The sequence below is a fragment of the Sus scrofa genome, chromosome 13, assembly GCF_000003025.6.
Source record: "Sus scrofa isolate TJ Tabasco breed Duroc chromosome 13, Sscrofa11.1, whole genome shotgun sequence".
Taxonomy (NCBI): domain Eukaryota; kingdom Metazoa; phylum Chordata; class Mammalia; order Artiodactyla; family Suidae; genus Sus; species Sus scrofa.
The window spans coordinates 147,510,152-147,647,084 of record NC_010455.5 but is presented as its reverse complement, the minus strand read 5'-3'; the positions used below and the strand labels follow the sequence as shown (position 1 = coordinate 147,647,084).

At 37.9% G+C, this 136,933-nt stretch overlaps 2 protein-coding genes across 2 annotated transcripts; both read right to left on the bottom strand.

Moving 5' to 3' along the window:
• On the bottom strand, window positions 3,143-23,873 carry GCSAM (germinal center associated signaling and motility). The gene is given in 6 exon segments (NM_001244130.1): window positions 3,143-4,546; window positions 5,436-5,464; window positions 16,569-16,615; window positions 17,612-17,656; window positions 20,164-20,232; window positions 23,723-23,873. Coding segments are annotated over 6 exon segments (540 nt in total). The 5' UTR covers window positions 23,752-23,873; the 3' UTR covers window positions 3,143-4,225.
• On the bottom strand, window positions 34,418-129,100 carry SLC9C1 (solute carrier family 9 member C1). The gene is given in 30 exon segments (XM_021070387.1): window positions 34,418-34,953; window positions 38,680-38,766; window positions 41,011-41,063; window positions 44,288-44,411; window positions 46,208-46,393; window positions 46,517-46,648; window positions 48,939-49,112; window positions 49,420-49,518; window positions 50,637-50,762; window positions 57,329-57,477; window positions 58,760-58,811; window positions 60,570-60,719; window positions 61,805-61,993; window positions 65,014-65,209; window positions 72,888-73,007; window positions 77,857-77,951; window positions 81,482-81,607; window positions 83,705-83,871; window positions 86,240-86,321; window positions 91,015-91,189; window positions 92,743-92,886; window positions 98,346-98,445; window positions 103,587-103,748; window positions 107,366-107,494; window positions 111,487-111,652; window positions 119,904-120,032; window positions 122,598-122,698; window positions 124,084-124,153; window positions 124,155-124,287; window positions 128,976-129,100. Coding segments are annotated over 28 exon segments (3,471 nt in total). The 5' UTR covers window positions 124,176-124,287; window positions 128,976-129,100; the 3' UTR covers window positions 34,418-34,953; window positions 38,680-38,712.

Sequence of the window (136,933 nt, the reverse complement as noted above, 5' to 3'; positions counted from 1 at the left end):
AATAAATAGATTTGCCTTCCTTGACACATGTTTGTGTCTTAGGATGAGTGGCATGTTTTCTCCTCTCCCCTTTAAATGTGCACTCTGGGCACAGAATCCTGCCCTGTGCAGAGTCTGGTTAGTGCTGAGAAAAATGGGAGGAATCTCTGAGTTTTCCCTTCTCTGCTCTCATTACTGTTTCATTGTTTGGAAATGAGCTAATTCACACTATTACTGCACTGCTAGTAGCAACGTTTCCTTTATGATTTAAGTTCATTATTGTCTCAGAGTCACAAGGCAGCCCTCTCATCTTATTGTTAGGAAACCAAGGTCTGAAGAGGTAGAAGAACCAGCCCAAAGTGCCCCAGTTTGGAGGAGCAAAGTCCAACCTACTGGGCAGCAACATGCGATCAATAGCCTCCAACCCTGTGGGCACCCCCTGAGTCATGCTCAGTTGAGGCTTGGCTGCTATCTGGGGATCCGTGAGAAGCACAGGTGGTGAGGGGGAGGGTATGGGTGGAGAAGTGTGATCATCAGAGTGTGCAAGACTCTCTGGGGTGATCATGACCACTCAACGCTTCACCAAGTGTCTCACAAAGGAACCCTCTGTCAGGAAAGTGGGTGAGATTTAACACAGATCCATTTAACAGTTGACAGAACCAAGGCACACTCACATCAAGTGGCTTTCAGTTAGTTTTCTAAACTCAGGGGGTTGGCTTGGAAAAGAGCAGAGTCAGATAAATATAAACAGGATCTCCTTTTCTTATGAAGGCTCCCGTGGAATCTTGGGGACTCAGCTTTCCTGTTCTACTCATGCTCATCCATTCCTGAGGTTATTTGAAGCAACTGTCACCCAAAGTTATCCTAAAAACATCAGCATTTGAATTCATTTGTTGTCAGCTGTAGACTTTCCTGACCTATCAGTCGTTTTCTTGTACCTCTCTTCTGTTCTATATAAAAATTTATTTTCACAGACTAAGAGATTATTTATAGATACTAGTATGAATGTAAGACAAACCACAGAGAGGGCAGTTACTGCATAAAATATGCCTCTTTGTCTATGTATATTTTAATTTCGGCATGGGGGAGGGATTTTCTGATTATGTTTGTGACTTAAGGGAGCACTTTAATCATCAGCCTCAGTTTTTTATCAAGAACAGGAATTCTTTAATTTAGGGGTTGCCTCCTCAACCCCTTGAAATTTTATGCAAATGTGTGTGTGCGGGTGGGTGAGTGAATGTACATTTTCTCTGAAGAGGCTGCACTGATTTCATCAGAAATCTTGAAATCTATGGAAAACAGCCCTGGTAGGTATTTGAAAACACTTCCAAAGCGCTCTCCTGCTTAAAAATAATTCCCTTTCATAATTCCTCTAAATTTCATTATAATAATAATTTTCTTTGGTTAAGCATTTATACTTATCTTCCCTATAAAATATATTTGGGACAGGTAATGCTTTCACAGGGTAAGAAAAACAAGTATAACTTATGTTTTACTAGAATATTTAAACCAGTCCACTCTCCAATTGAAAAATCCCAGCATAGGAGTTCCCGTCGTGGCGCAGTGGTTAACGAATCCGACTAGAAACCATGAGGTTGCGGGTTCGATCCCTGCCCTTGCTCAGTGGGTTAACGATCCGGCGTTGCCGTGAGCTGTGGTGTAGGTTGCAGACGCGGCTCGGATCCCACGTTGCTGTGGCTCTGGCGTAGGCTGGTGGCTACAGCTCCGATTTAACCCCTGGCCTGGGAACCTCCATATGCCGCGGGAGCAGCCCAAGAAATAGCAACAACAACAACAACAACAAAAAAAAAAAAAAAAGAAAAAAGAAAAATCCCAGCATAAACCTCAGCAACTTTGTGTGTCTGCCTCGCTGAAAGGCTGCCAGGTGATCCTACAGCACCAGGCACATCAGGTCATGTTTTTCTCTACACATGATAATGATTTTTGTTTCCCTTTGCTCTTTGTTATCAGTTGTTCAGGGTCTGTGATAAATAATTGACATACATTAGATGTACTCCTTCTGTTTATGAAGGGTGATGGGGCTGCACATCCAAGTTACATGCTCGAGGTCACAGATGGAGGAAGAACTGGACCCAGGACTCAAATCATTGATGATCTGGCTCTCTCCTCTAAGCCATGTTCCGTCTCATACTGTGTTCCCTGCTACCACACATGTCTCCTTTTGCACTTGAGTGAATCCCTGTCAAGGGTCAAACCTAGGATTCCATGTGGAAGAATTTTGCTAAAAATAGGAAGTTAGTGGAGGACAAGGTATTGAGATGTGATTGGCTCTTTAGCTGAAGGCCATCAACTGGCTGAGGTCACAGCACACCTATGCTGACACATCCAACCTCCAACTACTGGATTTATCCCACTGTGCCCTTAACACCTCTTCAATAGTAAAATTATTTAACTTTGGTTCTTTGGGGGAACAAAGTAGTAATTAAACTCATAATGCACCCAATGTTTGTCTCAACAAACTTCTTAATATTTTAACATCCCAAAAAAAAAAAAAAAAAAAAAAAAAAGGAGTTCCCGTCGTGGCACAGTAGTTAACGAATCCGATTAGGAACCATGAGGTTGAGGGTTCGATCCCTGCCCTTGCTCAGTGGGTTAACGATCTGGTGTTGCCGTGAGCTGTGGTGTAGGTTGCAGACGCGGCTTGGATCCTGCGTTGCTGTGGCTCTGGCGTAGGCCAGTGGCTACGGCTCCGATTGGACCCCTAGCCTGGGAACCTCCATATGCCGCGAGAGTGGCCCAAGAAATAGCAAACAGACAAAAAAAAAAAAATTTAACATCCCTAAAATTAGGACAATGGCTATGGGTTAAATAAAATAGGAAGTTGAGAACACAGGTGTGCATATAGAAATAGTCTAATTTGCTAATTGTTCTTGGTCTCACCCTCATTTGTCATTTAATATTTCCATATCATGTTATTGCTACTGGCTCTGGTGTGTGACACCAACACGCAAATACATTTTTGTTAGTTATCTTTAATTATGATTGTTTACAGAAGGAGTCTGCAAACTTTTTTTTTTCTGAAAAGGGTCACAAAATAAATATTTGTGGCTTTGCCCGACCTAGAGTGTGTATCACAACATTTTGACTCTGCTGAGGTTGAGAAGCTATAGACAGTTTGCAAACAAATGAGCCAGCTGTGTACCAATGAGACATTTTATTTACCAAAACAGGCCATCGTGTACTGACTCCTGTTTTAGGGAATAGACGATTCTAGGAGCACTAAAAAAAAAGATGAAGGAAAATAAATAAGGACATAGGGAGAAGTGCCCATTAGAGGAGTGTGTGTGTGTGTGTGTGTGTGTGTGTGTGTGTGTGTGTGAGAGAGAGAGAGAGAGAGAGATTTTCCCATGTGGACACTTTATTCATAGTTTATACATGACATATTATTTAGCACACACATATACAACATAGTAGAGGCTCTTCTATGTAGTACATTGGAAGAGCACTGAACTGGAAGTCAGGAAATCAGTCTCTAGATAAAATTTTGCGACTCACTTGCATTACATTGAGCTAGTTTTCCTCTCTGAGCTTATAGAAGATAGTGGGATTGAAGGAGTTCCAACAATCTCTCTACTCTCTTTCTCTGATGCTATGATTTTCCTAATATTTCTAGGGAAAAATATAAAGTTATAAAAATATGGATTAAAATTATATTAAGTAATTTTATAAAAACCTGGCCTGGAATTTACTAATTTAACCCACATAACCAACCAAGCCACCAGGGCCAACGAGTCTAAGGATGCTATGCAAAAGACATTGCTTAGAGGCATAGAGTGAGAGGAGCACCACAGGCACCCACCCAAAGTCTGTGAGTGAGGAGCTGGGCCCACAAATGCATGAAATGAGTACCCCCCTTTTGGGTACACATAGTGTGATTGGTGAAGCTGCCTTGTGACTTCAGAAGACAATCATGTGGACATTTAGAAGAAGAAACTGAACAGAGGAGCAGGGGACCAGGGAGTCCCTCTCACCACTGAGCAGAGTCACTGAACCAGAGGTGGTCACTTCTCAAAAAGTGGCTTTTCATGATAGTTGGACATTGCATGTTGGACAATGAGGAGAATCTAAAACGCCCTTGTAAACCACGTTCCACAGACCCCTGTAGAAAGGGCTGTTGTGTGTATGTTTGCAGGGAGTTAAGCCGGCAGGTCTTTGTGTCCCATGCCTGTTTCAACCAGAGTTCTACCTCTGGCTTTTATTTGCTGGTAAGTGCTAGTGCAACCATTTATTTTAAACGGGAAAACTGAGCCTGAGAAGGGTGTTTAAGTGGATGTGGCTGTTGCAGGGAGTGAGAGAAGATTCTGCTGGGCATGAGAAGTTCATATTCATTTTCTGAGGAGGATGGATGGCCAGGAGTAGAAGACACATGAATAAGTGAGTACTCAGTCTCCGTTCCTCCCAATGACTCTCTGGGCCTCTCGGTCTTGAGGGAAACGTTCTCATAGCACTCCTCAGCAGGGGTGCCTATTGGCCTTCTCGCAGGGGTGCTGTGATCAATGAGGGTATAGCACAGATCCTCCACGGAGCTCTGGTCAACATTCTCCTCCTGGTCAAAGGAAAGCCATCATCAATATGTGGCCTCTTGTCGTTCCTGTTACACTTCATCTCAACAAAGGCTCAGCCGTGGGCAAAATCGGTCTTCTATCACCACTTTGCCTCCATCTCTTGGCTGTTTTTCCTAAATGGTTGCTCCCACCCTAACCACTAGTCCAGGCTGTCAGAGTTCTCATGCTGCTTAGAGAATTCAGCCTACTCAGGGATGTCATCTCTGCCCCATGTGCCAGAGGGATCCCTGACCACCCCAAATAATTCCCCAAATCTCAGGACCCTGAAGGCAGCCCATTCTTATGTGAGGGAACAATCTGAGGACAACTTAGGTGCTTGGGTTATGATATTTAACTGCCCAAATATCTAGAGATATTTGCATTATTATAGAGAGAAAACACTCAAGAGAAGGTCTCCTGAAATCTCAAGAAATAAAAAGCAAAATAGCAAAGTTCAGGAGAAAGAACATGCCTTTCGGAATGAGACTTGTTTTGGAATCATGCCCCTGCTATCTTGTTAGCCGTCTGGTTTGAGGGAATATTTTTTTAATCTCTCAGTTTTCTTATCTGTAAAATGGATGGGAAGATAATAGTACCAATTTTATAGGGTTGTTGTGACAGTTGCATGAGATGATGTATGTGAGGTGCTCAGCCCACTGTCAGCACAAACTAAATGCTCAGTAAATAATTAGTTGCTTTCAATAAATTGTGCAACAGAGAAGGCTACTGCTTCTGCCATCAGGCCCTGCACATGTCCCTGGGCTCACAAGTACGGGCATCTAAAGTGTTTCATATTAAGGCCAGAAGAGGTCTTGGAGGTCTCCTTCTGCCATCAGAGGTGTCTGCATTTCTACTGTCATCTCAGAAAAGGCTCCGACATGTTTGCATTACCTGGAAGGGAGAAGATGATGTTTCTTCATCTGGAGAAAGAAAATACACTTAATGAATTTCAGGTCAATGGGAGATTTCCAGGAAAGGAGGAGTGGGGGTGGGGGCACTGAAAGATTAGCAACCAGAGAGCCAAGGAACAGATTAGGTAGCTCTTATCAGGCTATCCTGATCTTCAACACTTCCTGGGGAGGGACAGGGCCATCTAAATGAGAAACAGCCAGAGGTGGGCTGAGAGGCTGAGTGGAGGAAACACATTCTGTGGGTCTTTGGAAATCACACTTCCCTCCTGTCCACACTCCTTCCCCTCTTTGTCCTTCCTTACCCCAAATTTATTGTACACTTACTCTCTTCTAGGCAGGGGAAGTCAAAGGAGAATCATAAATAGTCATTGTTCTCAAGGGACTCACAGGCTAGCATAGAAGACAAACAAGGGCCTAAGAGGGATCCACAATGCGGAGGAAGACTGCTATTTCTTCTGTAGGTGACAGGGGATGATGACAGTGTGAATGCTGGTGCTCAAGAGAAATTTTACAGAGGAAGAAACTCAAGATGAACATTCTCATCTTCGAAATTGCTGGTAGAAACAAATATAAGCAGGTCAATTTTTCAAAAGCCAGCATACTTAAAACCAGTAAGCTTTGGCCGTTCAGCACAGAGGCAAACATACCAGCTTAAAAAACTAACATGAGCTTTCACATGGAAACTCATGATATCACCTCAAGAGAGGTGGGTGCGCCCATAGAGGCCACTCTGTCACATTCCGCAGTACTGATATTTCATATTTTTACATCTCCACTAATCTAGGACTTCCATGATTATCATTGCAAGAAAAGGGTCTATGGGGACCCAAGTCATGGCATAGGAATACCCTAAGCTCAGCACCTCCCATGGACACACTGAATCTACACGTACATGTAAAGCAATTCCTTCGGAAGAACTGGGGGCTGACTGAACAGCTTCTGTACGATAAATGACAGAAGGACCACACAGAGATGGGTAGGAGAGTTGAACCCATGGTATTGATGAGAACCCTATCCTGGATGCAGTAAAAGGGATATCACTGAGAAGCCCATGAGCAGACTCACCTTCCTTGGGACACAGCAATAAAAAACAGTGGTTTAAACAGCACTTAGACTATAAGTGAAGGAAACTCATTTGCTAACCCTACAGCATCTTCCAAATGGGCAGGGAGCTGCTGGAATATTCACGAGGGTCCAAGGCCCTGGAGAGCATCACTCTTTACATTTTCCCTCTACCTTGATAGCACAGGTAAAAACACAGTCTAGGTATTCCAGCCACCCTGCCAAGGCTGCCCCTGCATGCCTCAGGCCCACGGAACCTCCAGCTGTTCCCAAAAAGAAACGCTAGAGTACTACTAGTCCCCCCCTCCACATGCCTACTCCAGCTCCAGCCATCCCACCAAAGCTGCTCACGACACACAGTCTAAACAGAGGACACTCTCATATAAGGCCAATGCCTTCAAGACCAGGATTGGCAGCTATTTTGACTAATTCATAGGAGCAAACACAGAGAGTCAAACAAAATGAGGAGACAAAGTTATGTTCCAAGTGAAAGAACAAGATAACCCCCTGATATAAACCCAAATGAAATGGAGATAAGTAATTTATCTGATAGAATTCAAAATAGTGATCAGAAAGATGCCGACCAAACTCAGAAGAATGGAAGAACACAGTAAGAACATCAACAAACAGTTAGAAAAATGTAAGAAAGACCCAACCAGAGCTGAAGAATTCTATGAGTGGAATGAAAAATATGCTAGAGGGAATCAACAGCAGATTAGTTGACACAGAGGAAAGGATTAGTGATATAGAATAAAGAAGATTGGAAATCACCCAATCAGAACAGAAAAAGAAATAGAGAATCTTTAAAAATGAGAATAGTTTAAGGAACCTCTGAAAAATATCAGGCATGCTAACATTTGCATTATAGGGGTCCCTGAAGGAGAAGAGTAAGAGAAAGAGACAAAAAATATATTTCAAAAAATAACGGCTTAAAACTTCCCTAATCTGCAGAAGGAAATAGGCCCTTAGGCCCAGGAAGCAAAAAGAATCCCAAACAAGATGACTTTAGAGGGAGCCATACCAAAACATATCATAATTAAAATGGCAAAAGTTAAGGGTAAAGAGAATTTTAAGGCAGCAAGAGAAAAACAGCCAGTCACATAAAAGACAGCTCCTATTAGACTATCAGTGAACTTTTCAATAGAGACTTTGCAGGCCAGAGGAGAGTGGCATGATATATTTAAAGCACTGCAAGGAAAAATCTTACAACCAAGAATAATCTACCCAGCAAGGTTATTGCTCAGAATTGAAGGAGAGGTAAAATTTCTCAGACAAGCAAAAAGAAAGGGAGTTTATCATCACCAGGCTGAGCCTCCAAGAAATGTTCAAGGAGCATCTTTTAGCAGAAAATAGAAGATTATACCTAGAAACAAGAAAATTTATGAAAGAAAATATCTCATTGCTAAAGGCCAGTGGATCAACAATTTAAAAAGCTGATATGAAGGTTAAAAGACAAAAGTAGTAAGATCAACTCTAACTATAATAAGACGTTAAGGGACACACAGAATAAAAATGTAAAATATGATAACAAAAACATAAATATAGGCGGGAAGATAAAAATGTAGTGCTTAAAATAAAAAAAAATTTTTTTTTGGCCATACCTACATCATGTGGAAGTTTCAGGGCCAGGGACTCAACCTGTGCCTCAGCAGTGACCTGAGACATGGCAGTGAAAACACCATATTCTTAACCCACTGTACCACCAGGGAACTCCCAGAAAATGTAGTGCTTTTAGAATGCATTCAAACTTAAGTGACTGTCAGTTTAAAACTAAGTGATATATATATATATACATATACCTCATGGTAACCGCCAACCAAAATCCTATAATAGACACTCAGAAAATAAATAGAAAGGAACCCAAACATTGCACTAAAGAAAATAACCAAACCACAAAGGAAGAAAAAAGAAATGAAAAACAGAGAACTAGAAAAACAATCAAAAAACAGTCAACAAAATTAAATAACTACATATCTACTACTGCATACCTAAATATTCCAATCACAAGACATAGAGTGGCTGAATGTATAAAAAAAAATAAGACTCACCTATATGCTGCCTACAAGGAACTCACTTCAGATCTAAAGACAGACACAGACTGAAAGTGAAGGGCTGGAACAAGATATTTTATGCAAAACGAAAGAAAAGAAACATGGACTAGTAATACTCATAGCAGAGAAAGTAGACTTTAATACAAAGACTGTAAAAGACACACACAAAAAGTCATTGCATAAAAATAAATGGTTAATTCAAGAAGAGGATATAACATTTGTAAATATTCATACACTCAACATAGGAGCACCTAAATATATTAAAGCAAATCTTATCAGACATAAAAAGGAGAAATTGATAGTAACACTATAACACTCCACTTATATCAATGGATCGATCATCCAGACAGAAAACTAATGAGGAAACATTGGCCTTAAATGACACATTAAATCAGCTGAACTTAATAGAAATATATAGTACACTCTATCCCAAAACTGCATAATACATATTCAAGTGTAATGGAACAGTCTCAAGAATAGATCACATGATAGGCTAAAAACACATCTCAAAAAGAAAACTATCGCCCAATATCATTGATGAATATAGATGCAAAAATTCTCAACAAAATCTTAGCCAACCGAATCCAACAACATATCAAAAAAATTATACACTGTGACCAGGTAGGGTTCATCCCAGGTTCACAAGGATGGTTCAACATATGCAAATCAATCAGCATCATACACCACATTAACAAAAAAAAAGTCAAAAATCATATGATCATCTCAATAGATGCAGAAAAAGCATTTGACAAAGTCCAACATCCATTCATGATCAAGACCCTCGCCAAAGTGGGTATAGAGGGAACATTCCTGAATATCATCAAAGCCATTTATGATAAACCCACAGCAAATATAATACTCAATGGGGAAAAACTGAAAGCCTTCTCACTCAAATCTGGAACAAGACAGGGATGCCCACTCTCACCACTGCTCTTCAACATAGTTTTGGAAGTCCTGGCCACAGAAATTAGACAAACAAAAGAAATAAAAGGCATCCATATAGGAAGAGAAGAAATCAAACTGTCACTGTATGCAGATGACATGATACTATACATAGAAAACCCTAAGGACTCAACCCCAAAACTACTTGAACTGATTAATAATTTCAGCAAAGTAGCAGGATATAAGATTAACATTCAGAAGTCAGTTGCATTTCTGTATACCAGCAATGAAATATTAGAAAAGGAATACAAAAATATGATACCTTTTAAAATTGCACCTCACAAAATCAAATACCTTGGAATACACCTGACCAAGGAGGTAAAGGACCTATATGCCGAGAACTATAAAACTTTAATCAAAGAAATCAAAGAAGATGTAAAGAAATGGAAAGAGGAGTTACCCTCGTGGCGCAGTGGTTAACGAATCCGACTAGGAACCATGTGGTTGAGGGTTCAGTCCCCGCCCTTGCTCAGTGGGTTAACGATCCGGTGTTGCAGTGAGCTGTGGTGTAGGTTGCAGACGCGGCTCGGATCCCGCATTGCTGTGGCTCTGGCGTAGGCCAGTGGCTACGGCTCCGATTAGACCCCTAGCCTGGGAACCTCCATATGCCGCGGGAGTGGCCCAAGAAATAGCAACAACAACAGACAAAAGACAAAAAAAAAAAAAAAAAAAAGAAAGAAAGAAAGAAACGGAAAGATATTCCATGTTCATGGATTGGAAAAATCAATATTGTAAAAATGGCCATACTACCCAAAGCAATATACAGATTCAATGCAATCCCTATCAAATTACCCACGACATTTTTCACAGAACTAGAACAAACAATCCAAACATTTATATGGAACCACAAAAGACCCAGAATCGCCAAAGCAATCCTGAGAAACAAAAACCAAGCAGGAAGCATAACTCTCCCAGACTTCAAGAAATACTACAAAGCCACAGTCATCAAAACAGTGTGGTACTGGTACCAATACAGACAGACAGACCAATGGAACAGAATAGAGAATCCAGAAATAAACCCTGACACCTATGGTCAATTAATCTTTGACAAGGGAGGCAAGAACATAAAATGGGAAAAAGAAAGTCTATTCAGCAAGCATTGCTGGGAAACCTGGACAGCTGCATGCAAAGCAATGAAACTAGAACACACCCTCACACCATGCACAAAAATAAACTCCAAATGGCTCAAAGACTTAAATATACGACAGGACACCATCAAACTCCTAGAAGAAAACATAGGCAAAACACTCTCTGACATCAACATCATGAATATTTTCTCAGGTCAGTCTCCCAAAGCAATAAAAATAAGAGCAAAAATAAACCCATGGGACCTAATCACACTGAAAAGCTTTCGCACAGCAAAGGAAACCAAAAAGAAAACAAAAAGACAACTTACAGAATGGGAGAAAACAGTTTCAAATGATGCAACTGACAAGGGCTTAATCTCTAGAATATATAAACAACTTATACAACCCAACAGCAAAAAAGCCAATCACCCAATGGAAAAATGGGCAAAAGACCTGAATAGACATTTCTCCAAAGAAGATATACAGATGGCCAGCAAACACATCAAAAAATGCTCAACATGGCTGATTATAAGAGAAATGCAAATCAAAACTACCATGAGATACCACCTCACACCAGTCAGAATGGCCATCATTCATAAATCCACAAATAACAAGTGCTGGAGGGGCTGTGGAGAAAAAGGAACCCTCCTGCACTGTTGGTGGGAATGTAAACTGGTACAGCCACTATGGAGAACAGTTTGGAGATACCTTAGAAATCTATACATAGAACTTCCATATGACCCCACAATCCCACTCTTGGGCATCTATCCGGACAAAACTCTACTTAAAAGAGACACATGCACCCGCATGTTCATTGCAGCACTACTCACAATAGCCAGGACATGGAAACAACCCAAATGTCCATCGACAGATGATTGGATTTGGAAGAGGTGGTATATGTACACAATGGACTACTACTCAGCCATAAAAAAGAATGACATAATGCCATTTGCAGCAACATGGATGGAACTAGAGACTCTCATACTGAGTGAAATGAGGCAGAAAGACAAAGACAAATGATATCACTTATAACTGGAATCTAATATGAGGTACAAATGAACCTTTCCACAGAAAAGAAAATCATGGACTTGGAGAATAGACTTGTGGCTGCTCAGGGGGAGAGGGAAGGAGTGGGAGGGATTGGGAGCTTGGGCTTATCAGACACAACTTATAATAGATTTACAAGGAGATCCATTGAGAACTATGTCTAGATACTCATGTTGCAACAGAACAAAGGGTGGGGGAAAAATGTAATTGTAATGTATACATGTAAGGATGACTTGATCCCCTTGCTATACAGTGAGAAAAAAAATTAATTTGAGAAAGTTGAAATCATACCAAACATGTTTTCTGATCACAATGTTATACAACTAGAAATCAATTACAAGAAGGAAGCTGGAAAAAAAAAAAACCACAAACATGTAGAGAAAAAACAATATGCTACTAAACAACAAATGGGTTGATGAAGAAACCAGAAAGAAATCAGAAAATGCCCTGAAACAAAAGAAGATGGAAACACAACTTTTCAAAATCTATAGGAGGTAGCAAAGGCAATTCTAAGATGGAAGTTCAAAGCAATACATACATACCTCAAGAAACAAGAAAAATCTCAAATAAACAATCCAACCTTAAGCTTAAAAACTGAGAAAAAGAACAAAGCCCAAAGCTAGTAAAAGGAAGGATATCCTAAAAATTCAGAGTGCTGTGTAGCACTGGGAACTATGTCTAGCCACTTATGATGGAGCATGATAATGTGAGAAAAAAGAATGTATACATGTATGTGTTACTGGGTCAGCATGCTGTACAGTAGGAAAAAAAATTGTATTGGGGAAATAACAATTAAAAAATAATAATAAAATAAATCCAGGGTGGACATAAATGAAGTAGAGACCAAAAAAGAAAAAAAAAAAGAAAGAAAAATAAAAAGATCAATAAAATTGAGAACTGGTTCTTTGAAAAGATAAGCAAAATTGATAAATTTAAAAGTCAGACCCAAAAGAAGGCCAAAATAAATAAAATCGGAAATGAAAAAGTTACAAATAATACCACAGAAACACAAACAACCATAAAGGACAACTACAAATAAACCAACAAACTGGACAATCTGGAAGAGATGGATAAGTTCCTAGAAATATCCAGTCTTTCAAGACTGATTCAGAAAGAAATGGAAAATATGAATAGACCAATTACTAACAATGAAATTGAATCAGCAATAGAAAAAAATTTCAGGATTTCCCATCAGGGCACAGCGGAAATGAATCCAACTAGGAACCACGATGTTGCGGGTTTGATCCCTGGCCTTGTTTGGTGGGTAGAGGATCCAACATTGCTGTGAGCTGTGGTGTAGGTCTCAGATGTGGCTTGGATCTGGTATTCCTGTGGCTGTGGTGTAGGCTGGCAGCTGTAGCTCCGATTAGACCCCTAGCCTGGGAACTTCCACATGCCAAAGGTGCGGCCCTAAAAAGACAAAAAAAGACCAAAAAAAAAAAAAAATCCAAAAAACAATAGTTCAGAACCAGATGGCTTCACAGGTAAATTCTACCAAGCATTTAAAGAAGTTAATACCCTTTCTTCTCAAACTATTCCAAAACTTATTTTACAAAGCCTGCATTACCTTGATATCAAAGCCAGACAAAGCCAACCTAGAAAAGAAAATTACAGGCCAATATCCCTGATGAACATAGATGCAAAAATCCTAAACAAAATATTAAGTTTAAAAAACTAGAAAAAAAAAAGTTCCCGTCGTGGCTTAGTGGGTTAAGGACCTGACTAGTATCCATGAGGATGTGGGTTTGATCCCTGGCCTCACTCGGTGGGTTAAAGATCTGGTGTTCCTATGAGCTACAGTGTAGGTTGCAGATATGACTTGGATATGGTGTTGCTGTGGCTGTGGCATAGGCTGGCAGCTACAGCTCGGATTAGACCCCTAGCCTGGGAACTTCTATATGCCATGCATATGACCCTAAAAAGAAAAATAAATAAATTTTAAAAAAACATAGAAAAAAGAACAAACAAAGCTCAAAGTTAGCAAGAGGAAGGAAATCATAAAAATTAGAGTGGACATAAATGAACTTGAACCAAATTCAACAATACTTTGAAAGGATCATACACCAAGGTCAAGTGGAATTTATTCCAGGGGTGTAAGGATACTCATAAATCAAACAATATGACACACCACATTAAAGAAAATGAAAGATAAAAAATCATATGTTCACTTATGATTAGGGCAGACAAATAGATGCAGACAAAACTTTTAACAAAATTTAACATTCATTCGTGATAAAAAATCTCAACAAAGTGGATATAGAGGGAACCAATCTCAACATTATTGAAAGGCTGTATATGTCAAGCCCACACTTAACATCATACTCAATGACAAGAAGCTGAAATATTTTCCTTTAAGATTAGAAACAAGACAAATATGACCAATCCTGTCACTTTTCTTCAATATAAAATGAGAAGCATAGCTCCAGCAACCAGACGAGAAAAAGATAAAGGGCATGCAAATAAGAAGAGAAAGAAAAACTATCATGGTTTTGAATGACATAATACAACACATAGAAAACCCCAAAAACTCCACCAAAAAACTGTTAGAAATAAATGAATTCAATAGAGTTGAAGAATACAAAATTAATATACAGAAATCCACTGTATTTAAAATTTTTTTTTTTTTCTTTTTAGGCTGTAACTGAGGCGATATGGAGGGTCCCAGGCTAGGGGTCTAATGGAAGCTACAGCTGCTGGCCTATGCCACAGCCACAGCAATGCCAGATCCGGACCGCAGTTGAAATCTACACAACAGTTTACAGCAACGCCAGATCCTTAACCCACTGAGCGAGGCCAGGGATTGAACCCGAAATCTCATGGTTCCTAGTGGGATTCATTTCTGCTGAGCCAGGATGGAAAATCCAGAAATCTATTGTATTTTTATACATTAATTGCAGACTATCAGAAAGAGAAATTAAGAAAACAATCCTATTTGCAATTATATCAAGAAGAATAAAATAAATAAATCTAACCCAGAAGGTAAAAGACTTGTACTCTAAAAACTATAAGACGTAGATGAAAGAAATTGGAGATGACACACACATAAATGGAAAGATATACTGTGTTCATGGATTGGAAAAACTAACATTGTTTTTTGACAGAACTGGAATAAATGGTCCTAAAGTTTGTATGGAATCACAAAAGATTTGGAATAGCCAAGCAGTCTTGAGAAAGAAAAACAAAGCTGGAAATACCATGCTCTGTGGTTTCAAATTATACTCTCCTACTATAGTATAATCACTGTAGTAGTTCTATGGTACTACTACTATACTATCCTACTACACTGGCTATTATTAAAAGGATAAATAACAGCTTTGGTCAAGAATGTGGAGAAATGAGAATCCTCTTGCACAGTTGGTGGGATTGTAAATTGATGCGGCCACTATGGAAAACAGTATGGCATTGCCTCAAAAAATTAAATATACAATTATCATACAATCCAGCAATTCCACTTCTGGGTATTTATCTGAAGAAAACAAAAACCAATTTGAAAAGGTATATGCACCTTCACTGCAGTATTATTTACAGTAGGCAAGATGGGGAAGCAACCTAAATGTCTCTTAATAGATGAATGGATAAAGAAATGTAGTATATATACATACAATGAAATACTGGTCAAAAAACAATGAAATAGTGCCATTTGCAGCAACAAGGATGGATCTAGAGGGCATTATGCTGAGTGCCATAAGTCAGAGAGAGAAAGAAAAATACCGTATGATCTTAACTTATATCTGGAAAAAAAGAAACCCTGAAACAAATGAATAAACAACAAAGTAGACTCAAAGATATACAGAACAAACTAGTGGTTAACAGAGGGGAGGGGGTGGGGGCATGAGTTAATAGGTGAAGAAGATTAAGAGGTATAAACCTCCAATGATAAAATAAATATCATGTGGACATAATGTACAGTGCAGGGAATGTTGTGAATAGTAATATTCTATAACTGTAGTAACTTTGTGTGGAGACATGGTGATCATTTTGATTATAAAAATATCAAATCATTATGTTGTATACCTGAAACCAATATAATATTGTAAGCCAAAAACTTCAATAAAATTAAAAAAAAAGAGTCTGTGAGTTCAGCATTAGAGGCCTTATTTCTACCATGTTTTGCTCTGCTGGAGATTGGGGTTTCCTAGCACCCACAATTCCCCTGGGTGAAATGTCTAGGGCAGAGAGGAGAGCTGTATTGTTTATTTACACAACTACAGGACTAGTTTTTAAGATTCAGAGTGACTGAACCAGGCTCTCCTCTTTAATCCAGGAAGGCAAAGGCAAAACTCATTTGCTTTTCTGGCTATTCTCAGACCTATACTTTCTTGGTCTTCAGTTACCGCCCCCCCCCCCATGTGACACTATTCACCACTGTCTCCTTCAGATGCTTCTCTTTCCTTAAGGTCAGCCCTGTTCCCTTACCAGAAACCATTGCATCGGTTAAGTGGTCTTCCAGTATCCACTCTTGCCACTCCTTACTACCATCTGTTGTTCGCACAGCTAACGGAATGATGTCTTCAATGCCAATGTGATCATACTTGGCCCTTGTTTAAAGCCCTTCAGTGCCTCCTACAGCTCTCGAGACAAAAACCCTAACCTTGAACTTGACCCTACGGCTCTGTGTGCTCTCTGTGCCCACGCTGGCCTTCTTGCAGTTCCGTACAAGTGTCTTGCACCTCCACATTTTGCTTTTATTGTTGCCACTTAACTCCTTCAGAATCCAGACCTCAGGGACTAAGGAAAGGCTTTGGAAATCAATTAAGCCAATTCTTCCCTCAATGAGCTCCCGGTCTAGTGGAGAAAAAGAGACATGCAATTGGACGAATTGCTGCAGAATGTGTAAGTATTATACTAGGAATATGCCCAAGGAGTTTTGGGAGCACAGAGAAAGGGCAGCTTGGAAATAGAAGTTTATCAAAAGTAAATAATAATGTGAAAGCAATGACTTACTTTGCTTTGGGGAATCTTGTCTTGCTTTAAAAATGTGCATTTTTTTCCTGTAAAAGAAAAGGAATTTGTGTAAATATCCAGAAACTCTTAAAGGATGTCACACTCAACTATAAAAACTTATGCTTAACTCATTTGTTAAAGTTATAGGTCTTTTATAATAACTCCTGCAGCACTGAGAAATAAGAGGATAGAAAAAGAAAAAAATGAAAGATAAGACCAAGTAGAAGTCTCCTTTGTGTTTCTCTTTCCCTGTTATCCCTTCCTCTTTTCTGAAGCAGATAATGGAACTGATTAATAGATGAAGAATGATGGTGATGTTTTTTGGAGTTTTTCTTCTCACAAGACAGCAATTTCTTTTGTATCATGTGAGTTAAGCAGGCATTGTTATATCCAGTTGTAATCTATGATAGCCAAACAAACAACAATCAAGCAACCAACCAAACTCCTCCCACATAAGCACAAAGGTAACTGCATTGTATCCATGACCCCTGGCAAAACACAATATAACTATGATAGAAGCCAGTTATCATTTCAAGGGACAGTGACAACATCTGCTCTAAGGAGAATGACCATATGTCCTGGTTTGCACAGACAGTCTAGTTAATGTTGTTATCAATCACTTGGTGACCCTTAATTAGTTTTAGCCTCCTTTTCACTCACCAAGGTTTCCTGATTTGGACAATGAACTAAAGGATCACTCTGTCTATATGTTCTCTGCGCAATGAACAGAATGCATGCTTCTGTCCCAGGGAGATTCTGGGGTTTGCAGGGTGATTAAGGGTTCTTTCTCTACATAGGTATCCTGTTTCATCCTTGCTTCTGAGGCTTTCACACGTGTAACCACTCATTAGACTATTGTTCCTGTTTCGCAACAAACTTGAAGTGTCACTTCCCTGACTGATTCTCAGAGAATGGTTCCTGGGTTAGAGACAGGCTTCTACTGTAGCCACAGACAGCAGGGAGGTCACAGGTAACTTATAGCAAATACCATATTGAAACCACACTCATGGGGAAATAACTTCTGAAAAGAGTTCTCCACTCACCACGGAAGGCAGAAACACCCTTGAGCGATGTGGCAGTCCCAGCATCTAAAATACCCAAGAGATGACACAAATTGCAAGTTTAGTTTCTGCAGCTTTATTAGGGTGACTCCCTTTCCTTTGCCATTTCTGTGAAAAACCTCTTTTTTCTGCCCCAAGAGATTATTCATTCTATGTGACTGGGGCACATCTGTCATACTAAAATGCCTTTGTCTTCTCAAGACATTAACTGGCCCTTTGGAAATATGACATTACCCACTCCTAATCAAAGAGGGAACTTTCTGCTGTGTTCCCAAAAAAGGGAAAAGGCTTGTTCATCCCCAGTTCCATGATTCATGTGGCCTTTTGTGAGGAAGGACACACAAGAGTTATTTCCATGAAATTAAAGTTCAAGTGTATGAACATTTTAGAAATTTCTTCCTGGCATAAATTAGGCGATATTTATATAGGATTCTGTTGCACTCTGAATTTCTCCTATTTACATGATTATGACTGTCTGCTTTGTCTATGTCCTGCACTAGAACCTGAGTTTCACAAGGTCAGGGACCCATATTTGTTTGTTCGTTGTAATATAGATCACTAGCATATGTCTGGCATGAAATAAACACATTTTCAATAAGTATTTGAGTAATGGATAAGCAGCCAAGAACAGAGCAACTCTAACTGGCTCCAATCATCAAATCTGCCTTCTTGACCCCAAGGTATAGCTATACAAACAAGATTTGTTATCTCCTTAATGGTAGAAAGCCTTAAGTTCTTAAGTCAGACATCTAGGCTGAAGTCTAAGTATCATTCCGGGCATCTTTTGAATTGAAGCGTCGTTTACTACCTACACAGTTGAATGTACTGCGTGTACCGGTAACACTATGTAAAAATGTTTGGAAAACACCATCTAAAAATATTTCTCCCAATGAGCTTTTCCAGGGAAAAGTACCCTTGGAAAGGACCCTGGAGGAGAGGCTGCTGCATGTGAGCTTGGCCATGGGCACCAGTGCAGCTGAGTCTTCTGACAGCTTCTGGGGTCTCTGTACCATTAGAGCCTTTGGGGCTGAGGCATGGCTGTAATTCTTCTTCCTCCTCAGGCTACATTCAGGGTTTTTTAACCCATTTGCTTTTATCTCCTATTTCTGTGGCTTAAGAAACACTATAAGGAAAGCATTGGATCACACCCATGCCAAGAAATCGGGTTCTCTGAGATATGGGAGATGAAAGGAGATGATTAACTTTGAGTTTCACTGGATCAATGTCTCTGAACTCCTTGAGACAGTTTCTTCATGTATAAAATGAGGATATGTATACTGCTTCTTCAAGGAGATGTTAGGGTCAAATAAAGTTAAATAGGGCAAAAGCTATTTTTCAACTTATTTCCCCCACTCAACTTCTCTGCAACATACTCTTTTTAAATTTTTTGCAAATTATAGTTGATTTACAAAGTTCTGTCAATTTCTTCTGTACTTTGACCAGTTATACATATATATTCTTTTTTTTTCACATTATCCTCCATCATGTTCCATCACAAGTGATCAGATATAGTTCCTTGGGCTATACAGTAGAATCTCATTGCTTATCCATTTGCAACATACTCTTGCATTTCAGCTTGGATGCTTTGGTCTGAGGTGCTTTGGTCTGAGGTAGGTTTAGACAATCTCCATGAAGGAGGCCAGACGCATCTCTATGACAGCAGACTATGTGCCAACAATTCCAGGTTCCTGTCTCTTACCCAAAGCTTCCCTGGCCCTGCGGTCTGCCCAGTCTCTCTCCATTCTTGTAATGCCCATGGCCCTTCTGTTCTATTTTACCATTTGGACTGGTGAACGTATGTCCAGTGATAACCCCCTGCCCCCAAATATATAATCCTTAATTTACACTAAAGCAAAGCACCTGTTGGGGGGATGTCTGAGTCCCAGCTCCTAACACAGGCTTTGGCTGTGTGGCTGCTTTTTATTTGAAACATTTTCAAAAACTTCTCCTGAAACTCTGGGGAAAGTATAGATAACTCTTTGAGCCACAGAACTACTGATTTTGCCTCCCTTTGGGATTCCTGGATTCGGGGACCCTGGCTCCATATTTTAGTGATTCTCTGTCACTCAAAAGACCTGAGAAAGGATTGATGATGAAGAAAGGATTGATGAAGAAGACCTTGTTTAATAGCATCAAGGTAATCACAAGTGTTTATTTATGAACCTTTCGATTGTCGTAGCCCTGTGGGGGATGTGGTTACTTTAGAAATAGAAACTCAGATCTTAAAGTGAATATGCCAGGATGAAGCTTGAGCAGAAAGGTAACCAAGATAGACAAACAAAGGGACAACAGGAAATAAGGGTCTTATTTGCCGTTGCCAGAGGTAACCCAAGGTTCCTAGCAAAGTGGCACATTTCCTGTCCAAAGTTTCAAAGTGTTCTTGTCTTTTCTCTTGTCCTCACATTTACTGGCATTATAACTGCTGCTGGGTCTAAGGACAGTTCTTTGTTGAGGGGTAGGTGAAGTCCAGGACCTGATGGACTTCATTCCTCACAGGCAATGTCTGGGAGAAGTTTGATTTGATTTGCTCTTACCTGGATGCTCCCTGTCTGGGGCTCTGGTTTCTCAGATTCCAGGGTATCTCTTGAGTGTTCTGCTGCCACCTAAAATTCAACATATCAGGAGTGAGTACAGTCTTTCCTCTCTAGGCCTCCTACCACTCTTGATAATTTTTCCAACTTTCCTCATTTCTTTTTTTCTTCTTATGGCCGCACCTGTGGTGTATGGAAGTTCTTGGGCCAGGGGCTAAATTGGAGCTGCAGCTGAGGCCTACATCACAGCCACAGCAAGAGCCGGTCTAAGCCACGTCTGTGGCCTACACCATAGCTTGCGGCCGTGCCAGATCCTTAACCAACTGAGGCCAAGGAATGAACCCTCATCCTCACAGAGACAACCACAGGTCCTGACTACCTGAGCCGCAATGGGAACTCCACTTTCCTCATTTCTGCTATTTGTGTGTAAGCCCAGCATCGCCTCACTTCCCCTTGTTTCCCTCCCATCTGTTACTCTCCCTTCTAAAGCACACACTTCAACTTGTCCTTGCTTTGAGTCCTCTCCATTGCCACAGCAATAGACCCCAAATGTTCTCCGACAACTGCCACACCAAACCAGGCCCCAACCATGTGTTCCCAGATGTCCAGAGATCCTCATGGTGACCTGAGAATATCAGTGTAGAGAGAGGCCTAGCTGTTCGGCACAGTTTCAGGGACTGTACACAGGAACTGGGAAGGGTACTGGCCTTGTCTCATGTAAACCGATGTTTTCACAGAAAGCACCAAGGCAGAGAACATGAGGTAAAAGAGAAAGAAAGAATTTAAGAAAGAAAATAAATCAGTTTATGGTTTGGGTAGAGTTTCTATATAACTATCTTTTTATTTGTGGGGAGTTGAGAATATAGAGAAAAAGAAACTAAAAATTAAACACAATTTACTATGTGTGTATATATATATATATGTACATACATACTATAAATACTACTTACTGTTTATATAGATCATATATATAACTTACTATACATACTACTTACTAAAGGTAAATAACATATTTGTTTTCTATGTTATATTTCATATAATCCCAGAATAAATCCATGAGGCAGGTACCATGATTCTATGTCTTACCTGGGAAAAAACTGAGATTAAAAAAAGGTTAGGCAAATTGTCTGAGGACACGTAAGTGACACTAAGTGGGAGTCACTGAGTTTGCTTCTGGCAGATTCATCCTCTAAGACTCTGAGCTCCTCTCACAAAGGAGTAGATGCCACTCAGCCCCAAGGGATGACTTTTCCTGGTTTTTGTAACAAATTTGTTCTGGAGAGACCTGGTGGGATGTGCTGAATGGATGATAACCAGGTAATAGGGGTGAAGTTGGGAATCAGATCCAAGTAAATGGAAGACTTGAATATAGTAAGGGAGACATTTTAAATTACACAGAAATGAAGATGCTGGGTCAACTGATTAACTATGTGAAAACATACATATTTATATCTGACAGCACATAATGAATGTATGATGCTAAACATAAAGTAATAAAGCCATAAAAAAATTATACCATGGATTTGTCTTATCATGGCATTGGGAAAGAATTTTAGTTATAAATTGGTAGAAACCAAAAAGCTTTCTAGATTTAATCCAATTATGTCTAAATATATAAGAAAAACATAAAAAATAAAAAATTCTGTATGGCACAAAGACAGACACGCAGACTGGAAATATTTTATAAAATTTATGAGAAAGGGCTAATCTTTTTCAAAGTAAAAATAGCTTTTACTAACAGTAAAACAAAGCAGACCAAAATTCAAAACAAAAGTGGACAGAAGATATTATTAGCTTTCCGCAGATGAAGGAATACAGATCTCTGATAAATATAGACAGTAAAATATAGTGCTTTCAATTTTATTGGTAGTTTTAACTGTGATTTCCCAATTTATTTTTTGTTTATACTTTATTTATTCTCCAATTTCTTTCATTACTAACATGTATTAATGTTACCATCCTTCATTGCCTCACCAGTTCTAAAAAACAAAATTACAAATGTGACATCAACCATAACTTCCTCAGTCACATCATGTCCGTTTTTTGTTTGTTTTTTGTTTGTTTTTTGTTTTTGTTTTTTTAGGGCCGCCTCCGTGGCATACGGAGGTTCCCAGGTTAAGGGTCGAATCGGAGCCACAGCTGCCGGCCTATGCCACAGCCATGGCAAATTGGGGTCCGAGCCGCATCTTCAGCCTATATCACAGCTCATGGCAACGCCGTATCCTTAACCCACTGAGCAAGGCCAGGGATCAAACCTGTGTCCTCATGAATACCAGTCAGATTTGTTTCTGCTGAGCCACAAGAGGAACTTTCTGTTTTACTTCTCTTTTTAAGGTATTTATTTAGGTGTATGAGTGCCTTGTGTATGTCAGAAACAATGCTAAGAAACAGAAATTCACAGAGGAGTAAAAAAAGTCTCTGCATTTGAAGCCCTCCCACCTAGGAATAATAATAGGAATTTATGATCTGATAGAAGAACACTAAAGTTGCAGAGAGACAAAGGACCATGAGTTTCCAGGGAGGAGTCTCAGACCCCTCTGACCCTCTGCAAGAGTCAGGAGACTTTCCACAGGCTCACCCAGCCTCGTTTTGGCAGGTGGCATTTTGGATCCTATGTCCTAGCTCCCAGTGACATGACCTGAACGCTGGGACACCAAACATTATCCTGTAAAGACCACCCCTCATCTCCTCAGCTAACTCATTCTCCCTAGAACACCTCATTTTGCACCCGAGAGATTCCTTTATTTTGGGAGGTACTAATTTTTACAATGGCTGCTTTGATGTTAATAAAGATGATGGTCCGAAAAATAATATGTTCTAAATGTTATTTATTTTATTTATAATTTTTTTATGGCTACATCCATGGCAAGAGGAAGTTCCCAGGCCAGCAATCAAACCTGCGCCACAGCAGCAGCAATGCCACATCCTTAACCTGCTGTGTGCCACAAGACAACTCCCAATATTTTCTAAATATTGATTTCTACTCTGTGCCAGGTACTGTGCCAGGTTCTATGCCAGCATCACACACACTTGAACCCTCCTACATAGGTATTTGTGTTATTGCCGTTTCAAATGAGGAAACTGAGCTCCAGAAAAAGGGAGGTCAAGTTCTCTACCAATTTCAGCGACCTCTGCTTACCTGTGCAGGGAGTTGCACCAGCTAAGGTCTTATGCTTATAAGGAAACTTGCCATTTATTTTGAATTTTAATATCGACCAAAAAGGTGATGGTGTCTCTGAGCTCTTTGTGGGGCATTAAGAGCTCAGGGGAGCATCTTTTCCCTGCCCCCAGAACGTTGGTCCATTTGGGGGCAGTCGTCTATTGTGGCTCCCTTGATGAAGTCCTGCTTTTCTGCTGTCCTCTACCAGCTGCTCACTATGATTCTGGGGAGAAGGCCAAACCTGTTAGGAAATGAAGGTGAAATCCGGCACAGAGTAGGCACTTCATTCTTGTCAGTTCCTTACCCAGTTGCCCTCCCGCCAAGAGCCGACCTCCTTTTCTCTTTCTGGCTGCCTTGCCTGGACCAGGCTCTTCCGCTCCCCATTAGGGAGTCTGCACTCACCTGTTGTCCCTCAGCAGGAAGTTCCCCATGCTGTCAGTTCTCCTGTGCCTTCCTAGCAGCCTGCTCTGTGCTCGGACAGGGGCTGCTCCTGACTCAGAGACGGAGCTGCGATGCTCTGGCACCAGAGCAGGGAGAGCTGAGAAGAGAGGAGCACCCCTCTTCAGGGAGGGAGGAGCTCAGCTGGAGGAGGGTCAGAAGCGCACACATGCACCACTTCCTAAAATGTCAGAGGCTGAACACATGTGGTTACTGCCTTTAACCAGAAGCCGCCAGTCAATGAGAGCTTTGAATAAATGGGGAAGCCCAGTCTGCAAATATAGACAGATTATGGGAGTTTGTCATTTCAGATACCTGAACTTATTAAACCTTTATAGTCCTGGAAACATCAGAGGGGACAACTTTGTTTTAAAACCAAAAAAATTTAAAAGTCAAGTCAGAGACCAATAGAAGATATTAACAAGACATAAGATCTGATAAAAAGACGTTGATCCAGACTATGCAAAGAACTCTCAAAACTCACCAAGAATAAAACAAACATTCAATAACAAAATGCACAAAATACCCGAGCAATTTTTTTCATCAAAGAAAACATACAGATGGCAAATTCATGAAATATGTTCAACACCATAGTCATTAGGGGAACAGGAATCAAAAGCACAATGCAATATTTTTCACACCCATTGGAATGGCTAACATCGGAAACAAAAACTGCTAATACTGGGTGCTGATGAGGGAAGCTGAGCATTTGGAATCTCGCATAGTGCTGATGGGAAAGCAAAAGGGCTCAGCCTCTTCGAAAGACAGTATGGCAGTTTCTTTAGGAAGATAAACATAGCCTTACCATACAAACCAGCAACCAATTCCTAGGCATTTGCCTATTTGAAATAAAAAATTCAGACCTTTAAGAACCTATATGCATGTATTTATAGCTGTTTTACTCATAATTGCCACACCTCCGCCCCCGGGAAATCCCTGGAAATAACCTAAATGATCTCAAGTAGAAAATGACTAAATAAATTGTCACATTCACGTGATGGGATACTGCCCAGTGATAAAGGAATGGACTACTAGTACATGCAATGATATGGATGAATATTGAATGTGTTAGGTCAAGTAAGGAAACCAGACTTAATGCCTACTTTTTGTGACATTTAGGAAAAGGCAAAACTGTAGGGACAGAAAACACATTCATGGTGGCCAGGAGAAGGTGGGGGAGAGGTTGACCTTCAAGGGTCTGGGGGAATTTTTGTTTTGTATCTTGTGGTGATGGTGACATGACTGCATTTCTCATTGGTAGAGCTGTAAACCAAAAGGATGCATATCACTGTATATGAATTGTATCTCAATAGAAAGTTTTTTTTTTTTTTAAAGAAATGAACTTGGGTTTAGTGGTGAACAAAGCAGATACAGGGCTCCTTTGTGGAACAATGTCAAATGAAATTAAACAAAGTGCAAAAAAACTGTATAGCTTGTCCTAGAGTTATATAGAGGTCATACCTGCAACAGGCAGGGCAGAGTGGGGAGGCAGCTTGGAAGAAACCATGTTCAAGGAAACAGGGCACTAGCTGTGCAATGCTGGACCCATCGCCCATCAATCACTCTTACACCTGTAGCTGCTCTCCAGACTTCAGGCCATCTCTGTGGGGGGTTTCAGGAGGACTTTGTGACAAATGGGCTAAGAGGTGGATCACTCTTGCCTAGGAGGAGAAAGTATGCTGGAATGAGGGCCAGTGAGAGGGGAAAGAGAACAATGCCAGCCTAGGAGGGCTTGATGCCTGAAGCAAAATATAATACATAAAACATTCTAGTACTGTAAGGGCAAATACGAATGAAAAATAAGTAGCTCATTTCTATGGAGTTCCTCTTGTTCTCAACAGTCTAAGAAACCTATGCAGGCTAGTATCCATGAGGATGCAGGTTCGACCCCTGCCTTGTTCAGTGGGTTAAGGATCTGGCATTGCTGCAAGCTGTGGCATATGTTCTGGCTGTGGCTCAGATCTGGTGTTGCTGTGGCTGTGGTGTAGGCTGGTGGCTGCAGCTCCAATTCAAACCCTAGCCAGGGAACTTCCATATATCTCAGGTACAGCCCTAAAAAGAAAAAGAAAAAAAAGAAAAAAAAAAAAGAAGCCTAATTCTCTCTGTTGAAATAAAGATCAGAGAATTTCTTCCCTCCCTTTTCTTTTTTTTTAGGGCACAGCATATGGAAGTTCCCAGGCTAGGGGTTGAATCGGAGCTGCACCTGCTGGCCTACACCACAGCCACAGCAATTCGGGACCCGAGCCACTTATGCAACCTACCCCACTGTTCATGGAATCATAGCATCCATCGCTGGACCAGATCCTTAACCCACTCAGCAAGCCAGGTACCGAACCCACATCCTCATGGATACTAGTCGGGTTTGTTACTGCTGAGCCACAACGGGAACTCCCTCCCCTCCCTTTTCTTGGAGCATTTATTTTTAGAAAACTTGAACTTCTTTCTCTCCATCTTTAAAACGCATGGTAGATCTATTTAAAAGCTGAATAAGCTATCCAGGACTATTTGCTCCAGGACCTGGGGTGGAGGTGGGGGGGTGTCATCTTTTTGAAATGTAATTGTCCAGAAAGAGAGGGCCCTTATCTTGCATCTTTCCTAGGAGGGTAGCAGCTAGACTTCAGCTGTCCCTGGTTCCCAACCGCAAACCTATCTCCAGACAAAAACGATAAGAGAAATTTTCTCTTTTAAGGACAATTAGCAGACCTATCACCAAATGAATTTAAGATGAATAATCTGTGACAAATATTGTAGCCAAGTGCTCTTATTTGAGGATTAGAATTTATCTTGATAAAATGTATACAATGGATTGCATCTGGCTGTACAAAAGGGTAAGATTTTTTTTGTTTTTGTCATCTCCTTAATGGATTGCTTATGATTCTCATTACATTTTGGTTTCATGCTAATTCAATAAGACAACTTTCTTTTTCTTCAACTTTTGTGGAGAGATTTTCTGGGATGGCAGGAGATTTTGTTTTTAATTATATTTCTCCAGCAGAAATACCATTCAATTTTTCATTAATCCCTAAGGTAATTAAGCCTAGGAAAGATGTTAGGGTTTATCTAAAATTCTGGAAACCTTCTCCTCAGTAAATTAGATGAAGTAGTGAAGAAAGAAAATTCTTAAGCACATATTAAAAATTAGGTGTAGGGAGTTCCCATTATGGCTCAGCAGTAACAAACCCGATTAGTGTCTATGAGGACACGGGTTTGATTCCTGGCCTCGCTCAGTGGGTTGGGGATCCAGTGCTGCTGTGAGCTGTGGTGTAAGTCACAGACGTAGCTCAGGTCCCAAGTTGCTGAGGCTATGGTGTAGGTTGGCAGCTGCAGCTCCAGTTCAACCCCTAGGCTGGGAACTTCCATATGCCATAATCTGGCCCTGAAAAGAAAAAAAAAAAATTAGGTGTGTCCACCGCAAACAGGCCTAGGATTTCTGGGGTGGCCCAGTCTTCCACTCTCCTCTATCAGACCCACTTCCTTTCCCAGGCTGGATAATTACAGTTTTAAGGATTGTGTTCCAAGTTATCTAAGGCTTTCTACTCTGTTTTGGGGAGGAGGTTGGGGGGGGGAACAAACTTCTCTTACCTTTCTAGGTTCTTTTGGCTGGTCTAAGAATTAAATCCATGGAGACAGATCGACAGGAGAAAAGCCAAATTTAGGTACACATGGGGGCTCCATTAGAACAGGAGGCCCAAAGATAAATTAGGCATTTGAGGCTTATAAGCCATCTGAGAGAAGAAGGGTGTAGGGGCTTGAGACATTAGAGGGGAGGAAAGCAATTCACTTGGAGATGGAAGAACAAATGTCTGGTAAACAGACATTTGCCAGGCCCTGCAGAGACGATGGGACACAAAGTGGACTTTGGTCTCCAGGCCCTGCTGAGCTCCCATCCCACAGCCAGCTTGTATTCTGGAAGAGAGCTCTTCTTGGACCAGCTCTCTAGCAAAATTCTTTTAGGCAGTTAAGTGGGAGTGATGCCGGAAAGATGATACTGGATTCTGGATCTTATTCACAGCAGCTGAAGCATGAACTCTGTGAACAAACAGGCAGCAAGCAAGCAAAGTCTTTACTAAAGGAAAGCAAATAGCTCCCAGGACGGCTGGGGGAGGGGGAAGACCCCCTTCTCTATTGTCTCATAGGGGTTTTTAATCCCTTAAAGATGAGGGGGGTACCAACGTGAGGTCCAGAAAGACGTGGTTTTCTCCCATTGGCCTTGCTCAACTTCCTGTATCAGTCTTTGTCCAGTAGGGTCTTGGGGTGGAAATGTCTCATAAGGGTCAGAGTTTCTTTGTCCTTTTCTTCTCGTAAATTGAGTCACAGGGGATTAGGTACACTCCCTATAGTAAACAAGGCCTGTGGGGATATTACTCCCAGGAGCCCTTAAGCCTCAAATGTTAATCAGCCTTATCCAAGAATGCATCAAAGCCCATGCTCCTACAGTGACTACCTGGGTTATTATTCTGTCTCAGGAGGTGGGTATAAATAAAGAGTTATTGAGCTCCCCTCCACTTTTTAAAATAATCTGCTGTCAATAATCCTCAAGCCAAAGAGACATTCTGGGGTGGTAAGTTTTGGTTCCTGACACTGTACACTGTATATAGGAAAACTGAGATAACAGTCAATGGTCTGCCACTTCCTGTGTAAAGAAAGGAGTGTGTGTGTGTCTCTGTGTGTGAGCGAGAGACAGAGAGAGAGACAGCAGGAGACAGAGAGAGTATGAAGAAGTCTTGACAAACCGTTATAATTAACCTTTCTCTTCATTCTTACCTTCACAAAAAAAATTACAAATTCAGTTTAAAAGTCCTTCTCCTCAATGGCCCCCTCAGTGGTACCTGTGGCACCACCTAGAGGTCAGCAGCAGGCAACCAGAATTTTCAGCATCCTGGAGGAAGGACAAAATAGACAAGGGAGCCTAGCCTATGAGAAGAGCTGTGGTTGACCCCTCATCAGTGTGAATGAAGATATCTCAGACCCTGGGTGGGGCAGCTTGAGCAAACAGCCTGGATGCTGCCCTGGGGTGGCTCAATTAGTTCTGATGTTGAGCAAAGACTTTCGGTGAGTCCAGAGAGTCAACACCACAGGGCTGAGGGCTGAAACCAATCTGCCACTGTAATTTAAGAAAAGTTTGGAGATTGCTCCCTAACTTTCAACTTTCAGTTTTACTCAGGCCATTAGATGGAGAAGCTGGGCTGTGGAAGCATCAAATCATGATCATGAAAATTTCTTACAATTGTATAAAGTAGCAGGAAGGAGCAGGACGCTTATCCACAAACATTGCTGTGAAAACGACTCTGGACTAAATAATCTACCTTGGCTCCACAAATGAAAGTACAAAACACACATGTCCACACAAAAAGGCCCAAATAACAAATCTTCGAATCATATATTCTTACGTTATCCTTCTTGGTGCTCACTCCAGTGCCTAATACATGTAAGAAATTATATGAATAGAATTATACATAAAAGCCTGGGTGTTTCTAAGCAGGTGATGGTAAAATCAGAAGAAGGTGGAGTTGGACTCTTTAACTGTGCTTTCTCATCTTTAGTCATTATTTAAGAGAATTAATGACCAATGTGAAGCTGTCCCTCCAACATTATAGTATAATATCAGAATAACCATTTGTTGAGAGCTTTCTATAATCCACACACAGTATTAAATGGTTCAATGCTTTAGATGCAATTTATTTGTTCATGCAGGAATTCTACAAGATAAATGCTTTTCCTCTATTTTATGGGTGAGGACACTGTGTTCATAGAAGCCTGGAGCTTGCTCCAGACACGCCAATATTGACAGAACACTGTAAACCAACTGTAATGGAAAAAACTAAAATCATTTTGAAAAAAGACACCCCAGCAGTAACCTCAGATATAAGTTCAAACAGGGTGTGGACTTTATCTCTTCAACAAGTACTTGTGGAAAGATGGGCTTGACTTCGAATTGAGGTCTATGTCACTGCAGTGAGTCTGGAGGGGCTGCGACATATTTATGCTTGGAGTGTGTTATGGCTTCCAAGTTCTTGTGTGGCTTTTGTTGACTGAAAAAAGAAAAGCACAGTGTAAGAGCTGTGAGTTCAGTCTGGGCGTCTACTGAGGACTACAGCCTCTCAGAGAGTCCTTCGGATCTTCTTGGAGGAGCTGAGGGGGGAGATCAGCACATAAGTGATTCTGGAGAAGGGGTATTGTAATCAAGCACACATCTCAGTAGAATGCAGCTGCTGGTCTCACAGAATAGAGATCTTAGTGATTTTATTGGTTTTCTAGGTACAGGAAGATATAAGAAATTAGGTTTGTAAAATTTTCTCCTGAAAATATTTAAGTACACAAAGGCCTGTTCTGCCAGTTTTCCCCAGAGCACAGAGTTCCTCATTCCTGATCTCCTCATTCCTGAACTCGTTTCAGAGTGTGCTAAGGATCAGAGACTGCAGTGGCTAATGACTCAATTCTTGTAGAACCAGATGGTGAGTGACATTTAGTTGGCACTTTCAACTGCGGCATGACTTTGGCTGCCAAGGCAGGTTAGAGGCTTTTTGGGTAAGAGTAATTCTTTGAATTTCTCAGTCTCAGGGAACTGGATGGTATAAATCTAGCACTAGCCTAGTCTTTGTAGACTCTTGTGATTAGAGATGGGAGCTGGGAGAGCTATTTATGCTAAGGAAAATCATTTTGGAGCGTTTTCTGATAGAAAAAGAACTGATTTATTTAAAAATTCTTATAGTCAGAAATGGAACAGCTTAGTTAACATTTCCCCATTCTGCTTCTTGCAAAATGTCTCATGGAGATGATGACAGCTAAGTGATGGGATAATATTGATAGATCTATTTACTTCGTGTTACAGAATTGAGTTGAGTAGGAGTTCTGGCCAATGTCAGAGAGTTATGTTTTTGAAAACTACGCTATTAATTGCTGATCTTCCTCATTAAGGGGTATTTGGCTTTAAAAAGGAGGTAGCAACACAGTTCAACACCTCTCCAAGTGAATTTTGGGGCTAGGATTTTGCTTTCTGGAAGAGGGATGTTAACATGTGATTAGCTGGCAGCACTAATCAAACAGATTTTTAATGGGAAGAGGACGGTTTGGAAACAAAATGGGAGTTTGTGCAGCTCACTGAGAGTGCTTCTATGATATACCCAGGCAGATGGATGGTATAGCACTTCCCTGTCATTATTTGGGCCATTATTTGGGAATAAATGACCCTTGGGAAGAATGTTCCTTCATCTGCAAAGTTCCCTGTTTTTCATTATTAAGACTAACATAGTAGGATTTCCTGTTGTGGCTTAGTGGGTTACGAATCCAACTAGTGTCCATAAGGTTTTGGGGTCGATCCCTGGCTTTGCTCAGTGGGTTAAAGATCTGGTGCCCATGAGCTGTGGTGTAGGTCACAGATGTAGCTCGGATCCTCTGTTGCTGTGGCTATGACTAGCAGCTACAGCTCCGATTTGACCCCTAGCCTGGAAACTTCCATATGCTACCTACAGGTGCGGCCCTAAATGGGAAAAAAAAGGTTTTAAAACTGTAAAAGTTTGAGTTCCTGTCATGGTTCGGTGGAAACGAATTTGACTAGGACTATGTGGTTGTGGGTTTGATCCCTGGCCTCCTCAGTGGGTTGAGGATCTGGCATTGCAGTGAGCTGCGGTGTAGGTCCCAGACATGGTTCAGATCATGCGTTACTGCGGCTGTGGTGAGGTTTGCAGCTGTAGCTCTGATTAGACCCCTAGCTGGGAACCTCCATGTGCTATATGCTGCGGGTGTGGCCCTAAAAAGCAAAAAACAAACAAACAAAACAACAACAAAAAAAACTGTAGCAGTTATAAGTTAAAAATAAAATTCCAAGGATCGAAGAATCAAAGAGAGCCCCTATCTAAAAACGCTAAAAGCAGACAATATTCTGGTCCTTAAATGTAAGCTTCCTCTGAGAAGTCAAATGAAAGTGTGCTCTAAGCGCCCCCCTCAGGCAAAAATCTGCATTACATCATTGCATTCTTTAGGGCGAATTGGTAGGATCCTGGACTCATACCATCACCATACCCAACTGACGAGGGTGGGGAGAGACCATGCAAAGTGCTGGGATTATTTCATACTTCAGTGCCTTGTTGAGGCGTCTTTCCCCACATGGAAATGTTTACACTTGAGGACACGGACCTAGTCAGACACTGACAATGACTAACACTTGTCGAGTGTATTCTTCTCTTTTCCAATGATCTAGATTTACAAAACCAAGTCTAGAGGACTTAGAAAAGCATTGTAAATTATTCTGAATATGTTGGGGGATTTAAGTCCCAGGGTCATCATGTCTAGCTGTGACTTTTAGTTATTTATGTGAATTCCTTAAGCGTCATCAATTTCTCTTTATTCATTTTTAATTTTTTAATCTTTTTGTCTTTTAGAGCCACAGCAGCAGCTTATGGAGTTCCCAGGCTAGGGGTTGAATAGAGCTGTAGCCGCTGGCCTAAACCAGAGCCACAGCAACTCAGGATCTGAGCCGTGTCTGAGACCTACACCACAGCTCATGGCAACGCCAGATCCTCAACCCAATGAGCAAGGCCAGGGATCAAATCCTCATGGATACTAGTCGGGTTCATTAACCACTGAGCCACGAAGGGAATTCTGATTTTTATTTTCTTCTATTTTTTATTTTTTTTAACCTACTTTCTCTTTAAAATGGGGTGAGAATAATACCTACTTCCTAAAGTTCGCAGAATGATTGCCCAAGATGAAGTGAGGGCAGAGCCCTCAGAAGAGCCCTTGTTCAAGTCAGTTACAACTCCTGGTGTCTCTTTCCAGACTGAGGGCTTCCGTCTCCACTGCCTTAACACCCCTGGCCTGTCACCACTTCCTCATTCATTCTGCTGAAGTGGAGTGGCTTACCTGGTTGATGAATTTGGAAGCAGAATCTGGCCAGTTTTTGTCCAGCCCCTTCTTCCTCATTTCTTTTGTGATTGAAACTGCCTGTAGAAATCTTATTTCTACAGTTCTCTGTTATGTGGTAAGCTTAATGATAAATGCTTACAGTGATCAATCTGTCCAAATCTGGGGGTCAAAGGCAACTGTACACTCTATGTCAGCTCAGTCACTCATAAAAGTGTGTGGAGAGAGAGAGAGAGTGTGTGTGTGTGTGTGTGTGTGTTAGGTTCTAACTGCCTTAATCCTTTGTCTTAATTTTAAGTTGGTTCAGAACTCGGAAGAAGTGTACTCATTAATAAGATCCCTCAGGTCTTATGCTGAGTGAAATAAGTCAGAGAGAGAAAAACAAACACTGCGGAATAAGTATAAATTATATCACTTATATGTGGAATCTAAAAAATAAACAAACTAGTGAATATAACAAAAAAGAAACGGACTTACAGTTGTAGAGAAAAAACTAGCAGTTACCATTAAGGAGAGGGGTGGGAGAGGGACAAAATAGGAGTAGAGGATTAAGAGGTACAAACTATTATGTGTAAAATAAATAAGCTACAAGGATATGTTGTACAACACAGAGAATGTAGCCAATATTTTATAAGAACCATAAATGGAGTATAACCTTTAAAGATTGTGAATCATTGTAACATATGTTGCACATCTGTAACATACATAATATTGCACATCAACTACATCTCAATAGTTAAAAATATCCTTCAGACACTAAAACATCTGTCATGTATTATCATTGGGAAAAAAAAAAAACCTGCGTTAGTTTGAGAAAGAAGTGATAGCATTTTTTGTTTTGTTTTGTTTTGTTATTTATTTATTTATTTATTTTTTGTCTTTTTTTTCCTATTTCTTGGGCCGCTCCCGCGGCATATGGAGGTTCCCAGGCTAGGGGTCGAATCGGAGCTGTAGCCGCTCTTTATTTATTTTTATTTTTTATTTTTATTTTTTGGTCTTTTTGCCATCTCTTGGGCTGCTCCTGCGGCATATGGAGGTTCCCGGGCTAGGGGTTGAATTGGAGCTGTAGCTGCCGGCCTTCACCAGAACCATAGCAACGCAGGATCTGAGCCGCATCTGCGACCCACACCACAGCTCATGGCAACGCTGGATCGTTAACCCACTGAGCAAGGGCAGGGATCGAACCTGCAACCTCATGGTTCCTAGTCGGATTCGCTAACCACTGAGCCACGACGGGAACTCCGTGATAGCATTTTGATTTGACTTTCCCAACAGCCACAAACCATACTGTCTTCTCCACAAGCACATTTCATGAGTGGAGTTTCTACATGTGGCTTCTGAAAATGCGCCCACCACCAGTTGTAGCAAGAACAAAGTATAAATAGCATTTCCCAACCCCTGGGTGGAAGCATGATCCTGAAGAAATATATGTACTTTTAAATTAATTCTTCAGATATTTAGTTAGAACTCACCATGCTGGAGTGATATATGGTAAAATAGCTAATCACAAGCATGTTTTCAAATCTCTGCTCTACCTCTTACTAGCTGTGAGGATTTCAGCAAATAACTCATACTCTTTCAATTTACTCATTTGTGAACTGGAATGATAGTACCTAAGATATATGGTTGTTGTGAAGATTAAATAAGTTCGTAACTGTCTAGCATTTGTTGTACACCCTCATACAGAAAGCATGCAATGATTCTTCACTGTTAAAATTATTTTTAAATATTATGTGCTGGACATTGTGCTCATTGTTGTAAATGTAACGGTGAACAAAGTGGAACTGGAAGTTTCATCTGGGACTGAGGTACATGGTTCGGTCTAACTCCATTTCCATTCTTTACTATCTTAAGGAGGTGAGTGGGCTTCCAAGATGATTGAAGTTCATGAATGACAAAGAGCAATGCTTGGTTCAAGAGCAATGTTTAAATTACATTTTAATAGAATTTTCTTTTTCATAAAGTGAATCAAAATATTTTTGCTCTAAAAGTTATATGCAAAGTAGCTAGGAGGCATAAGCTTGTTTTCTGGCTCTAAAACTAAAGATTTATTCTAGGATTTTACTCTAAGATTTTCTGGATGTTTTAGATATTTTGACTAATAGATATTTAAAGTAACAGACATTTTAAATCATGGAAATTTTGAGAAAAAAAATATTAAATGGTTTCAAGGTCCAAACTTCTTTCCTTATGGCACCAAGTTCATCCACACAGGATCCAACTGGAAGTTGCTCCCTCTTGAGGTAGGGAAATGCGTTTCAAAAACAGGAGGCATCTCAGAACAGCATTGCCAAACCATGCTCCCGTCTTCGAAAGAGCCTTGTCAACCATTCCTAACAGAAATGGAAAGGAAAACAACAACAACAACAAATGCAAAAGAATTTTCAATCTTTCAACATTGACCCACAACCCAGAATAAGATGTACTGGATGGTCAGTTTCATTCCCACAAGAAACAATTCCTGGTCATTATTTTTTTAACTTGATTATCCCTTTATTACTTTAAAAAATTTAATTGAAATATAGTTGATTTATAATGTGTTGGTTTCAGGTGTACAGAGAAGTGATTTAAATATATATATGTATGTACGTATTATTTTTCAGATTTTTTTCCATTATAGGTTATTACTAGATGTTAAGTATAGTTCCCTGTGTTACATAGTGGGTCCTTGCTGGTCCTGGTCATTATGGATGAGGCCAAGGAAGGAAGTTGAGCAGGTGAATGTGAATCATTTGCCATCATAAAATGGTGGCAGTACGATTTCAGCTGGGAGTCCAGATCGAAGAAGCCAATGGGGGCTGCTGAACGGGACAAGTTAGTTTATGGATTACCAGGAGGAGGGTTTTTCATTGTAAGAATAACTGCCTGCAGTTATGATCTCTCATGAGTTTCTGCCCTGGCTACTACCACCACCTTTCCTAACACTATGGATGGTAGAAAAGAACAGACAACTCAAATCATTTATATTTGAATGATGCTTGATATTTTTCACTATAGGAGTAATAAAACCACATAAAATAAGAGAAGTAAACAAGACCCTCCCCACCCCCATCTTTCTAACAATTGCATCATTTGAATTTATCATTTCTGGCATTGTTTTATGCTAAAAAAGTTGGATTACAGTTTTGCCTTCCCCTTTTATGTTTTACATTGGACTAATTAACCAATCTTTTAAGTGGTTGTATGATATTCTCTGTATGGTTGTTCTGTCTTGAAATTATACACCTTCTCATTATTGAACAGTTGGACTCTTTTAAATTTTTTGCCACTAGAAGTAGTAGTGTACCTGACGTTTTTTACATTTATCTACTTGAATGTCTTAGATTACTCTCTTTGGATTGATTCTCAGGAAAAAATCACTGAGTCAAAGTGTGTGAGCATTTTTATGACTTTTTGTTAACAAATTACTTTTATTTATCTACCAGCAAAATATGAGTAAAAATGAAAATATAGCAAGTATCCCTATATTTTCATTTACCTCAAAGGAAATAAACCACTGGATAAAAAATCGACCACTATGGAAAACAATATGGAGGTATCTCAGAAAACTAAATATAGAACTACCATATTACCCAGCAATCACACTCCTGGCCATATATACAGACAAAATTTTCATTGAAAAAAATATATGCTCTCCCATGTTCACTGCAGCACTATTCACAATAGCCAAGACATGGGAACAACCCAGATGTCCATCAACAGATGATTGGATTAGGAAGATGTGGTATATATACACAATGGAATACTACTCGGCCATAAAAAAGAATGAAATAATGCCATTTTCAGCAACATGGATGGAACTAGAGACTCTCACACTGGGTGAAGTAAGTCAGAAAGAGAAAGTCAAATACCATATGATATCACTTATATCTGGAATCTAATATATGGCACGAATGACCCTTTCCACAGAAAAGAAAATCATGGACTTGGAGAATAGACTTGTGGTTGCCAAGTGAGAGGGGGAGGGAGTGGGGTGGATTTGGAGCTTGGAGTTAATAGATGCAAACTATTGCCTTTGGAATAGATTAGCAATGAGATTATGCTGTGTAGCACTGGGAACTATGTCTAGTCACTTTTGATGGAGCATGATAATGTGAGAAAATAAAGTGTGTACATGTATGTGTAATTGGATCACCATGCTGCACAGTAGAAAAAAATTGTATTGGGGAAATAACAATTAAAAAAATATGTGTATATAAAGAAGATGTGGTATATATACACAATGGAATAGTACTCAGCCATAAAAAAGAACAAAATAATGCCATTTGCAGCAACATGGATGGAACTGAAGACTCTCATAGTAAGTGAAATAACAGAAAGAGAAAGACAAATATCATATGATGTCACTTATAGCTGGAATGTAATATATGGCACAAATGAAGTTTTCTATAGAAAAGAAACAAACTCATGGACTTGGAGAACAGACTTGTGGTTGCCAAGGGGGAGGGGTGGGGAAGGAATTGGATGCACTGGGACCTTGGGGCTAGTAGATGCAAACTATTGCATTTTGGAGTGGATAAGCAATGAGATCTTGCTGTATAGCACAGGGAACTATATCTAGTCACTTGTGATGGAATGATGTGAGAAAAATGATGGAGGATAATGTGAGAAAAAGAATATATATATGTGTGTGTAACCATGTCACTTTGCTGTACAGCAGAAGTTGACAGAACAATGTAAATCAACTGTAATAGAAAAAATAAAAACCTAAAAAAAGATATGGCAGATGTGGAAAGGCTGAAAGGACTCACTTTCAGAAAATTAATCTGGAGTCAAGAGAATTGAAATTATTTTATCATCAAAAAATTGTCTATTTAAAAAAACAAATGTTAGTACTTGATTGTTGTTTAATTTTGCATTTTTTGTTTTCTCCTTATACTGGGTATTGTGTTTTCCCTGAACTGGCTGTTCATAAGTTTGCCTGTTGGAATCATAGGGCTTTCATTTTGCATACAGTTTTCCCAGTTAAAGACATTCATTACATTGCAAATGTTGCAAATACCTTTTTCATGGTGTATTGTTAGCCTTTAAATCTATTTTAAAATATGATTTTTGTCGTAGGAAGTGGCATGCAAGAGGTAGCTTTTTTTTTTTTTTTTTTTTTTTTTTTTTTTTGCTTTTTAGGGCTGCACCTGTGGCATTTTGAAGTTCCCAGGCTAGGGGTCAATTGGAGCTATAGCTGCTGGCCCATGCCACAGCCACAGGAACACGGGATCCAAGCCACGTCTGCAACCTATACCACAGCTCATAACAACACCAGATCCTTAACCCACTGAGAAAGGCCAGGGATCGAACCTGCATCCTCATGGATACTAGTTGGGCTCATTACCGTGGAGCCACAACAGGAAGCTCCAAGAGTTAATATTTTTTAAATGGAGATTAAGTGGTTTATCTGAAGGTCATTTTTTTAACCCAGTGATATTCTTAATGTAACACTGGAGCCAAATAAAGTGCTTAAATAAACATAGACACCCCATAGACACTACAGTTTGAACAGCCAACAACCAGGCTAATCTACTCATTCATTGTCCCCCCAAAATTTTGTTCCCCCCAAATTATGCTTCCTTTCTCTACAAAGACTTTGTTTATACTTGATAGGTACTTGTTTCTCTTTTGAGTTCATTTAGCTTTAGCTGGCACTATCCATAGTGTGTCTTATACTGTTATTTAATTGCCTTCTTATATGTTTCTTGTCCTTTACTAGAACATACTCTTGAAAATGAAGTCAGAGCTTACTACCTATTTATCTTCCACAGTACATGGCTGCCTGAAAAATGACCTGCCAGCTTGGGAGCAACCAGTGTGGCATGTGAGGTTAAGTAGAATATAGAGATGGAACCACAAGACTATAAAGTTTTTGGAAATCCAGATAAAGGAGACTCATTTTAAAGACTATTTTCCAGATTTGAATTTAGAATGAGTGTCATTAGAAGAATCAACTGGCTAGTGGAAGGTGGTATACTTCATACTGTGGCACAAAGGGCAAATACACTGGCTTCGGTTTACATTGCCAGGGGCAGTATGCTCCTGATCATGCTGTGGAAACTGAGGTAGCTTACCAGACTTTCATTTGGGCTTATTCTGGTATGTTCTTATAGATGTTCTTCTCCTTGGTTTTTATCGGCTTCTTCTATAGGCTTTTGATTCTAGAAATGGAGATAAGTGATAAGAGCCAAAGTCTGATACTGTTAATAAGGGTCAGATTTATAAAGCAGAGCTGGTGTCAAATCTGGTCTATAGAGCAGGGGACTGAGAACTGGGACTTCAAGCAGTGGTAGCACTGTGTGGGGACCACAACACTTTTTGATGTTGTGACAGACGTTTTCATTATATAGAGGTAAAGCCACAATTCTGGGGTGGTGGGGGCGATGGGGGTGGTGGGGAATTGTTTGAGGGGAGTGGGAAGGGAGATGGCCCAGAAACAGAGCCGAGATCTAACATCAGGGAGAAAAAGCATCTACTAAACAACACAATTGTTGTGTTGTAGCAATGTAAGTCTCCCACTTACATACCACTTTCTCTAGTACTGTTTCTATAGTAACAACCACTGTGCAATCATTTTTTACAAAAATTAAGATAAAGCACCACTTTGGGGCAATAAGGCACTAGGAGAGCATTAGCTTCCCTGACTTCTCCTTCCATTTTCTAAAATAATGCTGTTAAAGTGAATCCTACAAACTTGGCAGCTTGCCAGGGCAAAGGAGAAATATGGCCCAATTGGTATGTTCTAGAATCCCTCTAATATTGTATCCTAAGTGTCCTCCTCATCCTATTATTTATTTATTTATTTATGGCTGCACCTGTGGCGTATGGAAGGTCCTGGGCCAGGGATTGACTCCCAGCTGCAGCTGTGACCTACCCTGCAGCTGTGGCCATGCCTGGATCCTTTAACCCACTGTGCCCAGGTCGGGGATTGAACCCATACCTCTGCAGCAACTGGAGCTGCTACAGTCTCACCCCACTGTGCCACACCAGGAGCTCCCTTTTTCGTTTTTTAATTATAATCTTCCTGTGATTTCCTAGCCTTTAGTAGCAGCTGATAGAGAAGATGACTATCCATATATGTTTTTGTTTGTTTTGTTTTGTTTTGTTTCAGAAAATTAATATGAGGAAAGCAAAAGTTTGGAGAAGTAGTTTGCAATATTAAGAAGGGGTTAGCAAAGAACAATAGACATGCTGTGTGTGTGAACTGCTTGTTATCCATCAAGCAGCATGCCATGTACTTATTTCTTTACTCCCTATAGCAGCACTATATGACAGAGGCATCATTACTATCACAGGGAAAGTGAAGCTTAGGCAGGTTGAGAAATTTGTGCAAGTTCACATGGCTATATGTGATGGAACCAGAGGGCATACCAGAAAATTTCATGCCAGAGCCCATACTCTTAGCCCCTATGCTATTGGGTCAGGAGTTCCAGGCAACAAGCAACAACCAGGGAAGGTCTGAGGAAAAGCTTCCCCAGGAGGACTCCAAAATACCTAGGGAGAAAGAAACTTCCTGTTTTTATGCAGAATCAGAACATGTGTATTAAAGAAGTGCGTTGGCCTCTTGGAAAGCTGAGAACTTGGACACATTTAAGTTAAGGACAGACAAGAGAAAGACACCTTCATCATTTCCCGCAGAGCCTATAATCCTCTTTTATTCAACTTATGAAGAGTTTTTAGGGAGAGGGAGTGCATGTTTTGAGTTTTATGCCTACTGCTAATAGAGCAAATGTACTTAACATAAAACATATTTAACAATCAAATATACAATTTTCTGATGTATTTGTAGCAGATATTTCTCAGAGTCTGGGTATAATAATCAGCATCTCCTGGAATAATACCACCAGCTTGGAAGACTAGAATTAAAAATAAATTCTTGGAGTTCCCTTCGTGGCTCAGCTGTTAATGAACCCAACTAGGATCCATGAGGATGCGGCTTTGATCCCTGGCCTCACTCAGTGTGTTAAGGATCTGGCGTTGCCATGAGTTGTGATGTAGGTCACAGACTGCAGACGCAGCTTGGATCCCACATTGCTACTCTGGTGTAGGCCAGCAGCTGCAGCTCTGATTCGACCCCTAGCCTGGGAACCTCCATTTGCCGTGGGTGCAGCCCTAAAAATACAAAATAAATAAATAAATAAAAATTCTCTATCCCATTTGGAACTCCCTAAAATCCAGTCTACAGGGAGGCTGGTATAATAAATCTAGTGAGGTACAGTCCTCCCTAGGTATCCGCAGGGGATTAGTCCTAGGACCAGCCTCCCGGCTTCCTCCAAATATTGAAACCCACTGATGCTCAAATCCCTTAGATAACATGGCATAGCACATTTGGTGCTCAGTATCTGCGGGTGCTGCATTCTAGGAAATGAAGGCCAGCTGTACTTTCACTCTGTTTCTCAGTTTACCTGAGTGTTTGTCTCAGTCTGAGGGTGTTTTTCATTCGCTCTGCTTGCAGCGGCTTCAAAAAAAGACTGCTGTTAGTTTAAGCACTGAAACAAAGGCCTGCATCAATTAATCCAACTATCAAACTCAACCAGATTCAAATCACTTACACCCAGGGCCTGTGATCTGAAACAGATGGTAATTTCAGCTGGTTGGAAGTAGGGACACTTTTAAAAAAAGGGATTAAAAGCCTTTTATCATAAAGATTGTGGAAAAAATGTGTAGAAAGTTGGAAAATAGAAAACAAAATCATCTAGTATCCTACCATCCCTCAAAATATTTCTATAATAATATGTATTGAGCGTGCTAGGTCCTTTGGTAAGCAAGGGGGATACATAAGAAAGCAAATGAGTTATGATCCACGCTTTCATGGAGCAGACGGATCAGCAAACATAAAAACAAACAAATACAAGAGGGAAAAATAGGACTGTGCACATAACGGGCTATGGGAGAGTGCAGTTTTGTGAATTTGGGCTGTATCAGTGATGCTGAAATTTAAAGGATAAGAAGGACTTAGCTTCATGGGATGGGGAGTTGTGGAGAGGGGCATGTTTACAGGGTTCCAGGCAGGAGGAGGAGAAGGAATATGCAAAGGTTCAGGAAGAAGAGACCGCTAGGTCTCCCATATTATGTGAACCATTAGGGATTTGGTATGGCTACGTTTTATTTTTTAATTTTTTTTGTCTTTTTAGGGCTGAACCCACAGCATATGGAGGTTCCCAGGCTAGGGGTCGAATCAGAGCCATAGCTGTGGGCCTACACCACAGCCACAGCAACTTCGGATCCGAGCCGAGTCTGCGACCTACACCATAGCTCATGGCAATGCTGGATCCTTAACCCACTGAGCGAGGCCAGAGATCAAACCTGTGTCCACATGGATACTAGTCAGATTTGTTTCCACTGAGCCTCAATGGGAACTCCTGTCTTTTTTTGTTTGTTTGTTTGTTTGTTTTGGTCTGGTACGGCTATGTTTTAGAGAGAGGGTAGGGGAGATGGCTGATGAAGGAGCAGATGGTGAAGGTTCCAATACCATGCCCTGCTTTGGCTTAATCTAAAGATCAGTGGACCCTTATGCTATGACAGTATTGTGTGTTCACATGGATTCAAAGTTATATAATTGTAACATAATAAAGATAAAATTTATGTAAAATTAGCAATGCAATGTTACATCATTGGTATTTTTATTTGACATATGTCTTTGGTCTTTTCCAGGTTCCTACACTGAAATTGTTTAATGCCTATTTACCATTCAGTGGTGTTGACTAAAGTGTTAATTTAATTAACCATTTACTTATCATTAAACTTTTCGATTATGTCTAATTTTTATAAACAATGCTCAATTTCCATTTTCATCTTTTTATGTTATTTCTTTACACTGAATGCCTAGAAGTTATTATTAATTTGTTTTAAAACAGGTGTAATTGACATACATAGAAATTATATTAAGTAAAGGATATAAACACTTTTATGGCTTTTATTTATTTTTTTAAGTTTTATTGAGGTGTAGTTAATTTATAAGGCTGTAATAATTTCTGCTGTACGAAAAAGTGACCCAGTCATACATATATGCATATCCATTACTCTCTTGCAGAATTTTTTATGGCTTTTAGAATCTTGTGATAAATTTACTTTATCAATTTGTACTGGTATGAAGGTAAGAATATATATCAGATTTACTACACTTTTTAATCTTTCAGAATTATAATTCTTTAAAAATCTCACTAATTAAAAAGACCAATATTTAATTTCTATTTCTTCAAAAATTAGCAGTGTTCAACTTTTTTCAACATACTGTTTTCAATATAAGTTTTCTTCCATGAATTTTCCCTTGCTGGTCTCTTGGTAATATTTTCATTAGCACAGATTTAAAAATAATTCCTATATTTCTAAATTTAAACTATATCCTCTTCAGTGAGATGATAAGCATTACATTATATTATTGTTTATTGCATAAATTAATTATTTACTATTCAATTTTTAAATCTACCTCAAATTTATTTCCCAAATTTTAATCAATAAGTTAATAGTAGTTATTAAATAATCATTTATGCTATGATTCAATTTTATTCATGCAAAAATTGTATAAAGAATAGGCTTTGCATCAAGATTCTTTCAGTTTCATGATATAGATCTCTGTTTTTTAAACAATACAACATTTTCATTATTACTGCATATAAAATATTTTAACTTTTTGGCAAGAGCTAGAAATTGCTCACTGGAGTTCCCATTGCAGCTCATCAGGTTACAAACCCAACTAGTATCCATGAAGATGCTGGCTTGATCCTAGTGGTTTGGATCCCGTGTTGCTGTGGCTGTGGAGTAGGCAGCTTCAATTAAACCCCTAGCCCCCTAGCCTGAGAACTTCCAGATACTGCAGGTTGGGCCCTATAAAGCAAAAAAAAAAAAAAAAAAAAGGAGTTCCCATTGTGGCTCAGTGGGTACAAACCCAACTAGTATCCATGAAGACTTGGGTTTGATCCTGGGCCTCGCTCAGTGGGTTAAGGATCCGGCATTGCTGTGAGTTGTGGTGTAGGTCACAGACGTGGCTTGGATTTGGCGTTTCTGTGGCTGTGGCATAGGCCTGCAATTGCAGCTCCAATTCAACCCCTAGACTGGGAACTTCCAGGTGCTGCAAATGCAGCCCTAAAAAGCAAAAAAAAAAGAGAGAGAGAGAAATTTGCTCACCAGTCCTTTTTGATGTTATTTTTACACACATATATACTATATAGTGTATATCATAATTGTTAATTTATTCTTATAGATGAAATATAGAATAATTTATAACTATAACTTAGATGTCCTCAGTCTTAAGTCAAACATTGGATATCAAATATGGCAGTTAAAAGGATTCCTCAATACTCTAGGCAGAGTGCATATAAGTTTTCAAATGTTTATATGACTATTTTATAAAAGAAAAGTAGGAGTTCCCGTCGTGGCGCAGTGGTTAACGAATCCGACTAGGAACCATGAGGTTTCGGGTTCGATCCCTGCCCTTGCTCAGTGGGTTAACGATCCGGCGTTGCCGTGAGCTGTGGTGTAGGTTGCAGATGCGGCTCGGATCCCGCGTTGCTGTGGCTCTGGCGTAGGCCAGTGGCTACAGCTCCGATTCAACCCCTAGCCTGGGAACCTCCATATGCCGCGGGAGCGGCCCAAGAAATAGCAACAATAACAACAACAACAAAGACAAAAGACAAAAAAAAAAAAAAAAAAAAAAAAAAAAAAGAAAAGTAACTCACATACCTGATGCTGCTGGACGAGTTGATTTATGTGCAGCTCTATACTTGCTAGTGTTCCACCTGAATTTTTTCACATCAATTGAAGTTTGAACAATTGCTACCTTCGTGAAATCTTCAATGCCTTGTATCTGAAAGTTATGAGATGACAAACTAATTTTTGAATAAATATCATACAATTAAATGTGACTCTGGTAAGCTACTCTCTCAGGCCCTCTCTAAATATCTGGGCCTGAAAACCGACAATATCAATAGATGTTAGATAGGTATCTTTAAATACCTGGATATGTTAATTTTGTGAGAATTAATATTCCATACTCTTTCACTGATTTTTAATATTTTCCTTTTTTTTTTTTACAAATGAGACAAATAATCGAGTTAATTATGACCCATTAAAGTATCACCCAGAGAGAGTTTTCTATGTGTCAGAAAGTTTAAAAATCAATGGATTTCAAGAAATCCTCTAACCTTGTGGGTTTTTTTCATTATGCTTTCAGTTATATTGGTACCTGAATACATATATTGGTACCCAAATACATATGCCTGGGAGAGTGGACAGAACTGGGCTGCCTCAAGAATCTCTTGCTTGGCTCTCTAAATTTCCAGCCAGCACTCCAACTAAGCTCTATTGTTACGTATTCAAGAATAGACGTAGGGAGCAACATAATTAAGAAAAAGTTTCACTTCTCGCTCGGCATCGCATTGGTGCTAGTGGCATCCACCTAGAAAATTTCTGGTGACAATTTCTCAGCTCAGGATTCCTCTTATCCTCCCCTCATTTTTTCCTCTTCTTTCCCAATCTACATTTTAAGTACCTCTATCATAGCTGTACATGTTTATTAATCTATTTATGTATGTTTCCTTTCACTTGGTTGAGAGATCTCTTGAGGGACAGTTACAAGTCTCATCTGTCTTGATCACTTTAGCATCTAGCACTGTTGCTGTCATATATTAGTTGCTTAAAAATTATGTGCTTAATTTAATTGACTCTAGGTCCTTCTTTCTTTCTTTTCTTTTTTTTTTTTTTTGTCTTTTTGCTATTTCTTTGGGCCGCTCCCGTGGCATATGGAGGTTCCCAGGCTAGGGGTCGAATCGGAGCTGTAGCCACTGGCCTACGCCAGAGCCACAGCAACGCGGGATCTGAGCCACGTCTGCGACCTACACCGCAGCTCATGGCAATGCCGGATCCTTAACCCGCTGAGCAAGGGCAGGGACCGAACCCGCAACCTCATGGTTCCTAGTCGGATTCGTTAACCATTGCGCCACGACGGGAACTCCTAGGTCCCTCTTTCAATTCACTTTCTGTAGCTGTATTTTATGTGACTTCTGATTCCTCCTGATATATTCTTATCTTACTCTTCCCCAACACACACACACACACACACACACACACACACACACTCACACATGCATGCAGACATACATACATAATACAGTCTTCTTTCTTCACATGGCACAGCTTCTCATTGTAATTGTAACTGAGTAACTCAACAGCTTAAATACAAGAAGTCCATCATTTTTACATTCACTTTCAAAGTAGCTGGGAATATACCACTGATACTCACCTCAGCATGGGACTGGCAGAGCCTTTTTAGAGCACTGCCAATATAGTCCAGAAATAGTGGTTTTTCTTCACTACACATAAGAACTTAATGTGCCCTCTTTTGCTATTTGCAACTGCACCAAAACCTAACTGTGGCCAAAATGTATAGCTTGATGTGCTTCATTGGCAGTGAATAGGAATGGCTTGGTATTTGGGCTACCCAGTGCCAAAGTAACCAATGAACTTGGAGTGTGTGTATTGTGTGTATGTTTATGGGTGGTAGGGGGAAGGGAGAGAATGGACAGGTGGAAAAGTGACCATTTTTCTAATATTAACACATTGTTGGTCAATTGGAAGATCTGAAGACATGAATAATGTCTTTACCTGATGGCATGTTATAGGAATTAAGAAAGGAGCCTTATAAACTTTTCGTAACTGACAATCTTCCACACATCCATGGATAAGGATGACATAAATTACAGTTTCATCATAGATATCAGTTTTAGTGTTCTTCCATATATCTTTTACGTAAATGTTACTGAGTTTTAACTGCATCTTGTAATTCCAATCCTATAAGAAAAACAATTTCATAGTACTATTTATACAGTTTAACATAAATTCTAACAGGTAATTTGTAACATCACTTTAGAATTTCATTCAGAGAGAAGGGCAACTTTTTTGAACACCTCTTACCTCATAAGATAAATGTTCCCTGATTTTTTTGGCAGTAATAGAAAGTCCAAGTTTTAGCCACATTTTATATTCTATGTGAGGACAGAATTGTTCAAAAGCTTCATACAAGTGATTTTTGGGAATAAAATATGCCTGGAAAAAGGAGGATCTCAATTAAAAAAAATATTTCATTATGCACAGCCATGATTTAAGGAAATAAGTTTTTCTCATTTATATAAGTAACATTAAAGCTAATAAATTATGTAGATTCATGTTATTGCCTGGAAACCTAATAAAATGTGTATATTTGGGAGCTCCTGTTTTGGTTCAGTGGTAACAAACCCAACTAGTATACATGAGGACGCAGGTTCGATCCCTGTCCCTGCTTAGTGGGTTAAGGATCTGGTGTTGGCCGTGAGTCCCAGTGTAGATTGCAGATGCAGCTCAGAACCCAGGTTGCTGTGGCTATGGAGTAGGCCTGCAACTGCAGTTCTGATTTGACCCCTGGCCTGGGAACTTCCATATGCCATGAGTGAAGCCCTAAAAAAAAAAAAAAAAGTGTGTAGTGTGATCTTGTTATACACTAAATATTGAAAGTCTACATGATCCAATGAAAGGTTCTTTATTCTTATTGATTCCGAAAAAAAAGGAAACAAAGTATTAAAGATCATTTAACCTTTTTAAACTAAAGCATAGGTATTTCTAAAAGCATATTTGATGGGAGCAAACACTTTGGTTACTAATAAAATGCTAATACTAACAATGAACAGACTATTGGCTATTAGGAATAAGCTGCTATGACTACAAAAGACTGTGTATGTGGGCTTTAATTTCTCTTGGGTAAGTAATTATGAGTGAGATTGCTGGGGAATAGGATAAGTACTACTATTTTACTATGTGATTTTTATCCTTCATTTTGTTAATGTGATGTATTATATCGATTGATTTGCAGTAATTTAGCCATCCTCTCATCCTTGGAATAAATCCCACTAGATCATGGTGTATGATTATTTTTATATACTGTTGAATTCAGTTTGCTAATATTTTATCAAGGATTTTTGCATCTATATTCATCAGTGACTGTGGCTTGTAATTTTCTCCTTTTTGGTAGTACTTTTGTTATGGTTCTGGTAATCAGGGTAATGATGGCCTCATAGAATAAATTTGGGAGTATTCTCTTCAATTTTTAGGATAATTTGAGAAGGATACGTATTAGTCCTTCTTTATATGTTTGGTGAAACTGTCTAATTCTGGAATTTGTTTGCTTGGAGTTTTTCTAATTACAAATTCAATTTCACTACTACTGATTAATCTAGTCAGATTGTCTATTTCCTCCCAATTCAGTCTTGGAAAATTGTATGTTTCAAGAAAGTTATCTATTTCTTTCAGGTTTTCCAGTTTCTTGGCACACAGTTGTTCATAATACTCTCCTGTGACTTTTTGCATCTCTGTGATACTGGTTGTTATTTCTCCTCTTTCACTTTGTATTTTCTATTTGGATCCTCTCTCTCTTTTTTTTTCTTTATGAGCCAGGATAAAGGCTTACCAATTTTGCTTATCTTTTTGAAAAAACAGCTCTTGGTTTCATCAATCTTTTTCATTGTTTCCTAGATTTTTTATTCATTTCTTCCATGATATTTATTATTTCCTTTCTTCTGCTGACTTTGGGCTTTGTTTTTATTTTTCTAATCCTTTTAGATGGTAAGTTAGGTTGTTGAAATTTTTCTTGTTTCTTAAGTTAGTCATGCATTGCTGATAATCTTCCCTCTTAGAACTACTTTTGCTGTGTCACATAGACTTTGGAAAGTTATATTTTTTATTTTCTTTTTTTCTTTTTAGGGCCACACCCATAGCATATGGAAGTTACCAGGCCAGGGGTCCAATAGGAGCTGCAGCTGCCAGCCTACGCCCCAGCCACAGCCACAGCCACACCAGATCCAAGCAGCGTCTATGATCTACCCCTCATCTCACAGTGATGCCAGATACTTAACCCCACTGAGGGAGGCCATGGATTGAACCCACATCCTCAGGGATACTAGTTGTGTTCTTAATCCGCTAAGCCACAACGGGAATGCCTGCATATTTATTTCTATTTGTCTTGAGGTCTTTCTGAATTTTCCTCTTTGATATCTTCATTGATCTATTGGGTTTTTTGGTAGCACATTTTTTAGTTTCCACGTGTTTGTGTTTTTCCCAGTTTTCTTCCTATGATTTCTAGTTTCATATCATTGTGATTGGAAAAAAAAATGTGTGATATAGTTTCTATCCTCTTAAATTTGTTCAGACTTTTTATGGCCTTACATGTGATCTGTTCTGGAGAACATTCCATGTGCACATGAAAAGAATTTGCAAACAAATACAAGTAAGTACAAAGGTAACCTTAAATTTGATACTAGATATTTAACAAGATATAACAGTGAGAGATAAGGTGATGTTTTCTGACCTCCACTACAGTTTTGCAGGTGGCAGAATATTTCATGGGTTCATTAGTCAAGCAGTTTAGCTCTCCTATTATTGCTCCAGTGATTACAAAGTCTGTGTAAGTTATCTGATAATCTTTCTCTTCTGACTCCCAGATTATTTGGTCAATTCCCAAACCTGGTGTTGATCTTTGAAGCTGTTCAGCAACAAAGGAAGAAAAAAATACATATGTCAGTTAATTTACCAAAACTCTAATTTATGGATTTTTCCCTAGATCCTTAACCTGTTGCACCACAAGGAAACTCCCTCTTTTGAGGTTTCTTGTTATCTATGGGAAAGTATGGCTTAAAAGGTGGTGGCTGGTGTCCTCCATTGTGTGGATGGTAGCTGTTGTCCTAAAAAAGGAATAATGGAGTTCTTTATATTGAAAGTATTTATTCTCAATTACGTAATTTTTTTTTAACTAAGGCTCACAAGTGCATGTATAAATTTCTCTGCCTTACCTTTACCATGCCTGAAATAATTATGTAAATTCCTTGGGGCTCATCACCCTCTTCAAATATATCATTTCCACAATCAAATGTTACAACTTTGGATCTTTCCTGAAAAAAAATCACCAAATACATAAACTATAAATAATATTTTAGCAGTCACTGGATCTTACATTTTAAGAAAAGTTTTACACTTTTAAATATTACCCAAAAGATCTGAGATATTGTTAGTAATGTTTGTAAGAGAAAATAGGAATTATGGTTAACAAAGAGAAAAAGGTGGATATTCATGGGTATTTGCAATTTCAGGTAGGATATTTATACATAGATTAGAAAACAATCTAATCTAGGAATAAGAATGTAATGGAAGGATGGAATATTTCATTTGGATGCAAAACAATCAGGATGGATGCCAGCTAATGGCAATATAGGTCTTATACATACTTATGCCCTAAACAGCTGATGAAGTAAATAAAAAAATCATTTGTTCAAAATATTTTAAGCAGGTAAAAAATATAATTGGTCTTTTGGTACTTACTAGATATAGAAAAAGATGTTATTAGAACAGGTTAAACCTATTTATTTGTTCATCCCACAAATATTTTTTGAGCACTAAGTATGAGAGATGCAACATGGTAGGTGTTGAGTATTCAAAAGCTGTATGAGGTTAAAAATACAGTAGGGGAGACAGATGTAATGATAAAATAGTAAAGTAATGGAATTATGCTATAATAAAGGTATATGTTGGATACACTGGTGTCAACTTTGGCCCTCCAAACACTGGATGGAGAGAGGATGGTCTTCTACTGGTGGGCTATTTGGCTCCAAAGCCTGCTTTCAGGGTACCTTTGGTGGGGATGTTTCCAAAGAAGCAATAAATGGAAAATGTTTTTGGGAAAAAAAAGTGAAAGGAAAAGGCATTTCAAGATAATAGCACCCACAGAGGAATTGAATTAAAAAAAAAAAACAACAACAGAGTAAATTTCTTGGGGCACCAGTTCAGAATAAATAGTTTATGGGGTATATGATGTATGGGTAATCTAGGATAAAGATAGAGAGGTAGGCAAGAGGTAGACTGTGGGAGAACTTTGCATGTCATTTTGATTTTGTCTTAGAGGCAATTAAGGATATTTAAAAAATTTAAACTGAAGAGTATCATACTTAAATCTGTCCTTTAAAGAAGCTGTTCTGTTGGTAAAGATAGTGTTACTAGGAAATACAAATATTACCTGAATAAAGCTTATATGATCCTGGTCTTTATCTAGCCATGGAATATGACAAAGTGCTTCATCAACAGTAAGAGGTTTGTATATATGTTGAAAATCTAGTATCTCTCTTTTTCTGGCCATTATTAACTAAAATCACAAAATTTAAGAAAGGAGATGAACAAAACTGGTGTGCACAGAATGTTTAAAACAGTTGCTTTGTACTATTTCCTTTTCTTGCTCTCCTGAGGTGTTGTTCTTCCATGGAAACCTCCAACCTCTTCCCTATTAGAGCATTTTTCTACATTATCATTATTCTGAAGTCATAGATAACTTTACAAAGTAAACCTTTTTACTGAAGTATATCAGGTCTGAAAAAAGTGCACAATTTATAAAGGTCACTCAAAGAACATTTACAACATGAAAACTTCTGCATAACCAGCACCTGGGTTAAAAAATAAAACATTTACTGCACCATGGACTCCCCTTTATGTTCTCTTCTAGTCATTACTTCTACCCCAAATTAATCACTCTTCTTCTATTACCACAGTTTAGCTTTGTCTGGTTTTGAGCTTTATCTGCATGAAATCAAAGAATACATACTTGTTTGTATCTGGTTTCATTTATGCAACATTAGGTTTCTGAGATTCATCTGTAATGTTGCAAGGAGCAAAAATTCATTCATTTCATTTTCACTGTTATAGAGCGTTAAGTTTAATGAATATACCACAGCTTTATTTATCTATTGCTGATTGATATTTGGGCTATTTCAGTTTCTGTTTTTGTTTTTGGTTTTTGGTTTTTATTCTACACCCATGGCATATGGAAATTCCCCAGCTAGGGATGAACCCTCACTGCAAGTGTGACCTGTACTATAGCTGCAGCAATGCCAGATCCTTAACCTGCCGTCCACAAGGGAACTTCCTGTGCTGCTCCACTTTTGGACTTTTAAAATTCTGCTATGTGTATTTGTTTGCTGTATATTTGTACATATTTCTTTTGTGTATATGGTTATATAATCTAATTTCTGGGCCTTAAGATACACATATATTTAAATTGAGTAGATTCTACCAAACAATTTTCCAAAGTGATTGCATCAATTTATACTCCCACTCTAATGTTCCAGTTGGCCACACCATTGCCTACACTTGGTATTGCCAGAATTTTTTTTTTTTAATCTAGATATTTTGGTGGTTGTGTATTAGTATCTCATTTTGGTTTAAATTTGCATTAAGCTTATGACAGTGATATTTGGCATCTTTTCTTATATTTATTGGCTGGTAGAATATTCTTTGTTGTAAAGTGCCTGTTCAAATCTTTTGCTGATTTTTTTAAAATGAATTTTGTGTCTTATTCTTATTTTTTTTAAATAAATTTTATTGGAGTATAGTTGACTTAGAAAGTTGTTTTAGTTTCAGGTGTATAGCAAAGTAATTCAGTTATATAGATACATATATCCATCCCTTTTCAGTTTCTTTTTCCATATTGGTTATTACACAGTATTAAGTTACCCTGTGCTATCTATCTATCTATCCATCTATTGTCTTTTTAGAGCAGCACCCGAGGCATGTGGACATTCCCAGGCTAAGGGTCGAATCAGACCTGAGCTGCTAGCCTACTCCACAGCTGCAGCAATGCCAGATCTGAGCCACATCTGTGACCTATACCAAGCTCATTAGATCCTTAACCCACCTAGTGAAGTCAGGGATCAAACCTGAGTCTTCATGGAGAGTAGTCAGATTTGTTTTTGCTGAGCCACAACGGGAATTCCACCCTCTGCTATACAGCAGGCCCTTGTTACCTATCTACTTTATAAATAGTGGTGTGTATATAAATCCCAACCCATTAATTTATGCTTCCCACCCCGCATTTCCCCTTTGGTAACCATAAATTTGGTTTCAAAATCTTTGAGCCTGCTTCTGTTTTGTAAGTTCTTTTATATCACTTTGGAATGATATATGATTCCACATACTAGTGATCTCATTTGATGCTTGTCTTTCACTGTTTTACTTACTTCACTTAGTATGATAATTTCTAGGTCATTCATGTTGCTGTAAATGGTATTATTTCCTTCTTTTTATGGTCAAGTAATATTCCACTGTATACAAGCGCCACATCTTCTTTATCCAGTCCTCTGTGTGGGTTTTTTTTTTTTTTTTTTTGGTCTTTTTGTCTTTTAGGACTGCACCTACAGCATATGCAGGTTCCCAGGCTAAGGGTCCAATCCGAGTTATAGCTGCCTGCCTACACCAGAGCCACAGCAATGCAGGATCTGAGCCGTGTCTGCGATGTACACCACAGCTCATGGCAACACCAGATCCTTAACCCACTGAGCAAGGCCAGGGATTAAACCTACATCCTTATGGATGCTACTCGGGTTTGCTAACCACTGAGCCACAAGGGATCTTCCAGTTCTCTGTTGATGGATATTTAGGCTGCTTCCATGTCTTAGGTATTGTAAATAGTGCTGTGATGTACATTGGTGTGTATACATCTTTTCGAATTATGGTTTTCTCTGGATATATGCCCAGGAGTGGGACTGCTGGATCGTATGTTAGCTCTGTATTTAGTTTTTTATGGAATCTTAATACTGTTCCCCATAGTGGTTGTACTAGCTTACATTCCCACTAACAGTGTAGGAGCGTTCCCTTTACTCCACACCCCCTCCAGCATTTATTGTTTGTAGAATTTTTGATGATGGCTGTTCTGACTGGTGTGAGGTGATACCTCATTGTAGTTTTGATTTGAGTTCCTCTAATAATTAGCGATGTTAAGCATCTTTTCACGTGTTCTTTGGGCATCTGTATGTCTTTGGAAAAATATTCAGATCTTCTGCCAATTCTTTGATTGCTTTATTTGTTTTTTTGATATTGAGCTGCATGTGTTGTTTGTATATTTTGGAGATTAATCCATCATCAGTTGCATCATTTGCAAATATTTTCTCCCATTCCATGGGTTGTCTTTTCATTTTGTTTATGGTTCCTTTTGCTGTGCAAAAGCTTTTGAAGTTTAATTAGGTTCCATTTGTGTATTTTTTTTTAATTTTCATTATTCTAGGAAGTGAATCAAGGAAGATATTTCTGCAGTTTTTGTTGAAGTGTGTTATGTCTATGTTTTCTTCTATGAGTTTAATAGTATCTGGTCTTATGTTTAGGTCTTTAATCCATTTTGAGTTTATTTTTGTGCATGGTTAGAGAGTGTTCTAATTTCATTCTTTTACATGTAGCTGTCCAGTCTTCCTAGCACAATTTATTAAAGTGGATATGCTCTTCTCCATTTTACACTATTGTCTCCTTTGTCATAGATTAATTAACTACAGGTGCATGGTTTATTGTTCTTATTGATTGTTCTTATTGATGTTTATATATTCAGGACAAGAGCCCTTTGTTGGGTATATTTATTTTAAAAATATCATCGACTTTTTTTGTGGATTGTCTTTTCATTATCTTAATTTTTAATAAAAAATTCTCAATTTCAATGTTATTTATTTATTTATTTATTTATTGTTTTTTAGGGCCATATATGTGGCTTGTGGAAGTTCCCTGGCTAGGGGTCTAATGAGAGCTGTAGCTGTTGGCCTACTCCAAGCCACAGCAATGCGGAATCTGAGCTGTGTCTGTGATCTAACCTAATGAGTGAGGCCAGGGATTGAACCTGCGTCCCCACGGATAATAGTCAGATTTGTTTCCACTGAGCCATGGCAGGAACTCCTCAGTGTTATTTAAAGAAACCTTTGCTTAAGCCAGTCATGAAAATTCTTTGATGTTACCTTCTATAAGCTTAGTGTTTTACCTTTACTGTTATGTTCCTTTTTAAGGTTGAGTAATATTCCATTGCAAGCCTATAGCTCATTTTGCTTATCCATTCAACCACCGATGGACACCTGTATTGCTTCCTTATTTAGCTATTGTGAACAATGCTGCTATGAACATAGTGCACAAATATCCCTTGGACATCCTCCTTTCAATTTTTAAAAGTATATTCTCAGAAGCAGGATTTCTAGATCTTATGGTAATTCTATTTTTAATTTTTGAGGACATGTCATATTATTTTCAACAGTACCATGGCTGTACCATTTTATATTTCCACCAATAGTGCATATGGGTTTTGTTTTTATTTTTGTTTTAGGGTAATTGTCATCCTAGTTGGCATGAGGATGGTATCTCATTGTGGTTTTGATTTGCTTTTCCTTAATGATCAGTGATGTTAAGCATCATTGTGTGTGCTTCTTGATCATTCGTATATATCATTTGGAGAAATATCTATCCAAGTTCTTTGCCCATTTTTTAATTAAGTTTTTGGTTTTTGTTGTTGAGTTTTAGAAGTTTTTTTTTTTTTTTTTTTTTTTTTTTGTCTTTTTGTCTTTTGTTGTTGTTGTTGTTGCTATTTCTTGGGCCGCTCCCGCGGCATATGGAGGTTCCCAGGCCAGGGGTTGAATCGGAGCTGTAGCCACCGGCCTACGCCAGAGCCACAGCAACGCGGGATCCGAGCCGCGTCTGCAACCTACACCACAGCTCACGGCAACGCCGGATCATTATCCCACTGAGCAAGGGCAGGGACCGAACCCGCAACATCATGGTTCCTAGTCGGATTCGTTAACCACTGCGCAACGACGGGAACTCCTAGAAGTTCTTTATATATTCTGGATATCAATTCCTTATCAGATATATAATTTGCAAATATTTTCTTTCATTATGTGTGTTGCCTTTTATTCTGTGGTAGTTTCTTTTGATACACAAGAAGCATATCATGTGCATTTAAAAATTTTAAATAAATTTTCATGGAGTGTAATTTGTCTATGTTTTCTTTTCTTGTCTATGCCTTCAGTGTCATTTCTGAGAAATCACTGCCAAATCCATGTCAGTTTCAGCCGATGTTTACTCCAAAGAATTTTATATTTTTTAAGGTTTTATATATATATATGCCTATTTTGCTTTTTAGGGCTGCACTTGTGGCATATGGAAGTTCCAAGGTGGAATCAGAGGTACAGATGCTGGCCTATGCCACAGCCACAGCAACAGGGGCTCCTAGCTGTATCTGCAGCCTACACCAGAGCTCATGGCAAGACAAGATAGCTGACCCACTGAGCAAGGCTGGGAATTGAACCCACATCCTCACAGATACTAGTCAGATTTGTTTTCACTGTGCCATGATGGGAACTCCATAATGTATTCAGTTTTAATTAACTTTTGTGTATGGTGTTAGGTAAGGATCCAACTATATTCATTTGCATGTAGATAGCCAGTTTTTCCAGACACAGCATATAGTTGAACGATGTTTTTATCCTTTCTGCCATTCTTTGTGTTTTGTTTGAAGAGTTTAATTCATTTACATTTAAAGTAATTACTAATAAGGGAATACTTCCTATCATTTTACTAATTTTTTCTACATGGCTTATAGTTTTTTTTGTCTCTCATTTTCTGAATTATTGTCCTCTTTTGTATTTAGTTGATTTTTCATAGTAAAATATTTAAAATTCCTTTCTCTTTTGTATTTCTTTTGCTTTTTTTAAATTACCATGAGGATTACATTCAGCATACTAGAACATAGCACTCTAATTTGAATTTATACCAGTAAAATACAAAATTCTGCTCCTCTATCAGCTTCATCCCTCCCCTTGCAGTTGACGTAATGAAATTACATCTTTATATATTGTTTGTCCAAAACATGAACAATAATTTTTAAAATGCATTCATCTCTTAAATTATGTAAAAACAAAACATGAAGTTATAAGCCAAAGCTATAATTCTAAATTTTAGACTGATAATTAAATTTTTAAAGTATTAGTTTAAGTCATGTAGAAAACAAAAAGTGGAGTCAGACACCATTATTATAATAATATTAACTTTAATGACTGTCAATGTATTTACTTTTACTGAAATTTTTATTTCTTCATATGGACTTGAGTTACTGTCTAGTGTCCTTTTATTTCAATTTGCATGACATTTTTTTTAGCATTTCTTTTAGGGCAAGTATAGTGTTAATGTACTGCCTTAGCATTTGTTTGTCTAAGAATATCTTAATTTCTTTATTACTTCTAAACAACAATTTTGCTAAATATGCTTTTCTCAGTTGACTTTTTTTCTTTTAGCATTTTGTCTCCAAAATTTTTATGACAAATCTGCTAATAATCTTATTGAGGGTCTCTTGTATGTGATGAATTCCTTCTGTCTTGCTAACGTCAAAATTCTTTCTTTGTCTTTTGGCAATTTGTATAATGTGTCTTGGTGTGGGTCTCTTTGAGTTCAATCTATTTGAAGTTCATTGAGCTTCTTGGATGTTAATTGCTATTGTGAATACAATATTTTTTTATATTTCCTTTAGTAGGGTAATAATTTTGAATGTTGATCTTGTTTTTGGATATCCTATTGAATTATCTTATTGGTCCTATAGCACTGATTTTAACTTAATTACCTAAGGTTTTAAACAATCAACAAGCAATAACAGTTTTCTCTTTTTTATACAACCTCCATCTCTCAATTTTCTTTCTTTCTTCTTGATCTGGCTAAGACATACAGCACAGCATGCACTACTTGGAATGACACTGTTCATTCTTCTTTTGTTCCTGACTTTAATGGGAACATTAAATGTTTTGTCATCTAAAACAATGTTTATTTCAGATTTTTAATAGATATTCTTTATCCAAAAGTAAGTGTGAAAATCATAAAAGACTCCATATCAAGTAAGTATATTTGCCTTGAAAATTTCTACCTTACCTTATTAATTTCAGATCCTTCAATTTTATGAAGAATTCCTTTTAACCTGAAGACTTTAACAATTTCTTTAGCCAAACTGAGCATGACATTAATCTCCTCCTTTGTTTTCATAGTGACAGCGATTTCTGGATGATCATACTCTAAGTAGCCTGGAAAAAATAAAATATTTTCAAATGAAATAAGGACATTGTTTAAATATTTTATGTGGACAATAAGCTCTTTCTTCTCTAAACCCATGGAGTACAACCCTCACCACAGGGAAACATATGTCTCCCTGAAGAGATCTCTGCAATCAATCAAAATTCACCAATAGTAGCAAAGTTCTGCCTGGTATTTTCTTGTCAGCTGCTCATACTTGTGTCTAAGCTCATGAATAAGGACAGCCAACCTCTGATCTAGGATTGACAGTTTTACTGCTATACCTTCACTGGACACAGAGGCCCTCCTGGGCTCTAGGTCTGGAGTTCAGCTATAGCTGCCAGCCTACACCACAGTCACAATGCAGGATCCAAGTTGCATCTGCAACCTACACCACAGCTCACAGCAACACTGGATCCTCAACCCACTGAGGGAGGCCAGGGATCGAACCTGCAACCTCATGGTTCCTAGTCAGATTCGTTAACCACTGAGCCATGAGCAGACCTCCTCCATCTATGTTCTTATGCCTGTCTGATGTGGCTTCCTGGATGCCCATGCAAGTTTTAATCACTTAGGGTTTTTTCTTGGTCATGACTTCTTGTCTGGCTTGACAACTATCTGCCATGCAAGATCTTCAAGCTTGGCTTCATTCCCAGGTTTGCTGTGTTCTTTTGCTGTAAACCATCTGGTAACAAATTCCCTTCTTCTCCATACACATGAACACTATGCTATAAGGATATGTCTGTCTTACTCCCAGGATAGGTCCTGTGCTAGGACCATGACCTTCTCTGAATGCGACTCAGAGAAGAGGCTGTTGCCATGTTTGGGCACTGAGCTTCCTAGCAGTCACACCAGTGATCTGTGAGAGTCTGTTCTGCTTCCAACTCATTTTAAAGCCTGAATCCTCAGATGGCAATTCTGTGGCAAATATTGGAAAAAAATAACTTCTTTCCTGTGTTGCTCAGGAAGGTATGTATACCTCTGGTTTAGAAGAAAATAAAACTTATAAAGTGATAAAAAACATGCATAATAATGGCATGCTAACATGTTTTTTAAACAGAAATTAAAAGGACTTCATTGTAGCATAAGGCAGAGGACAAATATGGAGAGGTGGTATTATACTATTTCCATACAGCCGAAGATCCAATCATGTTGATTGTTGAAGTTATTCACGTTATTATTGATAGTAAGTAGATTTCTCAAAGATCAGTGTAGGTATCAAAACCTTTGCTTCTATGAAGTAGTGATGATAAGAGATGGTCATGCTGGATCTGTAGGGTGAGAGGTACCTACCAAGCTCTTTCATAGCATGTCCTGTATTCTTTGTTACTCTCCTTAATAACATCTATGGAACAAAAGAAATGTTATCCTCATTGGAAAACAAATTGTTCCAAATGTTCTTACATTTGTACATGATGAAATTTTAACCTAAATTCATAACTTTGGAGAAAAATATGATGGAGGACTTTTCAGGAATTAGAATTGAATATTGTGCAATGAATTTTACTTTGCTCTGCCAAGAGTGGTGGAGAGGATAAGAAGTTGCATTACTCAGACTTATTCTGAGAAGCCTTAAGGTAAGTCACACATTTTTTCTTCAAGTAACTTACTTTAGGATGCTATTAATTCTGAAAAAAATGTAGCCATGCCAGGTACTTTCCCATTCAATTTTTTAGAGCTTCCAAATTTGGAAACAGGAGTGACTGTCAAACTTAAATGAGGTAGAAGGTTTTAATCAAATTGTGTGAGAATAGAAATGAGGACTAAAACTGGTCAGTTCTTTTGTATTTTCTACTATGCATCCTCAAGTTATAGTGTTAATATGAGTGGTTAGGAAAGGTAACAAAATTCAGGAAAATAGTTTTAAAGTTGAGTTGGTGAAGAACGAAAAGATACTGCTCTTTGTGTTCTATCACATACTGACTGTTCAATGTTCTCAACTACAAAGCTTTGAGGATATAACATATAGCATTCAAATGTTCTAAATTACCCTGAAAGGTGACTATTTAATTGCATATAGCTGTCAAACTTGTGGGCACATATCAGTGTTAATCTGCCTCAGTTGAGAAAATAAGAAACAAGATCTAGAATTTAGGCCATAGAATCCACTTTGTTGTTTACCAGCTGTGTATGTGACTTTTTGGTATAATTATTTAACTTTTCTTAGCTTCATTTTTTTCTCATCTGTATAATGAGAGAATTAGATACGGTTTCCCTCTAAGTAAGTTATTGGTACTTTTTTCCATTTGCCAGATTCCCATCCTTTATTATTATTATTATTTTTTATTATTTACTGCGGGTAAATCAGGGCTAGAGAGAAATGTAAGGAGCCTTTGGGAATTAAGCTTAGCTCTGCCACTATTCTCATCTTCCAATACTTCCTATTTAATGCATCTGTATCCTGAAAGATTTTTTTATTTTTTAAATTTTATTGAAGTATATTGATTAACAATATTGTGATAATTTCTACTGTACAACAAAGTGATTTAGTTATACATGTACACAATCCATTCTCTTTCAGATTGTTTTCTCACATAGATTATCACAGAATATTGAGTAGAGTTGCCTGTGCTATATAACAGGTCCCACTGGCCATTCATTCCATATACCTCAGTGTGCATATGCCAATCCCAAACCCCCAGTCCACTCACCCACCCCAGTCTACCTGTCCCCTTTGGTAACCACAAGTTTGTTTTCAAAGTCTGTGAGTCTGTTTCTGTTCTGCAAATAACTTCATTTGTATTCTTTTTTTAAAGATTCCACATATAAGTGATATATGATATTTGTCTTTCACTATCTGACTGAGGCGATCCTGGAATTTGCATTGAGAGAAGCTGGCCACTGCACATGGATTTCACGATAGCTCCACAAGGACCAAAAAGTGTGTTCCAAGAGTCTCATAACTTGTTAATATAGCACAGACACTTCAGCATGGAGCTGTTTGAGGAATGTAAATGTAGATTGGTGTGTTTTTAAAGAAATTTCTTAGCAAGGCAAGAATCAAAGATTACATTTAAATATATATACAGAAGAAATGTTGGGTGAGGACATCAGAAAGGTAGGGGAAATAAACCCTTTTCTTAGTATTTAAAGTTTTCCTCACCTGTTTAATCTGTTTAGAACTTGCAATCTTATCAATTATAGTCATTATGTCTGCTTCGCCTTGGACATATCCTTTTAGTATAGCATACCTAAAGGACAGCTGATGGCTCATATTTTTATCTATTATTTGCAGCAACTTTGGTGTTACCAGCTGAAAAAACGGAACTACAATTTAATATAAACTGTACACATTTTAGTTGACTTTGGTTAGTTTCAAGAAGGGAGTAATAGGAAATGGCGTGCTCTCAGTGGTTACTCTAGTAACTTGTCAAGATTCTTAGTTATTTTATTTTTGGTATCTCTGTAACTTCATGGCTAGAGCTACCTCTTCAAAACTAATATGCCTGTGTGAAGTTATAACCTTATTCCTTACTTATTTCCCTTACAAAGAATTGCATGCTACTTTCAACTGGTTTAAATTCTTGGAAAACAATGTGACTACTCTTTCAGGCTTAGGTCATAAAATGACTATCTGTAAGGTACTGCCTTTTTACCTGCTAAACCGCCAACCAAACTTTTCTCTTGATCTTTTGGGTTAGAGCCCACCACAACTATACTCCTTATTTGACCCCACAATTAACCTCTATTGTTTCTTTGCTGATGGTTTAAGTCCCCAGGTTATCTGTTACAATTGTATAGTCCCCTAACTTTGGCAGAGTTGGCTGATTCCTATATTTTCTTTTGTGTTCCACAATCTCCACACTCACATAGGAAATAAGTAACTACTCATTACACTTGTTCTAGGAAGATTTGTTAAACAATCAAAGATCATTTTTGATGTTGTGGTTCTAGAATACTATGAATTTATATGATGCAAACTGTGTATTTTGTGGTTTCTTAATTCGTATGATGTATACTATTTACTTTGTCAATATGAATGGTTTGCATGTTTGTTCTGTTGATTTCCATCTTTTATTTCAGGTACTCATAAGAATAAACATTACTTTGGAGTTAATTTGTACTTAATATGGAATTTTCTGTGTGCTCTCTATTCAAAGGAAAAGCTGTGATGAGTATTTCTATACATGCATGGGCTAAATGAACTTCTAATGTCATTTGGATATTCATAATATAATATGTTATAAAACTTAATTTGTCAAAGGGAATCTAAAACTTAAAATATAAACATCAGCCCAACAGAGAGTGGAAACCATAAAACTAGTAAACTGATTTTAGTTCATACTTTATGAAGCAGTCAGGGAAAATTTGAAACTGTATGATTTAATAGTTCTTTACCTTCAAAATGCGTAGTACACGAAGAAATCGAACAACTTTCAGAAAGACCACTATTTGAATCAAATCAAAAGTATAATAATTAATGGAATCTGTCTCAATAAGCATTACATCTGCGATGCCAACTAATGTAATTGTTAACTCAAACAGATTCCAGGCATGTAAAAAATATTCCTTCCTCATTGCTGCTATCTGTTGATTTAAGAAGAAATTACATTATCTTATTTGCTTTTGCTTTTACTACACCATTTTCCATAATAACTGACACATTATGTAAGTTGTTTTTCTCTGATCTACCTTAAGACTCTGCTTGTCTGAAATACCAGTAAGTGATCATATAAAATTGAAATTAGATGGTTAAACTATTGAAGCAAATATTCCAAGGGAGAAAATATTCAAGATACCTACTATTTCATTCATTCATTCTCTATAAAAAAATCTTTTCTTAAAAACTTACTATAATTAAGAGAGTGTGGACAGTAAAAAATGATTGTCGATTCCAGCCTGGGAAATTGGGTTTCCAGTGGAATTTTGAAGCGTGAGTAGGTTTAGAGATGATAAATTTGTTTCAGAGATGCAGTTTGAGATGTTTACACAAATCCAGTCATCAGTTGTATATAATGATCTGAGGCTCTGAATAAAATCTGAACTGGAGATGTGAATTTGGGAATCCTTAGACTATGAATGGTAGTTAATGCCAGGGAAGTGGTTGAGATATCATGTCCCACAAGGCCCTTTATTATTTAATTCCTGTCTTTGTCTCCTGTCTCATTTTCCATATCCTTCACACGTATTTAACATCTCTCCAGTCCCCATCCTGACCAACCCACGTCTAAGCTTCTGCCATTAGGAATAATGTTCCTTGTGTGTTTCACTTTGTTGCTTCTAAGTTTTCCCTGGTTCTTTTCATCCATTACACTACAGACTCAATGTACACATTCTCTACTTTGACTCCTATTTAGTATTAAAAATTCAACTTAAACATCTCTTTCCTTAATAGCCTTCCTCTTACGACCCTTCTATTTTGTGTAAAGAGCATCTGCATTTTTCCCATATCACCCTTTATCTTTCTCCATTATAATACTTAAGCTACTGGTTTGTAATTTTGATTAATTTGTCTTTTTTTAGTAGCCTGATCCCCCTACTCACTATGATTCAGAGAAAGTGTAGGAGAAAGACATGTTTATGCCAAGGAAATCACACCTCCATTATAAATTAAGAAACTGTCAAAATTGTTTATAAACAGACTGTGTGTAGTCTTGCGTCTGCTTATGTGTGGCTTGACAAAGGAAATTCAGTGTGGGAATCAAGCAAGCAGAAGATCAGATCCTAGTCTTGTGAGATCCTGCTCATGGCACCATTTAGCTACTGTTGATGTCTCATTTCCTTCTTATTGAAACAGGATATAGGTCTCTTAGAATCTTGGAAGAACTGGTATAAAAGTAAGACTTTGTCCAGATACCAAGTATTCAGAAACTTGAAGAAGCTCTTTGGGGATCAATAGAACACAGCTACAGGAAAGGAAGAGCTCCGTGTAAGAGGATTGTGTAGGTTTCAAAGGAAGAGGGGTTTGTTGAATATAAGGTTGGAAATTCAGGTAATGGAAGCCTCTGGCACTCAGATGCAGAAGAGTGATTGTGCTTCATCTGAGAAAGTTTCAATTATCCATTGAAATGGATCTTAAGGATCCATTACTCTAATAGGTTGGGTAGTGTTTGGGAAAAGGTTGGAAATACAAGAAGGAAAATTTAAAGGACAACTGTATACTAGAAAGAACACAAACTTTTAGGGATTGGATCTCAACTCTACTAGCTGTGTGACTTCAAGTAAGTTACACAACTTAAGAGAGACTCATAACGACTTTCATCGGTAAAATGCAAGGCATAGTTTTGACATTAAAAGATTAATTCAGGGATTTGAAATATAATAAAAACGACTGATTCCTTATAGGAGATCATTTTTTATTATTGTTATTAACATAATGAATATTTTAAAAGGCACAATACAAAGGGGGAGAACAAAACTAAATAGGACATGATAAGGGAAGGCAGGTTTGCAAACTGGGTAGTGAAGATGAATCTTGAGTTAAAGAGAAGGGAAGGACAAGAGCAGAATTGCACCACTGGGAGTATTGTCTCAGCTCTGGAATGTAGCCATGTGTCCACAGTCCTGTTCTGCTGTCTCAAGTGGACCTGAATGAGTGGAGCAATGGCTATGCACAGCTATGACAGCAGCTTAAACTTGACGAAGTGCAAAGACAACAGAATTAGGGTAATCTCTTATCTCTCATTTGGGCCAACACTGACATTTTATAGAAGGAGAAATTGAAATTGGAAAAAGCTTAGAAACTTGGTGAACGGCTAACAATTTGTAAGAGAAAACCCAAACCAGAGTCAAGTTTGCTGCACCCCATCATGTAGGACATATTAAATGATTTTAGGGAACTCTACTCTCACCCTTACCCGAGTATTAAGCCTAACGCTAATTTCTTTGTTTCTTCCTAACTGTGTGACATCTCCTATGGTCTTTCCAACTAACCAGGAATTTATTACATACAATGTGATTGACTGTGAATCTGTTCCTCTCTCTCCACCAATCACAGCTCTGTAGGAGCATTTTAATTCTCCAGTAATGATTTGAAGCTCATATATTTTGTCCAAAAATCAAATATAGTTCTTCTAGTTAAATCTTCCGGGTAAAAATATTTTGTATTACAACTTGACCCATATGACACAATACTATCATCAGTTTGTGGGCATACATTTCTATCATTTAACAACTATCATTATATTGGATTTTAAAAAATCCAATTATGAAATGTTTGTCAAGTATAAATGAATCTCTATGAAATTACCTACCCATCTGTTTATGTATCTAGTATAAAGACAATAAAATGAACACCCATGTGCTCACCAGCTTGCTAAACTGAAGAACATTCCCAATACCTTTGTAACTCACTCTGTGTCCTTCGATACACACTGTTTTAAAACTTACTTTTGCAAATACAAAATTCTTCCTTAAAGTATGAATATTTTCTATTGTCACCCTAAAAATCAACTTTAAAAATTTAAGTTTATTTGTTTGAGAAGTGAGGGAGAATTTCATACAATCCTTTAGAAAACTGTCTGTGGCAAGTGCTGAAAAATGAAATTAGGAAATCTCCTTTGTAGACATATAACACACAACACACATACAATCACATTTTAACTTACCTTAAGTAGCGCCTCCATAATATAAAATGCAAGAAAAGAGTAGTTAGCATGTTTTAATTCATTCTCATAGATATTGTTTAACACAGATATCCAAGAAATTATAATAGGAAACATATTCATTAGAATCACAAGGTATCCAACACACTCAAATTCATCGATAAATACTATTTTATGGCACATACGGAGAAAGCAATATCTGTAAAAGAAAGATAGTTTTACCTGATAAAAGAATTACCCTGAATTTTGTTCATTATATGTTCAGTTCTGTTCTAATCATCAATAGCTCCAGAGCCCAGCTTAATTCTGAGAAGTAGCCATCACTACCAAACACTTTCTGACATCCAACTTCAGATATTGTTCCTTTAATTTCCTCCCCTGCTAAATGTCTTCAGGCTGGTTTCCCCCCTTTCTTTCTCAGTTTCCTAACCTCTCATTCATTTTTGCTTATATATTTAATAGAAATACTTTAGGTCATAAGACAGGGATAATTAAAACTGGAAATATTAAAAAAACAAAGCTAATAATTCTACTTTTCAGAGATGACTACTATTACCATCTCGAATATTCCAATCTTTTTGTTTATATAATCCTTATCTATAAATATAAAAGAAATAAGATCATACATATTGTTCTACAACTTTTTTTCCTCTTCATAATGTCTCATGAGCATTTTTCCTTGTTAAGGCATATAGTGAAAGAGGATGGGCCCACATTTTATCAAAAAATTTAAATCAATGTATATAAGATTTTGAAAAATTATTTCCATACCTAAAATTCTAGGGAGTGGAATCATGGATGAGAGGATTGATCTAATGTATTTTAAATTTTATTTTAAAAATATCCAAATAGTATAATGATGCATTTTTATTGCTAAAACTCAAATGAAATGACTAATCAACTATTGATTGAAGAGTGGGTAAGTACTGGATTGCTTTGCTATTCTTAGAGGTAGATCCAGGTTATGTAGGACCTGAAAATTTTATAATATTTGAGCCCTATTTAGGAAAAAAAAAGAAATTATGAATATGTATATGATCTTCAGTTGTAAAATCCCTCCAAGGCCCCAGGCAGTGCCAGTGCAAGGGTCAATGCCATAGAGAGTAAGCCTTGTTAACTTGATGGTAACACAGCCTGTGCCTTCTCAGGCCTCTATTCAGACTGTTTTTCTTTTCTTTCTTTTTAAAAAATGTTTAATTAATTAATTAATTTTATTAAAGTACAGTTGATTTACAATGTTGTGCCAATTTCTACTGTACAGCAAAGTGACCCAGTCATACACACACACACACACACACACACACGTATATATACATTCTTTCCTTATATTATATTCCATCATGGTCTATCCCAAGAAACTGGATATTGTTCCTTGTGTTCATTGCTTATCCATTCTAAATGTAATGGTTTGTCAGAAGTCAGTCGTGTTTCTGTATACCAGCAATGAAATATTAGAAAAGGAATACAAAAATACAATACCTTTTAAAATTGCACCTCACAAAATCAAATACCTCGGAATACACCTGACCAAGGAGGTAAAGGACCTATATGCTGAGAACTATAAAACTTTAATCAAAGAAATCAAAGAAGATGTAAAGAAATGGAAAGATAGTCCATGTTCATGGATTGGAAAAATCAATATTGTAAAAATGGCCATACTACCCAAAGCAATCTATAGATTCAATGCAATCCCTATCAAATTACCCATGACATTTTTCACAGAACTAGAAAAAACAATCCAAACATTTATATGGAACCACAAAAGACCCAGAATCGCCAAAGCAATCCTGAGAAACAAAAACCAAGCAGGAGGCATAACTCTCCCAGACTTCAAGAAATACTACAAAGCCACAGTCATCAAAACAGTGTGGTACTGGTACCAAAACAGACAGACAGACCAATGGAACAGAATAGAGAACCCGGAAATAAACCCTGACACCTATGGCCAACTAGTCTTTGACAAAGGAGGCAAGAACAGAAAATGGGAAAAAGAAAGTCTATTCAGCAAGCATTGCTGGGAAACCTGGACAGCAGCATGCAAAGCAATGAAACTAGAACACACCCTCACACCATGCACAAAATAAACTCAAAATGGCTGAAAGACTTAAAGATAAGACAAACTCCTAGAAGAGAACATAGGCAAAACACTCTCTGACATCAACATCATGAATATTTTCTCAGGTCAGTCTCCCAAAGCAATAAAAATAAGAGCAAAAATAAACCCATGGGACCTAATCACACTGAAAACCTTTCGCACAGCAAAGGAAACCAAAAAGAAAACAAGAAGACAACTTACAGAATGGGAGAAAACAGTTTCAAATGATGCAACTGACAAGGGCTTAATCTCTAGAATATATAAACAACTTATACAATCCAACAACAAAAAAGCCAATCACCCAATGGAAAAATGGGCAAAAGACCTGAATAGACTGTTCTCCAAGGAAGATATACAGATGGCCAGCAAACACATCAAAAAATGCTCAACATGGCTGATTATAAGAGAAATGCAAATCAAAACTACCATGAGATACCACCTCACACCAGTCAGAATGGCCATCATTAATAAATCCACAAATAACAAGTGCTGGAGGGGCTGTGGAGAAAAGGGAACCCTCCTGCACTGTTGGTGGGAATGTCAACTGGTACAGCCACTATGGAGAGCAGTTTGGAGATACCTTAGAAATCTATACATAGAACTTCCATATGACCCTACAATCCCATTCTTAGGCGTATATCCAGACAAAACTCTACTTAAAAGAGACACATGCACCCGCATGTTCATTGCAGCACTACTCACAATAGCCAGGACAGGGAAACAACCCAAATGTCCATCGACAGATGATTGGATTTGGAAGAGGTGGTATATGTACACAATGGACTACTACTCAGCCATAAAAAAGAATGACATAATGCCATTTGCAGCAACATGGATGGAACTAGAGACTCTCATACTGAGTGAAATGAGGCAGAAAGACAAAGACAAATACCATATGATATCACTTATAACTGGAATCTAATATAAGGTACAAATGAACCTTTCCACAGAAAAGAAAATCATGGACTTGGAGAATAGACTTGTGGCTGCCTGATGGGAGAGGGAAGGAGTGGGAGGGATTGGGAGCTTGGGCTTATCAGACACAACTTATAATAGATTTACAAGGAGATCCTGCTGAGTAGCATTGAGAACTATGTCTAGATACTCATATTGCAACAGAACAAAGAGTGGGGGAAAAAAAACATATACATGTAAGAATAACTTGACCCCCATGCTGTACAGCAAGAAAAAATAAATAAATAAATGTAATGGTTTGCATTTATTAACCCCATTCCTCTCCCTCCCCCTCCCCCTTGGCAACCACAAGTCTGTTCTCTATGTGTGTGGGTCTGTTTCTGTTTTGTTGATAGGTTCATTTGTGCCATATTTTGTGTGTGTATATATATATATATATAACATGCAGGTGATATTATATGATATTTGTCTTTCTCTGTCTTGCTTACTTCAATTAATATGATAATCTCTAGGTCCATCCATGTTGTAGCAAATGGCATTATTTCATTCTTTTTATGACTGAATGATATTCCATTGTATATATGTACCACATCTTCTTTATCCAATCATCTGTCTATAGACATTTAGGTTGTTTCCATGTCTTGGCTATTGGGAATAATGCTGCAATGAGCATAGGGGTGCATGTATCTTTTTGAATGAATGTTTTGTATGGGTACATGCCAGGAGTGGAATTGCTGGATCACATGGTAGTTCTATATTTAGTTTTCTGAGGAACCCCCATACTATTTTCCATAGTGGTTGTACCAATTTACATTCCTACCAACAATGTACGAGGGTTCCCTTTTCTCCACACACTCCCCCAGCTTTTGCTATTTGTAGACTTATTAATGATGACCATTATGGCCTGTGTGAGGTAGTACCATTGTATTTATCTAGTAATTACTGATGTTTAGCATCTTTTCATGTACCCACTGGCTATCTGTATGTCTTATTTGGAGAAATGTCTACTTTTTTGGAATGAGTTCTTTTTTAAATTGAGCTGCATGAGTTTTTATACTTTGAAGATTAATCCCTTGTTGGTTGCTTCTTTGGCAAATATTTTCTCCAGTTCTGGGGGTTGTCTTTTTTATTATCTTTTAAGTGCATAAGGTCTTAATTTTAATTAGGTCCCATTTGTTTATTTTTGTTTTCATTTTCATTACTCTAGGAGGTGGATCAAGAAAGACGTTGCTCTGGTTTAAAAGCCAAAGAGTATTCTGCATATGTTTTCCTCTAGGAGTTTTATAGTACTTGGTCTGACATTTAGGTTTTTAATCCATTTTGAATTTATTTTTGTATAAGGTGTTAGGAGAGTGCTCTAATTTCATTCTTTTACAGGTAGCTGTCCAGTTTTCCCAGCATCACTTATTGAATAGACTGTATTTTTTCCATTGAATATTCTTGCCTCCTTTGCTGTAAATTAGTTGACCATAGGTGCATGGATTTATTTCTGGGCTTTCTATGCTGTTCCATTGATCCATATTTCTATTTTTGTGCTGGTACCATACTGTTTGATGACTGTAGCTTTGTAGTATAGTCTGAAGTCAGGGAGCTTGATTCTTCCAACTCCACATTTCTTTCTCAGGATTGATTTGGCTATTCAAAATCTTTTGTCTTTCCATACATATTTTAAAATTTTTTGTTCTAGTTCTGTGAAGAATGCTTTTGGTAGTTTGATAGAGATTGCTTTGACTCTGTAGACTGCCTTGGGTAGTATAGTCATTTTGACAATATTGATTCTTTCAATCCAAGAACATGCTATATTTTTCCATCTATTTGTATCATCTTTGATTTCTTTCAACAGTGCCTTATGGTTTTCAGAGTTTTTTCCTTGCTAAGTAAGTTTTTTTCCCTAGGAATTTTATTCTTTTTGATGTAATGGTAAGTGCAATGAACAAAATTATATGGTTGGTTCTTCATTCCTATATAAAACTTCTAATTAAATGTTTCAGTTTTATCACTTGCTCTTTATTTATTATAGATCTTTGGCCTGGTCAAGCTTGAAAGAACCATCTCAGGAGTGTAATAGCACCAGCTCCAAGTGTTCTTGACAGAATGTTGAATCCTGAATGATCATGGATAAGATCACTGTGCCAATAAATTCTTCCCCAGTCTGGCCTTATGTTGTAGCCCTTCAGTCTAATATTCTCAAAATCCATTCTCTTATATGTTCTACTAGGTTATCAGTCAGGTCCTGTAATTCCTTCAGTAGATAAGTTATCTCCTGAAGCAGCCTCCACTATATCTCATCCCCAGCCCTCAGGTGTGTTGACACTTGACCTGGGCAATTACTTTGGAAACAATGAAAAGTGGTAACCCTGAAACAGACAAGCTTCTTATTGTGATGTCTTTGTAGCATCTGAAGGTCATATAAGGTTATTATTCTCTAGCAGAGAAGATGCAGCTACTTCTGGAGGCTAGAATATCCATGAGAATGTGAAGGTTCAAGAGCCTCAGGTTGGTTCACCCAAGTGTTACCACTTCAGATCTCAGGGTCCTGATCTTTTCCCATCAGATCCCTGACATGGATACAGAAGCCCTGTAAATGTATGCATTTATTCTTCTTTGAACAGCTCTAGTTGCGTTCTGCCAGTTATATATACTATATTATTTTTAAATTCAATTCTGAAAACTATAATTTTTAATTTTAAGAATTATATGTTTTTTCCATTCTTTTGGTAATTGGCCTTGTTCATGTTTATAATTCCATCACTTATTAATTTCAAAATTTCAGTAATACTTATAGTCCATATTGAATAATTTTACTAACTCAAGTCAGGGATATAAATCTCCTGCTGTTATTTCTGCTGATTCGCTTTCATGGTTATTTGTTTCCTTGTGCATTTGTTTATCTTTTATGGTGACTTCATCCATTGGCCAGAGAATTCGATTTTGAATTGAATACTATTTAGCACTTAGTAATAAATGTTAAACATTTGCTAAGTGCTTACCCAGCACTAGTCTCTGGACTAAGTCCTTCCACACACACAATTTATATAATCTTTATAACAAGCCCATAAAGTAGGCAGAGGAGAACCCTGCTAGCATATACTAATACCTACAATGTGCCAGTTACTTTGTCAAATGCTTTACATATACCAGTTAGCCTCCAGAATACGACACAGATACTACTATACCATTTTTTTCAAATGAGAACACTGAGACCTAAAAATCTCATTTAGCTAAAAAATGATGAAGACTAGGGTTCTAAACTAAGCCATCTGACTTCAGAATCTATACTATCCATTTTGAGAAGAATAATATTTAACAGACAGCCTAAAGGATAGAATGACTATCATTCCTAGTTTCTCAAATCTCCATTTTTTTGTTATAGCAACAGAAATAATTATCAGAAAGTTGTAGCTTAAGTCATTATTGAAGGCTTAAAAGAACTATAGTACAAAAATATCCATTTTGTATTTACTGATACTCCTATTGAGAAGAGGGGGGTCTATATTTCCTTCTCTTGAATATAAGAAAAGAAATAAAGTGGAAAGAAAGAAGTAGCATTGTCTCTATTAATAGATGACATGATCTTACATACAGAAAATCCCAGAGAATTAAAAAAAAAAAAAACTAGAAAAAATGAATTCAGGATACAAGATCAATATAAAGAAATAAGTTGTATTTCTACACACTAGAAATGAATGGTACAAAAATAAAATTTGGAAAACAGTTTTATTTAAATAGCATTAAGAAACACTTAGGATTAAATTTAACCAAAGACATATACATTGGAAACTATAAGACATCTCTGAAAGAAATTAAAGAATATCTAAATAAGGGAAAAGACATCCCATTTTCATGAATTGAAAATCTTAATACTATTAAGGTAGGAATACTACTTAAAGAAATCTACAAATTCAAAGCAATCCCTATGAAAATCTCAATGACATTTTTATGTGCATAAATAGAAAAGCTACTCCTAAAATTCATATGGAATAGCAAAGGACTGTAAATAGCTGCACCAATCTTGAAAAAGAAAAGTAAAGTTGATGAACTCACATTTCCTCGTTTCAAAATTACCTAGCAGCTGTGGAAAACAATTTTTTAATTGTTCTTCAAGAAATAAAACATAAAATTATCACATGATCCAGCAATTTTACTCCTACATGCATACCCAAAAGATGGAAAGCAGGAATTAAAACGTGCATACATGTGCATGAATTTTCATAATAGCACTGTTCACAGTAGCCAAAAGGTGAAAACCACTCAAATATCCATCAACTGATGAGTGGACCAAGAAAATATAATGTATCCATACAATGAACTAAAGCCAAAGAAGGAACTAAGTATTGATACATGCTACAAAGTAGATGAACCACATGCTACTGATACACACTATAAGAAACATGCTGAGTGAAAGAATCCAGAAACCAAAGGCTACCTGTTGTATGATGCTATCTACATGAAACATTTGGAATAGATAAATTGATAGAGATAGGATGCAGATTAGTGCTGTCTAGGAGTTGAGGGGGAGAGGTGAGGGAGTATGAATGCTTAGTGGGTAACGGGTTTATCTTTGGGGCAATGAAAATGTGGAATTTGATAGAGGTGATGGTTAACAATGTGAATATACAAAATAACACTGAAAGGCACACTTAAAACTGGTTAATGATTAATCTTATTATATGAAATTTACCTCAAAAATAAAATTTATTACTTTGTACCTTTTTTTTAAATAACTTTTTATGTATGTAAGTAACTTAGTTATAAACTACCTCAAAATATTTTGCAAAGGATTCAGGATATAAGTTTTAAAAAATGAATAAAAAGAAAACTTCAAATGAATTTAATAGCATTTCTAGAAAGGTTCAAAAGCACTTACCTTGATGGGATCCCTTTCTCCTTTTTTGTATTATACACCCAATTGAGCAACACTTTTCTAGTAAAGGTAAGAAGTTTTTTGCTTTCAGAATAATTCTTTACTGTCTCAGCATTCATATACCTAAAAAGAAGAAGAAGAAGAAATCTTTAAACATGCTTTAAAATTTTGGGAATAAATTTAGAGCAGAATTATCAGCAGGAAGACTATTCTGTCCAGTGATGACAGGGAAAAAGATGCTTTCATGGCCCTAGGTCCAGTTCACAAAGATGTAGATACAAGTGAATATATAATTATGAAGTTAAGTTGTGGGGCTCACCATTAAACAAAGAATATAAAAAACTGGAGATAAATGGGTCAAAATAGGAGAGCACTCAAAGTTCAGGGAGAGAAAATATACCATGATTCAAATATATTTGGGTTTTATGTTGGATCCTCCATTAACTGATGTGGCAATGAACAAATTATCTCACTGGGAGTTCCTGTTGTGGCTCAGTGGGTTAAAAAGCCAACATCGTGTCCATGAGGATGTGAGTCCCATCCTTGGCCTTGCTCAGTGGGTTAAGGATCCAGTATAGCTGCAAGCTGCACTATAGGTTGCACGCATCTTTGATCTGTTACTGCTGTGGCTGAGGTGTAGGCTTGCAGCTGAAGCTCCAATTTGACCCCTAGCCTGGGAACTTCCATATGTCACAGGTGTGGCCCTAAAAAGAAAAAAGTATTATATCACTAACCTGTTGGCTCTGTAGAATGGGGGTAAAACTACTTAGGCCAGCAAGGGATCATTAAATGAAAAAGTATATATGAGGCATCCACTCCATCTCACATATCCTCCCATATCTTTTATTTAACTTTCTGGACAAGTAATCAGGGAATTTATGGTGAAAATACAAGTGATGAAGAAAAGAGTAAAAATGGTTACTTGAAGTCAATGCTCATAAGTGCTTTAAAGATATTTGTCTCAAGTTGCCTATAAATTTATGCTGGATTTTCTATAGAGACGGCTCAGATATATGTGCTATGATTTGGTTTTGCTTAGCAAATACCCTTCATCTTATGAGGAACTTCTCTGCTGTTGACCAGGTTCTTTCCTTGTCTTCATTAGAAGGAGGACAGGGCTCCATCCTTGAATTTGAGGCCCTACCTTAAAATGTGGCTTAAATGGAAGGGCATTGATGACGTAAGTTCAAAGGTGGACCTTGTTCTTCCTATGGATTAAAATATTCTCACTCTAAAATCTGGGCAATTCCCCTGCTACAGGGATACTGACATAATTAAAAGAAGGAAGTTATCAAGTTCTCTGTAATTCCACATAATAATGTGGTAATTACACAGAAAATCAAATATGTATATATGAGTTGATTCATTTCTGATTTTTAGAATATTTATTGAGCACCTATTTTGCTTAATATATGTGAGGGGTAAACCATAAAAAGGTTTGGGTCTCTGCCCCCAAGAATCCAGGCAGACTGGTGGAGTAAAACATAGAAACAACAGTTACAGTTAAGTGCAGTAAGTATTCTGCAGAGGCAATAAAAAAGAGGGTGCTCTAGACCCACAAAGGGGAGTGTTTAACACGGACTTGGAGAATCAGCAAACCTTCCAGAAGAAATTAATACCTAAGCTAAGATCTGATCATTTTGCAAGTTATTATGAATCTTAAAATTCTGTGATATCAATGTGTGTGACATTTTACAAGCCAAATTACTGGGTATTTCAGGCGCCCGAATTCCTATTTTATATCAACATGTTCACTGTTTAGACCCGATTTAGGAAACCGGTAGGATCTCTTTAACTGGATAGTGAGATGGCTTAGTTTTGAATCTGGGTGCTGTAATTCATTAATCAAATATCTTTGGGTAAATTATTTTATCTCTGTGCCTCACCTTCCCCATCTGCAAAATGAAGATAATAATAACACTTATAGAATTCTTATGACATTGAATGGTTAACACATGTAATTATGTTTTAAACTGTGTCTGACACAGAAGTCAATTAACTATGAGCTTTATTCAAAGTATTGTTTCTTAGGCAATTATACAGGCACTTAGCACAGGTCCTGGTACCTCTGTTTAAACCCCTTGTCTATCTTTAGACTTGCTTTCTTGCCACAGGATATCCCAAATGCGGGGCTACTAATAGGAATGATCAGCAAATGGTAAAATTAACTCCAAGGCAGCCCAGTAAAGAAGCAAGTACTGAACACAAACAAGTGTAATCCTGGGATTTGAATACCCTTTCACTGATCTCAATATTACCCAGTGCCTGGCATATATCTTTGCACACATTAGAATTCAATATTTATCTCTTGCATGTGTGAATGAAAATGTAAAACGTTCCAAACTTTGCCTTTGTTGTTCATGACGAGTCCTTTCAACCCTTAACCCCCTTTTCCACTGCTTACTCCTTTTAATATCCAAATTACTCTGGGTCCTAAGAGGCATATGTTGCTTTTGCCTTCACAGAGGAATTAAAGAGGAAAAATCCAGACAGTGGGCCAAACTGCTCTATACAGGTACTGTTTTATATGACCTTTTCTGAACAATCAGTGATAATACTTCTCAGCATGTCATTTATTCATTCATTAAAAAACTTCCAAAGTTCCTGCTGTGGTGCAAAGTGATCAGCAGCATCTCTGCAGTGCTAGGATGCAGGTTTGATCCCCAGGCCAGCACAGTGGGTTAAGGGATCCCATGTTGCCAGAGCTGTGGTGTGGGTTGCAACTGCAGCTCGGATCTGATCCCTGGCCCTAGAAATTCCATATGCCATGGGGTGGCATAAAGAAAGGAAGGAAGGAAGGAAGGAAGGGAGGGAGAGAGAGAGAAAGAGAGAGAGAAAGAAAGAAAGAAAGAAAGAAAGAAAGAAAGAAAGAAAGAAAGAAAGAAAGAAAGGAAGGAAGGAAGGAAGGAAGGAAGGAAGGAAGGAAGGAAGGAAGGAAGAAGAAAGAAAGAAAGAAAGAAAAAGAAAGAAAGAAAGAAAGAAAGAAAAATTAAAATTTCCACTGTACATATTGCATATGTCTTTTTTTGGGTTTTTGTTTGTTTGTTTGTTTGTTTGGCAACCTACAGTATATGGAAATTCCTGGGCCAGGGATTAAAGCTATGCCACAGCAGTGACCAGAGCCATTGCAGTGATAATTCCAGATCCTTAATCCATCACACCACAAGGGAACTCTGCATCTGTTTTGTTTTTTGTTTTTTTTTAATGATTTTTGTTTTTCCATTATAGCTGCTTTACAGTGTTCTGCGAATTTTCTAATGTACAGCAAAGAGACCCAGTCACACGTACACATATACATTCTTTTTCTCACATTGTCCTCTGTCATGCTCCATCACAAGTGACTAGATATAGTTCCCTGTGCTATACAGCAGGATCTCATTGCTTATACATTCCAAATGCAATATTTTGCATCTATTAACCCCAGATTCCCATCCCACTCCCTCCCCCTCTCCCTTGGCAACCACAAGTCTTTTCTCCCAGTCCATGAGTTTCTTTTCTATGGAAAGTTCATTTGTGCCGTATATTAGATTCCAGATATAAGTGAAATCATATGGTATTGGCCTGTATGTCTGTTGTTGTACCAGTACCACACTGCCTTGATTAATGTAGATTTGTAATATTGTCTGAAGTCTGGGAGAGTTGTGCCTCCTGCTTGGTTTTTGTTCTTCAGGATTGCTTCGGCAATTCTGGGTCTTTTAATGGTTCCACATAAATTTCTGGATTGTTTGTTCTTGTTAAGTGAAAAATGTCATAGGTAATTTGATAGAGATTGTATTGAATCTATAGATTGCTTTGGTAAGTATGGCCATTTTTACGCACATCTGTCTTTAAAGTACAAATCACATATATATACATGTATACATTTTTGACCATGCAATGGCATGCAGAAGTACCCAGGCCAGGGATCAAACCTGACAATTGGGATGCTTAACCTGCTGAGTTACCAGGGAACACTGTATTGTTTTAAATCGATCACCTCTGCCCAGCCCTGTCTACTCTGCTAACACTGCTCATGTCCCTTAAGCATTTGAAGAGCCTAGAGTGAGAGGACAAGGACAAATGTACCATATATGGAAATAAAACATCATAATGATTGGCTGGCTAGGGTTGAAATTAAAACTCTTAGGCCCTTGGAAAATCTGTACTCTCACTATAGTGAGAACATGCTCCAATGCCTGGTTGCTTCTCTTCCCATACATTTTATCTCTCTCTGTACCTCAGGCCAGTGCACATGAGTAGATAGCAGACTGGAACATCTGTTCATTCTTGAAGGGTGTGCACCAAAGGAGCAGTTTCCTTGTAAGATGAGGACATGGGTGGGGGGCAAGCAATCCTAGAAACAAGCTCAGGACCGTTTGAGCAGGGGATGTTGGTGTCCATGGTCCCAGGAGGGTGGTCTAGAACAAGCAGGTATGCCTGGGCTTCGGGTTGATGTTGCTGCAACTGCATTGCACCTTAACTCCTCCCTCTGCCCAATCATACATACATCCTCCATCCTTCTACAGGGGATGATCTGAGGGTATGCCCTATCACGCTGACTTTGAGGAACTCACTGCTGACTGTGGAGGCTGACAGCTAAAGAAATCAATACGAACAAGTGTATCAAGAGAGGATGCCAGAGGGATGATGTGCCTGAAGGGATTAGGGAAGTCTTTGACCTCAGTGAGGTATTCGAGCAGTCTAAGAGGAGGGGTGGCTTACTACAGTTAGCTTTGGGGGCAAAAAGAGAAAAGGAAGAGCATCTCAGCCAGAAGGAGCAACTTGTTCAAATGCATAGAGGTGTGAATGCATAGAGCTAGTTTTGGAAACTGGACATGAGTGATTTGGGCTGGTTGGGGGTCAGAGCAGGCAGTGGCTCCCACACATAATACTAAATGATCTCAAGTTACCAGACAAAAGCAAGAAATTCCCTTGCACAATTCCCTAAGTGCAGTGACTTAGGATGGAAGCTATCTCTTGAAAGTCAACTTACTCTCCCTTCTCAGCAAAGCTTCCTGCTGCACCAACCAGCACCTGGACTGCACTCTGGGACAGAGTCTCATTCCTGTATTGTCTCTGGTAGCTTGCCTAAAAGGAATGGTGAACCAAATCATTACATCATATGGATAACAATGACAACTTATTATGCCTTTTATGGAAAAATACTCTGTGAGAAAGAAGTCAAAATCCCCAAGTAATATACTATCTTTATAAAAAAATTTCTTTCTATGGAGTCAGACCATAGGTCAGTGCAGAAGGTAGGTCTCTAGCTTTGGATGGAATGAAACTGGTTCTGCAGGAAACTAGTTTCCCACCAGGTGTCCATTAGATTTTCAAAATAAGTGGCGGGAGCTCTGTGGCCAGCTAAGTGTGAGAACTGCTGCAAACTATCCCCATCTTAAACATTTATAATGGATATTAGAATACTAAAGGTTCTGAAAAATCCTACAGTATAGGATTCTGGCTATGTCTTTAATCCAATTAAAAATTTTTATTGTAGTTGATTTACAATGTTCTGTCAATTTCTGCTGTACAGAACAGCAGAAAGTGACCCAGTTATACACATATGTACATTCTTTTTTTCACATTATCCTCCATCATGTTGCATCGCAAGTGATCAGATGTAGTTCCTTGGGCTATACAGCAGAATCTGCTCCTATGGGGCAGAACACAGACATTCATTCATTCAGTCCTTCAAGTATTGAGAGCCCATTCTGCTTCATTGTGCTGGACATTGTTAAGAATCAACCTTCTAAATTGAATGTAAGCTATGGCTAAAGAGCCCTGGGTTTCATAGAAGAGTTTCTGTCTGCACAGTCATTTATGGGCATGAAACATGGTTTTGCTCTTGGAGGGTACTAGAAAAGGATAGAATAAAATTCAAGGATGGACGATCAAAAGGCTATTTGTTTGTAATGACAGGAATTAAATAGAGAATCAATTTTTCCTTAAACTTCATTAGGATACTTATGAAATAATGTGAAATTAAAATGTTTTCAGTATCCCCAAAGATAAACGCAGTAGTCTATGGGAAAAATAAGAAAGCTGAAAATAATATAGACCTCATGAAAGTTTAGCAACACAAATGACAAAGCAGTTAGAGACTAGAAAAATGTTCATTCTTCAATGATCATTCATACCAAAGTGGAGAAGAATTTAAAGAATGGTTGTTGATTCCTAAAAATAACCGCCATTTATTGAGCTGTCCAATATATCATGGAATTAATACAATAATTTATGTTTTACATAACATGATTTAATTCTTGGAAAAGCTTCATGAGAAAGGTGTTCTAATCTGTATTTTACAGATGAGAAAGCGGAGGCTTATCAGGGAGTTAAATAGTTTTCTCAAGATCACATTAGAAACTCAATTCTCTCAGAATTTAAAGTCTCTCCCACCTTCCCTCATTATGTTATGCTGCCTGGCTTGTACCCCTGTCTTGCCATGCTGTGTTTCTTCTTATAATGTGCAGTAGTGGAGAAGATATTGCTCCCAATAATAAGAACACGCTGAGATTTAAATAAAAACTCTCAAAGCTTTGACAAACATAATAACCAACTAATAATACTGTTTGAAACAGTGAACATTAGACATGAGATTGCAGAAATAAAACCAGAAAACTAAAATAAACATAAAAATACATCCAGGACAAAGAAGGACTAAAAATCCAAGAAGTGACATGAAGATCTGGAAAACCCAACAGAGAGTTCCAACCTAATTTGAAAAATAGGATTTCCTGATTAAGACCTAAACTAACGCATAACACAAAGCAGCAAAGGCATAACAGCACAAATAGAAAACAAAACATTTGAGGCAATAAATCAAAAGGTATAGGGAGTCTGTACTGCAGAAAACACAGGATATTGCAAGTGGAAGGAATCTAAGAGGTCATTCAGTTACCTTTTAAAGACGGGAGAATAAAGACTAAAAAGAATAAGTTCTGAGTCACATATCACATTAACAATGAAAGCAAGACTCAAAATGGAGTCCCATGCATTGATTTTAAGGGCTCCTAAATAATACATTTTCCTGAAATAAGCTAAAAATCTGCAAGTGACTCAAAGAGATGATCTCATAAAATCTACTGATGAAACCAAGTACCATATGGGCATCAGTTCCTTCTTCATGGCACTGCCTTGATGGCTTAAAGAAGTTATTTAGGTCCTTGTGAAACTGTGTCTGAGACTCAGCTTGTCTGCCAGGACTACTGCTGAAGAGGGAACAAGCATACCTCAAAGATATTCCACTCCCCAATTTAGACTCAGCAGTCGTAATCCTGTATGCATGGAATAAGCATGGTGGATCCACAGGCAATGAGGAAGGCCCAACATGAGCATTTTGAAAGCATGCATCATGGCAACTAGGCATGATTCTGACCTGGAGAGAAAATGGTAACTAGGCTATTAGTAGTCTCTCACAGGGTACTACATGCTGCTGTGCTACAGGACTTCTTTTTTAAACTGCACCCAAGATTTGATATGAAAACATACAACCCTACACCTGCAGATAGTAGTGAACGTGGAGGTATTCTTTCATAAAAAATTGATGTGGACCCTGAGATGGGCAGTGTCATGTAATGACTGATGATACGACTCAAGATAGAGCTCAGTAGTAATTCCTGCCGTGGGCATCTGTCAAATTCCCAGTTCTGCAAAATAAAACACCTTCTACTTAAGCTAATTTAGGTGGATTTCTTAGTTTTTCCTTTCCTTTTTTCTTTTTGCAGTCAAGCAGATTCCTGAGATGATGTCAAACTTCCCTTTGTCTTTGTAAAGAATCTATTAAAGCTATGCAGATGAGCACACCCAAGACATCTCAAAGTTTGCAGTATAATTTTATCCAATAATTTAATTTATTTTTTTCATTTTATTACTGACACAAAAACAGACATATAAATCAAGGAGCAGAATAGAGACCCCAGAAATAAACCCATGCACCTGTGGTCAATTAATTTACAACAAAGGAGAATATATAATGAATATACAAAGGAGAAAAGAGTCTCTTTAATAAGAGGTGCTGGGAAAGCTAGACAGCTACAGTAAAAGAATGAGATGAGAACATTTTCTCACACCACATACAAAAATAAACTCAAGATGAATTAAAAACCTAAACTTAAGACAAAAAACCATAAAACTCCTAGAAGAAAACATAGGCAAAACATTCTTCTTCTTTTTTTTTTTTTTTCTTTTGTCTTTTCTAGGGCCGCACCCTTGGCATATGGAGGATCCCAGGCTAGGGGTCCAATTGGAGCTGTAGCCACCGGCCTATGCCACAGCCACAGCAACGCAGGATCCAAGCCACGTCTGCAACCTACACCACAGCTCACGGCAGTGTCGGATCCTTGACCCACTGAGTGAGGCCAGGGATTTAACCCTCAACCTCATGGTTCCTAGTCCGTTTCGCTAACCACTGAGGCATTATGAGAACTCCAGGCAGAACATTCTTTAACATAAACTGTAGCAATATACTTTTGGATCTGTCTCCTAAGGCAAAGGAAACAAAAGCAAAAGTGAACAAATGGGACCTAATAAAGTGATAAAATAAACAAAGGGGAAAATATTTGCAAATGATATGACCAATAGTCCAATAATTTTATAGATATATAATAAATACTAACTATTTGTGCTGATAGGAGACGTCTGTTGGCCAGCTCTATTGCTTCAATGTTCAGGGTCTCATCTATTTCCTTGTTACAGTCTAGACATCTCACTTTTGGATGTTCTGTTACTTCTTCTTGGCTCAACTAAGTAAAACACAAAACCAAAAAAAAATAATACAGAAACATCAATGCATTGTTTAGCATAAACCTCAGTTAATTCACATACCAATTTGGCTTGAAAAATTATAGAAAGTCTGCTAGATACAGAAAAATGTTCAAATGAGTTTCCCCTAACACAGTCATGTAGAAGGTAAAATCATTGCCAGTTTTGAGGGGGAAGGCGTTATATCATACCTTTGCCTTTACATGGTATTAGTAACCATTTATAGAAACTACTGCATTTCTAAGCACCCATGATTCTGAAAGTGTGGTCCCCCAGCAGTGTTGGCATCCCCTGGGCATTGTTAGAAATGCACACTCTCAGACCCCACCGTGGGACCTGCTGAGTCAGAAACTGTGGGGAACTGGGCCGCAATCTGTGTTTTTACAAACCCAATCTACAGTTCTGCTATAGGTAAACTCGCCACTTTAAACTAATCACTTAAGGTAGAATAAAAAGTGACCATGGCTATTAGGAGATACGTATATGGATGATTCCATTATATAGATGAAAATTTGAAGCTTAGATAAAATAAGAAGTATACAAAAGATCACGAAGCTATTTATTAAGTGACAAAGCTGGGATCTGAGCCCAGATTTTCTGAGTCCAAGGCCAATGTTCTGTCTATAATGCTGAAAAATCCCTCCTGTCTGCATCATAAAGAGGAGAATGCATGGAGTGTTCCCTGGAGGCCTAGCAGTGGTTAAGGATTCAGTGTTGTCACTGCTGCAGCTGGAGTTTAATCCTGGCCTGGAACTTCCACCTTGCATGCCAGGGGTGGGACCAAGGGAAAAAAAAAAAAAAACAGAGAATGCAGTTGTTTTATTCTCTGCCTTCTGAAACAGATCAAGCAGGAGTGGTAGCCTCAACTCTGACTTTGCACAGAGTCAGTAGGGTAAATAGATTAAAAATATCTCTTCTGACCCTTTACATCAGAATTTCCTGAGTAGAGACTGGGAAATCAATTTATATTTGTGATAGGCTTTCAAGGTGATTCTGATGCAGCAGGTTAGCAACAGGCCACAGATACTGGCAAAATTGTACAGAAAATTCTTAGAATTGACTTGGTACTTTTCTTATCTAGAAATCTTGGTAGTATTGCTGCAGACACGGGGCTTGATTCTGGAGCCCCCATCTGGAGCTTCAAGCACCTGTTAGAGGATATAAAATGGATTTTTGGAAATCCTTATTTATAGCAATCAATTATCTTATGTTTGCACTCCTAGAAGTTGGCCCCACGTATTGTGTGATGCAACAAAATGTTGCAACAAAAACTGGACATAATACGTGGGATTGCAAATAGCAAGAAGCACTGAGCAGATCCCAAAACAACTTTTATTATTTCTACTATGACAGTCATGACTGCTGATGAATTATGCACTCATAAATGAATAAGAAGTCTGACCATGGAGAGTCTAACACATGTCTCAGAAGTGAGGTAACATTTCACCACATGATAGCTTTGACTTCTATTTTATATTAAAAAAATAGTATTAACCATAAGCTAGTCCTGGCAAGTACTTTGTTATTTAGTAGTCTAAATACATGCTGAATAAATGCTGTCCATCCTCAGACTAATAAAAAATTAGCCATTTCTAAGCCTCCCTCTCCTCTTTTTATGCTATCTTTTAAATGAGGCTCCAATACACTTTTTTTTTTTTTTTTTTTTTTTTAAGGGCTGCTCCTGTGGCATATGGAAGTTCCTAGTCTAGGGGTCAAATTGGAGTTGTAGCCACTGGCCTACACCACAGTAATGCCAGATCCAAGTCACGTCTTCCACCTACACCACAGTTCATGGCAACGCTGGATCCTTAACCCACCAAGGGAGGCCAGGGATCAAACCTGCATCCTCTTGGATAACAGTCAGATTCATTTCCACTGGGCCATGATGGGAACTCCCATTCCTCTTCTTTTTGAATATATAATATATATTTCCTGTATACTCAAAGGGATTGTCACTTCTACTTTGCCCTACAGTGATCACAACATTCCTAAGAACTGTGAATATTTATAACATTTATACTCATTTAAGGGCAATCATATCCACTTTGAAGGAATAAACAAAAGATGTTATTGCTTACTGCGTATGGGTTTTGAAGTATAATTGCTTTCTCAACCATGTTCCAATCTGCATTTGCAAGATCTTTGTCAAACTTGAGCGCAGAGGCTGCAGATTTGGTTAGCTCCTGAAAGTGTTGAAATGTACAATACAGCGATTTATGCTTTGTTGATGTGACATCGTGAAGACCTTTGATACAAAGAGTACATATTATAAATAACTGACACCAATTATTTTCATATGAATTACAAAGTTTTTTGGCATTCTTACTGTCACTGTACTTTTTTTTAAGTCAAAGACTCAGCTTTTTTCATGATGGGAATACTAACAATTTCAAACATTTCTGCTTTCATACTCTTTCTCACAAAAGCTGAGGTATATAATAATAGTAATAACGATGTGGTCACATATTATTCTGACTGTGTCTGTGAAGTGTTTTCTGGATGAGATTAACATTTAAATGGTAGTCTGAGAAAAGATTGCCCTCCACAGTGGGGGCGGGGCTTCATCCAATCCGTTGGAGGCTTGAAAAGAGCAAAAGCCAGAGCAAAAGAAAATTCACTCTCTCTGCCTGACGATCTTTGAGCTGGGACTTGGGTCCTCTTCTGCCTTTAGATTTGGACTGGAACTTATCCTATTGGCTTTCCTGTTTCTTAGGCCTGCAGATCTTGGGACTTAGCTTCTATAATCATGTGAGCCAGTTTCTCATAGTAAATCTCTTTCAATACATATGTATATATGTGTGTATAGACATATATATGCACACATATAAAGAGAGAAAATGTATGTACATTTTCACATGCATAGGATATATTAGGAAGTATATATGTGTATCTATACCTCCTGCACATATATCTCCTACTCATCTAGAATAAATTTTTAAGTTTATTTAGCTACTAAGTAGAACATCTGATACTCTGGAAATTTTTTTTTTTTTTTTTTTTTTTTTGTCTTTTTGTCTTTTTGTTGTTGTTGTTGCTATTTCTTGGGCCGCTCCTGCGGCATATGGAGGTTCCCAGGCTAGGGGTTGAATCGGAGCCATAGCCACCGGCCTACGCCAGAGCCACAGCAACGCGGGATCCAAGCCGCGTCTGCAACCTACACCACAGCTCACGGCAACGCCGGATCATTAACCCACTGAGCAAGGGCAGGGACCGAACCCGCAACCTCATGGTTCCTAGTCGGATTCGTTAACCACTGCGCCACGACGGGAACTCCCACTCTGGAAATTTTGACTCTTTACTCTGTTCTTCCCATTTTACTATAAGGCTCAGTGAATAAAAAAAAAGAAAAGAAAATATTTTGTAGCAAATATGAGGATGAAGGTGCAATATTATCCATAAAGATGAAATTTAAGATTAGTTTAAAGAATGCCATATGAGGGAATACTCTGCATATAACAGAAAGGATGATAGAATGGTTAAGAATAATGGATTAAACGCTCCAGAACAATTTGTTTTTAGTTCTTTAACAACCATTACCTAGCTGTGTGACCTTAGACAAAAAAATTATAACTCTTTAGATTTCAATTTCTCAGTTGTTAAAAAGTAGGGGATTGAAACAGGCATATTGCCTCCTAAAACTATTCCAGTTTTCTGTTTCTACTCTTTTCATAGCACCCATAAGCCACCGCAGGGCTAGAATTGTCTTAAGACCTTGTTCATAAAATTACACTTACTGCTTAAAACCAATCATGGAATTCCTTTTGCCTTCGAAATAAAATCTCCATGTACCCACAGCATATGGAGGCTCCCAGGCTCAGGGTTTAATTGCAACTGTAGCCTCCAGCCTACGCCACAGCCACAGCAACGCCAGAACTGAGTTGAGTCTGCCACCTACACCACAGCTCACGGCAACGCCAGATCCTTAACCCACTGATTGAGGCCAGGGATGGAACCCGCAACCTCATGGTTCCTAGTCAGATTCGTTTCCACTAGGCCATGATGGGAACTCCTGAAATAAAATCTTAGAATTCAAGGTCCTTCATTATCTCTTTCCCTACCACTCCCATCTGGCCTTCCTCCACTCTTGGCATTGTTCTAGAAGGTTCCAACACCTTGCCCTCCCTGAATGCAGTTTCTGACATCCTCAGGAATTGATCTTCTGTTGTGTTTTCCATTTTATTTGTATGTGTTTTTTTTTTTTAACTTTGATGTACAAATGACTCTGATATCACCTTGTTTGACTTGTTTACTGTGTTCTGTCTCCAATGTAAGCTCAGAAATCTTCATCAACTCAGAAATCTTGTCTGGCTTCATGTATCACTATCAGTTAGAATATTGCCTGGCCTATAGCAGGCTCTTAGTGAAGTTTGTCAAATGATTGAATAAATTTATTGTATTATTTTGCTTAAATGAGACTAATGTAAATAAGCAATCTTTTAAAATAAACAAGCTTATTGGGCTAAACAATTCATATAACTTCACATAGAGACGCAGTTTCCACTTCAATTAGAGTAGATTTGTACTTATATGGCTTCTTTCTTCATTATTAGCAAGTCTTTAGCATAGTTGGGATATCTTTCTCTCTACTCAGAATAGGACGTATCAGGGCTTACCTAGTTTACTAACTGCTATGGGCAAAATAAATCTATTGACAATCAGGCTAATTAAGCATACTGCCACTCCATGAAATAATATCTGGAATTGAAAAAAAATACAAAGTAAGTATTCATGACAATTTCCTATAATGTACTTTATTTACTGAAGTAGATTAAGCTAGGTTTTACTATGTCAGTAGATGCTCATGGGAGAGGAGAATATGTATGTCAGGCATGATGAACGTACCCTGGGGATTCTGTCTTCCTGCACATCCTTCATGTTTTTGAACCAAACCCCAAATCAGGACACATGGTTTGACAAGTATTTATATGCTTATAGAGACAGTAAGAAAAAAAAATACTTGTTCTTGGATTCTACTACTGCACATTTTTAGCCCTGGGAATAAGCCTGTGCTTTATCAATTCTTACTCACTGTACGCACCTCCGTGTAGGTACACATGTGCACACTGTATTCTGCTCAACATTACCAGCACATCTGTGTCAAATAATTCTCCCCACTTAGGAAAAGAGAACCTGGAGGCCTTGGTATATTTGCTCCACTTCATCCTTTGCTTCCCTGGCATCCCTGTATTGCCAGCAGGGAGGAGCAATTGATGCCTTTGGTGTCATCTTTCTTCCCGACCCCACTACTTATATTCCAAGTTGGTCCCCATAAATGGGGAAGCAACAACTTTTAATCTGATACGCATACTTCCACTGATTTATGGAATTCTAAGTTTTAGAATTTATTTTAAACTCTTTGCCAGTCCTCTGTTCTTTGGCCACAGATGAAGGTTAGTTAGAGACAGAGTGTGATACACACTAGAGGCTCTCAAGGGGGCACACTAGGCTCACTCGAGAAACTTTACAATATTGGTGCCCAGGATGCTCCCACTGAATATTCTAATTTAATTCTGCAAGGGTTCATTCCAAACACTGGTATATGTATATCCATACACCTGCGGCATATGGGAGTTCCCAGGCCAGGGATCAAATCCAAGCCGCAGCTGCGACTTATGCCTCAGCTGCGACAATGCCAGATCGTTAAGTCCACTGAGTTGGTCTGGGGATTGAACACTTGCCTCTGCAGTGACCTGAACCAGATTCCTAACCCACTGTGCCACAGCAGGAACTCCCAAAGTTTTTAATTTTGATAAAGTATAATTTCATCTTTTTACTCTTTTATAGATTATGCTTTTGGTATCTCTGTTTGGTCCCAAAGATTTTATCCCAAGTTCAAAAAAACGTTTTCCAGTTTTAAATGTTACATTTAATTCTGTGATTCATTTTGAATTAATTTTTTAGAAGATGTGAAACTTAGGTCAAGGGTTTTCTTTGCTTGGTTGGGTTTTTTTTTTTTTTTTCTTTGAATTACCAATTCTTCAGCACCATTTGTAAGACATCCTCTATTGAACTGCTTTTGTACCTTTATCAAAAATAGTTGGGAATGTTCCTATGGATCTATTTCTGAGTTCTCTATTCTGTTCCATGTGACTTTCTCTTTGCCAATACTACATAATCTCTGCTACTATAATTGTAATAATGCCTTAACATTAGATATAATGATTTCTCCCACTTTATTCTTCTTTTTCAAAATTGTTTTTTATTTTAGTTCCTTTGCTTTTTATTTCTTGAATAATTGTAGGTGATATTTTATCTTTAATTTTTGTTTCCTTATATCAATTGCTAACATATGGAAATACACCTGATTTTTTATACTTATTTTGTGTCCTGAAACCAAGCTAAATTCACTTATTAGTTCTAAGAGGGTTTTTGTGTGTGTGTGTGGTTTTCTTTTTGAAAATCTTTGGAATTTTCTATATAGGTAATTGTTCTATCTGCAAATAGGGAGTTTTAGGAGTTTTATTTCCTCTTTTTTCAATGTTAATGTGGGTTTTTTGTTTTTTGTTTTTTTTTGGCATATAAAGCAAGCTAGAACTTCCACCATGATGTTTAATTAAAAGAATGAGAATGACATTCTTGGATTGTTCCCAATCATAGGGAGAAGGCAGTCTTTCATTATCAATTACAATGATACCGTTAGATTTTTTTTTGTAGATGTTCCTTATCAACATTAATAAGTCCCCTTCTATTTCTATTTTTGGAAAGATTTTATCATGAAATGATATTGATTTTTGTTATGTTCTTTTTCTGTATCAATTGATGCTATTCTATAAATATCAGTTATATCCTATAGGTTGATGGTGCTGTTTGGTTCTTCCACATCTTTGCTGATTTTTTTGTCTAGTTGCCCTACAACTTGCTGAAGAAATTATAGGGAGGAGTTTTAAAGTCTCCAACCATAATTTGTCTATTTCTCTTCTTAGTTTTCAGTTTTTGCTTCACATATTTTTACAAATTGTTTGTCACTGAAACTGTGAGGAGTAGAGAAGGATTAAGTTAATTTTTTTTTCTTTTTATGGACACACCTGCAGCATGAGGAAGTTTCTGGGTAGGGGTCGAACCGGACCTGCAGCTGCTGGCTTATGTCACAGCAATGTGGGATCTGAGCTGCATATGAGACCTACACCAAACTTGTGCCAATGCCAGAGCCTTAAGCCATGAGCCAGGGATCAGACTCACATTGTCATGGACACTGTGTGGGGTTCTTAACCCACAGAGCTACAATGGGAACTCCAGTATTTTTATTCCTTCATTGTAGTGCCTCCTTGTGGGTATTAATAGATTAGCTGAGGTTTCAGCCAAATTAAATAAAGGAAGGAGTACTATTTCTTCTCAACAAGTTACGACTAGTGAGATATCTCTTGAAATGATTATATTTATTACAGTTTTATTTCTAAGCAGATCTACATGTAGTCATAATCATCATAGTTCAGACTTACTATACATTTACTATATGCTAAACAGTGTATCAAGAATTTTATGTATATTTTCTTTTCTTTTTTCTTTTTCTGTCTTTTGAGGGCCTCACCCACCGCATATGGAGGTTCCCAGGCTAGGGGTCAAATCGGAGCTGTGGCTTCTGGCCTACACCACAGCCACAGAAATGCCAGATCTGAGCCACGTCTGCAACTTATATCACAGCTCACGGCAATGCCAGATCCTTAGCCCACTGAGCAAGGCCAGGGGTCAAACTTGCATCCTCATGGATAGATTCATTTCCACTGAGCCACAATGGAAATTCCTCTATATATTTTCAATTTCTCATAATAATCCTTTGAGATAGTGGAGATAGTGAGATAGCCAGATAGACCTGGCTCATACCAATTTGTGAGAGTTGATCATTAAATTTTCAGGAAGTTTATGAGGTGATTGATGTTCTATTGGTGACAGGATTACACAATAGAAATTGGCAAACACCACAACTTAGGGTCTCCCCCTCTCCAAGAAAATTGCTTGTTAAATATTAACTAGTAAACCACTGGTATTATAATCTGATTTGGAATGAAGAAACTAACAAGTGGGGTGCTAGGGTGAGAATTAAATAACTTGTGGATGACCACACAGTAAAACAGCAGCCAGGTAAAAATTTCAGAACTCAGATCCACCCATCAGGATGTATGGTGATGATATTGACTTTGATTATTCAGGCAGGTGGAGATAAATTAAAAAGGAGGAAATTATGTAATATTAGGTACTTTGGTTTTAAAAGCAATGGTTGAATATTTAGTTTTTTAATGTTTGGACTATAATTTAATTAGACACATAATAATGACCCTGCCAAAGCACAATGGAAGTATTATACACATTGTGATGTCTGCACAGAAAGTTTCTTAAAGAGTTCCTTCTAATTGTCTTATTTTGGGATGAGGTAGAGGCAGAGTCATACCCATTCTGTTCTGTTCAGCAGAGTTTGGGAGTCCTATCTTAAGAATAACTCCCCATGGTATTCCAATCGTGGCACAGCGGAAACGAATCTGACCAGGAACCATGAGGTTGCAGGTTGGATCCCTGGCCTCTCTCAGTGGGTTAAGGATCTGATGTTGCTGTGAGCTGTGGTGTAGGTCACATAGACGCAGCTTGGATCCCATGTTACTGTGGCTCTGGCGTAGGCCAGCGGCTACAGCTTCGACGGGACCCCTATCCTGCGAATCTCCATATGCCAAGGGTGCTGCCCTAAAAAAAAAAACGGAAAAAAAAAAAAAAAGGATAACTCCCCTAGAATTCCTGTTATGGCTCAGTGGAAATGAATCTGACTAGCAATCTACAGGGACGCAGGTTTTGCTCAGTGGGTCGAGGATCTGGCATTGCCATTAGCAGTGGTGTAGGTCTCAGAAGCAGCTAGGATCCTGTGCTGCTGTGGCTATAGTGTAGGCTGGCAGCTGTAGCTCTGATTCAACCCCCATCCTGGGAATTTCCATATGTCACAATGCAGCCTTAAAAAGAAAAAAAAAAAAAGAAGAATTTCCCTTAATAATGAAAATGTTTTGGTTCCTAGCGTTGCTAAATGTGGCCTCATAAAGTTGCAGAAGGCAATAGAGCCAATTATAAGTAGGTTTCTGCTTTTCTTTAGTATATAAGTAAAAATAGAAACACTTATTGAGCGCATGCTCTGTATCAGGGGCTATTGAAAATGATTTATAGGTTTTAATTCCCTTACCTTTCACAATAAACCTCCTTTTAAGAGCATGATGAATGGAGCTGGGGATAAGTTAGATGGAAAGAGAAAAGTTCACAGTTGCTCCTCCCCGCCCCAATTTTCCCACTGTAGCTAAATCACTTCCACAGTCCAAGCAGGACTGAGCGACCTCACTGCAAAGACATATTTTAGTACACAGAAACAGTTTTTATAAAGTATTCAAATAAAAAAAAAATCCTTATCTTTCTTTACCTGAGACTTCTCCCTCTCAGATCCAAGAGAAAATTCAGAGTAGGCAAGCAGAAGGGCCATGTTTATATTAGGAATACCTTTCATTTCACTCCAGACCATTATGAATGCCCAGCGCCAGCTGAAACCATGAGCAAGTCGAGACAAAAGAGGGCTCAATAATAGAAAGACCAGAAGTCTAAAAGACAAAACGCATTTTAAAAAGTTATCTTTGTCATAGAAATGTCCTTCCATTTCATTCTATACTATTCCAATCTATTTCCCGTGAAATTGCCAAATCACAGACAAAGGCATGGCATCAAAGGAAAGCAGAAAGGTGTTCCATACAGAGAGATGCCAAGAGGATGGTATTTATTCTCTTTCTTTCTTTCTGTTGGGTAAGTGGTGGGGTAACACTGCATCATCCTCGAGTGGTGCTTCTTCAAGTGAAAAAGAATATGTTAGAGATGTTTTGTAGATACACTATCTTCTGGATCCCCAAAATAAATAAAAGTAAATCTAATAAAGAAGAGAGAAAGTAATGTCCTCTTTTACTTTTTCTTTGTAGATTTCAACCTTACTGAATCTGCCCAGAATTGGCTAATTCATTTCTATTTCTTCTTTCAGTCACATATCATTCTAATATTTTATGCCAACTGTACCTGCTAATTTGGGGCTAGTTTCCATTTATGTGGCACTGGCTGACTTGGTGCTGACTCCTAGCTAATTTTCCTAGCTGGGAGTAGAATATTAACAATTCGGGGTGTTGGAGATTCAAGAATTGTTATGGTGGTCTTCCTCTTCCATGTCATCTCTTTTTCAATTACATGGACAGACTACTTACTGCCTTTTAACACTGGGAAAGGGACTACAAAAATTGTTTAGATAAAAAAGATAGTTACAAGGAGGACTTCCTTATGATTTTTAAAAAGATATTTCCAACTATAATAAGAAATTGTTATATAATATTAAGCAAAGAAAGATAACTTTTTTTTTGTCTTTTTGTCTTTTCTAGGGCCGCACCCAGGGCACCTGGAGGTTCCCAGGCTAGGGGTCCAATCGGAGCTGTAACCACCAGCCACAGCCACAGCCACAGCAACGCCAGATCTGAGCCTTGTCTGTGACCTACACCACAGCTCATGGCAATGCCGGATCCTTAACCCACTGAGTGAGGCCAGGGATTGAACCTGCAACCTCATGGTTCCTGGTTGGATTAGTTAACCACTGAGCCATAATGGGAATTCCAAGAAAGAAAAAATTTTTATATATGACAAGTGTTTAACTTCATGAAACCTCATAGAATAAAAACACTGGATGAAGTGTATGAAATGTTAATAGTGATTGCTCTAAGTAGTAAAATTATGAGAAATGTTTTTTCTTTTTTGTAATTTTCAAAAATTTTACAAAGTGCTTATATCATTTTGAAATGTAATTACAAATTGAAACAAAACAAAGCACAGAATTCTCTTGTGGTGCAGGAAGTTAAGTATCCAGTGTTGTCACTGCAACAGCCAGGTCACTTGGTTCAATCCCTGGTTGAGGAACTTCCACACGCCATGGGCAAAGTCAAAAAAAAAAAAAAAAGAAAGAGAGAAAAAGAGAAAACATTGAGCACACTAATATGCTGATAATTTCTTAGAAAGTTTGAGTGAGTTTTTCACTCTAAAAAATAAAAACTTTCTGTCATTTTAAAGAGTATCTTCAGGCTTAGTCAATATCCTATAAATAGAAAAATCCAAATGGAATTCTTACCTGAAAACAACAAGGGTTAAGTAGATATTTAATGTATAATATATATCTGAAAATGATATATATAAATATGTATGTGCAGGAATTAGAAGTCCAATGAAAGTAAACACCATAAGAAAAGCAACAAATGACAGACAATTCCAGAACCTGTATTTTAAGAAAATAATTTAAACATAGTTAATTAACATATTTAACACAAGGCTGATCTATATGATGCATTGTGCTCGGCATTATAAAAAAAATTTTAACTGAGGAGAAAGGAGCTCGAAGGCAGGTAAACAAATACTTTTAATGCAATTTTAACCAATTTACACCGAATGTAAATTAGTATCTTTCTTTCTGGATTGACTTTGAAAGACCTGTTAGGTGGCACCTATACTATTTGACAAAACTCATTCAGGCACTAGAGTTCAAGAGGTTCAAAAATATTGATTGTAAAGTCCCTGGTATCATTAGGGAGAGCTAAAATCATCTATTTTTGAAAGGGGTATTCCCCTGCTAGCCTGATTTACATAGCGAAAGAATCAAGTCTTTGCCTAAAATCTAGCTAGCTCTTAGATGATGTGAATGGATCTTTTATCCACATGAATACCCTTTGTAGAGTCTCCTTATGTGATTTCAGAGCCTGTGCTTATTCAAGTACCCCAGAGCCCAGAAAATCTCTGCATCCTCCCCAAAGCTCATGTTCTCATCAACTGAAGGCAAAGCAGTTTGAAAAATATACTAAAACACCATTACTGGTCATTTTGGGGTGTTGGGCCCATAGCTATTTAAAACTTACTTGTTGTCTCTCTATATACTTTGTGTCCTTAATATCAACATTATATTTGTAGCAAAATAAATTGAAAAGATTAAAAGGGCACATGAGTACCATTTTATGAGAGGAAAATAGTCTGGTTTTACCCATATGCTGCCAGCCTGTCCCTAAATCACAAATACCTAGGAAATGTTAAATTAAATCATTTAAAATATTTTTTCTATGACTAAACTTAGGGTGTGAACTCTAAGCTGTGAACTATCACTTTTAGATGTATAGCCATTCTTTTAATTCTATTAGCTTCTGGATTTAAGTATCACATTCAATGTTAACTTGAAGGGAAACTCACTAAAATACATTTTATGACAACTGCGTAATTTTTGCATTTTAATCCTTCTTTTGACTACACTATCAAAAGCATATCCAATTGTACCATGTACACAGGTAACAACAACAAAAATTCCTCAAACATTATGCCAACTTACCTATGTAATTAATGAAATCACTAGTAAACCATTGAGTAAGCTAATTCAGTCAGATGAAAGGTGAAAATGAAATACTAGCATCCTTCACTATTCATTTAACAATATAATTAAAATTTTCTCCTTTTCACTGTGGAAATTGCCTCCAAATATCAAAAATCCCCATCTTGTTAATTAGCACAATTGTAATCATATCAATTAGGCAGCAAATACTAAATCAAGATTCGTTTATAGGTGGTAGAAATTAGGCAGCAAATACTAAATCAAGATTCTTTTATAGATGGTAGAAATTAATGGGAGAAGCCTAATGAGGAGAAAATAAGATTCTCTAAGGAATCAATGCCCATCAGATTCAGAGTGGCTATGAGCCTAACAACAAAGCTCCAAACCCATCTAATAAATGTGTGCATGTATCTAATAGATGTGTACATGCACTTGTTGTGTGCATGAATGCAATAAGTCAGGCACACAGAGAAAGGGCTTCTGAATTTTTTTTTTTAAGTTCCTCTCCTTTATTTGGTGATCATGAGTTATCCTAATAAATCTAGATGTTTTTTTGGTAGCAAAGGGTCACAGCCCAACCCTGTTTGTATCTTAATATCATCTGGAAAGAGTTTTTAAAAATCATACATCCTATGCTCTCACCCTCACAGATTTTGATACTATAGACCTAGGCTTCTGTGTTTTTTTTTTTTGTTTTGTTTTGTTTTTTAAATTTAAGGGCCACAATTGTGGCATATGGAGGTTCCTAGGCTAGGGGGTCACATCAGAGCTGTAGCTGCCAGCCTAAACCACAGCCACAGCAATGCCAGATCCAAGCCACATCTGCAACCTACCCCACAGCTCATGGCAATGCCAAACCTTAACCCACTGAGCGAGGCCAAGGATCGAACCCGTGTCCTCATGGATGCTAGTCAGGTTTGTTAACCACTGAGCCACGATGGGAACTACCTTCTGTGTTATTTTTATAGCTCAAGATTGCACAGCCCCTAGCCTAGAGGAATGATAAGACCTCATGGCCTGGACATTTTAGGGACATCAATTTGCCAGGACAAAACATTATACAGTCTGGCAAGGACATGTCTCCTATTTGGGGAATTTCCTTCTAACGAGGTGAAGTATGAATGGAAGCAGGAAAGAAGTAAGGCAGCTACTTCTGCCAAAGTGTAGAGAAAGCACATTTCAAAAGAAGCACAAGTACACAGGAAAACAGGGAGCATGTTTGGCATGTCTGAGGACCAGCAAGTGTGGCTACAGCAGAGTGGGTGGGGTAATAGTAGTAGACATGAATCCCAGAGGTAACAGGAGGACAAACATATCATTTGTTTGCCAATACAACAACTTTGACTTGTAGCCTAATAGATGAGAATTTGTTAGATGGTTTTAAACAAAAGGAATGATCTGGGTAAGGGGGAAGTAAAGTGAGTGAGGATCAGCAAAGTATCATAGGATCTATGCACTACAGCCTCAGTGCAGAATTGTTAAAATTGGGGTTCTGGGGGAGATAAGCTGAAAAGATGGGAGATGGTGCACCTTCTCTCTTAGAGAATCGGGTGGTAAACTATTGAGGGATTTAGTAGGGTTTATGATTATTGTCTTAGATATCTACTATCTTGGAGAGTAGGAGTGGGTAGATATATGTTAGATAGTAAGATTCTTGAAATTGAGATTATGAAGTGATCATTGAGCATGACAGTGGGTGGCTGAAGCAGAGTGGTACACATGCTCAGAGGAGGAGATGAAGTCCAGGAATTGAAAGGTGAAGGAATAGAAGGATCAACTGTGTGAATATCGATTGACATCACTACAAATAAAGTGATGTTGGTGAGAGTAACAGTGAGAGAGGGGCCAAAATCTTCACATATTGGAGAGTGTGACTTGGGGTTCTACAGATAACCTCAACCAAGAAAGTAGCAGATGGTATAGTCTGATGGCATGACCTTCAAAACTGGGTTCTTCTGGGGAAGGAGAATAACACAGAAAGGGCAGAGATGCAGAAAGCTCACTTACATCAACAATAGGCTTATAGTATCAGGGATGCAGTTGAGAAAGGTCCTACAACTTTTAAGGAATACTAGCGTTGGAAATTACAATAACTCTGGCTCAGGTCATCAGTGTCAGAAAGTGAGACACATGGACAAGGAGAAATCTCAACAAGGCTCTTTACTTATGCAGAAGGGCGCAGGCACTCCAAAAATTGTGCCCACTGAACAAAGGATCCTCCCCTATTTATCCCTAACGCAGGTGATTTACCTCTCCCCTTCCCATTGGTCAGGTCAGGGCACATTGGCTAATTTGAAACACATTGTTACTGGGAGAAGAAGGAGAGGGGAAGGGTGGAGGTCACAGGAAGGCATTTTAGCAAAATGGAGTAACCAAGATTTCCTTTGATAGAAAAGACATTATGTTACTTCCCACACTAGGGAAATACTGTCTCCAGGAGAAATCCAGTTTCAGCTAAAATAAGAATGAAGGGGAGCCTTCAGAATTACTTCCCACAGATGTAAATACTTCGGTTAACATTTTTAATTCTTCCTATAATTGTGGCCCAATGAAGTCTGTCCAGCTGCTAGCACAATTGGCTCCCATAGCAACTGATATGAAATTTTAGTGACATGGTTGCAAATCCTATCAAATCCTATACTTTTAAGCTACTGACTTCTGAACTCACTTCATCTTCCATAGCAGTCTCTTAATCTCCCCCCGCAAAAGAATCATTGACTGTGTTTCAGGGTCTCTATGAACACATATGTTGCCTTTTATGATTTAGACCATGTTCCCAGCCCATGTATTAGAACATTACAGAAAGCACACTTCTTCGAGATTTACACAGAGTCCACTCACCCCTCAGGTGGGTGCGCCATACAAGGCATAGTTTGTACTTTTAGATTTTCTTTTATAACAATGCCAGCTGTTTTTAAATGCCCTAGCTTATTTAATCTTTTAATCGGTTTTGTATGGGCTCTCTTCACCCTCCTTTTTTTTTTTTTTAAGGGCCACACCCAAGACATATGGAGGTTCCGAGGCTTGGGGTCAAATCCCAGGTGTAGCTACCAGCCTACACCACAGCCACAGCAACAGGGGATCTGAGCCACATCTGCAACCTACACTGATGAGACCTGCTCATCAACTGAGGTCCCAAAGTCAGCGGTGCCGCAGATTTAAGAAAGAAGAGACAAAGAAATAGAGTGGGGATCAGGGGGCTACTGCCTTCGAGAGGCAATAGCAACCCTCTGAGCCAAGTCATGATTTTTATTTGCTATTTTCTACTTCCTTGTACATACAGAATCACATGTGTCATTTACAATGTTACCGATCAAGGCTACAGATAAGTAAGGCACAGACCCTTTATAAATGATTAACCCTCCAGAGAAAGATTATATTGTTTATGCTTAAGGCTATTTCACCCTTTCCTCCAACTCCCTTAGGGTTCTGGTCATGGGAACAAGAATGTCAATGGCCTTCCACCAACGACATCTGGAGTATTAGGCAACTTGCTTTCAAGCAGCCCCTCCTATGATGTACATTTCCAGTCTCACTCCCTTTCCTCCAGGGATCTGAGAAAGTCTTATATATTTTGCAAGCCTAGATTAGCATCATTCTTCAAGTGCTATCTAGTTTCTTTGATTCACTATGGCCTGTATACATGCATATCCAGCAAGCCTCCAACACTACACCACAGCTCATGGCAATGCTAGATCCTTAACCCACTGAGCGAGGCCAGAGATCAAACCCGAATCTTCATGGATACTAGTAAGGTTCATTACCTCTAAACTAAGAGGGGAATTCCTCCTCACTGTCCTTAAAATATAGGTCTTTTATTCTAGTGCCAGTCCCATACCCATCCATACATTAGCCCTGAGACAAAAGGAACTATTAGCAGTATTCATCTTATCTTTATTTTAAAATGTTGTATTTTCACCATGGCTTTTTTTGAATTAATTTCAGTTTTAAAATACCCCATTAAAACATTATTTATCTTGATTACCGAGTTTTTGGCACCCTCTTAAATTTTGCTCCTGAGATGAGGGCCTCGCCTACCTTACTTTAATCTTGGCCCTGTCTGGGGGAACTAGACTGAACATTACTGAGTAATATGGTCAGAGACTTGGGGGAATTAGTGATGAAATAGAGTCAACATGAACTCAAGGTGAGGTTGTAAATTTTGCCTAATATTAGAGGTTTAAAAGACACAGGCAATAGGGTTTTTAGAAAGGGATTTTAGTTGGCTAGTTTTCAAGTTAGTAATGTATGTTGACCATGTAGATGTAGATGTACTAGAATACTCCTATAGAGGTACTGTAATACTATTATAATATTATAACTTCTGATGCATGAAACAAAGTGAAAATATGCCCCTCACTCACTCGAGAAGAAGTGCTTCAACTCCTGGTTTGAAACTTGTAGAATTTAAAAGAAGTCCCATAATAGCAAGGGTAAATATTCCAGACATTCCAACTATTTCACCTATTTTTAAAAGAAATAAATATAAAGTATTATTTTGATATCAACAGTTAAAGTTGGCACAAAGTTTACTGGTGATGAGAACATCAGGATCTGACAGTACGGTGACTTTATGGAGAGGCTGTCTCAATTGGTTTCCACTGGATAATATTACAAGTTATTACCACCACCCATTGTCCTTCTTCCACCTTGGAGTCATACCCAATGGTGTAGAAAACTCTATACTGGACATCCTTGTATCTGCTTGGTTTCTGATCAATGGCTGCAACATGACAGTCACAAAATGCTTCACCAAGCTCTAGCTTCATTCCTAGAGCACCCTCCATAGGTCTAATTTTTTCAGAGGGGCTCTGGATGAATTAAACGGGAGTGAGCTGATGAGCTGTCTTATGGACTAGCTGCCTGTATATATCTCTTCTTGGGAGAGAATAGGAGACAGAAATGGTTTGATTTTTGTGACAGGACTAAAGGAGTGAAGCCGGTAGAAACCCAGTATAGATCTTCTTCCCCAGTTTAATTTTGGTTTGGTGCATTTACTGTCAGGGGCAGACATGTGTAAAACACCATGGAATATTCAAATATTCTCATAGCTTTCATAAGCTAGAGGGGAAAATAATTTTGAAAGTAGCTTGTGAAAGTGTTATACTATCACTGTGAAAATTTCAAATAATGTGGTATTGTATCAAGACTATATTTCTTAGAAAAAGGGAACACCCACGGTTCCATTCTCAAGGCTTCAAGTATAATTTTAAAGAAAGTTTTTATTGAAATTTCTATTGAGGAGAGGATTAAATTTGCCTAGAAAAAAAAAAGCCTTTGATCAGCTATTTGAGAATAGAGAATGAGACCCAAAAGGCAGCTCCAAGCATTAAAAGTTGCTTGTTGAAAAAGTTGCTTGTCTCTATACTGGAGACAAATGTCAAAAATTAAGCAGAAACATGGAGAAGTGAGGAAATAGGGGTAGCTGTTAGATCTCATAGAACCATAAACTACACAGTATAATTTTCCCTGGGAGCTCCCCTTGTCCCCAACTTCAGTAGAGTTTACTAAGAACCAGAAACTGCTCTATATTTATGAGGAGGCAGCAGAGATATGAGGAAGAACACTCCAGAAATTTCCAGAAATTATGAGGAGATATCTTTGGGTTTCCATAGTCTATAGAATTGGAAGTTGAAGATAATTGGATCAATATCTTTGAGCAGAGTGGAGTACCCAGTGTACACATGAAACATACACACACATAAAGTCACACATTAAGAAAAAGTACAAAGGGATATATAGTAATATAGCTCTGTAATAAGCTTCTTTTTCTCTTATTGTTTAATAGACATTGTTCTGGTTGACAAATATGGATTAAAATTTTTGTTTTAATACTGAAGAATATTGTGGATATGCTACTTTTATCATATTGCAGTGTTTATCAAATTGTCATACACAGATCAGTTCTGGGGCCCTTCTGTTTCTTTGGTTTACTGTATATTCTTGCTACAGCAGCTGTATTTTAATTACTGCAGGCTTATTAAATGTACCTATATTGTAGTACCTATCTTGTAGGAACAATTCTTCTCTTTAAAAAATTGTCGTACATGGTCTCACAATTTTCTTTTTTCTTTTTAGGGCCACACCTGTGGCATATGGAAGTTCCCAGGTTAGGGGTCAAATTGGAGCTACAGCTACCAGCCTATGCCACAGCCACAGCCACGTGGGATTGGAGCCATGTCTGCAGTCAGCGACCTACATCACAGCTCATGGCAGTCCTGGATCCTTAACCCACTGAGAGAGGCCAGGGATTGAATCCTCATCCTCATGCATTCTAGTCCGGTTTGTAACCTGCTGAGCCACAGCAGGAACTCCCATAGTCTCACAATTTATACATACAGATGAATTTTTAAAATTGTTTTGTATAATTTCAGTCCCCCCACAAATTTCTATCATTGTTTGATTTAGATTGTGAAAATCTTAATTTGATGAAGAACTTAATATCATTATCACACTACTGTCTTTCCTTCTAGAGATGGACAATTATGTTCTTTATTTTTGTCTTGTCTAGGAATGGTACTTAAGCCAGAAGTGAACACTTTAGTTAGTCAATTTTTTTTTCTTTCTTTTTGGCCACACTTGTGGCATGTGGAGGTTCCCAGGCCAGTGACTGAATCTGAGCCACAGCTGCAGCCTGCATCACAGCTGTGGCAATGCTGAATCCTTAACCCACTGTGCCAGACTGGGGATTGAACTTTCAACTTTGCAGCAAGAACTCCTAGTAGCTTATTTTGAAACATGAAAGAAGAGGGAACTGCGGACGTAAATGCTTTGAGGAGATCAGGTCCTGGACTACTCATTGTAACTTGTTAGGTGATGATGAAATGTGGAAAATTTTAAATTTATGACTACCTTGAAGATATTAATAATACAGACATTAAGTCGGGTCAGGGTGTTTTACATTAGACTTATATTACTTTTTATCTTGTTTCTTTTACTAAATTCTAGAGTTTGTTTTTTTTTCCTCCTTAAATGTTTAGAGACTTTTTTTTTTTTTTTTTTTTTTTTTGGTCTTTTTGCCATTTCTTGGGCTGCTCCCGCGACATATGGAGGTTCCCAGGCTAGGGGTCTAATCGGAGCTGTAGTTGCCAGCCTACACCAGAGCCACAGCAACGCGGGATCTGAGCTGCATCTGCAACCTACACCACTGCTCACGGCAACGCCAGATCGTTAACCCACTGAGCAAGGGCAGGGACCGAACCCGCAACCTCATGGTTCCTAGTCGGATTTGTTAACCACTGCGCCACAACGGGAACTCCTTAGAGACATCTTAACTCTAAAAATCTTAAATTATTTCTTGGAGATAGGGGAAGGGGATTAAGAGATAAAAACTACTGTACAAAAAAAAGCAACAAGAATATACTGTACAGCACAAGGAAATATAGCTACTGTTTTGTTTTACTCCATTTAAATGGAGTAAAAAATATAAAAATACTGAATCACTGTTGTACACACGAAAACAATATAATATTATAAATCAAATATACTTCAATTTTAAAAATTAAATAAATAAATAAAATTATGTTCTTGGGCATAACCCTTAATCTTGAGGCTATGCTTGCTTACTTGATGTTAGAGGAAATTATATTTGCTGGAATATATATTTTTTTAGATTTAGGTATATGCAATTAAATTAGTACACGATGAATATACTTGTACTGAATTACCTTCTCTATTAATTCATTAACTTGATTCTCTAACCTCACTAGATTATAATTGGCTTTAATCCAGATTAGTTAGAAAACCTCAAATATCTATATTTTGCCTTTCTTTACCTCAGACATGAAAATAAGGAATTCTGTTATTCTAGAATTTATAAGAAGAATAATTTTTCTTTGTTTCTATTTAAATTTTAAACTTCTCAAAAAACTTTTGCAATTTTCTGTTTAGGTCCAAATTTCTTGTTAAGTATATTCCTTGATATTTTATAACTTTTGCCATTGTAAAGAGAATCAATTTTCAATATATTTTCTAGCTAGTTACTGCTGGTTTATAAGAATGCTATTGATTTATTTTGGGGGGATATTTATTTTATATCAAACTATTAAAGACTTTGCTGTCTTAGTTTATTAATGAATTCTCTTGGGTTTCTATATAATCCAAAATGTGATTAGTGTAACCATTTTCTCTTTCAAAATATGTATAAATTTTTTATTACATTATTCTTTCTTTTTTATATTATTTTCATATTATTTATTTTAATTATTTTTATATTATATACATATTGCTTTTATATAATATTTTTATATTTATATTTTATATAATATTTTTATATTATTTTTATATTATTCTCTTATATACTATTCTCTTTCTTTTTCTTATTATATTAGCTATAGCTTCCAGACTATTTTTTTTTTCTTTTTCAGCTATACCCATAGCATATGGAAGTTCCTGGGCCAGAGACTGAATCTGAGCTGGAGCTTTGACCTATACCACAGCTGCAGCAACACCAGATCCTTAATCCACTGTGCCACAGCAGGAACTCCAAGGCTATTTTAAATCACAGATATGTAGCTAGGCAACATTGTCTTATTCCTAAATGTAATGGAAAGATATTGTTAGGTAAATTGGGAAGTTGGTATTATCACACATGCTAACTTCAAATTATTTGTAGAGCTGTCTGAAGGGATGGAATGAAAGTGATTGTGAGGCTACATCAGGAAACAGTGATATGGCTAGTTATCAATGTCTGCAATACTTCTGTGAAAGGGGAGTTGTAGTAAATGGATTAGTAATGTTGATAGAGTTTGTAATATTTAGATTTACTTGATCTGTAGCTTCTATTCTTATTTTTTTTTTTGATATACAATTCACCAAGAAAAGTTTATTTAATTTCATGCAGTTAGAATGTTTATTTTCAAAGATGCTCCTTTATTTTTATTTATTTATTTATTTTTAGGGCTGCACCTGTGACATATGGAAGTTCCAGGCTGGGGGTCAAATTGGAACTGCAGCTGCCAGCCTACACCATGCCACAACAACGTAGGATCTGAGCAGCATCTGTGACCTACACCACAGCTCGTGGCAATGCTGGATCCTTAACCAACAGAGCAAGGTCAGGGACCGAACCTTCATCCTCATGGATACTAGTTGGGTTCATAACTGCTGAACCACAACAGGAACTCCTAAAGACCCTCCTTTTGTAGTTAGCATGCAATTGTATCATAGTTGAACAATGTTTGGAATTTTATTGAAATTTCTTCTAGTTTAGTTTATTTCTGTAAATGTCTACAGGGTAAGCATTCTGTTTGGGGAGATAAAACCCTTTATATATCTTATAATTCAAGTATTTAAGTTTTTATTTAAATCTTTTTATAGCTATAGTCATTTTTTTTGTCCAGTTGGTTATGAAATTATCTAGGAAAGACATGCTAAGGCATTTCTTTTAATTATGATTTTGTCAAAGTTTTCTTGTTTTTTTATAACTGTCTTTATCCTGGTACACTATTTTCTGTTGTATAAACATTAATATTTTTAATATCCTTTGACATGTTATTTTCAGAAATATTACTCCTAGATCACTTTCTTTGCCTGGTATATATTTCCCACATCTTTATTTCTAATTTTTCTATGTCTTTTAATTTTAGGCATAGCTCTTTACTTACAAGTAAAAAAGATGAGGTACAGAATTGAAAGGCTAAGACTTATATGATTGACATCATCTCCGAAAACAGTAGACATCCACAGCTGAATCAGTTTTGAAGTTAGAATTCCAAACAAGAGACTTGCTATACAATATGACCAAATTTCATTTATGATACTATAGGCTACAAGAAAAGGGAGTAAAGAGAAAACAATTAAAAGAATTTACTTGTTCTTATTTTTAAATGATAATCTGGATCAACTTTTCTTTTTGTCATTATCTTTAAAAATAGCTCATAGGAAGTTCCTACTGTGGCACAGCGGACACGAATCTGACTAGCACCCTTGAGGTTGCAGGTTCGATCCCTGGCATCCCTCAGTGGGTTAAGGATCCGGCATTGCTGTGAGCTGTGGTATAGGTCGCAGACAAGGCTCGGATTTGGAGTTGCTGTGGCTGTGGCGTAGGCTGGTGGTTACAGCTCCAATTAGGCCCCTAGCCTGGGAACCTCCATATGCTGTGGGTGCAGCTCTAAAAAGACAAAAGACAAAAGACAAAAAAAAAAAAAAAAAAAAAAAAAAAAGCTCATAGCCTTTGGGGTAAATGTAGGGTATTTTCTTATTCCTAAATTGAAAGAGTTTCTTTTCAAATGTTAAAAGTCACACTTAAATTTGTAAAATTTCATCAGTTTAGTTTAAGAGATTTTTCAGTCCCCATTAAGGAACAGCTATTTGCTCAGTGCCAAATAATGTAATATATTTTGGAAAAACAGTAATGAACAAGAAATAGAAAGTCTGTAAACTCATGGAAATTATATTCTAGGTCTAATACAACACACACAAGAAACATAGAAAAAGGAATGCCTCTGGGTGTATAATTTTTTGTACTTCTCTGATTATTTCCTTAGGTCCAAGAAATAGAATTACTAAGGCATAATTAATCCTTTATGGATACTATTATATTTTGCCAAACTATTTTCTACAGTCAGTGTGATGCCCTTCCCAGGAAAACAGAAAGCGTAAGCTCTTGCTAGCCTTGATTGCTGGAGCCAGGCACGCTAGTGGGTAAGGAATCCCTCCTTCCCATACAGGGTGAGGAACAGAGGAGCAAAATTTGAATCATAGTTGAGAGTAGTCCTAGGGTCTGAAAAGCCTGAAGAGTCAACTTCAACAGAATATGTGAAGAGCAAGAACAGAACTAGAATCAAGAATGGCCAACAGAAAACAGTAACAGCAACCATATCAAAAAACAAGGCTAAATTTGAGGAAGTAAACCTTAGAAATGTGCTCTGAGGAAGTAGAATGAAAGAGAAAAAAATCCTTTTATGAACCCTTATTTATAAATGTCCACTGGTGGAGAGGGCACTAATAACAATACAAAGGTGAGGGAGTTCCCGTTGTGGCTCAGTGGTAACAAACCCAACTAGTATCCATGAGGATGCATGTTCAATCCTTGGCCTCACTCAGTGGATCAGTGGGTTAAGGATCCAGCATTGCCTTGAGCTGTGGTGTAGGTCACATAAACAGCTCATATCCAGCTTTGCTGTGGCTGTGGCTGGCAGCGGCAGCTCTGATTTGACTCCAAGCCTGGGAATTTCTGTATGCCTGGGAACTTGCACATGCCCTGCAAAAGCAAAAAGCAAAACAAAAACAAAAACAAAAAAAAAGAGTACTGAGGTGATTTAGATTCCTTCTCTACTTAGTCTCATTCCCATGCCTGAAAGAGAGCCTTGGTTTCTAGATGTTCCTTTCTCTCTCTCTCTCTTTTTTTTTTTTTTGCTTCCTAGTGAATATCAGGAAAGATGTTTTGATGAGGATCTAGATGTCATCTCTGATAAAGTTCCCTGAAATTCTGTGGCCAGTATTTACTAAAGATAGCAAATCCCTTTAAGAAAATGACATCTAGTAGAATAATAGATCATATATAGAGGCTGCACTTGGATCCTTCTGATTAGCATATATACTAGACTTTGTATTTTTCCATTTCCTCCAAGTATGTTTCTCAAGTTTTTAACATACTTCTGAATATGAACATTTCCATTTTTGCTCACCTTAATCATATTTATGAAGGTCTTTTCTGCAGCAAGTTTTATGGTAAAAGCTGCCTTAGTGCTGTATTGTGTCACTTTCTTTTGTATTCTGGATTTTGGAAAGGGCTGTTTGTTATGTAGTTGGTGTGGTTTTCCCATACACCACAGATGGCATATATGAAGCATTTGAAGAGGATGTGCCTTCCTGTGCTAAACTGGGGTCCTAGGATTACCATAAATGTTCCAAGCTGCCATGACCTGGGTAAAGTAGTTGGCTCCAAAACAAGGCTGAAAGCAAGTGCTTCTTATGCCTGAGGAGGGTGATTGTCCTCTACCTGGACAAGCTCCCTTGAGGAAGACATGAGAGGGGTGAGTCTTTTCAGGAATGAATAGTCTTCAATTTTGAGTTTTAGGTATTGCTTCTGAGCATATAAGGCATGGATGAGTCAGAATAGAGGTAAACAGAGTCCTTGGATGCCCAACAACGAAGCACTCTCTAGGGATAGGGAAAACAACTATGGCTAAAACTTCCTCTTCTGAGTGGTTGGAAAGGTAATTGGGCTATGCTTGATTGCAGCATAGGAGGCAGTAGAAGATCTTACTGTTAACAGTGGATTATTTGGCATCACAGAGACCCCTTAATGTACTAGAATGTAGTCTACAAGCACCTCCTAAACACCCTTTTCAGCTGGATAGGAGGGTGGAATGAGATGATGCTGCAGAAAGCATTAGAACACAGAATACATACATTGAGCGGAAGAATATACACTGGCAATTTTCTCAAGAAGAATGTAATCATTGCTTTTTCAAAATCAGTGAGAAGCAGTGAGCAGTTAAAAAGGTAAATAACTTCTCTGGAGGAGACAGTTTGGGGGGGGATATGCTTGGGCTGTGGGATGGAAATCCTGTGAAATCAGATTGTTATGATCATTATACAACTACAGATGTGATAATTCATTTGAGTAATAAAAAAAATGAAAAAAAAGGTAAATAACTTCTGAGTATTATTCCGAAAATATTTGACTTCATGGACACCCTCAAAAGATCCTGTAGACCCTTCCCACCAACAACTCAGAGATTGCACTCTAAGAACCACTGAAACTATAGGGTTTTGATCATGAAGGGGTTTTAAAATGCTCATGGGATTGCTTGTATATTTCTTGTCCTGAATGATAATTACTCATCTATATATTTTATAATCACTCATTATAGTGTGCATATATCATTTATTTTATAGAAACACATGCACACATACACATATGATAAAGAAAAAAAACCACTTATGTCTCAGGGATATCTGAATGTTGAAAATGAGCTCATGGGCACCTTGCAATCTCTCTACTTGTAAGTACTGCTCTCAGGACTTGTAGATGGCCATATAATTCACACTTCCTCCTAGAGCTGACATCTTTCTGTGTTGCCTGCAGGAAGATAGTCCAAAGGTGAAAGGAAGGGAAGTCACCTCCTCTCACCACTTGTGGATGAACTGTCTGCATTTTCTTCTAAGTTATCTTCAACACATGAAAAGCAACATCTTTCATTCTTGTCAAACATACTTTCTTCTACAATGCTGCATCCTCAGAAAAAGTCCCAATTCAGCCTCACGACAAAACCAATATTAAAATAAGAGATGTGTGGCAATTCTTTGTAAAGAGTAAATCATGATTATGTGTGTACAAGCATAACTTAATGCAAGGTATTACAAAGTCCATGTCAGCTTTCAGAAAATGCAGGATTCTAATTTTAAGAAATTAAGAAAAAAAATAAGTTCTTACCTAAGGAATTGTTTATCATTTTTTGCATGCCAGAATTAATATCCACAATACTAGTAAACATAATTAAAGACATTACAGAAGTCATCAGACTTTCTCCATTAATTAAATTGACGAGGCCTCTAGAAAGTCCTACAGAAGGAAAAAAATATCTCTCTTAAGATAGGAAAAACTTCTTCAATATTAAATAATAAAATTTTAGCAAGTAGAAGGGTATTCTTAGCTATGGATTTATATCATATTCTTTTCTTTCATATTTAAATATATATTAAAAATAAAGTAATTTAAATTATTTAGTCATGTTTGTAAACTCCCTTCAAGGGAATTTCATCATGTATCAATGACAAATTAAGTCTAGACCATCATAATTATCAACCAAATTAATTGTGGTTGATTATATAAGCAAGGTAATCAACTAGACCTCTCATTTCTTATTTCAAAGCATAGATGAAAAAATGAAATTTATTATTATTTTTTAAATTATGAGACTTGGCCTATTTAGATACTTACATTATGCACTTAGGATAAGATAAAAAATGATGGTGGAAGGATAAAGTAAATTATAAACCCAGGTTTTATACCATTGTACCTAAGCAAAGTATTAAGAAAATTATCCACATCATCTCACTATAATTAGGACTTGTCTGACTTTATCATACATCACTTTCAATGGTTTTAGAAATCAAGATCCATGAATGGAAAGCACTTTGATATTATCTACTCCCATCTTAATTCTCCTCCACTTATGATGATATTCTAAGTTTAGATATCCATCAATTATCATTTTTTTTTCTTTCTATTCAATGTGCCTGAAGGGGCAAAACTATAACTTTGAGCATCATTAATGATTTTCAAAGTGTCCATGGGAAGGAAATAGTATGAAGCAAATGGTAAAAGCCCTTTTTGTGAACCAATCACTATAATTATGATCACAATCTAACAGAGTAAATATGGTGTTGAAAGAAAAGAAAAGCCAAGGCAGTCTGTTCCTGTGGAAGTTCAGTTGCCTTGCTAGTCCAGTTCTTCACCTCTCACTGCATCCATACCCTCTACTGTAAGACCAGCAGTTTCTTTCGCCAATGAGATTCATTTTGCTGTGAGACTTGATGCAAGCAGAGGCTTAGAAACATTTCTGCTTCCTCTCACTTGGACCTCTTCCACCATCATTGCAGCATTCCCTGACTACCCTTCTAGAGGAATGTGAGAAATACATGGAAGAAAGGTAGATCTTCCCAGCTGAAGCCATCCTATATCACTTAACCTCCAGGTGACCTTCCACCTGACTCTAGATTCATTAGTGAGACTAGCCAAGATGTGTGAAGCCCAGCCTATACCATCAGAACTGCCAGACTCATAAGAAATGAAAAAAATGTTTATAGTTTCAAGCCACTGTGCTTTGGAGGGTTTTTGTTTTTGTTTTTTCCAATCAAAAACAAAAACAAAATCTAACTGATAGTATTGTACAACGATTCCATTTTAGAAAATGGAGCTATAAGAAAATGTCAGTATTTGGAAATAAATAACAGACAAGGATCATAAGAGGAGTCAACAGACCATATTAAACTCAAGACAATGTGATTGTACTGATGTATTCTATTCATTGACCTGGGCAGATTTTATTTTAGAGAATTCAATAAAAAATATATAAAACTCTCGCATTGAAAACTCAGACAAAAATGTTGCCGAGAAAAAAATATTTTATTTAAATAATTTTTAAAAGATGGAATGTGAGGAGAAAAATAAAATTCCAAAAATAATGGTAAGATGGCCAAAGTTTATGAAAATAATCTTGCAAATTAATCCAAAGAAACTATTTAAATTCAACAATGGCAGGCCAGGAAACCAGTGGAATAACTAACTAGATCCTGAGATTATAAAGTTGAGAAGTATGGCATTCTCTCAGATAACACAGAACCCCCCCCGAATCTTTTGAGTAGGAAAGAGGCTGGCATTGACAGAGTGCCATAAAAGCAAGGTTGGGGGATAGAGGCTGGCATGTTCTTCTTCTAAAATCTTACCTTTCAAACGTAATCTCTTTGTTTTGAAGAGCTGGCTTTTCTTTATTTGTATAGGTACATGTGATAGTTCTCCCCTACCCTATATCTACTTGCCTCAGATAGCTCTTTCCTCTTTAACAGGCTATAAATAGAGAAAGACCGTGTGCGAGAGAGTGCACATGTTTGTGCCATATTAAAGTTCTACTTTAAAATAAATGTTCTAGTTCTCATTATTATAAAGAAACTGAAAGGGGTTCTTGTTGTGGCGCAGTGGAAACAAATCCAACTAGTATCCGTGAGGATGCTGGTTCGATCCCTGGGCTTGCTCAGTGAATGGGGGATCCGGCATTGCCGTGAACTGTGGTGTAGGTCACAGACATGGCTCAGATCCCACGTTGCTGTGGCTGTGGTGTAGGCCAGCGCTGTACCTTCAATCTGGCCCCTAGCCTGGGAAATTCCATATGCTATGGGTGCGGCCCTAAAAAAAGAAAAATAGTAACTGAGGGAACACAAATTAAGTTATTATTTCTTTCTGAATGAAGCTCTTGGATTTTTCCTGGGTTATATTGACTTGGTATTTTACTTTTACTCATTTTTATTACTAATTTTATTTACTTATTTAAGTATAGTTGATTTATAGTGTTTCTTCAATTTCTGTTGTACACCAAAGTGACCCAATCACACACAGTTCCCTGTGCTATACAGTAGGGCCCCATTGCCCATCCATTTCAAATATAACAATCTGTATCCCGAAACCCCAAATTGCCATCCATCCCATTCCCTCTCCCCTCCCTGCTGGGAACCACAAGTGTGTTCTCCTCGGCCGTGATCTGTTTCTGTTGTGTAGATGGGATCATCTGTGCCATATTTTGGATTCCACAAATAAGTGATATCATATGATATTTGTCTTTTTCTTTTTGGCTTACTTGACTCAGCATGAGACTCTCCAGTTCCATCCATTTTGCTTCAAATGGCATTAGTTTGTCTTTTTTATAGCGGAATAATATTCCATTGTGTATATTACCACATCTTCTTAATCCATTCATCTGTCAATAGACATTTAGGTTGTTTCCATGTGTTGGCTACTGTGAATAGTGCTGCAAAGAACATAGGGGTGCATGTGTCTTTTTGAATGAATGTTTTGTCTGCATATATGCCCAGGAGTGGGATTGCTGGATCATGTGGTAGTTTTATATTTAGGTTGATGAAGTACCTCCATACTGTTTTCCTTAGTGGTTGTACCCATTTACGTTCCCAGCAAGAGTGAAGGAGGGTACTCTTTTCTTCACACCCTCTCCAGCATTTGATATTTTTTGACTTGTTACTGATGGCCATTCTGACTGGTGTGAGGTGGTACCTCACTGTAGTTTCGATTTTGATTTATCTATTAGTTAGTGATGTGGAGCATTTTTTCATGTGCCTGTTGGCCCTCCTGATGTCTTCCTTGGAATAATGTCTATTTAAGTCTTCTGCCCATTTTTCAATTGGGTTGTTGGGTTTTTTTGTTGTTGTTGTTGATGAGTTGTATGGGTTTTTGTATATTTTGGAGATTAGACCCTTGTCTGTTGCATAATTTGCAAAGATTTTCTCCCATTCTGTGGGTTGCCTTTTCATTTTTTTAATGGTTTCCTTTGCTGTGCAAAAGCTTTTGAGTTTAATTAAGTCCCATTGGTTTATTTGTGTCTTTATTCTAGGAGGTGGATCAAATATGATGTTGCTGTGATTTATGTCAAAGAGCGTTCTGCCTATGTTTTCCTCTAGGAGTGTGTTTTCAACAGAAAAGAGATATTGAGAAATAGAAATGTCACCACAGTGTATACACAATATTGTAATGCCCCCCCAAGCTGTTCCGTTGGCTCAGCGTAGAAGCATGTTTAAAGCCAAGGATTCCAAACAATGCTCTTCTCTATTTCACAACTGAATGCAAGACTGAAAATAATAAGTAAGCCTATCACTGGCATTTCATTCTGTTCCAAACATCACCACTTGAATCTCTATGCTCAATTCCCAGTGTCCCAGCATCTTACTTCACATAGTGAAAAGCTACAGTGAGCAAAAGATCTTAAAACTAGACAACTTAAACAAGGAATATATTTGAAATATAGGAAAAGAGAAAAATAGACTTACCAAGGTCTCTTGTAGCAGCTGAAGTCAGCATGGGATCTGAACTCACAAGGATAGCTGAAAATAATAACCATGGGGTAGTTTTCAGAAATAATTTATTCACAGATGCCAGATACCAAAGAATTAAGGTATAATTAATCAAAAAGCCAGGAACTGTAATTAAAAGTATCTGCAAAGAAATTTTACAGGTAGAAAAATCAGATTGCAGTTGTATTCCATTTTTAAAAGCAGATAATCAGGATATTGGGGATGTAGAATTACATTCAGTCCATCAAAGTGAAATTTTAAGTTACCTTATTTAACAGCTATGTGCTTTTAACTCTGGATATAAGGGACAAATATTACAATGAGAGTCTTAGGACCTAAGACACACCAGTTATAGGAAATACTCTTGCAAGACATGTTTTTATAATATTTTCTTAGCCTTTTTGATGAAAATTCCATCTTGTCCTTCCATACTTTGTCCTGTCTTCCTGCTTGACAAACAGTCACGGTGATGGTAAATGACTTAAGCCTAAGAACAAAGACCTAAGGGGATGAGTTTTTCTGCTGAATGAGGACATAATACAATGGTCTGCACCGGACCTGTGCAGAATGGCACGCCATTTGCACAAGCATGATATGTCCTCTAAAGAATAAGAGAAAGAGGAACCTCATGACCAAGTGGTTTATGAGTGGTTGTTAACAGAATATGCATTAGAAAAGAGAACCAAGGTGCAAACATAGGCACACAGGGTTGCCACAAATAGGCATGCCCTTTTGCCTAAGCACAGTGAGGATTCTCTGAAATGCTATGCATAGATAGCTAACTCAAATGCTAATGATTCGTAAATGCCTATAGTTTAGAGTAAAAAGTTTAACCATTTACCAGCTAAGTGACTTTTAAAATTATTAAAAAACCTATATCCTGCACCTACAACCCCCTTTTTCGCTTGACATAATCCTCAAGAGCACAATAAAACCAGTGTGGTTTCTTGAAGCAGGGCTCTTGGTCCCTGAGAACTTGAGTCCCCCGGTTCCCACCTTTACCTAAGATAAATGTCTCTGTGTCTTGTTTTATGTTAACTTTTTTTCCTTAAGTTCCATAGCACCCGTTCTTCAGCCCCATCCTGCTGAGCTGGTCTCGGCAAAATACGATATTATAATTTAAAAGGAACTTTTATACAAACTACTATATATAAAATGGATAAACAACAAAGTCCTACTATATAGCACAGAGAAACATAACAGAGAATAAAGGAACTTTTAATTTTTTTGATAAGGCCATTGAACATAGATGCTTATGTGTAAAGGTATATGCATATATACAATATATATACTTACACACACACATATATATACACATATTTAAAGATGCATGAAAATTGAGAGATAGCATATTAACATGGAAAAAAACCACAAGTTTAGAAAGAAGGTACAGGATTTCCTGTCACGGTGCAGTGGAAACAAATCCGACTAGGAACCATGAGGTTGCAGGTTTGATCCCTGGCCTCACTCAGTGGGTTAAGGATCCAATGTTGCTGTGATCTGTGGTGTAGGTCACAGACACACCTTGGATCTGGCGTTGCTGTGGCCGTGGTGTAGGCTGGCGGCTACAGCTCCGATTAGACCCCTAACCTGGGAACCTCCATATGCTGCGGGTGCGGCCCTCAAAAGACAAATAAAAAAAAAGAAAAAAGAAAAAAAGAAAGAAGTTACAGAGGAGGGGAAAAAAAGAGAAAACAAAATAATAGAAAGAATGTATAGAAATGGCAGAGGACCAGAGGGAAGATGGGAAGAGAAATTCTGTTATTCAAGGACAGGAACTTGGCCTTCGGCCTTCCCACCATTGCCTCCTACTTTCTCTTTTTCTACCTGTGGTGGCTATTTATTAAGATTTTGTTACCAATGGACTTGGGAAAATGTGGTGATTCTGGCTTAAAGTACCTATGAGAATTCACATTGCCTCCTACTTTCTCTTTTTCTACCTGTGGTGGCTATTTATTAAGATTTTGTTACCAATGGACTTGGGAAAATGTGGTGATTCCAGCTTAAAGTACCTATGAGAATTCACATCTACACCCCATGTTTACTGTAGCATTATTTACAATAGCTAAAATATGGAAGCAATCTAGATGTCCATCTACAGATGAATGGATAAGCAAAATTTGATATATGTGTGTGTGTGTATATATTCATATATATCAAATTCTATATATGGTATAGTATCAACCATAACAAAAAGAAGGAAATCTTGCCATTTGTGACTATATGGATGGATCTTGAGGGCATACACTAAGTGAAATAGACAGAGAAAGGCAAAATATCATATGACTTCTCTTATATGTGAAATCTAAAACAACAACAACAACAAAAAATTCATAGATATGGAGAACAGATTGATGGTTGCCAAAGACAGGCAGTGGGTGGGATGTGGGAATGGTGGTGTGAAAAGGGTAAAAGGGATTAAAAAGTACAAATTTCCTGTTATAAAATAAATAAGGCATAGGGATGTAATATACAATATGGTGACTATAGTTAACAATAATCCATTTCATGTTTGAAAGCTACTAAGAGAATAGATCTTAAAAGTTCTTATCATGAGAAAGACAATTTGTAACTTTGTGGGGTGGTGGACGTTAACTAGACTTACATTGCTGATCATTCTGAAACACATACAAATATCAATTCATTATGTTGCACACCTGAAACTAATATAATGTTATAAGTCAATTATGTCTCAAAAGAAAAACAAAAAAAAAAGGATAACTATAAGAAATTCATGGAGTTCCTATCGTGACTGAGCTGTTAACAAACCCGACTAGCATCTATGAGGACATGGGTTTGATCCCTGGTCTCGCTCAGCTCAGCAGGTTAAGGATCCAGCATTGCCCCGAGCTGTGGTGTAGGTCGAAGGTGCGGCTTGGATCCCGTGTTGCTGTGGCTTTTGACCCCTAGCCTGAGAACCTCCATATGCTGCAGGTGCGGCCCTAAGGAAACAAAAAGACCAAAAAAAAGAAATTCATAATGATGTTGAAAAAAGTGCTCTTACTGCCAATACAAAATAAAAATAGTAATATAAAAGAAAGATGGATTTTTATGACTAAACTTTATCATTCTTCCTTAATTATTTCCTTAGAATTTCAGTAAGAAAATTAAAGACATGCATCATTTGGGGGCTTTCCATGGAGATTACTAATATATCCTCTGAAAAGATTTACCAATAAACAGAGCCACCAGCAGTATAATTACTGATCACTTCCACTTAAAAAAATTCTCCAGAAAGTAAAATCAAATAATAACCCCAGATTTCCATCTCAACTTTTGTTACATCAGAAAAATCATATATTTTTGTAATGAAAAAAGCACAAGTTTTCACTCTCTTATTTATTACACATTTATTCACCACCTGCTATGCAATGAGGAGTTGCAGTAGGTACTGGAGAAATATAAACCCAAAATCAGTTAATAAAAAAAAATAATTCAGGAGTTCTCATTGTGACTCAGCAGGTTATGAACCTGACTAGTATTCATGAGAATGAGGGTTCAATCCCTGGCCTTGCTCAGTGGGATAAGGATATGGCTTTGCCATGAACTACAGTGTAGGTTGCAGATGCAGCTCGCATTGCTGTGGCTGTAGATTTGGCTGTGGCCTGCAGCAGATCCAATTCCACCCCTAGCCTGAGAACTTCCATATGCCATGGGTGCAGCCCTAAAAAGCAAAAAAAAAAAAAAAAAAAAAAAAAAAAAAAAAAAAAAAAATTAGAAGAGCTAAAATATTAAAACTTATCTTCTGATTATTTTGCTCTTTTATTTGTACAGCGATATTCATACAGAATGAGTTGGGTCTGGACTCTGACTCAGGAGGCCTGGGTGCTAGTCCTGAGTGATTTGGTTAAGTTACATAATCATAGATTTCTAACCCATTCTTAGAATTAGCAGGACAATGATAGCATTTATATGGCATTACTGAGGCCTGACACTATTGACAAGGAGTTTTGGTGGTTAAAGCTTGACAGTAGCATCAGGATGGTGAAAGAAAATCAAGTCTCCTAGGTAATTTACCTCTAGGATGGCTGAATTCTCAATTTAAAGTTTGGGTGATCAAGAGAATTATATTACTAACAACTGTTCAGAGAAACAAATTAAAATGAGGCTTGGAAATAGAAGGACTCAGGGTCAGGAGGCCCAAATCCTTGTTTTTCCACCAAATAGCTATTGATACCTCAATAAATCAAATGGTATATTGTTTGCGAAAGTGGCTGCAGTAATTCTGCTCCCTAAATCCACCACATTGAGTAGTTAGCTCCCATGCTGACTTTGTGTTAGTCTTGTGCTTCACTTTGGCTAAAAGGAGCAAGAGCAAATATGATGCAAGTAGAGACTTGAAAAGTGGGGAGAAGGAAGGGGTAGGGGCAATATATGGGTAGAGGATTAAAAGGCACTAAATACTATGCATAAAACAAGTTACCACGAAATATTGTACAACACAGAGAATAGTCAATATTTTGTAATAACTATAAATGAAGAGTAATTTTTAAAAATGTGAATCACTATATTGTACACCTGTAACTTATAAAATATTGTACATCAATTATACTTCTTTAAAAAAAATTGTTTTTAAAAGCACTGGCAAATTCAAGCCTTCCCTCTCCCAGATGTCTAAGACTCTGAAAGCACTGGTGAAGAAGCTTGGAATAATTGCTTGGATCATGAGATATGTGCATCATAGTCACACCCATTGCCTATAGCCAATACTAACAGTAGCAACCAAAAGACACATGAGTGGTCATCTAGCTTATTCTACTTCAGCTGACCCCTAGATGAATGCAACAGACTCAGGAGACAGCTCAGCAGGGAACACCAGAACCAGCTCAAACTGTATTTCTCTTCTTTTCAATTTCATTTCTTTTGTCCCTTGTTTGAATTTCATTTGCCTGGACTCTTTTTAAAGAGTAAATTATTTTCAGAGTTTTGATTCTAATGTATTTTAGGTAATGGCCTTATGCTTACAAAATTGTTTTGATTACTCTGAAATAAATACACATCTTGCTTAAATCTAGAATATTTTTCCAAATGTCTTGAGGGGCTCAAAAAACATGATTAGGTTCGATCCCTGCCTTGCTCAGTAGGTTAATGATCGGCGTTGCCTTGAGCTGGGTGTAGGTTGCAGACGCGGCTGGGATCCCGCATTGCTGTGGCTCTGGTGTAGGCCAGTGGCTACAGCTCTGATTAGACCCCTAGCCTGGGAACCTCCATATGCCTTGGGAAGTGGCCCTAGAAAAGGCAAAAAGACAAAAAAAAAAAAAAAAAAAAAAAAAAAGAAAGAAAAGAAAAAATCATAATAGTTTGTGAATTGGGGTTATTGTTGTTTCTGTGAGTATTTCTCTCCCTCTCTCTCTCCATATATGGGTGTGGAAAGTTTCAGAAGGTGGGTATTTAAAACATGATTTTTATCAACAATTTCCTTTTACTAGACCTAGTATATTTAATAGTTCTCTGATAGTATCTCTGAGTTAAAATTATAACTAGCTTTAGGTTCTTTCAGTCAAATTTTTTTGAATTACTTTTTCCTCCATAATTTCTTTCCTGGGACTTCCCAAGGGGCTCACAACATCATTTCTTTTCTGAGTCTTCAACATGCCAAACAGTTACCAAGATGTGGTTTATTCACTAAAATATAAAGCTTAATTTACTTCTCCCACACTTCATACTTTTTCCTTGTCTTCTTTGTTTTATAATTTGGAGTAATATTTTTAAATTTTTGAATATAAAGGGCAGTGGCAAAGATGGGGGAGTAGAAAGACCCTGAGCTCACCTCCTCCCGCAGGCACATCAAAATTACAATTACAAAGTAGCGGAAAAGATCTATAACTGAAGGTATCAAGAACCATGACAACCCTAGTGCCCATCAACAGATGAACTGATAAAGATGTGGCATATATATTCAAAATAATACTACTCAAGCCACCAAAAAACAAAAACAAAAAAAGAAATTCTGCTATTTGCAGCAATGTGGATGGACCTAGAGAAATTATGAATAGTGAAATAGGTCAGAAAAGACAAATAATGTACAATATCACTTATGTGTGGAACTTAAAAAAATAATACAAAGGAATGTACATGCAGAAACAGAATCAAAGATATAGAAGACAAATTAGTGGTTATCAAAAGGGAAAGGGAAGAGGGGAGGGACAAATTAGGTGTATGGTATTAACAGACTCAAAATAGTGTGTATAAAATAAATAAGACGTATTGTATAGATAGCACAGGGGCTTAAAGCCATTATCTTATAATAACATAATGGAGTACAATCTCGAAAAATAATGAATCACTACATTGTACACCTGAAAGTAACATAATATTTTAAATCAACTAGACTACAAAAAAATAAAAATGAAAAGAACAAACCCTGAGATGGATAGAAGGGGCAGAGATAGGGTAGAGTCATACCCGTACCCACAGCAAGTGAGCCACAGTTAGGAGGACTGTTACAATTGCAGAGGTTCACTGCATGAAGATGATTCATCCAGAACACTTGGCTTTGAAGGCCAGTGGTATGAATGTACAGTGTGGGGAATATAGTCAATGACTATGCAATATATTTTATACAGAGACATATTGTAATTAGACTTATCATGATCATTTTGAAAAGTGTAAAAATATTGAATCTCTATGTTGTATAAAAAGAACTGATGTAGTGGTATAGATCAATTATATTTCAAAAGTGAACATGCAAGCAAACAAACTCATAGGAAAGGAGATCAGATTTGTGATTACCAGAGGCGGGGCGCGCCGGGGGGGGGGGTGCCTACAAGAGGGAGAATTGGATGAAATCAGTCCAAAGGTACAAACTTCTAATTTCAAGATGAATAAGTAGTAGGAATGTAATGCACAACATGATAAATATAAGTGACATTGCTGTATGTTACATATGAAAATTGTTAAAAGAGTAAATCTTAAGAATTTCATTACAAGAAAAAATATTTTTTTTCTATTTCTTTAATGTGGTATCTGTATGAGATGATAGATGTTCACTAAACTTATGATAATCATTTCACGATGTACACAAGTCAAATCATTATACTACACACCTTAAACTTATATAGTGCTCTGTGTTGACTATTTCTTGATAAAACTGGGAGAAGAAAAATGATCCTGTAAAAACTGAATGTCCATATGAAAAAGTAAAATGAATCTGAACACTCATATCATATAAAAAAGTGAAATCAAATTGGATCATAAATCTAAACTAAAATCTAAAACAACTAAACTTCTAGCAAAAAAACACAGGAGAAAATCTTAGTAACCTTGGTTTAAGCAAACAATTTTCTAATAGGACATAACAACATAAATTCTAAAAGAAAAACTGATGAATGACTTCATAAAAAGCAAAAACTTTTGGGAAGAAGAAACTACAATGGTACCAAAGCAGAGACTTAATCTTTTTGATTGTGACTCTAAGTCATACATGGCAGACAATGAAAGTGTTATGTAAATATTGACAAACCTGCTAAAAACAATACCTAATGGATTTTTAAAATCGATTTAATTGAATACAATTTATCTTGCTTAGGAATGACTTTTGAAAATAATGTCTGTACTAGTCTGCAAATTTTTTCACCTGGCATTTATTTGAGACTTTAATAATTAGACTATAGAAATGACCTCCTACTTTTCCTGAGTACTAATTAATATTTAAATGACATATGCCATATGGAAACGACAAGTAATGAGAAAGTCTTTTTACACGTACCTGATAACTTTGCAAATGACTATCTGTGCTAAAAATCATGTCAATATTTGGGCTGAATTTCTGAAGTATATCAGATGAAATTGAATCATAAAGAAAAAAAAAATGGATCAGGTGTTGTCTTTCTGAGGCACTGGTGAAGGAGTGACTCCAAAGAAGTTCGAAGAGGAGTTCCCATCATGGCTCAGTGATTAATGAATCTGACTAGGCACCATGAGGTTATGGGTTCGAACCCTGGCCTTGCTCAGTGGGTTAAGGATCCAGCGTTGTCGTGACCTGTGGTATAGGTCACAGATGTGGCTTGGATCCCATGTTGCTGTGGCTCTGGCATAGGCTGGTGGCTACAGCTCCGATTACACCCCTAGCCTGAGAACCTCCATATGCTGCAGGTGCGGCCCTAGAAAAGGCAAAAAAAAAAAAGAAGTTCGAAGAAATTTTCTAGGGTTATAGCAATTTCTATATCTTGTTTGGGTAGTGGTTATGCAGGTATACATATTTGGATAGTGGTTACACAGGTATATATAACAGATATATTCATCAAACTATATGCTCAAAATGTATGCGTAACTACTGCATGCAAATTATATCTCAATATGTTGCTTTCTTAAAATGTAAAAAAAAAAACTGAACATAGGTAACACATAGTAGTTCATGAGTGAAAAATATTTTTGAAAATAATACTTCTTACCTGCCAAAATAACTTGTGGAGCAGGTAAACATCCATGTCAAATGCAACATTGAAGATAATTACTGGTGTAAATAGATCAAAAAATAAATGTGGTTCTATCCATTGTATGGCCTCTACATATTGTTGGACCTAATAACATAAAAACTTGTTATTTTCTCATTTATTCATTGGTCTATTAGCATGGAATATATGTCAGACACTCCTATCTCTAGCAAAATATAAAAAGATACATGACAATATAATAAGTGCTAAAGTTTTAACTATGTTGGACTTTCAAATTTTCCACCAGATCATTGCTAACTGGAGCAAAGGTTAAAGGAAATCTTTATGCCTATTTTATTTTTTTTAAAGAACAGATATAGGGGGCACATTGACATAAGTACTAAAGGATATGTAGGAAATTTTCAGACATATAAGAGAAAGAAAGAGATTTCAGGTAGATGGACCATGATACACAAAATCCACAAAGGAGTAAATAGTAGGATCAAATTCCAGAAACTGCATAATTAGCCATGGCTTATATAGACGTGTATGGAAAAATAGTAAGGATAGAGACTAGTATGTTAATGCAGTTCATGACATAGTTAATGGGGCTTACCATAAAGTATTTTATTGATATTTGTAAAACCTATTATGGACATCTGTAACCAACCAGGACCCTAGGTGGCCTTCTTGGGACAGACCCCTCCCTCATATATCCTCTGCTTTAGTGCCTCTCTGAAGTTCCTAGATAACAGTATTTGATTCACAATTCCTGAGCTATTTTACTAGATGCCAAAACTATAAAATATTCAAGCTCTCTAAGCTCAGATTTCTTCTCCTGTAATGTAACCTATTGTGTATGCAGGTTTCATCTTGTCCTCTTTGCTTCTCCCTGTGGAGCTTATGGAACAGGGACAAGAAAATGCAGAGGAGTTCCTGCTGTAGCACAGTGGGTTAAGAATGTGACTGCAGTGGCTTGGTTGCTGTGGAGGTGCGGGTTCACTCCCTGGCCCAGTGCAGTGGGTTCTATCTGTCTTTGCTACAACTGTGATGTAGGTCACAGCTGTAGCTTGGATTCAGTTCCTGGCCTGGGAACTTCCATATGCTGAGGGTGTGGAAGGAAAGAAAGAAAGAAAGAAAGAAAGAAAGAAAGAAAGAAAGAAAGAAAGAAAGAAAGAAAGAAAGAAAGAAAGAAAGAAAGAAAGAAAGAAAGGAAGGAAGGAAGGAAGGAAGGAAGGAAGGAAGGAAGGAAGGAAGGAGAAAGAAAGAGAGAGAGAAGAAAGAGAGAGAAAGAGAGAGAAAGAAAGAAAGAAAGAAAGAAAGAAAGAAAGAAAGAAAGAAAGAAAGAAAGAAAGAAAGAAAGAAAAAGAAAGGAAGGAAGGAAGGAAGGAAGGAAGGAAGGAAGGAGAGGGAGGGAGGAAGGAAGGAAGCAAGGAAAAGAAAGAGAGAAAGGAAGAAAGAAAATGCAGATACTCTGGCTTCTGCTGTTGCTGTGAGTTATAAAGTCCCATGTCTTTTGCCAGGACCATGAAAATGTGGCAAGCTAACATATTAGACTGAAAGTTGAATAAAATCTTAGGCTTTTCACTGTTTGTGACATATGGGCTCTTCCTTTAAAGAGTTGTTGTTAAATACTAAGATTTCTAAGTACTTAAAATCACATTTATGTCAAAAATCATATGGCTATAAAACCTGTTCATGACAAATGAGGCTGTACTCTGCATCTGGTTTTTGTACAGATATGTGGTTTCCATTATGTTTTTTAACATCACTGGTTAAATTTCTTTGGGAAAGTCAATCATTTCCATACACATTTCCATTTAAATACTGATAAAAACTAGGCAGGTATTGACAAACTACTGCTCCTGTGTGAAATCTAACTCATGCCTGATTTTGTAAATACAGTATTATTGGAATACAGCCATGCCAATTTGCTTATGTATTGTCTATGGCTAATTTTAAACTACAATGGCAGAGCTGAGTAGTTGTGACAGGGATCATATGGCCTGTATAATCTAAAACATTCATTATATGGCTTATTACAGAAAAAATTTTGCCACCAATCCCTGGCTAGAAGACTATTTACTCTGTTAGTAACGCATTCTATATGACTTGTGGTAAGCATATTCTCTGTCCTCCACCTGCCTCCTGCTCTTCCCATGCTAACAGTGTAGTTGCCTTGACTATACAGTTTGCTTTGTTCCTCAATTCTAACTCTATGTAAGAGGTTCAATGTGGTTTCTTGATATATTTTAAGCCAGGGACACTTAGAGTGGCCTCTATTCTTATGAGAACCCCATGAAACATTGCTAAGGCAATAGACTGGTTCAATGTCAGAACTGTCTTACTATTAGAGTACTGTATCAGAAGCTCAAAGTCTCTCTGGGCTTCTATCCTGTTACTAATTTCTTGTCTAAGGTTTTGAACTTTGCTTAAATACCCAGCTATTCACACTCCCAGGAGCTGTACTCATATTGAATCAGGAGTACTGCATTTCAGACCTAGGCTCCATTTTGACTACAGTTAGCTGGATTTCAGCTCTTTCGTGTCTGGTTCCTTTTTTCTACACAGCTAATCTGATGTTAGCCACATCGCAAGCATCTATCAACTGGCAGAGCATGAGATATGTTTATAAATTTTCTTAAGCCATCTTTGTATTTGTATGAATCTTAGATACACTCAGATATATAAAAACATATTTAGTATACATACCCGGTCAGATGTAAAACTTAACATTTCAAAACTGCATCCAATTAAAAATAATATCACAGGGAGAGGAACAGGAAAGTCTTTCAAGTGTAGGTTCAAAAATGCTGCAAAAATATGTCTTTATTGAAAAGCAATGAAATGCCACATTTATAGAACTTTGATATGATTTTTTTTTTTCTTTTTGGACACACCTATGGCATGTGGTAGTTCCCAGGCTGGGGATCCAACCTGCATCACAGAATTGACCCAAGCTGCAGCAGTGACAAAACTGGATCCTTAACCTGCTGAGCCACAGGGGAGCTCCCTGATATGATTTATTAATACTAAGGACAATGAATACTGCTCCACCACTTACTTGTTATATTCCTGTAATTGAAACCCTCTCTTACACTTAAGCATGTAGAATCAGTATAATTGGTAATCCACTAAATTCATGCTTTACCTCGTTTATGAAGTATATCATTTCCTTAGACTCTTTAGTAAATATTGCTAGCAACCATTGGCTCTTGGGTTGCTAAAAAAAATTTATAGCAATTTTGTACATGCTATAAATCAGATATTCATTTCTTTAGCAATCTTTCAATGAAGGATTAATAATAACTGAACTTACAGGAAATACCCTGGCTGATTCCCAAGATAACAATGAGGAGTTAGAATAATAATTTAACAATGAGAAAAACTACCTATTTCTAATTACCTACTACCCATCAGAAAGCCTATAATGAATAATTAACTTTGTTTAACTTTGTTCATCATTTTTTTCAAAGTGCAATGAGCAATAGCACAGCATTCCCTCAGTATAATGTTTTCTGATTCTTTGTAATACTATTCCTAATCAGGTCAAAGAATGCAAAAAATGTGCTTTCTTTTGATATCTACAGGGTTCTTTTCTTCTCATAAAATCTGGGCATAATTTATCATTTGGACAAAACCTAAGGGACCCCCAGCAAAATGATAAAAAGGAATTGAATCATCCAGAAAACCTATCACTTTAAAAATTCTTTGTCCAAGTGAAGAAAGCTGTGGGACAGCTATCTTTAAAGTATGAAGGAAGGAGTTCCCACTGCGGCTCAGCAATAATGAAACTGACCAGTATCCGGGTTTGGCCCTAAAAAGACACACACACACACACAAATAAAATATGGAGGAAACCATAGCTGATGATATTGCAGGTAACAGTAAAATCCCCTCACCCTTGATTTTCTGCTTAATTGCTTCAGTTCTTCACATTGCACATCTAACAATGGCCTAGCAAGTAAAAAAGTATGAATACTTTGATCTCAACCAAGGTTAAGAACATGGATCAGATTCGCCATGTTTCTTCTCAGGGGCAAATTACTGTTGGAGTCATTTGATTGAAAAACTTGGGATACAGGTATGAATTTAGAAACAAAAATCTAATTTCCTATTATTGCTACTTTCCTTAATTCTATATGATGACATTTACAAAATATATCCACAGCATACACTTAAAAAGAATTATACCTACCTCCGACTGTACAGATCAAAGACAATATTAGAATGATTTCAGGGAGTTCCTTAGAATTTGTCATGAACATATTCCTGATAAATTCCTGCCATGTGCTAGTAAGTCCTTTTTTAAATAAAGTGGCATTAGAAGCAGGGGAATCCATCCTGTTGTTTCTCACAGGCTGTCTGAATCCAAATCTTATGACTCTCTCTGCAAACTCACCTAAGATCAAAGGAAGGTAAAATTTGCCTTTTGATAGACTTCTAAAGCTTCTCTTAAAAAATCCATAAAAACCCTATATCTCGGAGTTCCCATCGTGGCTCAGGGTTTAACGAATCCGACTAGGAACCATAAGGTTGCGGGTTTGATCCCTGGCCTTGCTCAGTGGGTTAAGGATCCAGCATTGCTGTGACCTGTGGTGTAGGTGGCAGACGTGGCTCAGATCCCGCATTGCTGTGGCTCTGGCTTAGGCCGGAGGCTACAGCTCCGATTAGACTCCTAGCCTGGGAACCTCCATATGCCGCAGGAGCAGCCCCAGAAAAGGCAAAAAGACAAAAAACAAAAAAAAAGCAAAAAACAAAAAACACCCCTATATCTCTCCTTAGTTATTTCTAGTGATTTTTGAGGCTCTGCCATATTATGGATGCCTCCCTCTTCTATGATGTTTTCTATTTAAATGAAATAGAAAAGATACAACCCCAAGTGCTAGAAACTAGCCAGTGTTATCCTGTGACCTTATGATGCCAAGCACTACTCAGCTATTACTATCCAGTATCTACCCCCACCGAAAAGAGAATTTTTTCCTCTAACCAGTCATCAGAACCACAAGCTGGTGCAGGTTACTTAGCTCTAGAGACAACCACTGGGCGATTTGCCCTCAGCTTATCTGAACCTCTGGAAGCATGTTCTGGCAACTATTCCAAAGTGGGAGATAGTAGCAGGAAAAAAATATTCTGCTCTCTTTTGTTGTTCCATGAAGACAGAAATTAATAGACCATGATTATGTTCAATAATAGCCTTCTTTCATCTCCTTTGAGATACTGATGGGTCAGGTTTTCTCCAAATTTTATATATATTTTATAGCCCAGGAACCTAAGAAAAATATTGAAAACAAATGATTTAAAATGGGGGCGAGGGAAGTTCCTGTCATGGCACAGTAGTTAACAAATCCAACTAGGAACCTCTGAGGTTGTGGGTTTGATCCCTGGCCTCACTCAGTGGGTTAAAGATCCAGTGTTGCCGTGAGCTGTGGTGTAGGTCGCAGATGAGGCTCGGATCTCACATTGCTGTGGCTATGGAGTAGGCCAGCAGCTACAGCTCCAACTGGACCCCTAGCCTGGGAACCTCCAGATGCTGCAGGTGCGGCCCTAGAAAAGACAAAAAATAAAAAAATAAAAAATAAATAGGGGGGAAATTCCCATGTGGCTCAGCGGTAACAAGCTTGACTAGTATCCACGAGGATGAGAGTTCAATCCCTGGCTTCTCTCAGTGGGTTAAAGGATCCGGCATTGCTGTGAGGTATGGTATAGGTTGCAGACACGACTTGGATCAGAGTTGCTGTGGCTGTGGTATAAGCCGGCAGCTGTAGCTCTGATTTAACCCCTAGCCCGGGAACCTCCACATGGGGACAGCTCTAAATAAATAAATAAAATAGGGGGGTTGTTACTTGTTCCCACTGTTACTTTTCGGAAGAGGAACCACAGGGCTATGATGCATCTTGGTTGGATGAAATAGGTAATTAGCTGCTGTATGCCAATCCCCACTTGCTTTCCATGGTGAGGAAAGTTTTTCATAGCAGTCTTAAACTTCAAGCAGGGAATTCTTCCAGTTCCGTCTCTCATAATATTTACTTAACATTTTCTAGTGTCTGCTATTAGCATCTCATCTGGCCACCTTGCTAAGCAATCAGTTATTACTAAACTTCCTCTCATAATTCAGCCAATGTCTTTTTTCAGTTTCATACTTCATATACATATGCTTTCTTATATGCTCCTTTTTGATTATAAAATAATTTCAAAGAAAAATAAATGAATACATGCCTATTGATGACATTTTGGAAATAAATATGTAAACAAACATTTCAAAAGCAGAAAAAAAAATTATGCATGTCATGTCATCTAGTTCTCTTAGATGTTTTATTTACGTAGTTGGGTTCATCCTTATAAAATCATTTTTTAAGCTTTTCACCAGTTGGTATCATATCACCAGCATCAAAGAGTATTGCAAACACAGTTTACAGATGTTGTATTGTTTTAGCACTGAGGTAAAAGTGCCAACTCTGTGGTCAGATTGCCTGTGTGCAAAGGCCTGATGGTCTGCTGTTTGCAAGGTGAAAGACTATGGGCAACTTGCTGTTGACCTTAGTTTTCTAATCTGTATATTTTCCTAGTCTGTGTAATTTCTCTCCCTGTGTTTATAATTGTATTTAGAATTATCTGGGGAGCTATGATTATACTGGTGTCTGAGTCTTTTCCTCAGGGATTCCTATTTAAATCAGTCCAGGTGGCAGACTGGTCTCCCCAGGGGATTTTAATATGAAGCTAAGGTTAGCAACCACTGCAGTTCACCCAATTCAAAGGCAGCATTGCTCACTTCTTTTTCAAACACAGCATTTTTTCAATATTCTTGAATCAGGTTTTTTGAGAGGGTATCAGTGCGCTTCCAGCAAAGATCCCAGAAACACATCTGTAGTTGACAAGTTTGGTTTATTATACGTCTCAGTGAGGGAGAACATTCACCCTGGTGAACTGTGTGCCTGTGTGCATCCGTGTGTGTGTGTGCATCTGTGTGTGTGTGTGTGTGTGTGTGTGTGTGTGTGTGTGTGGAAGGAACAAGGGCAGGGGTTTAGAAAAAAGATGTTAGAAAAAACTAATTATGGAGCTGGGTAATTTTGGAGAGGGTCTAAGGAAGTGAGCATTTACTGCAACACAGGTGCTGTCAGAAAGCAAGAACAATTCTGTGATTAGGTATCTCAATAAATCTATAGGGAAAGCAGACTAGAACAGGGATAAATCTGTGATAAGTACAGAAGCAGCAGACCCTCACTTTAGATGAGGGATGGGATATTTGGTACTGTGTGTCTTGCATGTGACGTGTTTTTGCCTCAATTTATCATGGTCCCAGAGTGACTGCATCTGATGTAGATGTTCTGTGAGATTGTCCAACACAGAAGCACTGCGAGCATCAGTCCAGCTTGTGGTAATGCTGAGGGAGACCTAGCTCTGAGTGTCAGACCACTTCCCTGATGTCCAGGGGTTGCTTTGTTTGTATGTTTTGTTTTTCCTCAATGGATTTCTATATTCCTTAGTCTCACTTTTACATGTCAAAAAGTGGAAGTAGACCAGGGCTTTTTTTTTTTTTTTTTTTTGTCTTTTTGCCATTTCTTGGGCCGCTCCCGCGGCATATGAGAGGTTCCCAGGCTAGGGGTCTATTAAGAGCTGTAGCCGCCGGCCTACGCCAGAGCCACAGCAACACGGGACTGAGCTATGTCTGCGACCTGTACCACAGCTCACTGCAAGGCTAGATCCTTAACCCACTGAGCAAGGGCAGGGATCGAATCCACAACCTCATGGTTCCTAGTCAGATTCGTTAACCACTGTGCCACGACGGGAACTCCCCAGGGCCTCTTGATAGTAATAGAAGTGCTAGAGCAGAACAAGCTCAGCTATCCATCTAAGACAGAGATTCTCAACCTTGGTTACATATTGGAATCACTGAGAGAGTTTAAAAAATAGATGCCTGGGTAGCACCTCAGAAGTTAATTGTTCTAGGGTGCAGCCTGGGTATTGTGGACCTTAAAAGCATCCCAGTGATTCTAATGATAAGCCATTATTTAGAAGCACTCCTCAAGGAGAAATCTGTGCCATTCAGGAAGAACATTGTGATAGACTGGTGGTATTTCTCTCAGTAACAAACTGTTTAGGAAAATACAGTCAGTTTCACTTATTAATTTTTCCACTATTACTCCAGGACTAAGCATCCTGGAACAAATCAGACTGACCAAAAAAGTCATAGTTAGACATTCCTATATGCTCTCAGAATTTAATACAGTTAAGAAATTATTGTTTTCCAAACTAAAAGTGAGGATCCAAATGTTTTTCTCATTTCTAGAAGGTTCTCTGAAAACTTTAATAAGTGTTTACACATTCAGTCCTAATAAATCCCTTTCACAAAAGAATAAAATTACTCCAAATTTAATTATCCTTTATCTCTTGAACTTGATCATATATATCAAGTTCAACAGAATTTCACAGTCTGGCTGTGAATATGTGAAAAATACTCAGTTTGGTTTCTTCAACCTCTACTCTAAATTCTCCTAACAGATCTTTCTCCCAAGAAGTGATCTTATATTAAGTTACCACATAAACGCAAATGTTACTCTAGTTTGATACTTTAAAAATATGGGTAAAGAAGTAGCAGTTTAGATTAAACAGATTTTCAATATAATTAAAACTTTTCCTCTCATTACATTGACTTTTGACAATTTTGAATAAGTTTATGAGTCCATGTCTCATTAAGAAAAAAATACTGGTTTGTCTTGAAAGTGCCACATAGTTTTCCTGCATTAATTTTTCAGTAAATTAGCTAATGCCTCCAATTTCTTTCTGTGTGTAGTTAAAAACTGTCATCTCAAAAATGGCATGTGGATATGTCCACAACGGCCACCTTTGGGAAATTCTCTTTCTGAGGGAGTGGATTCACTCTGTCCCCGAAAATGGGAAATTTTTCTTCCTTTTAATCACTACATTTTACTGGAATTAGGTGACAGAAGTATCCTGAAAAGGGCGCTGTGGGCTCCCAGTAATCTTCACTAGCTGCAAAGTGCTTAATGATTTATGACAGATAAAGAACTGGGGTTGGATTGTCTTAGAAAACTCTCCTACCACACAGCACAGCAGCGGCTTACTCACAGACTCTGAAGGTGGGCAATCAGCTGTCCTCCTAAGGCTTCTTCACTCAGAATGAGCCCTTCCTCCCTCTCAGCTTCGTACACCTGAGGGAATTCACCGTGGCACCATCCTGCTTTCCTCTCAGGGCTTCAAAAAGCAAAGGGAACAAACACCGGGCAGGTGAGCAGTTGGAAGTTGATATGGGAAGTGTTATGGAGGAGCGGCAGGGACCGAGGGGCAGAAATTCAGACTGAGAAGCTGGTTGATCAACAAAGTTCTTGATTGGCTCCATAGGAAAGGTAGAAACTACAAGAAGGAATGGCTGGCTGAATCTGTAGCTGGAATACTGAGGAGTGCTTGTTCCTCTCTAATGAGAGGCTGAGAAAGAAAGTACCAGAGGAGAACAACTTTCTGAAGGGGAGGCTAGAGGAGGACTCACCATCCACAGCTTCGGGAGGAGCATTGTGTAATATGTAAGTGATAAGCTAAAGCTAATTAACCTTTCACCCCAGAATAGCCACAACCAACTGCAACCTTACTGACAGTTACTTGCTCTAAGCCCCGCCCCTGGTCTTCACCTATTGGCTTAGGATTTGCAACCCCCAAATTGATTGGCTGACAAAATACAGTCCTAGAAGGTGCTCTCAAGCATTGCTGCCCTTGCACATATATGGCAACCTTTGAAGTCTTAAGGCCCTGGTTTGTTTGTTTTAAATAAACAAGACTGGAAAGCAACCTCTAGAAATTGTATTGTTACACCAATTTAAAGCATAGGAACAGTAGATTTCCGGCAAAGATCCAATGGGCACTGTTTTTCCAGAATTCTAGTAGGAGTGAGTTTCCTGGATAAGGTAGAATGATAGAGATGTTGCAACATGAGGATGTGGGTTGCTAGGAGGTCTTTGTGTATGTGTGTATGTATGTGAGAGAGAGAGAAACTATTCTAGCCATGTAGGAGAATGCAATCAAGACAAACAGGGAAGGCAGATTTTAGCTTCTGATTCCTTTATCTGAGGAAATTTTTAGGAGTAATGATAGACTCATTTCTTTTTCTAAACATAATAAGAAAAGGATATTTTCATTGCAATTACTTAGTAGCATTATCAAGAGACAATTTTTTGAACTTCGATTTTAATTTTTTGACCAGGCCCACAACATGTAGAATCTCCCCAGCCAGGGGTTGAAGGCTGCACCACAGAAGCAACCTGTGCCACTGCAGTGACAATGCCAGATCCTTAACTTGCTGTGCCGCAAGAGAACTCCTGAGCCATTTTTTGTATTCCCACTCTCATCATAAATATTTGGGGAGAAAATTTGTAATGATTTTGAAATATAGGTGCTTATTTGGCATATGTGATTCTTCTTTATAATTCTACTCATACAAAGCCTCTGAAGCCATTTTGATGGCTACAAAAAGGAATGTGCAGAGCAGAGAGGTCAGAGAGTGGGGAAATGAAAGGTGAACCCATTAGATGGAAGTAAAAGCTAAAGAATCACTGATCAGATGACCCTCCTGGCTGTCAGAGAAGCATTCAGAGCCTTCAGATGTGGACTTGTAGTGGCCATAATATAATAGACTTTGTTGAAGGAAATTATCTTCACAAAGTTGATAAGGTAAATCCACTTGGGGGATGGCCAGTCAAAGGAAACTAAGTAAGACTTTTAAAAGTGATAAAGTTTGCATACTGTTTTAATGAAATAAAAGTTAAGACTTTTTTCTGAGTATAACATTTAGATGGAAATATTAAGTATCACAGACAAGGTGCTTTCTATTAGAGCTAGAATTAAATTAGTAAATAAAGCAATCACTGTATCTATTCACTTGTGAGAAAGATATTGACATTTATTTTAAAGTTATTTTATTTTAATTTTTGTTGTTTCATCTTTTTCTTAAGTCTCACTTAATTCCACCACAATAACAGCAAGGAACAGGTAACCATATTGGTTTATTTTTTCTTTTCTTTGATTTATTTGGGTGGAGTTCAGTGGAAAACAAATAGTCATGGTTTGCTTCTATAGTATCAACTATGAATGATCATATAAAATTCTCTCTTAGAATGTTTTTGCTGCTGTGTCCCATGGATTTCGGATTTTTTTTTTTTTTTTTTTTTTTAAGGGCTGCACCCATGGCATATGGAAGTTCCCAGGCTAGGGGTTGAACAGGAGCTACAGCTGCAGGCCTATGCCACAGCTACAGAAATGCAGGATTTGAGCCATATCTGCAACCTACACCACAGCTAACAGCAATGCCAGATCCTTAACCCAGGCAAGGGATTTATTTATTTTATTTTATTTTTGTCTTTTTCTAGAGTCGATTCCTGCGGCATATGGAGGTTCCCAGGCTAGGGGTCCAATTGGAGCTGTAGCCGCCGGCCTATGCCAGAGCCACAGCAACTCGGGATCTGAGCTGCATCTGCAACCTACACCACAGCTCATGGCAACACAGGATCCTTAACCCGCTGAGCAAGGCCAGGGATTGAACCCACAACCTCATAGTTCCTAGTCGGATTCGTTAACCACTGGGCCACGACTTAAACCCTCATCCTCATGGATCCTAGTGTGTTGGTTACCACTAAGCCATGATGGGAACTCCTTGGATAATTTTTGTCTCCAGATATTTTTTGATTTCTTCAGGGATCCATTGGTTGTTTAGTATCATATATATTAGCCTCCACATATTTTTGGTTGTGCTTTTTTTTTTTTTTTCTGTATTTGATTTCTAGTCTTAAGGCATTGTGGTCAGAAAAGATGCTTGTTATGATTTTAATTTTCTTACATTAACTGAGACTAGTTTGTGTCCCAGAATGTGATCTATCCTGGAGAATATTCCACGGACAGTTGAAAATAATGAGTATTCTGTTGCTTTTAGACAGAATGTTCTACAGAGTTCTATTAAATCAATCTGGCTAAAGTGTCATTTAAAACAAGCATTTACTTATTGATTTTCTGTCTGGATGATTTATCCATTGATGTAAGTGGGGTGTTAAAGTTCCCTACTACTATTATGTAGAAAATTTTCTCATGTCTATAAATTTTGCCTTATGTATTTAGGGGTTCCCATGTTGGATGCATGTATATTTACAATTTTTTTAATATTCTTAGCCCGATCCTTTGATCATTATGTAAGGTACTTCTTTGTCTCTTGTTCAGTCTTTATTTTAATATCTATGTTATCCGATGTAATTATTGCTACCCTGGTTTTCTTTTCATTTCAGTTTGCATGGAATTTCTTTTTCCAACCCCTCACCTTCAGCTTATAGGTGTTTTTAGTTGTACAGTGTGTCTCATGGTGGCAGCAGATATACATACTTCGGTTTTGTATCCATGCAGCCACCTTGTCTTTTAATTGGAGCATTAAGTCCATTTATAGTTAAAGTAATTATTAATAGACATGTACTTATTGTCATTTTGTTCATTGTTTTGGGGTTGTTTTGTTGTTCTTTTGTCTTCTTTTGCTCTCATTCCTATGCTTTGATGGTCATCTTTAGGGTCTGGTTTGGATTCCTTTCTTTTTTGTATGTGTTTATCTACCATAATTTTTGTTTTTTAGTTATCATGAGGTTTATATATAGCAATATATATATGTGCACATGGTTAAGTTGCTTATCTTTTAAATTCAAATGCACTTTATTTTTATTTTTGGGCTGCACCCACAGCATGCAGAAGGTCCCAGGCCAGAGATCAAACCCATGTCACAGCAGTGACAACACTGGATCCTTAAGTGGCTGAGCCACTAGGGAACTCATCAAAAGCATTTTAACAACTCTGCATTTTTCCTCACCATGCTTGCTGATTTTGACATATTTTACATCTGTTTTTTTGTGTGTGTACCTCTTAACTACTTGTTGTGGATATGGATAATTTTACTACCTTTGTCTTTTAACCTTCCTTATACATTTATATGTTATTGATTTACTGCCTTTACTGTATATTTGCCTTAACCAATGAGATTTTTACTTTTGAAATTGGCCTGTAAGTTTTTATATTTCTAGTTGTGACTTTCTTTTACTGCTTAGAAAAGTCCATTAAATATTTATTGTCAAGCTGGTTCATGATGCTGAATTCTTAAGCTTTTCTTATCTATAAAACCTTTGATCTCTCCATTGACTCTGAATGAAATACTTGCTAGGTAGAGTATCTTATTTGTAGGTTTTCCCCCTTCATCCCTTTAAATATATCATGCCACTCCCTTCTGGCCTGCAGAGTTTCTGCTGAAAAGTCTGCTGGAAAAAAAAATGGAGTTCCTGTTGTGGCTTAGTGGCTACTAGTATCCATGAGGATGAGGGTTCAATCCCTGGCCCTAATCAGGGGATTAAGTATCCAGCATTGCCATGGCTGTGGTGTAGGCCAGCAGCTACAGGTCCAATTCAACCCCTAGCCCGCAAACCTCCATGTGCCTTGAGCATGGCTCTAAAAAGACAAAAGACAAACAAACAAAAGTCTGCTGACAGTCTTATGGGAGTTCCCTTGTTTGTAACATGTTGCTTTTCCTTTGTTGCTTTTAATATTCTTTCTTTATCTTTATTTTTGCCATTTAACTTACAATGTGTTTTCTTTGTGTTTCTCTTTGGGTCAGTCCTACTTGGGATTCTTTGTCCTTTCTGGACCTATATCTGCTTCCTTTCCCAGGTTAGGGATGTTTTCAGCCATTATGTCTTCAAATATTCCTCTGTCCCTTTTTTTCCCTCTCTTCTCCTTCTGGGACCCATTTTATGCAAATTCTAGTATGCTTGATGTTCTTTCAGAGGCCTCCTAACCTATCATCATTTCTTTTTGCTCTTTTTTTTTCTTTTCAGTGTCAGTGATTTCCACTATTTTGTCCTCCAGCTCACTGATTCATTCTACTATATTATCTAATCTAATGTTGACTGCTTCTAGTTTATTTTTTATTTCATTATCATATTTAACTCTGTTTGATTCTTCTTTATATCTTCTGACTCTTTGTTAAACTTCTCACTGTATTCGTCTACTTTTCTTCCACGTTCTTTGAGCATCTTTATGATCACTACCTTGGACTCTTTATTAGGTTAGTTGCCTGTCTTCACTTCACTTGATTCTTCTTTTTGTGTTTTTTATCATGAGGATTATTTCATCTGTGGCTTCATTTTGCCTAATTTACTTTTTTAAAAAATCTACATATTTGGTAGGTTGGTTACATATCCTGACCTTGAAGAAATGGCCTTATGTAGGAGATGTCCTATGCCACCCAGCAGCACACTTCCCTTTGGTCACCAGAGATATATGCTCTAGAGATACTCCCTATCTGGGCTATATGTGTCCTTCTGCTATGGCAGGATGACCTATAGGTGGTATGCTGGATATGACTGGCCCCTGGTTTCATTGGTTGCAGACTTTCCTTGCAAGGAGGCTCCAGGCCACTAGAGGGCAAGATCAGGTCACAAGATTGCTGGCTGCAATGCCCCAGGAGGTCCGTGTGTAGTGCCGGTCTATTGGTGCACAGAGATCAGTCTGGGAATGGTGTGATGGTGCTAGCAGTCCCCCATCTATTGGCTTGCTAGTGGGTAGGTTTGATTCTTAATGTGGCTGACTATTATAGTTGTCCAAGTTGTCTTGGATCTGGGCTGGGGCCAGGGGACCCCAGGGATGGAGCTGCTGCTGGGTAGATGAAGTTGGGTTCCCAAGTCTCTAACCATAGGATGCTGAAGGTCTCAGCTGGAATAGGCCTGCTGGTAAGCAGGGCTGGTTTCTGACATGGCTGGCTGCAGTATCTGTCATGTTCTGAGCTGGTGTTGCCTGCTGATGGGTGAGACCAGAACCTGGGGGTCAGGGGGTGGCTGCAGATCTTCTGAGGCCCAGGAACTGATGCCTCCTGGTAGGTGGTCCTAGGACTACTGCAAGCTAAGTAGTGGGTAGAACTGTGTCTCAGAGTCTCTGACTGCAGAACTTTGGGTTGCAGGGGTAATGCTAGTGTACTGTTGTTTAGGGCCAAATCCAGGGACCTGTGATGGACAGGGACAGATCCCGAAGCAGCTGTGGGCTCAGGGTTATTAGAGCAGGGGGCCTACTGGTAGGTGCGGCTGTGTCTCAACTCAGTCATTTGTTTGTCTTAAGGTGGCCCAGTACTGGTGACTACAGGCTGATGGATGAGTCTGGGTCCTGGCACTAATAAACTAGAGGCAGGATTCCAAAATGGCACTTGTTAGCACTAGCGTCCATGTGGCAGAATGAGCTTCCCAAAATCACTGCTGCCAGTGTTTATGTCCTGGGACAAACCCCAGCTACATTCTACCTCTCCAGGAAGCTCTTCAAGATCAGTACATTGGTCTGACCCAGGCTTCTTTCAAAATACTGCTTCTTCCCTGGTTTCTAGAGCATGTGAGAGTCTATATGTGCCATTGAGGTGTGGAGTCTCTATCTCCCACAGCCCTTTGGCTCTCCTGAAAGCAAGTCCTACTGGCCTTCAAAGCCAAATGTTATGGAGGAATCATCTTCCTGGTACAGCACCACAGGGTGAGGAGCCCAATTTAGATCTTGGAGCCCTTGTTCCTTTGGGAGAACTTCTGAAATTGTAATTATCCTCCTTCTGTGGGTTGCCCACACCAGGGGTGGGGATCTTGACTATACCATATTTCCATTCCTCCAACCCATATCATTGCGGTTCCTTCTTTATATCTTTGGTTGTGGAAGATATTTTCTGCTAGTCTTCCAGTTTTTTCGCATCAGTAAGTTTCTCTGTAAATAGCCGCAATTTTGCTGTGCCTGTGGGAGAGGTGAGCTCAGGGTCTTCGTACTCCATGCTGGCTACTCATCTTAGCATTTTTAATATGCCTCTAATCTCTGTGGTTTTTGATAAAAAAATGGCTGTTAATGCTACTGAAAAACCTTTGTATATATGAATTTCTCTCTCTCTTGTTACTTCCAAGATTGTCTTTGATTATGTTTGATTATGACATGTCTTTGTGTGGATCTTTTTGTATTTTTTCTAAGTAGAGTTTGCTGATCTTCTTGGATATATAGGCTAACTTTTAAAAATTAAATTTGGAGGAGTTCCTGTCATGGCGCAGTGGTTAATGAATCCAACTAGAAACTATGAGGTTGCAGGTTCGATCCCTGGCCTTGTTCAGTGGGTTAAGGATCTGGTGTTGCTTTGAGCTGTGTCGTAGGTCACAGACACGGCTTGGATCCCTCATGGCTGTGGCTCTGGCATAGGCCGGTGTCTACAGCTCTGATTAGACCCCTAGCCTTGGAATCTCCATATGCCATGGGAAGCAGCCCTAGAAAAGGGCAAAAAGACAAATAAATCAATAAATAAATAAAAATAAAATTTGAAGTTTTTAGGCATTATTTTTGAAATATTCTTTCTATCCCCTTTCTGTCTGCCCTCTCCTTCTGGGACTGTCATTATGAGTATGATGGTGCTCAGACAGTGTACCACAGGTCTCTGAGGTCCTGTTCATTTTTCTTTAGTCTTTTGCCTTTCTGGTTTTCAGACTAGATAATATTAATTGATCTATCTCCAAGTTCATTGATTCTAACTTCTGCCTCCTCGAACCAGTTATTGAGCCCTTATAGTGAATTTTTCATTTCAGTTACTATACTTTCCTAATCCAGAATTTATATACATTCCTTTTCTCATTTTGTATCCCTTTACTAATATCTTATTTTCAGTGATACATCACTCTTAAATATTTTCATTCTTTAGACATAATTTCCACTGGAGTAATTTGCTGGGATCCCAGCAATTCTTTAAAATTACAATGCTCATAATGAAAGAATCAGGGGTGAAATTTTTACCTCAATAGAACTTCCTGTCCCCCAACACAGCAGCAGTACTTCTCACTGACTCAGAGTTTGTTGGTCATCTGATCCTAATACATTTTATTCACAATGAGTTCTCTGTCTGTCTCAGGAATGGCTCCCAAAACCAGAGGTAGTATATTCATAGTATCGGTTTCCATTTCTCTTTGAAAACTGAATTTTCTTTCTCATTAACAAAGGCAACAGTTCTCAGGTGGGGA